Genomic DNA, 134,259 nt, shown 5'->3' on the forward strand with positions numbered 1-134,259 from the left:
CCCTTTAAACATTATTTTATTTCCATTTTTCATTATCATTATTATTATTATTTGCTTGTTTGTGTCGCAACGGATTCCTATGCATCCCACTAGTATTGCATTATGGCGAGTTACATTTCCATTATATATGTAATTACATTAACAATTCAATTATATAATATTTATAATAGTAATAATATGCACACTATATACAGACCCCCACCCACCTCAGTGGAAAAAAATGGTCCTGCGTAAAACTGGTCAGTGATGCAAAAAAAAAAAAAAAAAAAAGAAAAGGTTGGGAACCACTGCTGTAACAGATCACCATAGGACTGGTCCTGAAGCTTACTCCTCTTTTACACAATCCCTAGTCTCTGTGCATTATTTGTATATAAAGATACCATATACAGTACATTACCTACACCTTTTTTTATTCACCACCCCGTGCCTTTAATCACGATGTGTGGCCCAACCATAAACTGGGTCGTAGCAATTTGGACCTGATCCATATGATTTATTATTTAAATACATAGTTTAGCAATAATACACAGTGTTGATAATGTACAGTAGTAGTTTTGGTTGATGTTTTGTGAATTTCCCTGCTATAAGTTCAAAATCTACAAATCTCCTGAATAGTCCAGTCTGTGCTCTACGTGCCACAACGCCACAGATTCAGACTTTGACTTATTATGTACAACCCCCATTCTGTCCACGAGGTGGCACTAGTGTCTTCCATTAGCCTATACAAAAGTGATCAAGCTATGGATGGAAAATTCGCCTTCTTCTTTCGGCTGCTCCCATTACGGGATCATCTGTCTCCATACTACCCTGTGCTCTACATCTGCCTTTTTCAAACCAACCTCCTGCATGTCTTCCCTCACCACATATATAAACCTCCTCCTTGGCCTTTATCTTTTCCCCCTTCCTGGTGGCTCCATCCTCAGCATTCTTTTACCAATATACCCCATGTCCCTCCTCTGCACACCAAACCATCTCAATCTCACCTCCCTCAATTTGTCTCCAAAACGTCCTACATGCGCTGTCCCTCTAATAAACTCATTTCTAATGCTGTCCATCCTCATCACTACCAACGAAAACCTCAACATCTTCAGCTCTGCTACCTCCAGCTCCACCTCCTGTCTTTTACACAATGCCACTGTCTCTAAACCATACAACATCGCAGGTCTCACCACAGTCCTATAAACTTTCCCTTTCACTCTTGCAGATACTCTTCTATCACAAATCACTCCTGTCACTCTTCTCCACCCACTCCACCCTGCCTGCACTCTTTTCTTTACTTCTCTAACACACTCTCCATTAGGTTGCACTAGTGATTTGTATATACGCAGGTTTCATGTGCTAATCTTGTTTTTTTTTTTTTTTGGTGGGCTGGGGCAGGATTACATGCTTTGCAGACTTCGGAGGTGTTGGTGCTTTGAGCCTCAAGCCTTATTTGCTTATGGCCAATATATGAACGACATGGGGCAATGTTCATAATTGGGAGGCTGGTGTCCATCGTTGTGAATCCTCCATGGTTGTCCCACACTCCCTCCTCCTGCAGAAGGCTGTCAGCATGGCTCCGCCTTGGTCCTTTTGTCTTCTGGTAATCTGTAGCACGACTGGGAGAGATACTGCATTTTCCAGAGGGGGTCAGAGAGTTCAGCGCCATTTGGAAAAGAAAAAACCACACACGCACCAGCTTCTCTAAGAGTGTAACTTTGCCATTAACCCTGCTCCCAGTGTCACTCACCAGTCCACCACAGTTACTCACTTAGACCCCTCACCATCACACTGCATATTGCTGTAAGTCAGGGGAGATATTTCCTCCATCATGAAAATGGCAAAAGAGTGTGAGGAGAACAAAGGCATTGTGAGACTTCATGTTTCACCCCATGTGTCCACATGCATGCTTATGATCTTTATAACATCAGCCCAAGACACAAACTAGGGAATTAACTTGGGCCTTGTGTAACATGCAGGAATTATTAAAAAAGAAAACTGGGATAGTGTGTGTGTGTGTGTGTGTGTGTGTGTGTGTGTGTGTGTGATGGGGGGGGTTTGCAGTGAAGGGAGCACAAGATGAGAAAGAGGAGGCACAGAGAGAAATAGGGGGAGGGGAAGAAAGAGGAACTCATGAGGTGAAGAGGATGGAGGAAGTCTTAGCAAGCAAGAAGAAATTATGAGCAGAAATGCACCCATAGATAAGGTGGTGAAAAAAAAAAGGGGGGGGAGAGATAGAGAGAGAGAGAGAAACAATAAACATGACAACTTAGGTGAGAATGAGACTAGCAGTGATGCTAAGATGTTGCCTGCAAAACAGGGAGGGCTAGATAGATTGGGGGGGAGAGAGAGAGAGAGAGAGAGAGAGAGAGAGAGAGAGAGAGAGAGAGAGAGAGAGAGAGAGAGAGAGAGAGAGAGAATACTTGGGAGGGGTCCTGTGCCACAAGTGCTGCTGCTATGTCTGCCTACATCCTTGTTTTCCTGGAAACCCCAGACCAGTCACACTCAATTGTAATGTTCAGTGATGTGCAGAGGTTTGGCCTTTGGGCCTGCCAGCTGAGAGATGGCTATGAGAAAGGAGGAAAGAAACCGTGTTGCTGTGGGTGAAGAATTTAAAAATGCAAATTCTTTGAAATTAGGATTATATAGGGATTATATATAAAATCTGGTTATCTCCTCATTTTCACCTGCAGTGCCACTGGGATAGTGATTGTGATCAGAATAAATATTCATTGGCCTTGTTTTAAACCTAACCAACGAGTTCGCAGTCTCACCAGTGACAATCATCGGAATAAGCGCGATTATTAAAAAAAAAAAGCACAAAAAACCAAAACAATAATATAATTGCAAGTTGTTTAGTTTCAGTCTGGTCGTGCATACATTAGTAAAGGTCTGGAGGACCTCAGCACCGCAATGCACAGCTGACAGATTCATCCGCGCGTACAGTGGGAAGTAGTCCGGCCTGGTATAGCATTCTGTGGGAGCAGCGCAGGTGAAGAGGGTTTGAGTCTATTGTTTGAGTACGAACACACCACCCAAATAAAGTGTCTGTTTATTTACAAAAAAGACAAACCATTTATATTAATATGCGCCTTAAAATGAAAAGGAAGGAATTATTGCTTCTTACCATAACGCATCATTATAATCTAGAGATAAACACACAGCTATTCAATAAGATGAATAGAATGAAAAAGGGCAGAATACCACGTTATGGACACTATTTTGAAGGATGACATCCATTTATTTGGAAATGTTTGGGCCGGCATATGGAACTACATAACTGACATCGAAGTTAGTTGGGGAGAGGCGAGGAAGGCGGAAGGTTTGTATGGTTGAGTGGTGTGTGTTGTGGCTGGCCCCCCTCCCTCCTCCCTCCCCCGGCACACACACACACACACACACACACACACAGAGGATCTCCATGCAGTCGATACCGTTGGACGGGAAAGAGAAAGAGAGAGAGAGAGAGAGAAAGAAAGAGAGAGAAGAGAAGTAAATATTGACGGAGGATTTATCCAGTAGTTTTGGTGTATTAATATCCCGCGGTCCATCGCTGATTAAGTTTCAGGAGAAGAGAGAGAGATCTAGAGCCAGGTGTGAAACTGCTTTCCCGGTTGGCAACTAACACAAATGTTGAACGACATCTCCAAAGCCACTAACTGAAGCTGGAGGACTTAAAGCGTGTTTTTTTTGTAAATATTTTTTTTTTTACACAAAAGAATCCCGACTTGAGAGACGAACAGGGCCAAAAGTGAGACGAGACAAAAGCAAGGTGAATTTAATTTTTCCTCCTCCCCCCATCCTCTTGCGCTCTCCAAGTTTGAATGAGAGCCGGTTTGGCTGTAGGTTCCTCTGCGCGTCCTTCTGCACTTCATAGCGTTCTGAACAAGAGGCACGAGGGAAAGGCGTCTCGAGCGAGGACTTCTCAGTGGAGTTGTGCTGGAAATCAGCCTTCGTTTTCGCTTCATATTTATGCGCCTTTAGAATAAAACGTCGCTAAACTGTGTATATATAATCATGATGATCTCTGTAGGCAATGCTGGGTTGAGAAAAAAAAAAAAAAAAAAGAAGCGCAATTGAACCCGGGCGTGACGTCACACCTCCCGGCAATTGCCAATTGACAAAGTGGTTTATTAAACCCCCCAAAAAACAGCTTCTTCACTCTTTCTGGTTGGTGGTCAATTATTTTATCGTGTAAATAACTTTTGTATAGTTTGTACACGAACCCCCCAAAAACGTTCTCATGGGCTAAAAAAAAAAAAAAAAAAAAAAAAAAAGACTATTTTTAAAGGAGTGGGAAAAAAAAAGGAAAGTTGTGAGAGCCACGATTTTACTACACGATTTGCGCCCCTAATAAAAGCGTCTTTATACATTGTTCTCAGTTTGCAGTAGGTCCCCATGAGCCCATCATGTAGAGGCGGTTTGGAAGCTGATCCACATGACAATGAGTGGAGCTGAGCTCCTCCAAAATCACCGAGCAGGCACGCGCCTTTAAAACGCGTTTCTATCTCCAGTGAAAATCAACCGGCTGCTGCTTATAATGTGTACCGAAGGTGTGTGTTGGGGTGGTAATGGATTTAATGTTGAGTTGCTCATATGTTTGGCTCCGTTACTTTGTGTGGCTACCAGGTCCTGGTAGACAAAAGGCCTCGGAGAGAAACATCGCCACCAGGAGCGGAGCGGAAGTGCACTCTCTCTCTCTCGCTCTCTCTCTCACGCGCGCGCGCGCGCACGCACGCACGCACGTACACTCTCCTCCATGACTTCACATCTCAACCTGACTTCATACACCACACTCCTTGAGGCACATGGAGAATTTTTTTTACCTTCTCACCTGCTACATGTTGGAGAATATTTAATGTGGGAAAAGCCCATAGTGCAGTACTCCAGTAGCTCTGAGAGGAGTTTGGACCAAAAAAAAATTCATGGTTCATATTTTCATTTGACACAGTCTGCTATAAAAATGTAAAAAAATAGTGAATTCACTAGCACACACTCATTATTCATCTCAATCCAGTCCACCATCATTTATTTATTATTTATACTTGAAGCATTACACTGTTTACATGCTGTTTTTTGCACCTCTTGACTGCTGCTACTGCTGTTTTGCACTGCATTGTGTTTGTTTATATTTACTCCCAGTTGTACTTTTACAGTACTGTATAATCGAAGTATACAGTAGGGGTACTGGTCGGCACTATCTTGGGTTTTGTGTTTTGTCTTGTGTTGTCTGTCTGCACTGTTTTTTGTTTGCACTAGGTAGCACTCGATGCACGTTATGTAGCTTTATGTTGTATGTTGTAGCTTTATGTTGTTTAGTGTAGCACCAGGGTTCTGGAGGAACGTCGTCTCATTTTTACTGTGTTCCACTGTGTATAGTAGAACACAGTAAAAATGAGACGACGTTCCTCCAGAACCCTACTTGAATTCGCATAGCTAAAGAGTTTTACAGAGTTTTCTTTCTAGTAACGATGGGGTCAAGCAAATGAACGTGTAATCGCCTTCATTTCTATATTACGTATATTGAATTGCAAGACGTATGGTGGTATTTTATATTTCGAAATACTTCTATCCTTTCTCTTGACATGTTTGGTGTTTGTACTCACGTGTAATTCAAGGTTATGATCGATTCAGATGAGAACTTTATATCTTATATTGTTTTATTCATTCCACTCTAGTGCTTTATTCTGGTCAGGGGAGTGGTGGGTTTGGTAACTACTGAGTGTGAGGCGTGAATACACCCCGGATAAGATGCCATTCCACCTTTCAGAAAAAGTTCGGAGCAGCTAGTCCAACTCTACAAGTAGGTTTTTTGGGTACCGGGAGCTCACGGTCGATTCTGGAACTGAGAGGCAGCATCGTTTCCGACTCCACTACTCTGGCACCTTTTTGTTCTTTTAATAAATGTAATATAGCTTTTGTCCTAAACATAAAATGTTTCCTTATGTTCAAGGCATGCCGTCAGTGATGGAACGCTCAGGATCTGGAGTTCTGTCCCGCAGCAGGGCAAAAACAGCAACCAATGGCAACAGTCAGCACACTGATGAGGAGAGCAGTGATGAAGATCATTCACATGGTAGGCCTCTGTCAAGGAAAAACAGACATGCAAACTTATAAAACCTATTAATAAAGCATCTAATGCTTTATTGAAGCTAGTGCTTTGGAGCGTTTCCAAACATACTGTTTACAAGTCTTGTCTTTTCTGGCCAGATTCTGTAACTGGAAGCTGGTCCAGCTTTATTTAGGCTTCTGCTCTTTCTTCCACCCACATCATTCCTGCTGCCCTTCGTGTGACTTGCAAACTCTTCCTTACCGCGTTCTTTATTTCACAGACAGCATGATTCGTGTGGGTGCCGACTACCAGGCGCAGATCCCGGAGTACAAGCCAGGTAAGAGGAAGTGTGTTCGTGTAAGAGAGCAGTCACCCCTATTACCAGTGTATTTGAGGTCCATTTGAAAAATCTAGTGCACTGTCTATACATAGCCTGAAAGCGAAAGATTTAAAGGTTCATCAATAAAGATGTATGGGGCCAGGCTGAAGAGGATGGCTAACAAAAATGGTAGAGAAGAATTTCTTTGGTTGTTTGATGGTCATTACTTTTTTAAGCACAGGAAAATGTGTTGAAAGTCTTGTCAACTGTATGCTGAAATTTGGTTGCCGAGTTGAAGTAAACCCATTTCTCTGTAGAGACGATCATCTGATTCATTTGTTTGAAATAACAGAATGGAAACTAATACTTTGCCTAATATTTTGGTTACGCTTAGTGAAGCACACAACTGTGAAGTCTCATTATTACTCCTATGCAATGGCAGATAACCATTAATATTCTTTGTGTGACTGCGAATAAGCTTAGATCATCGTAGATTGATATGTTGAACATCAGAAGTGTGGATGAGGGAAATGTATGTCTAACTGATGTGTTTCCTACATTGACAGAGCTTGAGCCTGACTACAGTGAGAAAGACCACAGAAGCATGCTTGTATGGTCACCCAACACCCAGGTGTCTGATGCAATGTGTAAGTATTGAATTCAAAGAAGTCTATAAACTGGTATAGTACTAGAAAATAATCACACTGTATTGTAAAACAAAGATCATATAGAAGCCCTCTTTCAAGGAAATCTTTATTTTGTTATTTTACACTGATCTGGTCCACGCACTGTTTACAGATAATACTAATAATTGACATATATTATATTATACATGTGACATATGTTGGCAGATGCTTAATGTAAATCAGACTTCTTAATCTGAGAGCATGCTCCGATTATGTGACTTAATACTGACAGAATTGGCCTTTCCTTTTGTTCAACAGTGGATGAATATATCTTAATGGCCAAAGAGAAGCATGGATATAATATGGAACAGGTATGCCAAGCCATAGTTTAAAGGAATACTCCCACACTACACGATCACTCAGCATGAAAACGACTTGCACACGACTTTTAATGGTATAGAGAAAATAGTATCAAAACATTATGGATCTGGCGTATAGTGGCGTTTTAGACACGTGTTAATTTCCATCAGAAAATTGTTTCTACTGTGTGATTGTACAATGCTAATATAACTACAGCTCACACTGGTACAATGCAGTAATAAGTAATTCTTAGTCTGGAGTTCTTCCTCCCAAACAATTGAATTCTATCGTGAATTATACGATTACACCGAACGGTTAAATGCAGTTTGCTCATAAATGTTCATTTCGCCTCAACAGCTTGTGTTTGAGTAAATAGGTTTTCCATTATTATCTGAGGAAAGGGAAGCATGTCCATTCCTGTCTGATAATCACGTGTGTTACAGTAGGGAAAAGGCTTGAGCACTTCTTTTTTAGCAAACCTTCACTACTGTGTTGCACCAAACCAATCACTTCTTTATTCTTTAGTCCTTGGGCATGTTGCTCTGGCACAAGCATGACGTGGAGAAGTCCCTGGCCGACCTGGCCAACTTCACACCCTTTCCAGACGAGTGGACGGTGGAGGACAAGGTGCTGTTTGAGCAGGCGTTCAGCTTCCACGGCAAGAGTTTCCATCGCATCCAGCAGATGGTAAGCTAGTGTATGAGAATACAGGAGAGAAAGTGAGAGTGAGAAAGTGGGAATAGGAGGGAGAAGAGGAAGAAAAGATGGCTTGTATAATCTGCAGTGCTCCCATCTGCCTGCTGCTACAGGAGGGAGGCTGAATTTTTCCTCCCTGCCAGAAAATCCTGCAGTCCAACATACAGACAAGAAGAGGAGTGAATATGACCTTTGGTCCAGTATTAAGAATAATGAACGATTTTATAGCTAGAAATGATTCTCCTTACACACTGTATATATTGTCTTCTCGTGCTTCACATTTCCTTAAAGTATTAGTTACCTTCACATGGTTTGAGTGATGTGAATTCATTCTGCCCGTTGAAATCATCCTTTGAAAAAAAAGGATATATATATATATATATATATATATATATATATATATATATATATATATGAATGTCAAAGGGCACTTTCTGCTCTCTCATTGCAGCTCTACATAGTAGTGTTAAAAGTCCTTTTCTGATTTTCATAGCATTCCAGATGATGCCTGGCAAGCAAGCTGAATAATGCAGCTTTCTCAGAGGAAATACCTTTCACACACGTGCATGGGCAGTCATTCAAAATCATCCAATCATGGCATCACAACGAGTGCATCGGCTTTTAAACTGAAAGCTTTTTAGCAGGGGCTGGAACCAACATTTCAACACTTCCACCAGATGGCTTGCAAGAAAGCTGCTTGTTCAAATCTACATGGCTGTTATTAATGAACAGCGTTCTGTTTATTTAGAGGGGTGGGGCATAGGCATTCTAGAGGGTACTTGATTGAGCAGAAGCTGAACAAGAACCATGTGACTAAAATGTTCTTTATCCTATTAGAATACGATTGTTTACAGTATACAGACTAAGATACACTGTATTTGGCAAAAGTTTCCGGACACCCGGTCATAAGTATGGAATGTGCTTTTTGAGCATTGCATTTCCACATTTAGTCCAAATTTGCTCTTATAATTCTTCCCACTCTGCCATTTTGGTGCAGTCAGACTTCCAATTCATCCCTAATGTGTTTAGTAGGGTTGAGGTCAGAGCTCTATAGCAGGAGATCTTTGACTCCAACCCATGCAAAGCATATCTTCATGGAGTTTGCTTTGTGCACAGGGGCACTGTCATGCTGGAGCAGGTTTGGTTCATGCTACTGCATTCCAAGACACCCAATGCAGTTGTCTGCCTTCAGTCAGGTGTCCCAATAATTTTGCCCATATAGTGTATATTGTCCAAAGACGTGCATAAACAAACTCTAGCTTTTCTTTGATTTCACTTACGTCAGGCAGCTGATCTGTGCTGTAGATGTGTAGCCAAGCCTGTAATTAATTAAACATGTGCAGGGTAATTAAGATTTTCCATGCTGCACTGGTATTGATGTATATTTTATTTCCCAGCTGCCAGATAAGTTGATTTCCAGTCTGGTTAAGTACTACTACTCCTGGAAGAAGACTCGGACTCGCACCAGCGTCATGGACCGGCAGGCCCGCAAACTCGTTACCAAGAGAGAGAAAGATGAAAGGTGAGAGAGTTGTGTGGGTGGTGGTGGTGGTGGGGGGGGGCATTACTTACGCACCTAAGCATTACTTAACCTTGCAATGTGTTTCTGTCAGTAATGACGAGATAGAAGAAGCAGACCCAGGAAGTGACAGTGACTTTGAGATCGTCACAAAGAAAGAGGTGAGGCGTAAACTCAAAAACATACCTCATTACACGAGTATAAAAGGACAATTTTTCCCGTATTCACCAGATTTAATCTCGTGTAAGGGCTGTTAAATAAGGCTATGAAATGGTATATCAATGTTTATATGTACAGGAGATTTTTATAATAAGAGATATGCCCACGAGGATAAAAGTAGTCATTTAACAGTCTGTGCCAAATTTACATTAAAATGTCCTGTGGTGCCTTTTATTAATTATTCACTCAAGTTATTTTAAATACAGTAAAATTTCGGTACTCGTCAGCTACGAAACTCGTCAAATTCAGTACTCCTCACGTCATGACAACTGTAAAAAGTTTCGGCACTCGGAACAAAACTCGCAATGAAACTTGAGCGCTTCAGGCTTACGGAAAAACAGATGAGTCGTTTTATCTCGTGCCAGAACAGTGCCAGAGCGTTCTCATTTGTGCTTCCTGTGCATTTTAAGTCTAAAATCATGGGTCCTAAAGTGGTTAAAAACGCTACCGACTACTTGTTCGGTTCTCAGCACGAGGCATTACTGTATTATCCTACAAGCATTTATCTTCATGCGAGTGTTTACAACAATGCTTTGACAACAGATTATATGATTTGGTACTAAGAACTACAAATGCATGCTCTAGTTCTTGCTTGGGTTAAGAATCATGTCACATGACATGATGAGACTACTATAAGAAATGATACCCTTTAAAAATATTTGTGTTTTAAGATCCATTCTCTTATGCAGCCCAAACTGAGCTCTAGTGCTGGAGGAGGCAGCGAGAGGAGCTCTAGCAGGTCAGGCCAAACACGCAAAGAGAACCAGGGGGCTCAGTACCGACACCACCCACTGAGGGCACGTCGCAGGCCTCCGAAAGGCATGCATCTGGATCAGCACGACATTGTCGCCGTGTCGGCATCCACAGAGTCAGGAACCGTCTCTAACCGTCAGCTCGACACGCAGCTAGTGTCTCTCAAGAGACAGGTAAGGAATGCATGGCGTCTGTCTCTCTCACATTCACACTCACAACAATATTTATTATGGATTTATACTGACCGGAATGAATCACAATACAAACTTTACTAATCCTCATGCAGGTTCAAAGCATGAAGCAAGCAAACAGTGTCCTCAAACAGAGTCTGGCAGATGGTGTTGATGCCATGAGACTGGCTGAGGTGCAGTTCTCCCTTTGTTTTTTTTTTTTTAACTATACTGTATTATGATTATATTAGCACTCTGCTTAGTTCTGAAGCATGTAGGACGATGATGATCGACAAATCAAGGAAAGATCAATCTTTGCCAAAAGTTATGTTATAAGGAGGAATATTCCAGTGTCTACATATGGAGCATATGGTCAGTTTTTTTTGGTCGAGAAATTCAGCATGCGTTCTTATAATGTAAAAAAAATGATAAACTGACCTACTCAAAACTTAACAGCAGTAGTGTTAAGGAATTCCGTTGAAGTAAATCAAGGAGCATTTGTTAATAAGCAACAGTGTCTGCTCCAGCATCTGATCTTAGATATCCATAGTTCATTAAAGACAGTGTTATACATTTCCTTGTAGCGAACATTTTTTTTAAATGTGTGTCACGTGTGCTTATATACATACACTGACCAGACATTAAACATTATGACCGGTGAAGTGCATAACACTGATTATCTCTTTATCATGGCACCTGGTAGTGGGTGGAATATTATTAGGCAGCAAGTGAACCTTTTGTCCTCAAAGTTGATGTTAGATGCAGGAAAAATGGGCGAGCGAAAGGATTTGAGTTTGATGTCTAGACGACTGGGTCAGAGCTCCAAAACTGCAGCTCTTGTGGGATGTTCCCGGTCTGCAGTGGTCAGTAGCTATCTAAAGTGCTCCAAGGAAGGAACAGGTGACCCGGCGACAGGGTCATGGGCAGCGAAGGCTCACTGATGCACGTGGGGAACGAAGGCTTACCTGGGGGGTCCGATCCAACAGATGTTGTCTATGTGCTAAAGAAGTTAATGCTGTTATGCTGGTGGTCATAATGTTGTGCCTGGTCGGTGTGTATATAACATAACTTGAACATTTTTTACCGAAATGTGGAAATTGATTCAAGTCCTCAGCAAATTGCATTTGATTAATCATTATATATTCCTGCAGTCCACTGTTAAGATTAATTCCCGCTGGACGACAGAGGAGCAGCTGTTGGCTGTACAGGGTAAGTCAGAATCATTAATCTATCAAAATCTATCAATCTAGTTGTGTATGAAAATATTGGCAGGTTAAGGATTTGTAGTGTCCCAGATGCAGTACCATTTGATTCCTGTGGGTGTCAGTGTGATAAATTGGAATGAATAGCACAAATAAAAGCATATTCCTGTTGTATTATTAGTGAATGGTTAGAGCAAGATGTTGTGGATTTGCCTTTTCAGCTATCAGAAGATATGGAAAAGACTTTTCCGCCATAGCGGACGTGATTGGGAACAAGACAGCAGGTCAGGTGAGCTCGTTCTTCGTCAGCTACCGCCGCCGCTTTAATCTGGAAGAAGTGCTGCGCGAATGGCAAGCAGAACAGGAAGTGCTGCGGGGCAACAGTGAGACCACGAAGGACCTAAACGGGACAGCGGGAGTGGAAGAGGACGAGGTGAGGAAGGATTATGTGATGTGTAAAAAAAAAAAAAATATTATCCTGGACACTTTCAATTATTGCTGTTGTTTTTTTGCTTTATGTTTAATATTCCTGTGTTGTGATCTATGCAGACTAAAAGGGACAGTGCGTCTCCTGCAGACTCTGGCAGTCCAACACCTTCCTCTGAAGGAGCCAGCAACTCCAGCCAGTCCTCTCCTCCGCTTACCCAACCCCCACCTTTACTACGCCCGACTCCCCCTAGTGCCCCCCCAAGCCTGTTGCGCCAACCTCCTCCTCTTCAGACGCGTCCCCTCCAGACCAGAACTCCCCACAACCACCCTCCACCACCACTCATCCGCCCTGCCGTGGCCTCGTCACACCACCAGAGCGGCCTGAGGAACTCCGTCGGTTCTTCTGCAGCTTCCAGCGTACAGCTGCCTCCCTCGCTGATGGGGCTCAAAGTGGAGTCGCCTCACTCGCACTGATTCATACAAGCTCCTGAGGTCGGCTTTTGCTGCTGATCTCAAACCAGTTCATATTTGTTCAAGAGTAGAACTGGTTCTAGATTAGGGCAAATTCTAGAAGGCACGCACACTTTCTAGAATATAATGAAGTTAATGATAGGAGAGCAGGTACTGTCCAGGATATTTAAAATACAGAATACATTAATTGCAGTTATTCATGCACACAGGAGGCATCAGGAGTCGGTTGGATATAGTGTTAGACAGGTGAAACGAGGCATCACTCAGAAAATTGCCATTAAATAGCCATTAAATACCAACACGCATACAAGTGAACATCTCGCATTGTCGCGAAGCTTAATACAGAAAAGACCTCAGTGCAGACTTGCCAAATACAGACCACCACACGCCTACCGGGCTTCAGCTTTAATTATATACCTCAGAGGAGGCCACAGGATTCAAAAGCACACAGTTCAGCATGATCAATTACAAAAATGATCTCTGACAAAACAAACAAAAAACACTGTCAGTACTTGAACCAAAATTTCTCAATGGAGCAAAGAGTCTTTAGATGTTATACACTGGATTGTAACGAAATGCCTTGACAACTGAATCACAGGTTTCTCCATCTCCATGGCAACAGCAGAACATCTCCAACTCTGTTACACACAAGACACCACATGATGATCGAGTGTAAACCGGGAACGCGCGCGCTTTCGTCTTCATTAAAGAGCCATGTATTATTAGATCCGAGCTTAGTGAAGCAGTTTCTTTTTTATTTTTGACCAAGTCCCTGAAATATTAGTAGATAGAAATGTAGTAGTAGTTTATATTAAAGCACTAAATGACCCAAAATACTTGACTTTTTTTTCTTTTCTTGCACAAACTCTGAAGTACATGGATGTGTAAGATTTTGCAACACTAAAATTGAAAAAGTTTGTGCCAGTGGAGTTTTTTCATTTCCACCACAACTTTACATGAGAATTGTTTACAGGTGATCTTGGATATGCTTGCTTTTGTTTTGTTTTTTTCTTTTTAGAATAAAGTTAAATGAACAAAATCTCTTCAGTGTTTGCGTTCCGGACGTCATTACGTACACAGTTTGAGATTCATTATTCATTTATTACTATCATTGATCATAATCATCTCTCTTCGCACCAAATGTACATTTGGAGTTCTTTCTATCCCTGACACACATCAGTTCTGACGAAGGAAAAAAAAAAATATATATTAAAATTACAGCAATGAAAAAAATGATATGAAAGAAAATCAACCCTGAAGAAAAGAAAAATATTAATAGATAACATCAACAATTGGATCCCCAGCACCTTAGACAATGATCATTAATAGAACTGCAAATAATGTGACATAAAAAAAATTCTGGAAAAAATAAAAATAGATACAAAACACAGATGCACAAGTGTCCCACAAACCACTCAGACTTGGAAGAGACACCATTGCTCCCCCTACTGTTTCAATAATATCTGTGTGTATCCATGCATGCAAAACAAGTATAGCTAAGTGGAAAGACAAGACGACTTAGATTTCTCTCACATACTCATCCACCTTTCTCACCTGTCTTTACGAACACCTGATCAAGAATATCCAAATGGATAAAAAAAAAAAAAAAAAAAAAATAGATTTAAAACCAAGTGGTAGTCAGATCATCTGTTCCTGATGTGTAGTTCTTTGTGGGCTTCACTGCTACTTAATACAATCACTGCATGAAGATCAAGACAAAAGGCCCAAAGTAACCTTTTGGTTATACACAGATGATTCACTCTCATTCAGACTAATGCACATGGGACAAGCATGAAAAGGGTAATGCTCAAAGTGATGTTGGGGCTTATTTAATTTGCTACCAAACAACTGTAGCTTTCAGGTTGTAAGCATCCTGGATTTGGAAGGTGGGCTTACAGATAAAGCCCATCACATGTCTTCTTTCCAGTGACCGTTTAGTCCAAGGGGAACGGCAAGGTTTGGTGGAGTCTGATGTTCTTGTGTGGTAATTTATTACAGCAAGACATGAACGCTTTTTCGAAACGACGAGGAAGAAAAAAAGACATCCTAAGAATAACAATGCAGAAATCACTGATATTACAACATTGAAATACAATTGATTTCAGAAAGGGGGGAGGAGGGACAACAAAAACACTCCGTTCCAGTGCAAAAAAAATTACAAACCCAGTCAATGAAGAACTAATTTACCAAAAGCAGAACACACAATCCTTTGAGTGGATTTAAGTGGTGGCCCTCTTTGGGTGCTGATGAGGTGTAACCTCGCTGACAAAACACCATAAAAAACTAAACAATACAAAACAAAAAAACAAAAAAAACAAAAAGAAAAGAAGAGGACAAAATGGTGGAGTGAGAATGGGTTTGTGGGGAAACTCTGACCCCAATCTACACGGTAAAACAAATGACATGTGCAGGAATCATAATCTCTGTCCGGATGCCCAGTGTGTGCGAGTGTGTGTGCGAGTGTGTGTGTGTGTGTGTGTGCGAGTTAAAGACCAAAACAGAGTTTTTTATGTTGGTATCTTCTCATAGTGGCCAGAAGTAAAGCAATTGTGTTTCTTTCCTTTCACCCCTTTCCTCAAGTGATAGATGAGAGAAAAGGCCAGTGATCCTGAAACCAGCAAAATCAACATATACAGCACTTTTTTTCTCTCATACACCACACTGTATTTCAGCGTGTTGGATCTGTACGGCTTATTTCGGTCCTGTTTACAATCTCACACCCCAGTGGTTAACATTTCCCCCTTCATCACCATCTCCTGCCCCACTGTAACTTTTACAGTTTCCCTCTCACAGTTTGAGCTCGTTGGCGATTTTGGAAGCGATGTTCTTGAAGGCGATGGAAGTGCCGGAAATCCTTTTGAAGCGCACGCCGTTGAGGGACAGCCGTGGAAGTTTGCACACCTCCATCTCCCACTGGACGAAGTCGTCGCGGGACGGGTTACCGGCCATGCAGAACAGCATGTAGCGCTCGCGCACTTCGTATTCGCAGCTGTTAGCATCCAGAACCTTACGGATCTCCTTCATCATCTCGCTGGGCTCCATGGACGACGTGGTCTTCATGCTCCAGGTGAATCGCAGAGAGCGAGGCTTGGTGTTGTCTTTCGCAGACGGGGGCGGAGTCCCACCTCTTGGAGAGGAGGAGGAAAGAGAGTCCTTGTTCTCGTCCCCGCCACCTGAGCCAAGCGTCCCCCCTCCTACTCCGGTCTTCTCTGCCTTGTCGGCGCTGCTCAGCATGGATCTGGAGACCGAGAGAGATGTGGACGTTGGAAAATGACATGGATATGTATATATTACAAAAAAAAAAAAGCACAGAAGGAGAACGGGAACAGAAAAACAAATACATGTGAACAGAGAAGACAGAAGAAAAAGAAGTGTAAGACAAAAGACAAGTCCACGGCAATAAACGGGGAAGAGAAACGACAGTAAAAAAAAATAAAAAATAAAAAAAAAGGCGAGAAAGGCATGCATGTTAAAGTACTGCTGTCCATTTAATCAACATATGACACACACACACAATCAGGTAACAGGGAAAAAACCCACATCTAACAGAATGAAAAAAGCCAATTTATCAGAACAGTGTCACATGATAAAACTAACATTTAATGACAGAACACAGGAAAGCCAGACTTTTCTCTCTCTCGCGCTCTCACACACACACACAATTCATTCTGATTGCTTGCAAGTAACACTATAAGCCTGAATGAATTAAACACCCAATCAATTATGACTCCAGATATTTACTTATCCATTGATTAGATCTGATTGAGAAATGATTTGATCAGGTCTTGTATTTTTGTTCCTCACCTGCTGCCCTCGTCTTGACTCTCTCCCTCATACGGGCTCCTCGAAAGAAATCCAAACAACATTATTATTTTTTTTTTCTTTTTTTTTTTATTGGTAAACTGCCACCATGCACTTTAAGAGTTAAGGATACCCAGGTATGCAAATCCCATTCCATTACCGAAAGTGTCAATTCAATCAGTGTTGATTTAAGGCGTCTAAGATTACAAATGCGGAAGGCACCAGTAGGATTGTACTCTACGGTGAAGGGAAATTAAATGGAATGGAATGGAATGGAACCGAAAGGAACCACCCAGGAACCTAGGACACCCCCTAAAAAAGTCTAATACGAGCCCATCACCATGTAATGTACAGTTATCCGGTAAATCACCCTACAGCTGGTTCACACACACACACACACACACGCGCAAGCACCCAAACACACCGACATTAAACAGAAACGATGTCAGACATACACGAGAAAAAGGGTTTGCGTCAACCGTCTTAACGCGCAAATGCACGTTGTTATGAATAGACACAGACATACAGACAGATAACGTCTCACAAACAATGGACTGTATGTAAACGCTGACTTTTAAAGACACAAAAACAAAAAAGGGTTAGAACAGAGACATGAAGCTGTTTAGTAACCACAAAGCAGCATCTGTAGCTTAAAGGGCAGGAAATATGGGTAAGTACATGTAATAGAACCTGTAATGAAAGTTTTTTTTTTCTTTTTTAAAACAAACAGTTACAACTGTTGACCAGCAGAGGACGCAGAGTCATCGTGTATTACATGACAGTGCCCTCATCTGGACAAAAGACCACATAACACCAACACTACACAAACATGAAACATATAATAATATATTTGCATATATATATATATATATATATATATATATAAAAAAAAAACAACAAATAAACCGCTGTAATTGATTATTATAGTAAATGCAAGAGTGCAGGTAGATTTCCATACACCTGGTATCTGCCCGAGTCCTGAATGTTCTCACATGTGGCAGACATAGAAGTGAAATATAGAAACACATGGAAGAGGAGGGTATGAAGAAAAAAACCCAAAAACAAAACAGTAGTTTTGGGAGAGCAAGCCAATCCAGTCAGTTAATCTCAGCTCCAGATACTGTTACAATCAGAATCATCATCATGTTAAAGAAAAGAAAAATAATTAAATAAAGGTAAACAGATTCTCCTGAAAGAATGCAGAGTAATATAATCCCCTCCATCACTCCTTTTCATCCTCAGTGTCCCCTTTCACTTTACCCTAAATAGATCCTCCAAGTGAGAGACAAAGTAAAAAAAAAAACCCAAAATGGTTTCTCATTGAAGTTTTCCTCTGATTTTCAAATTTCACAACCATGTTCTGGTTCTCATTATCTCAACCTTGGTTAACTGCTAGGACAGCATGTCCCATTTACCCTTGGGTTAACCTTGAATGAGTAAGGAACGCTGGACAACACAAAGGTCACTGTTCACACTGATGGAGACAACAAAAAGGGGGCTGAGGTGAAAGAAGTGAGGATGAGGAACCAAAAGGATGTTAATTTGATGGGACGATGAGAATGTTGAGGGTGAGAGTTTGCGTCGGATGTGGGATGTTAGTACTGGCCATAACACATCACACATATAACCAAACATCAATAAAGTGCCAACCTTAATACAGCAGAGGAATAAAAAAAGTACGAGGGGAAAAATAAACTACATCAAAATAAAATTACACCAAAACTGGGAAAGGGTAAAAAAGGGGTGAATGAAAAATGTAGGGTTTTAAGGGGGGTGTTATCATTGTGCTTTCCTACCTTCTGGGAAACCTGAATGATAGATTTCTACAAAAATAAATAAAATAAATAAAACCAAGAAAGGGGGAGGGGGAGAAAAGAACAATGTATGCATGTAAATATGAATGGATGTAAAAAGCAAAATATTCAAAATCCTTAAATCCTACAAACAGTGACATAAAATATGGTAAAAGGGTACAGGTAGTCCCGGAGTTATGATGTTTCGACTAACCATATTTCGATCTTGCGATGACGATACGGCAAATTTGTAAAAAAAAAAAAGAAATCCGGCAAAAGTAGCATCATATAAGAGTTAGGATACGTTCGGACGCTGCCAGGATTTATGCATTTTCTGCCTTACTCTCGCCAGCAGTCAACAGAGTTCATCTCTCTCTGTGTTATTGCGTATTTGTTTTCTGTGTTTTTGTTGTTTCAAAGCCCAATTTTAGCTCATTTTATTTGGCTCCGCCCCCCACTCACTCATGTCACTCGTACATGTGCCCACATACATATATACACCGTAAAGTTTATACGTTACGGTACGGTAAATTGCTGTTTTGCTAAATCATGTACTGTAATTTGTTAACATACTACAGTAAATTATTAAACTACAGTACACTACCCCATCCTGATCACTATTCAGACTCCTGGGTAGGCTTGTCTACGTCGCGACTGAACGATACTTTCATTGTAACGCGTCTCCATCGTAACTCGGGGACTCCCTGGAATATATAATGTCAATGTACAAGTTAGTTGATTATTTAATAATAGCAGCATGACATTCATGATAAAATGTATAGTATTGTTAATGAATATTACTGTGCATTACTAAATATTATACGTTTTACTGTATTATTGTGCAGACCTTCCTTTTAAAGGGAACTTCATAGTATTTTAAAGGATCCTGAACAACAGGTTCATTTTACAAAATCAAACTCTCAAGATTCTGCTCTCCTGGTTAATCCGGTCAGTGTGAACTAGAGACTAGATGAACTAGCTAACAGCTTGTGATATAGAGAGCTCTCTACTCTTTCACCAGTTATGCCTTTAGGGAGTCAAAACAGGAGGCGTGGCTTTATTTGTTGCGTAATAACTAGTATAAGAGCAGTCTAATAGCTTTCTTTACCTCTATATTTCCTCTTTTGAGCCAAATATTGCTGAGAGAAAATTAGATATTATACAATGCCCATGTGTAATTGTGATGCTAACCAAAACTAGCAGTGTATATACTTATATAAGTGGAGATAATTATGTTATTTTTGTTTAACTTGCGCAAATGTTACAGGTGGTATACAGGAAGGAAGTTTTTGACAGATTTGACTGCATTACCTGCCGCTCAACTAATGCTATTAGATACATAAGTATACACCAAGTTTAAAAAGCTGTACTAACTTTATCAGCTTTAGAGAACTGTCAACAAAGTACTATTATACACTTCACTACTGGAAACTGGATGACAGGAACATGATCTTGTTCATTTGGCTAAAGTAACTGTTAATAAACAAGAGCTTTAAACCCCATTATGTCTAATTAAAATAAATAAATAAATAAATAAATAAATAAATAAATAAATATATATATATATATATATATATATATATATATATATATATATATATATATATATATATATATATATATATATATACATACACATATATACATACACACACACACCACACACACACAAATAAAAGAGACAGAAATCTGATAATATTGACTCTTCCTTTGGAGATAGATAGTTAATAGATAGATGTTGCTTGATGTTAAGTTTGTTTAGCAGACAGAATGAGGTCTAGCAGTGTTTAATCTTAATTTGAAACGACGAAAGGAAACATTTTCCTGAAGAATTAATTCATTTTACACATCCATTATTTCTACAAAGCTCACAGCTCCGGCAGTGAGAACACACCAAGGTGTCCCCAGCACAAGTATTTATAGGGCTGGGGAATGTGATACCTCTCTGCTGTTACCATGGATACTGTCACCACAGTGGTGGAGAAAAGGTGGCGGTGGCAATGCGTTCAGTGTGCTAGAACCCAAAAGCAGGAAATGATGAAATAGACGAGAAATGCGTGTGGCTGTATGTGCGCTAAACAGTATTGTCGAAATTATGGGCACTGGCAACGTGATTTCATTTCCTAACTAGGGCTTGACCTTTAGGGGAAAGATTCGGTTGGGACTTTGTTGAAACAGCAAACTCTTCAGTGTAGTCACACATTCGAAGGTGTGTGATGAGAGAAATAAGAAATAAAATGCCGGTTTGTACGTGTCAAACGAAACCTCTAAACTGTACTTCCCTATCTGAAATGAGAGCAAGATGAAAAAGATTTTTGAGACTACACACACATCCAGCTGCAAGAAAGAAGCAGAGATGTGAGAATGTGTGATGTAATGGTGACTTCCTTTGAAAAAAAAAAAAAAAATCACTTAACAGGAGTCTCTCTCTTCCCTTTAAACACTTCCATCTGTTTCTCCTCAAAAACAGATGCACATGCTACTTCTGTCTTTACTTCACTTGATAATTCATTTGGACTAATAGCATTTCTCCTCCTAGTCACCTCATAAACCTGCCCCAATCCTTCGATCACCCAGATTTAAAGCCAAGCACATTGCGTAGCCCCGTCATGCATTCATTCTCACCTGCGTACAAACTTGGAGGTGAACTTGCTGAAGATGCCTGAGGTTGGTTGTCGCCGTTGTTGGCTGGTACCATGAGAAAGGGACGGTGAGGCTGGAGAAGGGTGATATGGTGAGCCTTGCTGATCCCGTGCCCCTCTTTGCTGACCGATATGGAAGGTGTTTCGGGCAGGCACCCCTCGTGGAAAGTTGGTACGCTCTGGGCCTGTAGCGCTACTGATGTTGTAAGCTGATGGTGATGCACCAGGTGCTCTCTGAGAAGGACCACTACAAAAAAATACATTTTCCCACAGAGAGATGAAGGGGTGAGGGGGAAGGGGAGTGGGGGGAGACCATGTTACATTTTTAAGAAACAGAAAACGTTCAAGTCAAACCCTGCGTGACGTTAACCACGGTCAAAAGTGTCGCACACACGACAGATTCCTAGTACGGCAAATTAGACATTCAAATTAGAGCGGTACCGTAAAGCAAACTATTTGTTGATCAGGAATTGCAATTAAAAAAATATATGCCATCAAGTACTGTATTTTCCTAGCAAAACCAAAATGTGCCCGGGTGTGAAATACAGGGAGGTGTGATAATGACTCACTCCTGCAGTGTACTGGTAGAACGCGTTACATAATCTCGAAATAAAAAAAATATGCTCTGCATAGGAAGAGGACTCGGCAGGCATCACGTCTTATCGAATCACGGAGCTTGAAAGCCCATCTCTCAGGTTAGGATCAAGGGAGCAGGTTCCTGTTATCGCATAATAAAAGAATCATTGAACCACAAGTTCACATGCCCACTTTTTGCGCCAAAAAAGTCAAGTTTCAATTAACGAATCCCTGCCAGAACCCGCAGCCAATAAGTTTGTGGGTCTTTTACTAGCTTAGAGTTGTCTTGGAAAGCCCAATAGACTATTAGAATTTATTATATTATATTAGACTTTAATTTCTCTCAAAGTTATTGATCTATTAAATGAGGCCAGGTACAAACACATACTGAATTCTGAACAAGCATTTGCGATTGGGTTTTTCTTACAGCTGTCAACATTTCTGTCATTATCTGCCGTTTTCCTTGGCCGAGCTGTTCCATGTCTGGCTGTTAGTACACAAGCAGTTTATTTCACTTTCAGGACAAATGGTTGTACTGTCTATGGCCAATGACTGCACAATATCGCTGATCCATTGTCTGTCTTTTTTTTAGCTTGGTTTTCTTACTTAGGAAGCTGTCTGGTCTTCATGTTGGTTTATTCATTTTACCAAACAAGCGCAGTCTTTACAAGCGAAACCCAGAGCTCAAACCGAGTGTAGACGTTCAGAGCTATTAATAGATAACACAATCAATCTGAGGGAATACCCAGGCAACAAGAAACACCTGTTCCAATGTTTTTCATTGCTTAAAAAAATGGGTGGATTCAAACAAAAGGTGCCATTTTCTTGGTTGTTTAGTACGTCTAGATTTAAAGATCAGAAAACGATGATTTAAAGATTTTAAAGATGAAATTCTGATCAATTTTTTTTTCCATGTTCATTTTTTTTTTCTTTGATTGTTTGTTTATAGACACAATATCATAATTAAATTCATTTTACATTAAACATTTAAATTACTATATAAAACCTTTCAGATTTACATGAGGAAAAAGAAAAATAACAAAAAACACAAATCAGGTGATGTGAAAATTCCCTTTGTAGACATGTTTTTGAATAATAGCGTTGCCTAGCAGGATCATAAAAATCACAATGCAACAAAATGTGCTTAACAGTCGAAGGAACCTGATATGAGGGACATAAGGGAGGGGTTTCACCAATCAGTAGAAACCCACGTGTAAGATTTGAGCGGCCAAGTCGACACCTAGTGCACCATGCCTTGATTTGAAACTATAGAGAGACACTACTTTTAGAACTTGGGTTTATTTTTATACAATGCACTATTTTCTAAATTTCTTCTCCCATCTGTTTTTTTTTCCTTCATATTCATCCATTAAATTCAAACCATAATGTCTTCATGAAGACAGTGACACAAATATGACATTAAGTGTTTGTACAATGAACGGAATGGACCACAACATTGTTCTACATAAATAATTAGTAGAAGGGTTAGTAGATAGAAAAATCAGTTCAGAATATAGAAACAGAGCAGCACTATAGAGCAGCCATGAGGCAAGGCAGCGGTGCCGTCTTTCACTTGTCCCCGACCTAATGTAGAAGAGTCCGTGTCCAATGCATGCAACAGAGCAGGCTTTGTATAACAGCCATTCACTCCCAGTGACACATACAAGCTACCAGGCTCATGCTGACCATTCATTTTAAACACAATAGCTATGGTTTATGAAATCTGGACAAACAATTACAAGGGTTAGATTATGTGGTTTTGAAGGAAAAAAATAAAAAAAATAAAAATGAATGTTTCACCGTGCAATGGCCATGCTATTGTCATCTCTAAATTGTGTACACAGTACACGACAGGTTAAAGGCATTGAGATGATTAGGAAATGCTTTCTTATTTCGCTGCACAGTTATTAAGTAAACATCCAGCTCATGTTGCTGGCAGGAGAGTTAGAAAATAAAGTGTGAAGGGCCGGTGAGAAATCGGTATCAGTATTGCTGTTCTTTCGGTTCAAGTTTTGTTTTCATAACCCTCTTGTGCAACTCTACGTCCTATTTTACTCCTTCGTGAAGTACTTGAAAGATCCGTAGTATAATTTTTTATGAGTTATCAGACAACGAACCCTGTTTACGAATCATGACATTACATCTTCAGCATTTTAGTTTATAACAAAGACCTCCCTGACAATCTTTCCTTTCTTCACCCAGCAAGGTCTTTGTGAGAGTCTTTCACCGAGCAGTCCCCTCCCCCTCCCCCCTCGCTTTGTTCAACGCAAAAAAAAAAGTAGAGGCTGTTTCTCAGAGTGCGTGTGGCTCGGTATGAACTTGCCTGGGCTGATGTGCGTGCAGGTCAGCGGGGTATGGGTGGGCTGAGGAGGACATGGACTTGTGATGACGGGAACGTGAGGACGAGGACGATGTGAGTACGGCGCCGGCCGAGGCCGTCGAAGCGCGGGACCCGGGTGTGTTCAGGCTGACGGTGGCGAGAACGTACAGCGGTGGCACCGTACATGCGTGCACACACCATCACACACACACAGTCATGGCCGTATATGTGTTGAGGGAGGAAAGAGGATTTTATTAGAAGGCATAATTATCCGACAATAGGGAGATAGGGACAAGGAGAAAAGGAGTAACAGAGAGAGACAGCACCCAAGGGACACAAAGAAAGAGCACAAAGGAAAGTGTGAGTTTGGGCAATGAGTATATACAAGAGACAGTGGAGACTGGTACAAGAGAGCAAGAGCAGAGATAAAGAGAGGAAGAGAGATAAAGAGAGAGAGAGAGAGAGAGAGAGAGAGAGAGAGAGAGAGGTCAAACAGAGTGCTGATGAGGGGGGAAAAAGCAGAAAGGAGAACACACACAAACAGGATTAGCAGTGTTTGTAGAGAAAAGCCATGATATCACCTTACTGAGAAGAACACAGAAAGTAAACCTATCACAGGTCAACTACACAAATCGTACCAATTGAATGGTGCCTTTTCTGGTCACAAGCTTTGCTAATCCTTTCAAAACGTACATAAACCAGGAAAAGAAAAATCAGTGTGCAAAGACAGACTAGACAGTGTGTCCTCAAATGCTTTAGGAAAGAATGGGTAAGTGAGCAAGGACTAGAGAAAGACAGAGAGAATGAGACAGACGTAGAAAAACGTAGGCAAGAGATTAATAAACAAAAACCAAAGCAAACATAGAAGAACAACGGTTAATATTCTAAAAGATGCACAAGCGAATAGACATTTTAATAAAAGTGCACTAATCTTAAATGCACCTATGGCAACTTTTAATGGTTATATCACCACAAATAAATTAAACAGCATTTGCGTTAAGCATTTTAATGCGCACTTACACTGCTAATGGCATAAAAAGAAAAAAAGTGAGGTCTACTAAGGGAAACCAACTATTCTTCACATGAGGAAAAACATCCTCATGATCTGCTTCAATATTCAAACACAGGCCGCTCATCTTGACTTTAATAACGCATGTATACTATATGGACAAATATTTGTGGACACCTATTAATAAGACTGCTAAGTGCTTTTAGTTTTTCAGTTAGTTTTAGTTCCCATTCCAACTGCTGTCGTCATAACTTCGCTTTTCCGGGAGGATGTTCTGCTTGATTTTGGAGTATGATTATAAAGATTTCTGCTCATACAACTACATGAACAGCTAAAATCAGGTACTGATGTAGGGTGAGGAAGTGGGGGTGCAGTCAGCAATCCAATTCATCCTAAAGGTGTTTAATAGGGTTGAGTTCAGCGCTCTATAAGCAGGCCACTCAATAGCTTCCACTCCAACTCATATCTTCATGGAGCTTGCATTGTCATGCTGGAACAGGTTTGGGTCTCCAAGTTCAAGTGAGGGGAAAATGTAATGCTACCACTTCCAGGGACATTCTGTGCAATTGTGTGCCTCCAAATCTGTGGTAACAGTTTGGGGAAGAAACACATATGGCTGAAAAAGTCCCTGTAGTTTAGTTCATATAGTATATATATGACCCCAAAATCACAAGAATTATATACAGGATTTGCTGCCCAATGTCATTTGGACATTTATTATAGTTTCACGTTTCACTAAAGTGCCCATTTGGCACGGTAATATGACCCTAAAAGTCCAATCATATTTTTGAACCTGTAGATTAAACCCATACCTGTGTATATACACTGAATACATACTGTACATAAAAGCTCAAGCTTTAAAGCATGTGCAAATACATATATATCCTAAGCCATGGTGATGAATGGGATGAATTAATACACTGAAGTCCATCAAAAGAGGAATAGTAAAGTGCAGATTGAGAAAATGGGCTCATTTGTTCTTAGAAAAGCATTGGAACGTGGAGAGAGCTGCATAGGTATGGAAGCATGACTCTCTTATCCAGAAGCCTTGATGATCAAAGGACAGTTAAACTCAGGAAAGCTGGTTGTTTACCCAATTCAAGCTCAAGCAAATTCAACATACACACTGAATAGAGGTGAATAACAAGTGCTTGTGAGTATGCTCCTATCACAGAAAAGATTCTGTGAGAAAATGGAAAACCAACTGTATAGGTAATAGATTCATAATGGGACTAGAGTTGATGAGACACCTGTCTAGGTTAGCACATTTTTGACTTATTCACACAACCCTTTTCTTTATTTTTATTTTAAGTAAGGTTGAGATTGTGTATGTAGTAGTGTGTGCAGTAGTGTGTACCTGTCCTTGCCATTTTGGACTCCCAATAAGGCTCTGTCGGTGAGCGGAGAGTTTCTGCTGCGGCTTGTGCCCGTGGACAGGATACTGTTCTGTAGGGTCATGCACCAAAATCAAGATTAGTAATCAGCTGCTACTCACTTACGTCTCGTTATAATAATTGTGCATTCATAGGCTTAAAAGCAGTCTATTAAGAGACAAAATTGCACATAAGCAGTGGATTTCCATCAGGGATTTCTGCAGCTGGATCAAAATGGTTCTTGTGAATAGTAAGCTATTTTTAGAGTGTGCCGATCTATTCATGCAAAACAATCTTTATATGAACTTCAAGTAATGCAAGAAACATCAAATATCTGACTAATTTGGGAGAGATGGTAGCTTAGTGGTTAAAGCATTGGACATTGGATCCAAATCCCAGACACACCAGCTGCCATTCCTGGGCCCCTAAACGAGGCCCCTAAACCTATAGATGCTCAGTTGTATGAATAAGATAAATATCGCTCTGGATAAGTGGCGTCTTCCAAATGCTGTAAATGTAAATTTCATAAACACACTACAAAAACCCATGGTTGTTTCAACAACAACAAAAAACCCCCACCATACTCTTTGTTGTGTCTCATGCACACACACTTACAGTGGAGGGAGTTGAGCTCTTTTTGCTGTCTCCTGGGACAACGGGGCTGGGTGGCACTTTGGTCGAGCCACTGGACCCTTTCCGCCCAGAATCCTCACCTGTGTGCTTGTTATCCCCCTGAGGCCGTTTAGAATGTGTGACTGGAAAAACAGAGAAAGAAAGAAAGAAAGAAAGAAAGAAAGAAAGAAAGAAAGAAAGAAAGAAAGAAAAGAAACCTCAAAAGACGGGACTAAATTAAGAGATTTGTGCCTTTACAGGAAATTAGCAATTTTCAGAACTCACCCTGATCTGTGGGCCTTCGTGGTTTCTGAGTAGAGGACACACTGCGTTGTACCTTGTGAGGTGGAGAGGGTGCATTACTGTTTGTGAGGTCACCTCCTGGTCGAGCTTTGTTGATGCCTTCGTCAAGCTGAGTCATCAGAGTGTTAGAGGTGTTTTAGAGACAAGTTAAGAAACAAGAGGACACAGAGTTTGCATGTGCTAGGAAGAGTGAAGAAAGCGTATGAATTAGTGTACCTCAGAGTTCCTATAGTCAAGCAGCAGGTACGTTGCCATAATGTCGTTATATTTTTGGTTGACAAGTGCATCCTGAATTTCCTCTTTTGAGTAGCCCATTTGCAGCATTTTTTCTATAGGAAATAAGACATGTATTGTTCAGACTGTTTTGTTCTTTTATTTATCTTTCACTCATTCTCTCTCTCTCTCATATGCACGCACACACCTGTTCTCTTGGGGTCCTTATAGTCAGGCCGGGGCTCTATGTAGGGTTTTAATTCCTCCTCCTCATGACCCACATTCATCCAGCGGTCCTTCATTATTTGCTGCTTGGAACAATGCACACAGAGAGAGAGAGAGAAAGAGAGAGAGAGGGAGAGAGGGAGAGGGAGAAGGAAAGAGAAAAAAAAGAGAGAGCGAGAGAGAGGGGGGAGAACACGCTGTGATTAACAATTATATAATGTATGTTTTACCGTTTGATGCAATCATAAAGCATCTTAGTGTGAAATATAGTCATGTTGAATTGTTATTTATGTCTAATTGATGATGGGTGAGTTTCAATATGATTCAAAATCTATAAAATACCAGCCAATCAGTGTCTAAATGTCAGGGTGGTTTTTTTTATTATTTTGGTACAAAAGATTTTTTGTACCAATTTTTTGTTGGTTTCCATTTAGCAAATGTTGTTTGATACAGAAGCAGAAAAAAAAAATACTTTAAAATGTACCTCTAGACTGCCTCTTTTGGTTGGGTTAAGAATAAGGAATTTCTTCAGTAGGTTCTCGCAGTCTGTAGACATATAAAAGGGAATCCTGTACTTCCCCCTCAATACACGCTCTCGAAGCTCCTGTTGGGGGGGGGAAAGAGAGAGAGGCACAATGGCACCAAGTCAAATAGCAGAAAGAAATGATGAACAGACATGAGGTTTCATTTTTTACTTTTGCCCTCCTTCTTCACTTACTTTTAGATTCTGTCCATCAAAAGGCAGGGAGCCGCTGACCAGTGTGTATAGAATGACCCCCAGGCTCCAGACATCTACCTCAGGTCCGTCGTACTTCTTGCCTTGAAAGAGCTCAGGTGCGGCGTACGGGGGGCTGCCGCAGAATGTATCCAGCTTGTTTCCCACGGTAAACTCGTTGCTGAACCCAAAGTCCGCTATCTTAATGTTCATGTCTGCATCTAGCAAGAGGTTCTCGGCCTGTGGGGAGAAGGAAAAGGACAATGTGGAAATTCTAAACTCACAAACCTGTAGCAGATGATGACGTAGACTGTTTAAAAGTAAAATAACATCAGTACTAGATGTTGGTCCTGGGACCTGTTTTAGATCTCTACTGACTGTAGCAAATTATTACATCAACATTCATTCTTTTATTTTACCACTTACTTATTACACTTTACTTTTTTCTTCGTTTATTTCACACAGATCTTTTTCTCAATAAATACACTGGATTAAAAAAAGAATATCACTATAATATTACATGTTTAGGGAAAGAAACCTAAACTAATTGCTATCGGGTATCAGGAAAATGCCTTTAAAAAGTTCTGTTATATTTTTTGCCTTATATTTACCCTCCACTTGTTAGTGAAGATGAGTCAGCTAAATCAGCAAGGAAAACAAAGTGTGCGCACACACACACACACACACACACACACACACACACACACACACACACACACACACACACACACACACACAAAAAAAGCGAAAATGGAACACAGTCCTGCAATAGCAGCAACTTCTCTGCCTTTCTCCACTGCAATCCTTCATTCTGGTCGCTTCAAATAGTCTTTATGTGGTCTCTCATCCGTTTAGACGCATGGGTCTGTGTGTGTGTGTGTGTGTGTGTGTGTGTGTGTGGGGGGGGGGGGGTGTTGGTTGAAATGCATGAGCACTCTCAATGCTGCCACTAAAATGTTTATCCACCAACTTTAGCCAAGTTGGAAGCCTGCATTGCCTAGCAACAGATGCAGGGTCCTAACTGGGCTTGGCTGGCATGGTTAAATATTAGCCAGCTGACATCAACTAACTTACATGTTACACACACACACAACCACCCACACACAGACAGACAACAGACATGCTGGAATTCTCTCCATGAACTCCACGCAACAGTCAAGGTGCTCCCTCTTTCTTTCACACACACAACCGACTACAGGTTTACAGCATTGCCAGTCTGGTGACAAACTAAAATCATGCAGATGCTTATCCATTAGTCATGTAAACTAAAATCTTCACTCCATAATATTATATATATGATGCATGCGTGTGTTAATATGTTGTTGTGACACCCTGGAAACCTGTTTGTATATTGGCTTTATAATGATGTACATTTATCTTGGGGGTTTTGAAGGGAAAAAAATGAATAAAAATCACATTTGGCAGTTAGGCATTGTTTTAGTTAGGCACTTAATATTTTCCCCATCAGCACTGGTGTTTTATCTGGTTTATTTAGCTAACAGGAGTTAGCTAGCACATCTTTTTTCTTCATTTATTTTTAAGTGTACGTATAGTACCGTATTTTACGGACTATAAGCCGCTACTTTTTCCCCACGCTTTGAACCCCGCGGCTTAAACATCGAAGCGGCTAATATATGAACATTAGACCAATGAAATTGCGAAACGGGTTCAGGTGAACCAATGAAACTCTTTATATTAAATCAGACATGCTCCCACTGAATCAGACCGCACCACATCATAAATATGGATGAGGTTCCTCTGACGTTTGACCTGCCGCTTACTCACTAACTCCAGTTGCAACAGAAATCATATAAGCACAGACAGGTTTCCAAAACTCGTGCTTTTTTATTTTTCTTGGCAACAGCGTTACGGGTTAGTCAAAGAAACTTAGAAATGAGAATCAGAAAATAATAAGGACATATTCCTCGGTCTTGCACACATGCAGTAATACCGTAAAATGCGGTGGCAGGCTATTCCCAAAATGCCGTTCTGCTCTTAAAGGAGCCACAACACATTTCACCCGTTACACCGTGTAACAGACACTGTCTTTTGTTAAAGCCTGTGTAAAGTTCATTAGTTTTAGTGTAGACACTTATAGATAGGTGCGGCTTATTTATGTTCAAAATAAAAATCTTTGTGAAATTCAGTGGGTGCGGCTTATATATGGGTGCTCTTTAGAGTCCGTAAATTACGTTAGATGTGTGCATGGGTAAACAATCACATGATTAAAAACTCGAGATAAAAGTAGTAGTATTCACTCCATTGCATTATGAGATGTCAAGGGGAGAAAATGGAAAAGACATTTGCTGGCATGGTTTACTATAACAGCCTTAATGTTATAAAGGTCCAATATGAAAACATAATATAACTTCTAAACAGCACAATATATTAAAATACCGATTTTGTTATAAAACTGAATAAATTAAGTTTTGAACCAGTTCACACTTTTACACTTTTTATTTGTTATAATATTTCCTGTATATGACTTTGAAAAGTTTTTTTTTATTGTTTAATATCTAGATTAAAAAACAAGGAGCATTTCTTCTTCCATGAGGGAAATTCAAGTTTCTGTTCATTAACCTTTACAGGCAATTAAATATTAAAATAAGCCAAGATGCACATCCCCTTTCTAAAGTTATTCTACATGCAGGAACCAGATCCATGTGTCCTATCAGATTTAAAACTCATAACCTCGAACCATTCTGAGCGAACAAGTCTACTGTTATACTAAAGTACTAATTCTAGGCCATTCTCTGACACATGCATGCATATAGGGCTGCATTTATTAGTTTAATGCTGACAGCACTTCTGTTAGCGGCTGTTAAAATGTAATGCTACCATGGAGATTAACTGGAAGAGCTCAAAGGTCAGAGTGACAGGGTTCTTCACCTATACACTAATAAAGAGTAAAGAATGGGGTAGGGCATCGCCATGGGAACAGTGGGTGTACAGGAGAGTATAAAACAGATGTGTGCTCAGTGTGGTAAATGTGTACAGGGTTACTGTGCTTAACTGGAAAGAAAGAAAAGTCTAACAAAGAACATGTGAAACTGGAGCAAGACTGTATTGGACTGTACACATATATGCACTTATGTTCTGATTAATTCATGTCAGGGACAGGCCTACACAAAGCTGGAAGCAGTATAAGTGCTTTTATGAAACAAATAGACATGTAAATGTAGCAATGACCCTGTACTTGACTTCTTGTGCAAGTGCATGCACTTAGAAATCTTGAAAGACCAGTAACACCAGCCAAAAGCAGTGGTACAAGTGTTGTTACCTTTAGGTCCCTGTGTACAATGCACTTCTGGTGGCAATACTGCACCGCAGAAACAATCTAGACACACACATACAGACGAACACAGCAAAACAGAACAGTACAGAGTGGAAGAAATTGATTAGTAACAAAGACTTTGAAGTAACTCTTGTGCACTTTTCCACCCAACCTCCATATACAACATCTGTAGCATGTGTCAGTAGCTGTTTCTAACAGTACATGCATTAACCTCAGTCGGAGCAGACTTGTTATTAACATCCATCTCAGGAGATCAGATCACAAAAGGAGAGTGCTAGAACGAGGTCAAACGTGTCTATCTGATGACTCAAACCACTTGCCGAGGTGGTCTGGAACACATGTGGTCACATTACATTTGTAATATGAACGCAGATGAATCTCTGATCAAAAAAAAAAATAAACAGTGTTGCCAATTGTGTGGTTTTCACACGTTAAACTAGATTTTTTTTTTTTACTACTCTGTTGAGCATGAGACACACGACGAGTTGACTATTTGATTACAGCTTTGAAGTTTTGCAAACATTAAATTAAAGCTCTTAGCCTTGATTGGGCATGTGTTGCAGTTATTTTAGCCCAATTATTTTGCTTTTTGAACATTATTAATTATATTGGAGATTATACAACCTTTGGTTTAGAGGCCAAAGACAAGGGCATTCTACAGTTACAACCTTGGTTTCAGTGGTCCAGTTTTATCAGTTTTTAAACTTGGGATAAAATTAGAATTTTATTATTGAGATTTATGGTGGGTTTTACAACGACTTTAAACACGACCCAGATAATCTGGTTTTAGGAACAAAACTATCAGATTTGTTAAATATAATTAAATCAGTATATTTTAAACATGCACCACTGTCCACACAATAATTGCCTGTATTGCTCGTGTATGTTTCTTTTTACTGTTTTTCAACATAAGTGCTACTTGTCACTGTATGAATGTATTTGTGTCAGTGACAGAATATTAATTTGAAAATAAAGAGAAAAAAATAAAATAAATTACAACCAACCAATTAAATTTTTCTTAAATAAAAATAATAATTAAAAAACCAAACAAACAAAAAACATCACTATGGTACTATAAGAATTCAACACATTTTGCAATGTTAGTCCTCATGCTGTACTTGGTACGAATGATTCGGAAGTTGATTTGGCAGAATATGTCTATCCGTGGTATTACAGTGTTAAGAGAAACACTGTCATACCTTTGAGCGTTATGGTTAAAGGAATCTATTTGAAAGCTGTCGAGCAGCAAAGAAAATTCCTCACATTGGCTTACAATTTCTGTCTTCCAAACACATTCTAGACAGTAAAGACTTACGACAATACAACTTTTGTAACCACAGTGCAACTTTCAAATATATATTTGCACTGATCTAAAAGAAATCTATAACTGAATGAGTTGCATTTACATGATAAAATACGTTTTAAATAGAGCACTAACAAGTTTCATTGATTCTAGGATGTAAGAAACTTCTAATATCGTTAGTGTGCATTATACTTATACAGCACTTTGATCATTTGCTAGTCAAAAATCAAGTTTGTTTAAAAGGTTTAGTTTTGTGGCAGAATCAGAGTTAATAACAGGCTGCTTTTGGCATATTTGGCAACAAATTGTGACCACATTTAAGAAACATGGAAATGTGAGGTGTGAATTACTATCCGTTTCAGCTTTCCATTTGTGATCACCATCAACATATTCGGATGTTAAAACCAAGTCTGTCATCCAGAAAATACAGCAAAGATCAAGTCAAGTCAAGTCAAGATCAGGGCAAGAATGAATTCTCCTGCTTCCAGATATACCAAGCAGACAAAACATTCTCTGTATGTCAAATATATAAGACTGATTATACACAGAAGAAATGGAGCAAATCAAACACACACACACACACACACACACACACACACCTGTCTGAATTTGGCACGAGCCTCCTTTTCTTTCATCCTTCCATGAGCGACAAGGTAATCGAAAACCTCACCTAGATGGTGGAAGTGAGGAACAGAGGCAGAACGATGGAGAGTGAAAAAACTGGTATACGAGAGAAATGCAGTGAAGGCATTATAAAGCACACTGAAAGAAAAAAAAACAAAACCTTTTGATTATACAAAAAAGGCTGAATAGCCTCCTCACCACCACTGGCATACTCCATAACCAAATACAGGGTCTTCTCTGTCTCGATCACCTCAAATAACTTCACTAGAGAAAGAGAAAGGGGATGGGGGCAGGACAGAGAGGATCATCAGCTGTCAAAACATGTCAGGAGAAACGGGTTTATGGGAGAGTTAGTTGGCAACCTAAACACAACCACACACAGTGGAAATAAAGAACGGAAGCAAATGTAGCGTTGGTACATTTGTCTTGTGTTTTAAAAGGAAATTCGTACGAACCAAATAATTTCCATTTGAACATCTGAGACCATGAAATGCTATATATATATATATATATATGTTTACACAGTGGCACATATTTACACTAACAGTTTTAATGTAATAATAAATAAAATAGCAAAAACATGGATGGCCAAAAGTATGTGGACCATCACACATATGTAGGCCTTCACCACAACCATGGCTACATAGTTGGAAACAATGCAATTAGTCTCAAATATTTCTCTGCTCTTCAACGTTAAAATTTCCTGTCACAGGAACTAAGAGTCCTACACATGTTCCAGCATGACCATGAACATTAGCTCCAAAGGAACAAAGTCTGCCAAATATGGAGTGGAAGAACTCATGTGTCCTGCATAGAACTCTGACCCCAACCCCAATTAACACCTTTAGGATGAACTAAAATGCCAAAAGGTGGACCAGACTTGTTGGGATGTGGTGGGTGAATGGACAAAAATCCTCACAGCCATGCTCCAAAATCAAGTGGAAAGCCTCCTCTAAACAGTGGAGACTGTTATGGTAGCAAAGGGGAAACAACTCCCCCTGATGAAATGGATTTGAAATGGTCAGGGTCCAGATACTTTGGCCATATAGTGTATAAGGAATGTGGCATTTCTCACGGTACTTAACTCAAACACAAAAAAAGCATGATACTTAAATGCATTCTAATGCCACTGAAAGCTAAGAATTTACCAGTCAACACGTTTTTAAATGTTTAAATTATATGGGGGAAACAAACAAAACGGGGAATGTGTATTATGCACGATCCAGTTGAAGAAGGACCGCTCAACAAAGTAAAAAAACATAACTATGATTTTCCTCATCGTAATTAATATATATATACACACACAACATCGAATCCGGTAATTCTACAATGAAAAGGAAACAAGTTTGCTGTGAAAAACACAGCCCTAGTCCTATCTGAAGGGGGTCCATTTCGCAGCCATGGTGAGAGGTTAAAATAGAGCTAAGTCGTCCACTTCCTGTCTTATAGAGCACGATCAGAGCATTTGCTCGGCTCTCTGAGTTTCAGCTTATGAATCAGAAGCCTCGGAACGGCCCACTGAGCTACTCCTGACACCAAGGTGCCACAAGCCCATGTTTTTACATAAGAAGCAGCTTTTAATTAGCTAATTTGATGTATGACCTATATAAACACACACACACACACACACACACACACACACACACACACACACACACACACACACACTCACTCTTCTTCTTCTTCTACTCACCTATATTTGGATGGTTTAAAAGCTTCATGATTCGCACTTCCCGGAAGAGCTGAGGGCAAAAAGAACTCGGAGTTATTTAACACCATCTAGGCAATACTTCATACACAAAGACTTACAGCAAGCCAAACCCACTTCAGTCTATAATAATTCTGACACATACTCCGTATGCCTCTTAAAAAAGAAATGCAAGAAAAACCAAAGAGGCTGGTTCGCTCACTGACTGAAGACATTCAGATCCTCTTTTCTGCAATTGAATGCACTTTGACTCACTTTTTGAAGACTGGAAGAATTGAGCTGTGTCTTGTCTATGATTTTCACCGCCACCTAAAAAAAAAACAGAAGAAACGAGACAAATAAAGCAGACAACCTCAAACAGGATATTAGCCCTAAGTTTGAACAAAAAATATGCTGTGTTCATGCTTACAGGAGCTGATGTGAAACTAGATTGACTTCATTGCTTTATTTTACTATGGTCAATGATGAAAACTTGTCTATGGAAATACTGACAAAAGAGACCTGCCCCATCGTCAATAAAAATAGCCCTCAATAAAAGACACCCATACAAGAATTGGAAATAGGCTGAATAGGGAGAGACAAAAAGAGAAGAAAAAAAAAGAAAAAAAATGTGTGACCGAGAAATCAGGTAAACTATCTGGTTACCTCTTTTCCCGTAAGGATGTGCTTGGCCAGTTTAACTTTTGCAAAGTTGCCCTTGCCGATGGTTTTGAGCAGGCGGTAGTGTCCGACGTGCGGCTGCTCGTCTGATGTCCCGGTGATCGTGGTGCTTCTTCGTGACATGCTTGAACGTCCTCCTGCTTTGGGGTCTATGGAGGTCTGAGGAAGAGCAAGACAATAAACGCTCGTGATGCATTCTACTTTACACGGACATTAAATACCCCAAAGCACACTTATTGGAACTTTAACACCAATATTCGGCATATTGTTATTCTACTCATAAGCATGAGCTTCAGCACTTTAGTCAGCTGCATAAGAATTGGCTAAAAACAGAGGCGTGTCTCAGTTACATGTGACTCTGACCTTGAACTTAAGCCCATTTTTCATGCGTGGCATCACTTTGAGCGAGAAGCAGCATTAAGTACCTATAAATATATTTCACTAATTGTATGTGGGGAATTCTGCCATTTACTTATTCCACCTTGCCTTGGCTGTCTGCCTGGAAAGATAGTTTTGTATAAGGAGGCAGTTTAACATAAGCAAGGGTAAAGGATTCAAAAGGAGGGGGGGGGGAGAGAGGGGGAGAGAAAGAGAGAGAGAGAGAGAGAGAGAGAGAGAGAGAGAGAGAGAGAGAGAGAGAGAGAGAGAGAGAGAGAGAGAGAGGCTTAAGAAGCTTGATAAGTGTGCTTTTCTCCATACAGTTAATGGCATGCTTTTGATCAATTTGGAGAGCTCCCTACATGCGGCGCTGAAACAGACATATGACTAATCAATTCAGACCGCGGCTGTCAAAAGCCACAATGCACCTGCACCGTTACATCATCAAAACTGAGAAAAGAGCTCACACACACACAAGTGAGGGAACACAAAGTTTTGAAATGTTTGATAGCCAGCAGAACAAAACAAGCAATTTAAGCACCAATGATGATGAGACAATTTAACTGGAGTGAGGTTCATCACGTGTGACGAGGCAGATGATTACACATTCTCAGTCACTTAACTTTTAATAACAAGGTCACATGTTTATCTCTGCATAAATTCGGCTGCTCAAATTTGCAGGTAAGGTGGAGTGTTTGCTTCCTATATCCTGTTTCAGATGATTTGAATTATTATTCAAGATAAAAAAAAAAAATGAAAAAAAAAGCTTATTACATTAAAAACTTAAAAAATCCTTTATGGTGTAATCATGTTTATTAGAAGATACAAATGTTTGTCCCTATTCAATCAAATAAATATCAGCGACCATCAGAGAATCTCACATTACAAAAATAAAAACCCTTGAATCTGAAATTCAGTGTAACCTCGATACTCTAATCGTGAGGTTTTGACTCTCCTTTTGGTGGTTCCTTTTTCAAGGGAAATTGTACATGTACTGTAAACTCAACAAAAATTGTGAATTACTTGTCGTTAAATGTTACTACTTTAAATGAAATAATACAATAATAAAAAAAAAATCTAACTGTTTTGAAAAGTCACTCGCGGCTTCCGGTTCCAATGAAAAGTCGCGAACTATCGAGGTTCCACTGTACTTCATTTAATACAAAAATTGTGGTCTTCCTCCCAAATGTGACAGAAAACAAAGGCACTTGTAATTTAGCTTTTTGAATATCTAATCTGAACAGCCCATTTTACACGGTCACAATGATAGAGTATTGTTCTTGTCGGGGTCCCACTATATGCCTGGATCGACACGTGTAGTCCTTGGTAGGGTAGGGTTTTTTGGAAGTGGAAATAATGATGGGTTTATTTCCTGAGCATGCCAACATGGACGGAAAAATGCTACATAACTCCCTACCACAAAATTACAGAGTGACAAAACAAGAAAGGGTTGCAGTATCTAGGTGTGTGTGTGTGGTGTGTAAGCTAGGCAGACAGGTGAAGCTGGTTAGAGACACAGGTGCACATGCTCCAGAAAAGCTGCGCGCGCACACACACACACACACACACACACACACACACACACACACACACACACACACACACACACACACACACACACACACACACACACAGACACACACACACACAGACACAGACACAGAGAGAAAAAGTGTCAAAATCTAGTGCATACTTGTGTTTAGGAGATCAGTGGCACGTCAGATCCCCTTGCCCTTTCGTTTCAAAATGACTACTGAAAACTTTAGTTGTAGTGTAAAGAGTAAAGCATTGCTTGCTTTGTCTTGCATATCATATGTTTTGACTAAACCTCGTGTCAGGATCGGCAGAGCGGCATCAGAATGCAACTGTCTATAAAGAAGACAACACTCATAGCGCTAGGGTGAGGCAACATTTTTTTTATTATTATTTTAAAGGTCCTCTGGAAAAACTCTACAACAATCTATCTTGGATGGCAACCTTGATCCTTCTTCTACAGGAAGTAATCTGAACAGAACCCCTTGTTTTGAACTGTAGGTTTGACTTTGTCAATCAAGCCTCTGTCCATGGAGAAGAATCATCTTGTGTCAAAGCAATAAGATTTAGAGGTCCGACATTGACGAGGAGGTTTCCGTTAGACAAGTTTTCGTTCCTGTGATGCAGTCATCAGGACCTGCTGATCTGGGTGACAGTTTTGTCTTGCGCTCGCTTCATAATTCTGAAATCTCACACTCTCTCTTGGACGTTTTTTGGCAGCCCAAACTGACACCAGAACTCAGGGCAGATTTGTCCGTGTGGGGAAAAAAAAAGAAAAAAAAAGAAGCAGACTGAAAAACACCACACGACATCTCAGATACAATAATCTGGTGAAGAGTAGTCCTATACCCTGTCCTAGATGTTCTGGCACCTATACACAACGTGCTCTTAATTAACATGAAGATGGTTAACATGATCGCACATGCATCTTCTTGTGCTTTCTTACTATGAGCGAGTTCATATATTGTGCAACTCGTATTGGAATGCAAAATCAAGTTCATATGCTTGATGAAACAAGTTTAGTGTGCATGAAGCTGCTTTCCATACAATACACATTTATTAATGTGGTGCAGGTTACAAATAGGAATCACCTCACATTTAACCAAACACATTTAAAAAAGAAAAAAAAGATGGTAGACACATGATGCAGTCTGTGTTATAGAGCAACGTGAGCGCTTGAAATTTCATTTGATTTGTATAATGCGCACCTCTATAAACACAGATCAGGCATAACATTATGACATTATACCTTGGGCTGAAACGATTCCTCGGGTAACTCGAGAAATCGGAATACAAAAAATAATTTGCCTCGATGCTTCGTTTGTTCCATTTAACTACACGTGGAGCACTGGGTTTTCCCCACGGACCATTACTACGGTCTCACCACCAGCTTTACTCTGTAGCCCTCTGGACAGGTAAACACATGACGCTGAACAATGAAAAAAATAGAGCAGCATGAAGAGAACAGCGAGGGGCGAGGAGAAGATTCAGTCCAAACAAAATCAAAGTATCCAAAGATTGGCATCATTTCAAACTAAAACAAAGAAAACACCATACAGTGCAATTACCTTTTTTTTTATTTTATTTTTATTTTATTTTATTAAAGTAATTTGAAAGATTTTTATTTATATACTTGTATTTTTATGTAATATGGCAATAAAATGCACCAAATGGGTTTAGTTTTCACAGATATTCTTATATGAAATCTCAGCAATATAAATAAAAAAAAAATTATTCTATTAAAGAAAATAATTACTTGTTAAATTTAAGAGAACCATATTTAGATAGAGAAAGTGTTATTTTCTCTTGTATATTTAGTATTGCGCTAAAGAAAAAGTACTTCTTATCCGATTACTGGATTAATAGGTGGACTAATCGGTGGAATACTCAATTACTAAAATAATTGATAGCTGCAGCCCTAATTATCAGATGATTGGTAAGTGAATAACACAAATTCTCTCTCCATCATGACACCTGTTAGTGAGTGGGATATATCAGAAAGCAAAGGAACATTTTGTCTTTAAAGTTCACGTGTTAGAACAGGGGTCACCAACCTTTTTGAAACAGAGCTACTTCTTGGGTACCGATTAATGTGAAGGTCTACCAGTTTGATACACACTTCTGAAATAAATTTGCTCAATTTACCTTTAATTATATGTTATTTTTAATAATTAATGATATTTATCTATATTTAACACTGATCATGTTAATTATTTCTCACAATTATTATCAACAATGATTTAACAAGGTAGAAAACAGATATATGCAGCACACTTGTGACTCATGTGGTCCTTGCGGGTGACCTGGTGCCAGCGTGCACCATGTTGGTGACCCCTGTGTTAGAAGCAGGAAAAATGAGCGAGCGTAAGGATTTGTGCGAGTTTGACAAGAGACAAATTGTGATGTCCAGACGACTGGGTCAGAGCATCTCCAAAACTGCAGCTCTTCTGGGCTTTTCCCGGTCTGCAGTGGTCAGGAACTATCAAAAGTGCTCCAAGGAAGGAACAGGTGAACTGGCGACAAGGTCCTGGGCAGCTAAGGCTCACTGATGCACTTGGGGAGCGAAAGCTGGTCCGTGTGGCCCGAGCCAACAGACGAGCTCCTGTAGCTCAAACTGCTGAAGAAGTTAATGCTGTTAAAGCGCAAAGGGTCGGGACTGTTTTGGCAGCAAAAGGGGGACCAACACAGTATTAGACATGTGGTCATAATGTTATGGCTGATTGGTGCATATAGCATATCTAATTGAATAGAAATACATTCCATGTTATTCATCAGTGACCTTGTCACCAGGAATCATGTCAGCACACCCAGCAGGTAGAGTTTGAGTAGAGAAACAAAATGATGCTCCTTGGGCATAGTTTGAATTTCACTTTCAAATTTCAGCTACTGATTCCATTCTGGAATTACCAGGATAGATTTCACACACTACAAACGATGAGAGATTCTAACACAAGTGTAATATAAGCACAGAAAGTACATAATCCAGTCAAACAATAAACCAAGCAGTTATAATCCACTCCCATTCTCCATGAAAAACAAACTACACCCTAATCAAATTATTAACCAAACTTATTTAGGCTTGCTGACATCAGTAACATGAGGTCGACCGATTGAACGGCCAGGCACTCGCATCTGACTCAACAAACCTTGTCGTGCGTTCTGCGCTTGCATAAGAGAACATAACTTTCCCATACCAGTAGGTGGCAGTAATCTGTATTCCGCATTCAAACAGAGGAAGCAGGAGGAGCTCGAACTGCAAATATATCAAGCCAAAAGATTCATGTTTTTTTTTCCTCCAATCATGTCTGCTAAGTTGCAAAGACAAAATTTTTGTCCCATGTGCTAATTCGCTAATAGCTAATCTGTGTTCGATATACAGAATCAGCCGAGAATCAGCTGATGCCGTCCGGCCGGTGGTGAACGGTGCAGAAAAAAAGCCAGCCGACACTTAAAAACTAGTTGATATTCCCAGACTGCTGACAATCAACTTGGTGGTGTCTTATCATCCGTTCTTAATCTAGCCTTTTATATTTCATTGGGTAAATATGCTGCTTTTGGAGAGAGAAAGAGAATAATGACAGTAAGGTTTTGGAACTGTATTGTTAGCGAGTCTTTAACCAGCTGTTGTTTAGACTACAGGTAGGCACGGGGACCAAAACCTACCAACAAGTGCACTGATTAGAGAGGCTACTTGTGTTGTTCAATACATGTTTCATTAAAGCAAATTCCTGTATGATGTCTTATTTATTAACTACTTGATTTTTTGGGGGGTAAAAAAAAAAGAAAAGAAAATGTGACCAAATTATGTTTTGAAAGTTACTATAACATAACGTATACAAAATGTTCAAATGCAATATCAGAGCTGGCACTGGGGACAAAGATTGTTTCATCTTCTAAGACTAATTTAATCCAAAGTCCAAAAGGTACGCTTAACATCCTGACGTCACACAAATGGGACCTTGAGAAGCACTCTGTACTCGATAATAAAACTTTATTGCAGTTTGGTGGATCGGCGAAATCACATCATACGTGTAAAAAACAAACAAACAAAAACACATCAGCTGCAACACTTTGATCACAAATGTGTACCCATTAACAGTCATGCTTTGGAGTAAATCCAGAATGGGGGCAAAGGCAAAGGCATGGAAAGAGGAGATGCTAAGAGAGTGCTGACTGGCACAAAGGAAAGGACTTGAGCTTCAAAGGTCATCTCTCCCTCTAACACACACACACACACTGTAGAGTTCAGTGTACATAGTAGGTGTTTAGATTGTAGACCTTGGATAATGTGTGTTTCTGCGTGTGTGTGTGTGTATATATTACATATATATATATATATATATATATATATATATATATATATATATATATATATATATATATATATATGTGTGTGTGTGTGTGTGTGTGTGTGTGTGTGTGTGTGTGTGTGTGTGTGGGCAAGTGCATGACCTCACACAGCTGATACAAAAGCAGCCTGGTATGGGTGGAACTACCATTACATCACTAAGATAGCGCACGCACACGCACGCACACACACACACACACACACACACACACACACACACACAATTAGTGTTGTCTTCCTTTTTCTCTGCATGTTTTAACCACTTGTATCTGAATAAACTGCTTTATCTGGCCTGAGCTTTGACACCTGGTTTACAGTACCTTGTGTCAGCGTTGATTAGTTTGCAAAAGCCGCTCGATGTGCTGAGACATTGTTGCTAAGGCGATGATTCAACGTACTCTTCCGGAAAACAGCACATCTCACTCTTACTCGGACCTGTGTGGACTGCCGATTTAGCACCATGTGACCATTTTACAACAGACTCTGTGAAATTTTGAGGTGATGGGGTTCATGCGCATGTCGACACAAATCCTAAGACAACTGATACACTCACAAACAGCTGCGCGCACACACACGCGCACACACACACACACACACACACACAAAACAATCTAACATTTCCTTACACACAAAAAAAGGCTCTGGTTTTTGATTGCTGTGTTGCCATGGAGATGTGTCGTTCACTGCAGCAGTCCTTACGACATGTTCTCTTTTCTTTACGTTGTTAAAGAATCGGTCGTTCATGCACTCGCTCTCCCTTTCACCATAATCACGCCCCCGCAGTCACACAGGTAGAGAATATAGAAATTTAGTGGTCTCACATTCTTGTGTGCTCTCTCTCTCTCACTCTCTCTCTCTCTTACACACACACACACACACACACGTTAACAGTCACGAAGATGCAGTATTAAAAATAAAAACACCACCTACTCACAAACGCAAGTTTTCAACACACTTAGATGTGACCACGGAAACACAGTCATCAACGAGGTGCTGGTGTGTTAAAGAAAATGAGAATTGTCAAATCAAGGGGATTTGTATGAGCTGTGTGAGAACCTCCCAGCATCCTCCCAGCAATAATTGTTTGATGAATATATGGATAAATAGACAGAGTAAAGACCATTTAAAATGGTGTGCAAGTATATAAATAACACATTTCCAACTGAATCTTGTGACAAATCAGCAACACATAAATAGACAGCAGCTGGACCTCCTTTTTGTTCTCAGCACCTTCCCACCCTTTCTCTGTCTTTCCACTGCTCTCCCTCTCTCTTTCTTTACACCCCTTCCACCTCTTTTTATCTCCTCGTCTTTCAGCAAACTGTCAACAGCTCCCAAACAAATCTGATATTAATCACAGACTGTACTACAGGACAAACTAAAACGCTAAAGTCAGAGTGGTGTGTACGTGTTTATACACTGTAGGCAGGTTTAATTTCATATGACTGAATGACAAGTTCACTCGTTGCTATAATACTACCATCGAGCTACGAACTAACCAAATAAAACAATATTGGTTGATAGTTACATTCGATAACAATTAATAAGGTTAGGAATAAGCACATCACTCACTTTTATGCACCTTTAGTAACCACTTTATCCTGGTCAGAAAAGCAGCAGTTCTCCTGGTATCACCAGACAGGAAGAAAAAAAAAAAAACATTTTATTAAATAATAATAAAAAAAATATTATATATATATATATATATATATACACACATACATACATACATATACACACACACACACACATACACCCACACACACACACAGAGTACAGACCAAAAGTTTATATATATTATATATACAGTACAGACCAAAAGTTTGGACACACCTGCTCATTCAGAGTTTTCTTTATTTTCATGCCTATGAAAATTGTAGAGTCACACTGAAGGCATCAAGGGCTATTTGACCAAGAAGGAGAGTGATGGGGTGCTGCGCCAGATGACCTGGCCTCCACAGTCACCGGACCTGAACCCAATCGAGATGGTTTAGGGGTGAGCTGGACCACAGAGTGAAGGCAAAAGGGCCAACAAGTGCCAAGCATCTCTCGGGGAACTCCTTCAAGACTGTTGGAAGACCATTTCAGGTGACTACCTCTTGAAGCTCATTAAGAGAATGCCAAGAGTGTGCAAAGCAGTAATCAAAGCAAAAGGTGGCTACTTTGAAGAACCTAGAATATGACATTTTTCAGTTGTTTCACACTTTTTTGTTATGTATATAATTCCATATATAATTCCACATGTGTTAATTCATAGTTTTGATGTCTTCAGTGTGAATCTACAATTTTCATAGTCATGAAAATAAAGAAAACTCTTTGAATGAGAAGGTGTGTCCAAACTTTTGGTCTGTACTGTAGATTACATACACACAACAAAGATTTTATAAATAATAAATAAATGAATGAACAAACGAATGGATGAATATATATGTTGGAATCTTTACTATAAAATTGTTAAACCATTCTGGACTTAGATCTAACTGGTCACAGAGGCCTAATGCAAAGAAAAAGAAAAAAAAAACCTGTACAATGCAGTGCCAAGTCGTCTAATACAACATAACGAGACGATTTCTAACCATAGTTAGTAATAGACATTAAAGTATGTGGACACCTAATTATCACACCCATATGTGCTTGCTGAACATTCTCCACTTCTGGTTCTGTGAACCTCCATTCTTCTGTGAAGGTTTTACACCAGATTTCAGCATGTGGCTGTGGGGATTCATATTCATTCAGCCATAAAAGCATTAGTAAAACATTGAGGTAGAGTACTGATGCCTACAGAACAGGTCTGGGGTAAACATTTCATTTCATCCCGAAGATGTTCGGTGGATCTGAGGTCAGGGCTCTGTGAAGGACACTTGAGTGTTTTCACTCCAGCTTTGTCAGAACATGTCTTCATGGACCTCACTTTGTGCATAGGGTCATGCCGAAACATGTCTGAGCCGCTTAGTTTTAGTGAAGAGAAAGTGTAATGCTGCAGCATATGAAGACATCGTATACAACCGTCGGCTTCCAACAGTCTGAGAAAGTCTAACATATAGACGTGATTGTCAAGTGTCCGCATACGTTTGGCCACTGTACAATGCCAGGAGCTGACAGCTCAATACAAAAATACCAGTTAAACAATTTGTGTTGCCAGGTTGTGTTAAGTGCTGAAGATCAACAGTCTGCATGCAGTCATGCTCATTTTCTTTGACTCAACATCTCAAAATAACCAAATTACACATCCTTAATTATACTATTGCTTTATCTGGACACATACAGGAACATTAGAGTGGCAGTTCAAACCTGCTAGAGGCCTCAAATGATCACATGTAATGAGCATAGTGTACATTTGAACCAAAAACTATTTCCACAAAAAAGGAACTCGACACCTGTAAGGATGCATACTGATGGGGTAATAATTGTTTGTAATGTTTGAGCTGAAAAACCTCAATATCTTTGAATGAAAAAAAAATAAGCTGTTTCGAGATCCAAGCATATCTCCGAACAAATTCAACATAATAGAAGGAACACAGTGCGTGTAAGACAGAGGTGCGATAAAGTAAGCTGTTGTGATACAGAAACATTATAGTCTCAAATCAAATGAACTCAAAAGCCTTCTTCAAAACACCAGTAGGAAATTGCTTACACAATCAAATGTGCTGTAGCCAAATATTCAGAAAAGAGGCAGTGCGGCAGCGAGCCATCAACAACCTGCAATACAGGCTTTGACACAACCTGCTGTTACGTACACGCATGCACAAACAAACCTGTAACTGACGTCACGCGCTGGGAGTAGGAAAACTTCGGCACGCCCTTCAGGTCGCTTTCACACCCAGCTTAACTGGAAAGGCTTGTTCTCTTACTCACCCAAACTGTGGTTTACTGATAATGTCCACGCTAATGATTCATTCGGAATGATGAGATTTACTAGGTTAGGATAGCAGCTAAAAGCCTTTTGAAACAAATCCAGCTACGACCTGAGGTTTTATAATAAAAGCCGAAGCGTCGAATGTAAAAGTGACCACTGGGGTGGGTGGGTTTAATCACAGTGGGTGAAAGTTCAGCTAAGACTTTAACTGTGATTTTTGGAAAGAGAACACTAACCCATCGACAGTTTCTGTTACTTAGAAAGATATATCTGATTTGCGTACTTAATAAAGCACGAGTTTATACCGAACTGGACATCTGCAAAATATATAGATGCTTATTTGTTGTGTCGTTCTCACCATCGAGTAGTGCCCCAACGGAAACCACATTCGATTTTGACCTTAGTTCAGTGGGGTGTGTGCGCGTGTGGTTGAGTAAAGTATGCAAATTAGCATGTATTTCTGAGCTGTTGGACGAGCTGCCAGTAGCCAACTGGAGTGAGTGTACACTCCTCCGGCTACACTAGAATACGCTGTACAGGCGGAGAGACCCTGCTATCTTGGAGACCTTGCTGTCTAAAAACTGCTGTCTAAAGCAAACGGATTCTATTAGTTCTACTCAAACCATCACACAAGAATCCACCAGTGCACTTCTAGAGTTCATTCACAAAATGACTACCGTTTTATTCTTTGTTCCAGACATACCGCAAAGTCTTGGCTGATACTTCGCTAAACTCCGCAGTCTCCATGTCCCTCCCTTGCGCACACAAACACACGGCAAGAGAATAAAGAGATTTACAGCTAATAACCTCTGCTCTGAACCGCCAGCGTTCACCTCGTCAGCATTTGTCTTAAGTGACACAATAAAAATCGTGAGCCAAGCAGAAACCTCCACCAAGGACTGCAAAGTTTACCGACTGGAATAAATGTTTATTCATGTTGTACAATTCTATGATCTTTTTTTTATATATATTTGTTTTCATAACACCTAAAGATGCAGGTCATGGACATTTAGGACTCAGAGAATTCAAAAGATCAAAACTTCCAGCAATATTAATCATATACTGTTTTATTATTTATCATGAATAACATAAATCTCCTAAATCTGGACCAAACCAGCAGCTTCTGCACTGTGCAAGTTAAAGAATATGGCTGCACGCTGACTCGACATACCAGAGAGTAATTAATTGAATTACAACACAAGTTATACGTGATGCTTCTCAACAATGCCTTTTTGTGAAGGTATAACATAAAAGCCACAAAATGCAGCACAACAGATCACTAAACACAGTGAATATCACCAAATAAAATATTTAATACACAATAAAATGCTTTCTCTGGACTGCAGGCTTTAACGCATCTGTCCTTATATCACAGGAATTCTCAATTCAGAAAGCGTGTATTCATTTAGCAACAACTACAAAATACCATCGAATAAAATCCTGTAAATTTTGACAGGATTCTATAAATGTTTAAATACATGAATATTTTAATACATCTTTTATACCGATGGCACAGGATTTGCTGGACCCTCCACATCATCCACGTGTAACAAGAAACCGAATAAAAGAAACTGCTTAAAAAAAAAAAAAAAAAAAAAAGGAAACGTTATAATCTTTGATGGTATAAAAGCTTCTGTCAGAGAAGTGTTATGTGTCAGAGCTTTGTAAGAGTCAGTAGGTTTCATATCAGGAGGAACACTTCAGAACAGAACAGTCTCAATACCGTAACGTCAATGAAAGAGAGAGAGAGAGAGAGAGAGAGAGAGAGAGAGAGAGAGAGAGAGAGAGAGAGAGAGAGAGAGAGAGAGAGAGAAACGAATGAGAAAACAACTGGTAACAGGAATTAATTTGCTTCATAGACATTCAATAAAATATGTTAAATGTATGTGTGGTTCGTTAACACAGCAAAATCTGCTTCGTTTGGTTGTTTTTTTGCACTGCCAAAGCTTCATACAAACACATTAAATAACACACTTAAGGCTAGAAAGAATTCTGTTTACTTCCTGACACAACAAGTGTCTGCACCCTGAGAACCCTGAGTAAATAGTAAATATACAGTTAGGTTACATGCAAAACAAATCAGCCAATCAGATTACTTCATTTAGTTCCGATCTCCTAGGCAACACAAAAAGAATCGTATCTTAGACGAATAATTTTGCATACAATCAGGCGGCATTTGTGTTTATAAAATTTAAAGAAGAAATTCACATAAAGGCCTTGTCTCGGTTATACTTATATATATATATATACACACACACAGCATTTTTTTTTATTATTGTTTAAGCTGTAAATTATCATCCCACACAATTTGAACTCACACAGAAAACATTTGCAAAATTATATAGTGAGATGAATTTTGTGTAAATTCATATAAATAAAGTACACTGTACCACACACACACACATCTCTCAAATATTTTTAGTAATATATATATATATTTTTAAGAATAATATATTTATAATAATTTAATTTATAATTTTTTTTTTTTTTTTTTACACTGAAATTACTTTGTGAACTCGATTTGTGTAAAACTCGGCATGTAATAGACTTTCGGAATTGAACACAAGCTGCTCAGTAGGTTTTTTTTCCATAACATTTGCCTTGTTTGTATACATTTAAAAGAACCTTTGAAATTTCAGAATGTGTTCCGATCCTACTGCAGTACTACTGTGATGTATCGTGATCCATCATATCATGATGCAATCGATATGCATCATATGATCTATTTGGAAACTTCCAGCCATTCGTTTAACTACTCAAAGCACAAGACAATGACAACATTTAAAAATGGAATGTTAAGCATGACACCAGGGGATGATTTAATATCAGCTAAAATACAAAGGATGTAAAAAAAAAAAAAAAAAAAAAAGAAAAAATAAGAGGTGATAAATCTCATTAAATCATCTGTGACTGAACCCTTCATCTTGTATCGACATGTGGTGCAAGCACTGTGATGGCCCAGTGTTTAAATTAGACAGCTGGATGTATGGTTCTGACATTTCACCCTTGATCTCATGGTATTGCATGTATACTGCCTGAAAGAATTCAAGTGAAACTGCAATGTATTTAGCACAGATACAAATGTAATCCGGGTCCCAGCACAAGCGTTTGTGACTCGATATCACACATGCATTATGATAAACACGTTGCTGTGCACATGAATGTGATGTCACAGTTACTGAACCCCAGGTGAAAGAGCAAAACCTCTGTGCTGATCCATGGTATGCTCACAGCATGCTGCCTCATTAGGTTTTGCAAGGCAAACAACCCTACAGACTGTGGACTGTAAAACCTAAAACGTTTATCATTATCCAATGTGTGTATTTTTGTTTTCTGGGTATATTTATCTTGAATTCATAATCTCTTTTGATTTTTTTTTAAAAAGGAATGACAGGAAGAACCTGATTACGCTAAGGTCAAGATGTGTATTGAGTTTAGCAGGCGTATGAGGTATGCGACAAATGTCCCCATCAATTCTGCACGGTCACCCCTGAGACGAATGCTGATTGAGAATTATGATTGTATGACTACTAAGGCAATTCACAGGTCACTCAGGAGCAGCTTATTATGGTAGATTTGTTTTTCTTCTAACACAATAATCAATTCATCATTTACAAATCCCGCATTTTGTAAAATAATGCCCTATTTTTCTGCACTAGAGCAAGTTTATAAAATGTTGCCCTTGTCCCCAATGTAGCATGCAAATCTGATCTGTCTAATAATTAATTGTAGCTCATCGCTACCAGTTTTACATCACGTAGACTGCACACATAGATCAGGACACGCCGGCCTCAAGTGGCATCCACTAATCTCAGATTATTGATTTCTGCAGGTTGTTTAAACCAATTTTATTTTGTACAGTGTTTGTCAACCTTAACCTGTAGAGAATGTATTAAACCACTGAACACTACATAGTACCAAAGCTGCTGTCTGGTGATTAGTATCCGCAGCAAAACCACAATCATAGAGGCCGTCCCTGATTGGGAAAAGATTTCATAGGTCGCTATGCCACTGTTTTTTCAATGGGTTTGAACTAGTTCTTCAAGCTCCCATACAAAGGCATTTGTGCTCCAACCACAACTCAATAAATTGAACATCCATTAAGGAGTTTAACTGTACTTAGAACTAACTGGTTGGTTTTTTCTTGTCTTTCCAGTTATCGTTTTCTCGTTCACTGTTGACGAGTTCCATTCAGCTTTCGAGCCTCTGACCTGCACAGACTGCTATAATTCATACTTTATACGTTTGATACACACACACAAGGCAGATATTTATTTCAAGAGTTGGGGGTGAGAAAATATAGCACATATAATCAGCACATGACTCATCATGACCCAATCTTGCTATATTAATACATTCATAACGCTTCAAAATCTGAACATTATCCTTCATAGTAGTTTGACTAAAAATGATAAAACAACAACAAAATAATGAAATAGCAAGAAAAACTGTTTTACCCAATAAAACCAGATCTACAGGGAACATGCACTATCCTGATTGGTTAAGCTAACATCGCCATAGCAACTCGTAGCCAATAAAATACGGCCAAAACTGAAGTAGTTTTGATGCAGACTTTTAAAGAATGCCAGCAACATAGAGAAAATGTCACCCGACACTTATATAATCAGCAGTGTGGTTTACATGACATGTGAAGCACCCAGGGAAAGCATCAGGAACTGACAAGAAATTCCCAGAGCTTCAAAGCCTATGCTTCTGGTATTCGATATACATGATACGGCTAAAGGTTTGTCGACACCTATATGTAAACCTTCCCAAAACTGTTGGTACAAATTTGGAAGCACACATTAGTATATGAGGCCTTTGGACACGGTAGATATACTATTTCCTTTCACTGGAACTACAAGGCCCGGCGCGCTCCATGAAGACAAAAAGTTTGCAAATGTTGGAGGATCAAGTGGCCTCCTCAGAAGAGTGAAAGGTAAAACAACAGCAAGGTAAGGACTAGATCTGAAATGGGATATTTAAACAAACATCCAAGTGACCTGAAAACATAAGCAGGAAACTACAATGTGTATATAATCATTCGCTATTTGATTGACGAACACACTGTGGTTTCCTGCTTGTTACTGTACAGTGATAAACTGGTGAATATAAACTTCCCTTGCCTTTTAGCTACACTGTTCAGTATAAAACCAAAAGGTGAGTACACGAAGTCAAAACATCTCAGGTGACTGCGAATATACAGAGTTTCAGTTTGTGCCAAAAATGTTTTGCTAAACTGTTTAAATCCAACCAGAGTCAAATCAGTTGAAAAACTCAATTGCACATGGAATGAAATCACCAGCATTTCATCACCAGTTCAACTGAAATCTGAACGTCCACCTCCAGGTGAGTTTTGATTACGTCAGACTAGTTACAGTGGGAGTGGAGGCAAACAAATCACATGCATACTTTTGACAATGTGGCAACAGAAGAAGAGCCCTACCATTTGTGACTCAGTATACACAATCAAGACTTCAAATAAAAATGTAAAAAAAGGATCAAACATCAATTCAGTTTAAAAGATTTCATAAAATTATTATATTTTTTTTTTGGGGCACATGCTGAAACTTGCGACCGGCCTACAAGTTGACAGGTGTGGACGATAAAACTACAGTCGGCGACGGCTGCAACAACAGTTCACGCGGTTCAGGGATCTTATGGAGCTGAGGCTCACCCACGTTTCAGAGCGTGATTAACACCACTGACTCATCATTCTCACCCTCAACCTCTGAAAGCAGACGCTCAAGACTAGCTTTCAGTGGGAGTAAGAGCTCTTCATGTGGGATTCCAGGAAAAGAGGGGGAGGAAAATTATATATAAGAATCTGCAGCTCTTGTTTTATTAAATCAATGAACTCTGATACATCGTACCTCTCGTTAGACAACCATTTAGTCAGCATATTAACTTTAGCAATTAATGAGCATAGAAATTCTCTTCCTTCTTCCTGGAGTGCAAACTCCACACAGGAAATGTTAAAAGGACTTTTTAGTTTATGACTCGGTAAGATGACTGAAGATAAAAAAAAAAAAAAAACGAGGCACACGTACACTGATCAGGGTTTCATTTTGAATCATGTGTCTCAGCCAGAGGAAGAGAGAGAGAGAGAAAAAAAGACAGAAAGATGATTACATGGTCATCTTTTGGGAAAATGGTGGAAAAATATCAGTACTGCCATGACCTCTGTTCTACAAATTATTATTATTATTTTTTAAAGGATAGACGTGCCTTCTCTCTCTCTCTCTCTCTCTCTCTCTCTCACACACACACACACACACACACACACACACACACACACGGCCAAATTGTAGCCCCCAAACACTGAGCATATGGAATATTTAAAGCCCTCGTGTGTCCTGGTGAGACAATGACGATGATCCCTAGTCACAGTGTAAACGTGTATATCTCACCTGTCCTGAAGAATCGATGACTCCTAATCCTTGGTTCCACGTTGACATTTGCGAGGAGCTTTCAGAAAGGTTTCCAAACCATTCAGTAACTACACCCGACACGTTCTCTCGTGTGTGTGTATGTGTGTGTGTGTGTGGTTCCCCAATAGTGGTGTGAACGAGCCAGCTAACCCTCGCTAGCCACGCGAACACAGATCAACAAGTCGAGTCCCACATTAGTTACAAGTACGTGTCCATGTCCACAGTGTAGGACGGTATCGCAACAACACACACAAAGACACGACTCTTTAAACTATTCAAATATTCGGTATCTGATCAACTATTTTCTACGACGTCGGATTAGCTCTCGGGAACCATACGAACCTCTGTTGATTAGATTTAACGTCGAATGAAATCTGACTGGATGCTGGCCGGATAACTTCAACACGTCTGAAGCGTGTTGACATGCCCAAACGGGAAGAAAATACAGATAATTCAATGTTGTTGTTTTTTTACTTTTTAAACTAAATTGGTGTCTAAACATAAAATCAAGTATATCAACAGGCCGGGCTTGGATCAGGTAACGTTAGCTAGCCAGCTAGCTCACCTTAACTTGACAATCGCTGCGGAAAAACACACACACACACACACACACACACACCTTACAATGACAAACAAATCAGCGCGGCGTCAAACGAATCCAATGTCGGTCGAAACTAAATGATATAACAAACGTCAAAACTTGTACAAGTGACTAAACTCAAAGGTAGGGTTCTCCAGCGAACCTAATACACACCAGCACTAGCAACTGTTAGCTAGCCGTCCAGTCAGTCAGGCTTCAGACCAAATCCCCACAAACTCTCAGATTCCTCCACAGTCCGCCCGCATCCGACTACAGCCACCACACGACTCAAAACAACACGAAGTATAAAGTAGACTACGATTTTATCTACTGTTCAGAGTGACGTCCAAAGTCTTGAGGATGTAGAATTAAAAAAAAATCCATTATTCGGACCGTTTAGGTCGCTTTCTTGCTCGAGTGAATGAGTGAGTGAGAGCAGCAGCGGTGGTGGTGGTGGTGGTGCGATTCAGGCTGCTGGATAAAGTGCGGAATACCGGAACAACGCGAAGCAACATGGCCGGCCGCCGCGCAGTGGAGGGGCGGGAAACACCACCTCAGCTCCCGCCGCCTCGGACCGGAATAAGCACTCCGAGTACAGCGGAGACTGCGGCTGACCCCCAGCGTCCTGTCTCCATAATTTACACTCAAGAGGCCATTTTTTTTTATCAGGTCTACCTACCAACTTACATACCTATCTCCCATACTATCACCCCTTTCAGTTCAATTGAGTTCAAAGTTCGATTCAAAGAAACTCTGAGATGGAATGAGGAAGAAACCTTGACAGGAACCAGACTCAATAAGGAACCCATCTTTATCTGAAGAACCATACTCAAAAAGGAACCCGTCCTCATCCGAGGAACCAGACTGAAAAGGGAACCCATCCTACTATGACGAACCAGACTCAAAAAAAGAGACATCATCCGAGGAACCAGACTGAAAAGGGAACCTGTTCTCATCCGAGGAACCACACTCAACAAGGAAACCGTCCTCATCCGAGGAAATCACACTCAAAAGGGAACCTGTTCTCATCCGAGGAACCATACTCAAAAAGGAAACCGTCCTCATCCGAGGAAATCACACTCAAAAGGGAACCCATTCTCATCCGAGGAACCAGACTGAAAAGGGAACCCATTCTACTATGAAGAACCAGACTAAAAAAGAGACATCATCTGAGGATCCAGACTCGAAAGAAAACCCGTTCTCATCCAAGGAAATCACACTCAAAAGGGAACCCGTTCTCATCCGAGGATCCAGACTCGAAAGGAAACCCATCCTCAACAAATAACCCAGGCTCAAAAGGGAACCCTTCTTCATCTAAGTGTTACTGAGAGTTAATTCATTATTGTATCATTGTTAAAGTGTACTGTGTGCTGTGATGGGTGCTTAAATGCAGAACTGATCATGCAAACTGAAGTCCTAAGCCATTGTAGCACACTGATGACATTAATTGCAGTTCAAATCACTGCTCATAATTCTTAAGTTGCTCAGTAACTTCATGGATCTTTAGGCTGTTTATGTGCACAAAATGGTCTTTATTGAAGAAAAGTCCATCCAGAGGTAGGGTGTGTTGAAATGAATCAGGCAGATCTAAAAAAGAAGAGAGAGACAGGAGCACTGGCTATTGGTACCCTTACAGTGGGCTTTATTCTCCTTGGTGGATCCAGGAACAAAATCACATAATAACACACAATCAAGAACACAATTATTAGAACTCACACACACCTTAGAGAAATTAATCCTAGCAATCTATCAGTTCTTTTAAGTTCAGAGGAAACCAGAGAACCCAGAGAGAACCCACCCAGGCCTGAGGAGATGGACAGAAATTCAGAATCAAGCCAAGGACTCTGAAGCTGTTAGCTGGCAATGTTACCTGCTGCACCACAATGCTATCCTGCAGCAAAGCTGTCCATTACCAAGCCAGCATAGATACCAGTTATTTGGGTTATATAACCACTGAAATTGTATATATTGTTAATGTGGTTTCACTGGTTTTCGATGCAGCATCAACCCTGTTTTTTTTTGTTTTTTTAAAACATGCAAGGTGTTGGTCTTCCAACTCTCCTTCTGTGTTTGTTTCTGCCCACACGACTGCTGTTAGCAGGATATTTTTGGATATGGATACACCAACCTATGATTAGTGACATTTAAGTGTTTAAAACCCATACAACACTCCCGTTTTTTTTTTTGTTTTTTTTTTAAAATATAGTCCTATAAGAGCAACATCTAACGTCATGGCTGCTTTTCATCAAAGCTGTGAGTAGGTTACCTGACAAATTGCTCATGGTTCCATATCGACTAGTTAGTCATCATACTATACAAATGTTCTCTTTAAAATGCCATGAGAAATTTAAAGTCGTATGACACTACAGAAATCCTAACCCAGTTACTTAAGATAAATGAATATATTTGGAACAGTGAACATAACCACTTCAATGTATGGTAGAGATTTTAATGATAATATACACCTTTAAAACATCTTCGACCGATGTGTTTCCGTTGTGTTTACAAATAAAAGTTACATTTTTTTATTAAATGACATTTAGCATCTTAGTAGTCCTAGTGCTAATGAAACAAAAACAGAACATCAAATCTTTAAAGCACAATAAAAACAGGGGAACTCAATTTTATCTTAAAACCCAATTATACCAAAGCAATGAGTCTCATTCACACAGCTCCTTTACTGGCACAGTGATCAAGTCAGAGAAAAAGCTGCCTTCATTGTCGCCTCCTCCAAAAATGAGCAATGTTTGGGCCTCAGAATCCTGTTCTTGGTCATCAGAGGAAACCTATGGCAAAAGAAAGGAAACAACACTATTTATTTTATGACTGATCAAGGAAAAATGCATGCATATGCCAAGAAAATATACCTATATAATTTTTTAAATGCATACATTTTCTTTACAGGTGAAAGCTCTTGTGTATTCACAGGATATGGCAGGTACCTTTACACAGGCTGTTGCCATGGTGATGATGGAGTGTCCAGCTCTTGGTGTTTTGGTCAGCCAACTACATGTCAAAGATGTCCAGCAATTTGTGTCTATTAAACAGTGAAGAGAAAATGAACACCTGTTCAGATAATAACAAGGTGCATCATCATCCATGTCCAGAGGAAAAAGAAATAAATAAACATTTTCTATTAATTATTAAAAATTACCCAAACCGTTCTGGACAATATAGAGTGCTGTGTCAAGAGATCAGAAGTCCCAATACTTAATACAGTACCTTTGTTTAATAGACTGAATAATGAGGATGTTACATAAGAATACAATTATATATATATATATATATATATATCTCTATATAAATAAAAATCTGGGTATTAATTGAAAAGTGACAGTAAGTAGAACACCATGTTCACCTGTGTTGAATAGAAATGTGTCACTCAAAGCACGGTTTCCATCGTAGCCTCCATGGACCAAGAAACGAGACTCAGACAGAACAGCACATCCATGCCAGCTGTGACAAAAGATAAAGTTAAAGCTGAGTCAGTGGTTCCAATACAGATGTTCAGCAACCAATGCATCGTGATGCTAGAACAGAACTTCAAGTCAGTCAAGGAGGATAACAAATCAATTTGATGAGCTGTACAAAGATTAAAACACTGACTAAATCTGGTGTTTCATGATTTTATAAGTACCTCCTTGGTGAGGGGGCTGAGCCACTTGTCTTCACTGCTGAAAACTCCATAAGGCCTTAAATAAAAGGAAAAAAATAAAAACAGCCAAATTTGATGACATGCATTAAAGCATGCTCAAAGTAAATGGATTTTTACTTTGTTTGGCAAAAACATAAACCAAATCATGCACATTTTATTTGCCCGAATATCAGGATTTATCATCACTAGAACGGCCAAGAGACAACAAAACAAATAAGAGAACGTGAAAAATACAGTTCTTACACAGATCAAGCATGAACATGTCATTGAAACAGACTGGTGTGTCCCAGCCCCCAAAAATGAAGATCTTTCCCTGCATCACACAAGCCGAATGCCTGAATAGAACAAGAAATTCATATTAATTAACAATCCAAATCAATAAAAAAAAACCTTTAGAGCAAAATTTACATTCATCTGATCTGCACATCATCACAAGTTATTATACTTTTATTTGTTCTTCCAAGCGATACTAACCCAGAGCGTGGAGCAGGCTTGTCTCCATTAACAATAGGCTGATACCAGATGGCCATTTCTGGATTGAAAATGTAGAGAAAATCACTGCAGCCATCAGGCTCAGGGTGGGGACGAGGGAACACTCCTCCGAACACAAAAAGCTCTCCCCTGAACAGAGTACAGCTGTGATAGGCCAGAGGAGGGACTTTACCCTGTGCCTAAAAAAAATTAAGAAAATGAAGTTATCCTCCTTTCACTCCATTGTCTTCTAAAGAAAGGGATCTTCAGCAAAGTACTTCTAATGGTAGAACATGTTTTGAAAATGAAATAACCTCCACCATGCTCCAGCGCCAACTCTGTGTGTCTAAAATATGAACGTCATTGAACCATTTCTTGTGTTTGGAGCCACCAAACACAAAGATCCGCTTCGATTCGGGGTCGTAAGTCGCCGTGTGGCCCATTCGAGCCTCTGGTGTCGGGCCCTCAGCCAGAGTTTCAGCAGGGACCCATGACAAGTCCTCTGAATGTCAAAAGATAAAACAGCTATAAATGCTAAGAAAGAAAACTTGCATGATGTCAAAACATTTCCAAGCAGAGGAATATATGTATATTGTATTGTATATGTATTTTGCATGTATTTGGGTGAAATAAAATCTCACCTGTACACAGCTTCCAAATAGGATCCTTGCAGAACTGCATTCTGGCACCTTGCCCTCCAATAAGAATGGCTGTCTGAGGGTCAATTGGACAGAGGGTCTGACCCCACCGCCCAGATGGTTTGTCTGTTGAAGCTTAAAAGAACATGTAAATTAGATTGTATAAACACTATGTACAGTGTATTAACACAACACTAATGCATTTGTATGTACATGTATATAAACATTTACCAGTCTGGGTTTTGGTTTGTTGTTTTCCTTTAGCTTTAGGGTTTGGGGGGGTATGAGTGGTGCTCTGCTCTTCTTTTTGCTGGAACAGCCGTGTTTGTCCTGTGCGGGGATTGCCCTTGCCTCGCCGCTGCGGTGTCACCTTCTCAGAAGAGTTTGGGCAAGTATTCTCTTGTCCTTTTGCGTCCTCGCCCTCTTCCTCCTCTCCTCGCGACCGTTTCCTCTTACCTAGCCCTGCTCGAGGGACCACGGCTCTGGTGTTACACTAAAAAAAAAAAAAAAAGGAAAAAATTACAAGGTATTTGCTGAAACCTAATTACTGACCAGTTACAGCAAAATTGAGAATTGAAACCCAGTGGCATTCACAGAAATATCTCACCTCTGGAGTTGATTCCTTTTGTGCAATGCTAAGTGCTGGATCAAGGAAATCACTTTGAAGCTAAAAGAGACAGAGACGGTTAGCTCATACTTAATCAAGGATCAATATTGAACAAATATTTAGTATAACAACATAAGGAAGGGCTTCGGACCACACTCACCCTCTCGATATTTACATTTAATATCGCGCCATCACTCCATACACCATCTTCCCCCAACTCCCACGAAACACATCTAACATGTAAAACATTAAAACAGTTACCAGAACTCAACAAATCTTACATTCACAGAAAGATCTGAAATGTTTGCCGAGTTTGAAGAAGTGAGAATCTTACTTGTTGAATGGCGTTAATTTGCTCAGAGTGATGAGCATGTCGCTCTCATCGTTGAGCTCAAGTGAAACACTGGTACACTTGTCCCATCTTCCTCTAGTGAAGAGTACAATCTGTTGGACACCCGGCTTTAATGCACATCTGGCCTTATGTCCATGAAGACTGCGCAAAACAATTAAGCATGAACATTAGACCGTTACCCTGATCGACAAAATACTCAGTACTAACATGATGACACAGCAAACTGTAACTAGTGACTTGATGGAGTTCATATATAATTTGTCATTTCAAACAGAAACGGTTTCTAGGCATATCATCATCATCTTCTATTAGGAGTCTTCACAGGGGATCTCTGTCCTCTACATCTGCCTCTCCAAACCAACTACCTGCATGTCTTTCCTCACCACATCCATAAACCTCCTTCTTAATGGCTCCATCCTCAGCATCCTCCTACCGATATACCCCATGTTCCTCCTCTGCACATGTCCAAACCAGCTCAAGTCTCACATCCCTCACCTTGTCCCCAAAAAGACCTATATTAAGCCAAAAATAGGTTCCATGATATTTTGGGATAAGAAAGGGTTGGCTTGGACATAAATTCCAGCTGTGGCTGTTTGATAACTGTGAGATGAAACATCCAAGTGATAATTAACCTAAGATTGCCTGGTTTAAGAAATTCCCAATTTGTTTACATTTACAATAATAGCATTTGCCAGCTGCCCTTATCCAGAGCAACTTACAATTATCTCATTCACACCTTGAGCAGTTGAGGGTAAAGGGATTTGAACTCACAACCCTCTGATCAGAAGTTTAACTTTAAACACTTCTTCTCACGTGTTTAATTTAGGGTCAATGGACTTAGGGGATTTCCTCAAGCATGTTAAATGACTATTGTTTTAAATGCTGAATTTATGGTTAAGATTATGGGTACATCAGTATTATATTATCTGTTCAGGCGGTAAATAAACAAACCGATGCTCAGTCGTCGTATTTCTTAACGCACGCGCGTCTTCCAAAATACAGAGAGAAATGCACTTATTTATTAATCTAGAGCAAATTTTGCGCACATAAAAACAGAAAAAACAAACAAACATACACACATCGCATTGACTTTGGTGCTGTTTACAAGCTTCAATAGGCGACAACGACTTTAACTGGTTTTGCTTACTTAGCAATCTCCTGCGGCGGTTCGTCTGATCCAAAAACCGCATAAACTCCAAACTCCTCCATCAGTTCCGCTTTTTCCCCTCCGTGCACCGATATAAAATTGGATATATATTGCAAAAGAAACCGAAGCCGACTGATATTATGATCCTCCGCTGCAGCGGATCTCCCGCCAACTCCGCGTTGAATCTGAATGTCGCGCCACAACTTGGGCGGAAGTTTGATTAGCCCCGCCTACCAGATGATCGACAGGCACTTCAGCCTATAAGGAAACAGCTAGTGATATAGGGGGAAAGGTGAAGTAATTGTGCTGGGGGAAGCAATAGAGCGGGTTAAAAAAAAGAAGAAAAAAAAAAAGAAACGGTGGGTCAAATATAGTTACTGGGTCTTTGTTATATATATTTTTTGTTGTACTTTATGATATTACACGAGTTGGTTGAAATGCTTACTGTTATTTGCAGTTCAATTAATTGATTCCTGTAATCAAACTAGCTAATTTATTCAGCCAGGCAAATATTAGCTTATTGCTTGTATTTATTTGACCTTTTTGGTAAATGGCTACAGTTTGCTTTTTTGCTGACTATTTTACATGAATGTCAAGCCATAATTGTGCGCACTTACCATGTTTAATATTTATTAGCAGTATCACGATATTATGCCACCTGGAGAAACTCCTTATGTAATAATGTGAGGGTTACATAAATACATAAAGGCTTACATAAAGGAATGGGTATAAGTACATGTGAGGGTATAATGATCTGTCTGTCTGTCTGGGGTATAAGTACATGTGAGGGTATAATGATCTGTCTGTCTGTTTGTCTGTCTGTCTGTCTGTCTATCTATCTATCTATCTATCTATCTATCTATCTATCTATCTATCTATCTATCTATCTATCTATCTATCTATCTATCTATCTATCTGCCTATCTGCCTATCTGCCTATCTGCAATAATCCTGCAGGATCAATATGGATCACAGAAACAGCGGAGGAGGCAAACACCTTCCGAGAATCGCTGCTTCTCTGGTTATGCGATTTGCCTCAGAGAGGGAACCGAGCATCTACATGCAAAGGGAAAGCTTGAGGCCTCCTCCTAATCCACCCACATCACCTGACCTTAAATTTGGGGATTTTCGCTGCTCTACAGCAGGATCCAGATCCATGTCTCCTGAGTCTCCGTTTCCAGTTCCTTCAGAAGACTCAAGTCCGGAACAGTCACTGGGAGGCCATATGGTGACTTCACCGACCTTCACAGATAAGTCAGAACAGGAATGCCTGTCTCCAGAGGGCCTGGGCAGCTCTTCTGAAAGGAAATGCTTTGCACCAGGTCAGGGTGATCTAGCCGAGAGCTCCCCTAAAAAAGAAAAGGGGAATGGAGATAAACTGGGATTAGTCATATAGGGATACAAAGATGTACATCGTGGAATCTATGATAAAAAATAAAAAAAATCTGTTCTGAGATCAGAGAATACAGAATTACTACAGTATTGCAAAGTGCATGTTGAATGTATATTACGTTTAATATATAATCCAATAGAGTAAACTATTTTAATAAACTTCACAGACTGGCACATAAATCGTGTGGTGGCCCTGTGCAGTGAACGCTTTGACAAGCTTCTGAGGGAATGTCCTGAGTACTACAGTACTAAAGGCTGCCTTGCTGCTTTTGTCCTGGAGCGAGGTTTGTGCGATACGGAAAATTGATAAGGTGCTTGTGTAGAACCTAGATGTGTTTAGCAGCAAACATGGTGTTTAGGAAAAAAAATCTGTATTTTTCAGAGGTGACTGACTCAGGAGGACAGTGTTGTGAACATTATGAAGTGGTGGCATTGGGCACAGGGCAGAGCTGCTGCAGTGGGTGGTACTGTTTTACAGGCTCCATTGTTCATGACTGCCATGCCATTGTCATTGCACGCAGAGCCCTGAAAAGGTAAGGAAAACTTATTTTAGAGACTGAATTCTCTTTCTTAAGTGTCGAATTGCTGACAGAGTGGCAGTTTCAGATATCTTTCTATTACATGGCAAAAAGAATACCAAAGATTGGCCCAGTGTCGCTTTAACCCATTCTTCCAGTACATTGTGCATTACATTCTGCTGGTGGCACGGAAATCAGCTTATTGGACATTCTCATTCTCGAATAACTATAAACCTATGAATTATATATACAAATTGCCACCAGTATGCCATAAAAGTACTCAGAATACTGTTTGGTTTGTGTGTAGAGTATTCTGAGTCTGGGTTTAACTTCTGGTGAGTAGGGTGATGGGAAAGGTGAGAGCGATAACCATTCACACCATAATAACAACAACAACAAACCTCGTAGGTGAGGCGTGTGTTTACTTTCATATGAGCTGTTATTTTGGGGTGTGACCTCAAATTTAATTTAGTGCTGAACATTGAATTAACAGCCAAATCCATATATTTTGGCCCTTTGGTAAGAAGTTCATCAGAACAGAATCAGTAGTTTTTAAAGATCTCTCCTCACGTTCTAGTAGCTGTTAATAAAATAGCTTTTTTAGACGAGAAATTCCATCCATTCATGTTAATAATGAAGCCATTCATGTTAATAATGTTGTTTGTCAAATCTAAGTAGCATGTGCATGTTTTTGGGCGTATTCCAGAATTAAAGCACTGACATAACTACTTTCCACACACCTACTTATACGTTTAGCTTTCTGTTTGAACGTTATTGTTGCCTGATAAATGACTCTGGGTCTGTTGTGTCATTCCAGAGCATCCCTAATTTAAAAAGCCTTAAAATACTCATACTATCTCTCCTTTTTGAATGTATCTTCTTATGAAGTGCTCATATCTGTGTATTCTGTTTTATTTTATTCAGATATTTGTATAAGCAGCTCCTGTTGTTCTACAGCTCTGAGCCAGAACTTCGAGAGCGCTCCATATTTCAGAGCAGTCCCATAGAGCTGCTTCTTCAGGTCAAACCAAAAACTTACCTGCACCTCTACACCAACCAGACACCTAAAGGGGCAGCACACCACATAATGTGAGTGGAGAGATAATACCGAAGCAGAAAATACAAACAGTTTTTAACGGAAGTACATTTGCTCCTTTTGCCTTAACATGGAAAGTCATCCAACCTGACATACCAAATTAACACAAACCTTTGCTAACTAGACAAATGAAGGTTTGTCCTGATGTATTTTATGGCTTAATGAGCTGGTTTGTTAGGACACCACTTGTATAACCAGCAGAACTTGCTTTTGTTTTCATTTCTTGCTTGCATATGTGTGATAGTTTGTCAAGTTGAACTGCATTATTTGTTTTTTGTTTGTCAAAATTTGTATGGACTTTTAGACTTACTATCACATGACATATTATATTTGACTTTTATAGGACATTACATGTGTTTCATTCACAACGGGATGCTCTTCTTCTTCTTTCGGCTTCTCCCATTAGGGGTCGCCACAGTGGACCGTCTCCATACCCCTCTGTCCTCTACATCTGCCTCTTCAAACCAACTACCTGTATGTCTTTTCTCACCACATCCATAAACCTCCTCCTTGTCCTTTCTCTTTTGCTCCTTCCTGGTGGCTCCATCCTCCGCATTCTTCTACTGATGTACCCCATGTCCCTCCTCTGCACATGTCCAAATCATCTCAATTGTGTCTCCCTCATCTTGCCTTTAAATCATCCTACATGTGCTGTCCCTCTAATAAACTTGTTTCTAATGCTGTCCATCCTCATCACTCTCAAAGAAAACCTCAACATCTTCAGCTCTGCTACCTCCAGCTCCACCTTCTGTCTTTTACTCAATGCCACTGTCTCTAAACCATACAATATCCAGGTCTCACCACAGTCCTATAAACTTTACCTTTCACTCTTACAGATACTCTTCTATCACAAATCACTCCTGTCACTCTTCTCCACCCACTCCACCCTGCCTGCACTCTTTTCTTCACTTCTCTAACACACTCTCCATTACTTTGCACTGTTGACCCCTAGGTACCTGAACTCCTCCACCTTCTCCACCTCTTCTCCCTGCAACCGCACCACCCCACTGCCCTCCCTCTCATTCACACACATGTACTTTGTCTTACTCCTACTGACTTTTATTCCCCTTCTCTACAGCGCATATCTCCACCTCTCCAGGCTCTTCTCAACCTGCTCCCTACTCTTACCACAAATCACAATATTATCCTCAAACATCATAGTAAGGGAAAGAAGCCTCAGAACCAAACCTCGATGCAGTCCAACCTCCACCTTGATCCAGTCTGCCGTTCCTACTGCACACTTCACTGCTGTCACACTGTCCTCATACATGTCCTGCACCACCCTCACAAACTTCTCTGACACTCATGACTTTCTCATAAAATACCACAACTCCTCTCTCGGCACCCTGTCGCCCGTTTTCTCTAAATCCACAAACACACAATGCAACTCCTTCTGACCTTCTGTCCAATCGGCCAATCAGTATAAATCCTTTTCTCCTTCCTTTAGTGTCCAACTTCACATACAGCTCTTCATATGCCTTTTGCAACATCCCTCTTTACCTGCTGCCGCATCTCCTTGTACTCCTGCCTACTTGTCTCATCTCTCTGTCGATCCAAATTCTGTTTTGCCAACCTGCTTCTCCTTATGCTCTCCTGCACTTTCTCATTCCACCACCATGTCTCTTTGTCTTCCTTTCTATTTCAAGATGTCACACCAAGTACCTTTCTAGCTGTCTCCCTGATCACTTCTGCAGTAGTTGCCCAATCATCCAGCACCTCGTCACCACCACCGAGCCCCTGCCTGACCTCTTCCCCAAACCTCACACTACAGTCTTCCTCCTTCAGTCTCCACCATTTTATTCTTCTTTCAGTCCTCACTCTCCTCCTCTTTTTCACCTCCAAAACCATCCCACAGACCACCATCCAATGATGTCTAGCTACACTGTCCCCTGCCAACACCTTACAGTCTCCAATCTCCTTCAGGTTGCATCTCCTACATAGAACATAATCCACCTGTGTGCACCTTCCTCCACTCTTATACGTCACCCTCTGCACCTCCATCTTCTTAAAATACGTATTCACCACTGGCATTTTCATCCTTTTAGCAAAATCTACCACCATCTGTCTGTCCACATTCCTCTCCTTAAAGCCATACCTACACATCACCTCCTCATCACATCTGTTCCCTTCACCTACATGCCCATTAAAGTCTGCCCCAATCACCAATCGTTCATCGCTAGGTACACCTTCTACCACTTTATCTAAATCACTCCAGAATTTTTCCTTCTCCTCCATCTCACAGCCAACTTGTGAAGCATAAGCACTGATGACATTTATCATCACCCCTTCAACTTCCTGCTTCACATTCATCACTCTATCAGAAAGTCTCTTCACCTCCACTACTCTCTTACTGTACTCTTCCTTCAGAATCACCCCTACACCATTTCTCTTTCCATCCACACCATAATAAAACAATTTATACCCCCCCCCCCCCATGTTTCTGGCCTTACTTCCTTTCCACTTAGTCTCCTGAACACACAACATATTCACCGTTCTCATATTAGCTACCTCTCTCCTTTTACCAGTCAAAGTACCAACATTTAAAGTACCAACCGTAACCTCCACTCTCCTACACTTCTCCTTTCCCTGCTGTCTCTGTAAATGGCCTCCTCCTCTCCTTCTCCTCCTTCAGCCAACAGTAGCCCAACTTCCACCCTGTTGGCAAATAATACCTGTGGCGGTCGTTGGTAACCCGGCCCTCGGTCGATCCGGTATGAAATTCTGATTCGTGATCCGCATATTTGATTTGGTGCATGTTTTACGCTGGATGCCCTTCCTAACGCAACCCTCCCCTTTTATCCGGGCTTGGGACCGGCACTAAGAGTGCACTGGCTTGTGCAACGCTAATGGCTGGGTTTCACAACGGGACGTAATGTTTAGATTTTATATTTTCTCTGTGAGAAATCAATGAGGATCTTTTAGCTTTTGTATAAATTATCAGAAGTATAATCCTAATGTTGATCCAAGCAAACATCCTCGAAAATACACTTTTTGTTGTTTAGTAATGAAAATGTACCTCCTTACAGGAAGTTCCATAACAATGGCTACAAAACGCTGAAGCTGCAATGCCATGCCAAAGTATCTCTGATTCCTACTGCCTACTTGTCTCCCAGTATCTGGGCCGCTCGCATCTGCTGCATGTCTGACCATGCAAAACTCACCCGCTGGACTGTCACAGGAATTCAGGGAGCATTGTTGAGTCACTTTATTAAGCCATTCTACATCACCAGTGCCATTCTTGGTAAATGGTTTTATTGTGCTTGAGTGTTCATGACTGATATTGTGTGTGTGTGTGTGTGTGTGTGTGTGTGTGTGTGTGTGTGTGTGTGTATATGTGTGTGTGTGTATATATATATATATATATATATATATATATATATATATATATATATATATATATATATATATAGTGTTTTTCTAAACATTAAAAAAATCGAATTAATGCTCACAATGTGGTCCGAGATTGTTTACCTCAACGCTTAATGGCTTTTCTTATTGTCCAGGTGATGTTAGCCATTGCTCTGATATAGTGTCTGACACTATCAACAAGTGCCTGGGGACTGGTCTGAATGATGTCCTGATCCCCCCATACCAACAAACAACCATTTTCTTCCAGAATGGAGAGAATGTGGAACCGGCTATAAACTCGGACCACTACAAAGATCTCAGTGTAAATTGGTGTCTGGGAGACTCCAGCTTTGAAATTTTAGATAGCACAACTGGATACACCATAAGTGGGTAAGGCTTAACTGTTCATAAGCCTCTTTAATTCATTCATAAGAGCTGCTCAATATATTTAAAGTTCATCTTCAAATTGTCTGTTGGAAAGTTGCGTCACTTTTGAAAATGTTTGCTTTTTTTCAGCTCTCCTTTTGTAAGTGGACCGGGGTTCTCTAGTAGATTATGCAAAAGAGCACAGTTCTTCAGCTTCAAAAAAGTTGCAAAGCTTTCTGGTCAACAGGAGCTTCTGTCCTTTGCAAACTACCATAATGCAAAGGTATAAAAAATTCTGGATATAGGTTAGGTTAGATTTCTAAGTATATATTTAGGATCAATGTGCAACCAGAAACTGATTTATGATGATCATATCAATTTATTAATTTAAGTTTGGATTTGTCTTTCTTTTAAATTTTAAATGCATCTTTATTTTTATAGATGGCTGCCGACTTGTACCAGAAGGCCAAAGCTGTGGTGATCCAGCAGTTCATAGCCAACAATGCAGGACCATGGAACTCAAAACATCTGGTTGACAGCTTTAGCTGCTGAGTACATTCTTGATCTCTGTCTGTCTCCTGCATTATGATTGGTTAGAGTAAATTTAGATGCTCTGAAATTCACTTAATTTGTTCAGAAGTTTACCAGTACATATGTACAGCCAGTTCCAACAGTGTTTCTTGTTTTCTTGTTTGTTTTTTTTTACACTTGGTTTTTGTTATTCATTAGTTGTTCATTTCAAGAAAACCCTTTAATTATACCTGTTTAAAGCCAAAATATAAAAAAAGTTCAATCTTGTTTTGTGGTGTGAGCAGTTTTTTAAAACATATCAGATTATTATTTAAAGAGACAGACAGACAGACAGACAACATTTTAAAAAGAGAATGAGCAGCAACTGGCTGGGAAAATAGTTCAGGCTTTGCAAGTACAAACCTATTCTGCATATATTATACAGTACATGTGTACAATTTAGTACATTTAGTCCTCCAGCTGTGCCCTTGCTTATTGGAATACACTTGAGATTCTTCTGGAGATGCCTTTCTGCTCACCATGGTTGTAAAGTCTGGGTATGAAGTATTCCTATCATGAAGACTTCCTGTCTCAGCTCAGACCAGTCATTCTCCTCTGATTTCTCTGTCCCTAAATGTTGACGTCTGCAGACCCTGAAGTGACAATGTTTATTTGGGGGGGGGGTGTCCAGCCTATCTGGCACTAGCAATAATGTTGATTTTATAGTCACAGATCTCACCTGTTCACCTGATGTTTGTGAACATTAACTGAAGCTCTTGACGTGGATCTGCATGATTGCTGCTGATAAGTAACTAGCTGATTGGTTAAAACTCTATAAATGAGTTGATGCACAGGTGTTCCAAATAGAAGAAAAAAAAATATTTTATATATGTATATATGTATATATATATATATATATATATATATATATATATATATATATATATATATAAAAATATATAAATAACAATAAGTTTTCTGTTAGGGGGCTTTTATTTAACGTTAATAAATAAATCTCGGGATAAAACACTGGTAAATGACATTCAGATTAAGGTTTACATCAAGCTGGTGTTGATTGTTTACCTCTGATAACATACTATGTCATGATTTATTCTTTAATTACTGTACTTCAACTACAACTACTTGATATATTAAATCCTGTTTAAATAAATGATATCAATTATATTGTTAAATGACATGCTGTATATTGTTATGCAAAGGGGTGTTACAAGCCACGTGCTTAAGGGATTAAAGGGTATTTTAAAAGCTCATTTTACATTTCTTATACACAAAAAAAACTATTGTTTTATATGAATGTTGATGATTTTTCAAATTTTATAATAGCCTTTTTAATAACTGAAGCACTGATGGAGTTCAGTTAATTGACTGAACAACACAGAGTAGTCTCTGGAATAAAGTAGTCTCCAGAATTTAATACCATAAACATTGTAAACATGCAGAAAATGCTTTGGTCATGAAATGTATTTTTACTTTCGCCTTTTCAGCATTATTTCTAGTATATAACTTTTTAAAATTGTGTGTCAATGTGTACAATTTTATAATACAAATACTTTGGAAATGCAGCTAATTGAATGCTGTATAAACAGCGCTCCCTGCAGGAAGACAGCTGCGTTTACACGTCTTGTTGGACTTCTTTGATGCAGCGTTTGGCTGATATAAACGCTATTTACTGGTTTACTGAGTAACTTGATTCCACCAATAACATAAGAGCATAAAGTCGATTAATTCAGGGGAAGGTTTTTTTTCCCCCTTTTTATCAAGACTATATAAATAGCATTGGAGTTTACGAGGTTGCTGAATCTTTCTTTAGATGGGCTTCAGCACTTTCAATTGGAAACGAAAAACTGAACTGGCATCATTTTGCGCTCATCTGAAGCTACAGGCATCTTACCGACATTAAATCATTGCCATCCTAGTAGTAAGTTAGTTATATTTGACTGCTTGTTTACTGCTGCCAAGATGCGAGAGGCCTGGACAAGGACTGTAAGTCATAGTCAAGCCAGTCAACTTCTCCATAACAAATTTGTTGTCGTGCTCGGGGATTCAAGTGAGTATTAATTGTGCACACCAAATCATACTGGGATGATCCTACAGCATGTAGCTGCTAAACACGTGTTTTTCTCTTTAGTTCAACGGTCTGTGTATAAAGACCTGGTGTTGCTTTTGCAAAGAGACTCTTACCTGTCGTTATCCCAGCTCAAAAGCAAGGTATGCTTTTTATTTTATTTATTTTTTTATTTTTTTGTCTATATGTAGTGTATTTTTGTGCTTGGTGTCTGTAGGTTAAGCCTTACATTAATATCTTATGATGGAGACTTAAAACTTGGTATAAAACTCAATTAATCACAGCTGCAAGCTAAGTTTTCAAATGCTCTTTTATAAAATGCACTTTAAAAGTTTGTATACAGATGAATCAGATTGTTTTGCAGTATGGCTATTGGGATTTGTGCTTATTCAGCTACAAGAGCATTAGTATAGTCAGGTACTGATGTAGGATCAGGAGGCCTGGGGCGCAGTCTGCATTAAAAGTTCAGGTCAGGGTGCTGCTCGAGTTCCACTCCAAGCTTAATGTTTGGCCATATTAATTCTTCTAAATGAACGTCTTAAACTTAGAACGTATCATCTAACTTTTTCATAGCAGTTTGTGGAAAGCCAGATCAGGGCAGTTTTGGTTGGACCTGGTCTTTATAGGGATGTGCATTTCTTTCACAGCCAGACCTATCAAGCTTTGTATTGTATCTTGATTACATTAATGATTATATCATTTTATTATTATTTTTTGTGTGCTACATGGAGTTCTTGGATAATGCCCCCCCCCCCCCCCCGTTTCATTTTTGTTTTATTTTTGTTTGATAAACCTATCATATGCAGCCTTTAACTTGTATAAATTGATAGTTATGACTTGTTTCTTAGATTTGAGTAATCTTTGTGTGTTTAACAAAAAACATTTGCCAAATAACTAAAAACCAGCGATGTTGATTTTATGATTTTCACCCCTTTCTGCAGGGAGAGCTGTCCTTTGAAAAGGATTCTTTAGTTGAAGGTGGAAAACTGGGTCATATGAGCAATGGCACAGAATACCAAGAGGTTCGTCAATATTGCACCGACCATCACCTTGTCCGGTTCTACTTCATCACAAGGGTCTTCTCTCGCTACATGGAGAGCATCCTTGCTGACTTCCAACATGGCCTGAAGCCAGATGTGGTCATTGTCAACTCTTGTGTTTGGGATGTATCAAGGTAACAGTGTGAAGGGTGAGGTTGATCATCTAAACCTACACCTAAAACTGACCTAAAGCTCAGAAAGAATAAAGTAGGTTTTCTTACTAGATTATAGCTATTCCTGCAACCATCTATGCATCTATTGTGTGTATATTTAAATCTGTTCTTTGTTTTGCTGCTCAGATACGACCGTAAGTGGATCCCAGATTACAAGGAGAACCTAAATAAATTTTTTGTGCAGCTGAAGGCTGTTCTGCCAGAGAAAAGCCTTGTGGTGTGGAACATGACCATGCCACTTGGCAAGAAGATCATAGGAGGCTTTCTGGTGCCTGAGGTGGGAGTTAGAATACTCTAAACTGTTATATTGGCAGCATACACTAAAAGAAGTGTTGTGTTAAACTGAATTACTAAAAGTCTGTCTATGTGGCTGATTCATTCAGATCAGTAACCAGATCTGGATTTTTCCACATTTCAGATTCAGGACATGGGCCCAACTCTGCGCTATGATGTGATTGAGGCAAATTTCTATGGTGCAAAGCTGGCACATGCGTACGGGCTGGACGTTCTAGACCTTCACTATCTTTTCCGGTTTAGCCTCCAGCACCGCATGCATGATGGGGTTCACTGGAATGCTTTGGTTCATCGTCAGATCACATGTTTGCTACTGGCTCATGCTGCTCAGGCCTGGGGTGTAGAGCTGCCAGTCCCTGTAGCTCCAAGTAAGTTAAACAAGCCTCAAAGATTATTTTCGGACTCATTTCATGTTCCTAATAAAACCACAATTATTTACTTATTTGGGAAGGTTTGCTGCAAAAATCATTTTTATTTATGTTGTATAATATAATCTGATTTACATTCACAAGTAATGCTAAATATAAGTAAATCTGATTCGGTATTTTACCGCATTGATGGCTAAGTCGTCCAGAACATCTTGTGCTGTGCAGCTTTGGAAATAATGGTGTTGAAAGCAGAGGCTGGAAAGTTTCCAGAGCATGCTGATTGGTCATACAAACTTCACATCTAACAAGCTTCAGTCACTAAATGTTTTCTAAGCTAAGCTTATCAATGTTATGCTTTGATTGTTTAGTTGAGCCCCATAGCCTTGAGACACAGTACATTTTGCAACCAAAGTCTACTTTCATGTTTAGCTGAAACCATTTCATTTGTCTGTTGTTTAATTCATGTTGCAGTTTGTCTCTGTTGGTAAACGTGAAATATCCATTTACATTTAGTCGTACTTACGAATGACGTCTTTCTTGTGTAGTAGTTTCAGTACAAAGCTTTGTGGAATATAAGATTACTGTAATGTACTTTTTTTTGGGCCACTCTCTATCAGTAATCTTCTTCATTCTTCTATAGACCAGAGCAAGACATGGATGCTGGATTACAAGCAGGCTCCAAATCGAATCGTAGCAGATTCTGGTCATTGTGGAGGTAAAATTCTGAATCGGTGCTTTTATTACGATTTGTATGCCTGCCTGTATAAGTGTAGATGAGTTTTAGCTACACAGCACCTTTTGCTAGAATCTGAACATCATTGCGAAACCGCCTAAAGAGCTGCAGCAGAGTCCCTACAAATCTGTTGTACAGTTTCAAAAGAACATACCATGTTTAAGTTGATTTCTAAGAATCATTTAACCTGGAGAGCATTTGTGTACATGCTGCATATCCTCTTAAAAAACCACACTCTAGTTTCCCGTACCTAGCCATGAAGTGACTATGTAGAAGATAATACTATAATAACCTGTTCTCTAGACCATATTTGGAATTTTTGCTGCAGGCCCTCATAATGGCATAAAATATGAAATGACATGTACACTGATCTAATGGCTTTACCTATACAGACAACTGTCATAAGTCTATGAATAATAAATGAGTAGTATGATGAAGTTAATTCTTTCAAATGAAGCTAAAATCTGTTTTTGACTCTGTCAAGTAATATAATTTGAATGAGACCTATGTATATAAAGAATATACATTGTAGTTTAACTTTTTTATGTATCTTTTCAGTCTTATCCTGGCAACAACAACTGCAGTATGAAGGCTTTGGACCCCATTTTTATGAGAACCGATTACCTACACACACCCAGTTCTGCTCTGGTTACATCAGCTTTGAGAACAGAGAACCCGATAATGGTAAAGTATCTATAACCTTTTACCATCGATCTCCTTTGCGTTCTAGCTTATCCTTGTTAGTTTATGATTATACGATTGTTATTTTATGTTCTGTATTATGTTCACTGAGTTTTCTCATTTTTGGTTCAAGGTGGGAACTACAACGCTCATCATAGTGGTAATGGCAGAACAGCTTCTGCTGCCCCCTCCTGGTCAAGGAACAACTGTGTGATGAGGCAAAAACACACAAGGCACCAGTATAACCCATACACTCCGCAAAATCCTAAATGGCCTTACAGATACTGAAAAACAAGCAGTAGTGTGATATGTTTGATGGCTGAAACATAGTGATTTTCTTTAAAATACCAAATCAGTTCAAACTAAATGGGAACTTGCTTACATTTTTATAATGTGCCATTGTGCACTTCTATCCCTTTTTTTTTTTTTTTCACAGAACCAGAAAAACAAAACTTTTTGTTCTCAATTATCTCAGGCTTTTATTTGTGGTATTTTATAAGAATACCATTGTATTGTCTAAAATGTCTTCTAATTCTTGTATTTTATTTGCCATATTATTCACAAACTTGATTTGTATGCATACAATATTGGTTGTATTTGCATCTGGTAAAGTAGGATATGGGGTTATTTTGTAAGAATATTTTATTGTTGTTTTAACTTGGCACTTGTGCAAATTACAAATAAAATGGTAAATTCACAATAATGGCAATGCATCCTTTTAAAGTGATGAATGAAATTTGTTCTGGTAATTGTGTTTCACAAATGCCAAGATGCAGACGTTGTTTTTGCGTTGTGCATAGTGATCATGATCAAAAGAAACGAACACAGTGGACACTAATATAATGTATGCAGACATGTAATTACTTAAAGCAAAATAACTGTCACATAACACACACCGTACAAGGTGTCATTATTGGGCTGCATGAGGAGAAATTTGATAACAGAAATATGTGACCCCTCTTAATTCTCTGACTTCATGTACTGATACTACAGCTGCCACCTCTGAGCCATGACTCTCCTTCTCCAGCCAAAGCAGCCTGGCATCAGGATCTTCATCTGAAAACTGCAACAGGCTCCCCGAGTGTCTCAGCACAGCTAAAGACTGGCGAACAATTTGACCAGCTTTTACTCGTCCTTCCTTAGACCTCAACAATGCATCAGTTGTCCCTTTATCTACTATCAAGGCCAGGCTCCTGGGCTCAAAGTGTCCTTCCAGCTCTGTGCAGTCCATTTCTCTGAAGATCAGGGTGGAGGCTGGATTGCAGGGCTGCACCAGTGTACTTTTAGCATGTTCCTGCATTAACCGTACCGCCACTGGAGAGATATCTGCACACGTGACCGTTACTGCACTTTTGGAGTGTATGTAGATACTGGGCCCCAGTGCAGAGGTGCCGCAACCAATATCCAAAACATGTAACGGTGCACACATGGACTTCAGGTGAGGCAGGATGTAATCTTTGACTGATTGAAAGCCAAAGAACCACTCAAAATTCTTAAATTGTCCATCTTTCCTGTTTTCTGTGTAAAATCTGTCCCATGTTGCCTTCTTGTCCATGTTGTTGATTAGATCATCTGTGAATGCAAGCATATATTTAGTTAATAGTCATGATACTAAAACTGCAGATTTCTTATACATTTCACCACAAAGTTGAACGAAATTGCTTTCACAATTAAAGAGACAAAGTAGTCCTTCATGACCACAAGCAAAAAAAGCCAATTAAAATATCACAGATACCTTCCAAAGCTACTTTTACAATGATCTTATTTATTCAACTGAATGTGTTAGGGGGAAAAGCCTTGCTCAAAGGCACAGCAGTGGCATCATGGTGGTGGGATTTAAATTCACAACCTTCTGATTAAATCTCCCTTAATTAGGGTTGAGTTGTGGTGTGTGATATATATGAACTTTTAGGCTCCATTTAATCTGTCCAATGTCTAAATGTTTGCATTTCCCAAATACCTGTTAGGTCAGGGCCGTTCAGTTTTATACACTAAAAACTGGTGCAGCTGCATGCTTTCAATCCAACCAAGCAGACACCGTATCTGAGAGTACTGAAGGTTGACTTGGTTGGAATGAAAGACTTTGCTTGCAAGAAAGGACAACTGTTTTCGATCATCTGGGTTGTAATATTCGCTTTGCATAGCCTTGACAAGTTTATCACCACTCCTATTGATGTCTAATTGTTTAGATCACATCCTAAGAGTTTGCAGAAATATTTATTAGAAGACACCACATTTGACCTTATTGTGTGTTAGATTTATCACAAGAATGCTTTTTCTATTCAAACACCTTGTGAGATGCAATCTATTGCACTCACAGTATGTCCAGTTATTTGGGTGAACAGATCACTTTTTTTTATAAGAGGGAAAATCCCATTTCGTTGCATTTGTTTGCTGCAGCATTTCCATTGACAGTCAGTAGTCCAAATAAAGGCCAACAACACCAGTTCAAAATACCAGCACACACTTCTTCAGGTGCAATCAGATTATCAATACAAACAGGCTGAAACTAAAATCTACATATCAGGATTGCACATTTCTCTCTACCAGGATAATTATAATAAACACAAATCTTAACGGAATAAAGCGTTAACTAACTTGTCAAACTAGTATGATGCCAGCGGCGGGCTGACACGTTTCTCAAACTTTTCACCAAGGAAAACCTGCTCAATAGTAACATCATAACACGAGGAAAGAGTGAGGACACAACGTCTACTGCTGCGGAACAAATCTGACCCGGAAGTGCAGGAAGTGGCCGTGTCCCAAATAACACATTAATGGTGTCTGACTGCACTACCACACGACGGTTTAGTTCTCTACGTAGTGGCCTTGTGGATATACCGAGGAACAGTTTGGGATTTAACCGCTCTTAGAGGGAGGGGGAACAGAACCGTGAATCCAAGATGGCGGACGAGCAGCAGGAAACAGCACAGGGAGAGATGGAGGGTGAGTGAGGAAACATTTCCTTTTAAATCTTAAAAAATGTGTATTTTTGTTTGCGTCAGCAGCTACATGATTTAAAGCACACCCGTGTGAGGCTTTTATGGGTTATTTTGAAATCCAGTTTTGGGAAAAATATTCTTTATTTGTTGCCCGCATTATAAATATCATAGAAAAAGCCAACAAAGAAAGGAGAGAATGATGCGAGAAAGCAGGAAAGTATGTTCACGACACTGAGGTAAAGTGGAAGATGGTAGTTCTGCACACTGTCCTGCTTGTTTAATGCTTTGGCGCAGTCTAAATTAAGGTCATCTGCTGCTGCCTAAAGTGTAAAGCACGTTATTACCTTCATCTGCCAACCAACAGCATGAGGACTGCTTAGATTTCCACATTAGTTCATGCATTTGTTTTTTTCCAGCAGTTATCAGGTCGCTTTCCGCTCCGTCGTTTCTATCCTGAGGGAACCTCGTTTGTTTACATTCAAAACGAGTGCAAAAGTCTGCACCCTCTTTTCGCTGCTAAATCGACAGTAGCGTTTATAAACAGAAATCTGTGCTCGTTTAAACGGGGACGTGTTAAATACGCGTTACACTAATTGGTTGCGTTATTAGCAAGTTTTAAAATGTACTGTCTTTTGTAATGCACTTCGTTGAAGTGTTTAGTAATGTAAAACAGTCAACATGTGTGGAAGGATGAGTGGAAGTTCAGATCACCGTTAAAGCTGCTTTCGGGAGACTTAAAATAGTAAGTGGTGAACATTCACAAAGCTGGAAAAAATACCAACGTGAAACCCACAAGTAGTAGTAAAAAGAAATGTCCACGTCTTTATCCGATTCATGACTAAAGCAGAATCAGTCAGTCGGCTTTAACCAGTGTGTAAAGCCAATTCTTGCAAATTGTGCCAGTGATCAGTCCCTCAGCCATAGTGCTGACAATAACCAATTTTCGATCACAGCTGTATTGTTCAACCAATCTCCAATCACAACTGTTTCTGGTGACCACACCCCCATCACTGTTTTTCCCGAGTGACCATTCCCCCATCACTGTTTTTCCCGAGTGACCAGTCCCCATCACTGTTTTTCCCAAATGACCATTCCCCCATCACTGTTTTTCCCGAGTGACCATTCCCCCATCACTGTTTTTCCCGAGTGACCATTCCCCCATCACTGTTTTTCCCGAGTGACCATTCCCCCATCACTGTTTTTCCCGAGTGACCATTCCCCCATCACTGTTTTTCCCGAGTGACCATTCCCCCATCACTGTTTTTCCCGAGTGACCATTCCCCCATCACTGTTTTTCCCGAGTGACCATTCCCCCATCACTGTTTTTCCCGAGTGACCATTCCCCCATCACTGTTTTTCCCGAGTGACCATTCCCCCATCACTGTTTTTCCCGAGTGACCATTCCCCCATCACTGTTTTTCCCGAGTGACCATTCCCCCATCACTGTTTTTCCCGAGTGACCATTCCCCCATCACTGTTTTTCCCGAGTGACCATTCCCCCATCACTGTTTTTCCCGAGTGACCATTCCCCCATCACTGTTTTTCCCGAGTGACCATTCCCCATCACTGTTTTTCCCGAGTGACCATTCCCCATCACTGATTTTTCCCGAGTGACCATTCGCCCATCACTGCTTTTCCCGAGTGACCAGTCCCCCCCATCACTGCGTTTCCCGAGTGACCAGTCCCCCCCATCACTGCGTTTCCCGAGTGACCAGTCCCCCCCATCACTGCGTTTCCCCAGTGACCAGTCCCCCCATCACTGCGTTTCCCACCTGGCCCACCTTCCTCTGGCGTCCGCCCGTTCCACTTGCGGATCGGCGAGCTTTCTTTCTTTAGCGCCCGCCCAAGTTTCTTCGCGGACTGGCACATCTTTTCTTAGCGTCCACCCGAGTGCACTCCCTGGCCGGAATGTTTTTTTTTTTTTTTTTTTTTTTTTAAACGGCATTCCATCCGGCTCCCCCTCTCACTCACTGCTGGCACACTGTTTTTCCAGTGACCAATCCCCATTTACTACTTTTGAGAACTATTTCAGTGACCAATCCCTGTCCCCTCTGTTCCCAGTGAGCAGTCTCCAATCACCTCTTTTCCCAGTGACCGATGGTCGTCACTGTTGTTCCTAGTAGTGACCCAACCATAATAAAAAAAACCTGAACTGTATTATTTACGTTACACTTCTTCTTCTGTCTGTTTCTGACTATACCACTGCTTCTTACAGTCAATGCTCTTGATATAGAAATACTAATATAGTGTAAATATATAAAGATTGTTTTGCAATGGCCAAACATAAAATCTTTCAGAAATCCTCTATGCATATTATATGATAACTTCAATTATATATTTTTAGCTGCCTTTCCCCTCAAGAGAGTTGTCAGCTGTGCCTGTGTAGTGTCTTTGTGACTGTTCCATTTTTTTTGCTATTTATCTCACTGTTAGTAGAGATCAAAACGTCTCGAAGTTGTTTTATACGCTTTGTGCTTGACCATCTCTGTAGAAGAATCTCAGAAGAATCTTCTAAAACTCAATATATTTTAATATGTAAAGGCAGCTTATTCCTTGTGACCCAGTTTTTGCTCCTAATTCTTATTATAACTTACATTCTGATTATAAATTCATCTTTATTTGGTAGGAGTGAACTGCCTGGCCTATGATGAGGCCATTATGGCACAGCAAGACCGAATTCAACAGGAAGTGAGTTTGGACTTTTCCACCTTGCTGCTCTTTCACTGTTTAAACAGTTTGTATTTGTTTAGTGTTGTTGCTGTGCATGTGATTATTTGATATGTTGACATTCATTCTTCAAATTTTTTTAGTGCATTGATTTTTTCTATTCTCTTTAACGGTTAACTCCTGAAAATACAAAGACCCTCTATAACATGGAGTCAGTGTGACCGAACAGCAGATTGTTTTGCATTATGTTTAGGCCAAATAATTGAATAACTTTGGGACTGTACTAGCAGCTATGTAGAGTCAATTTGTTCAGTATAAAATTGAGTGCTAATATTCAGTATATCCTATTTCCATTTAACATTATTAAGTACTTTTGTGTGTGTGTGTGTGTGTGTGTGTGTGTGTGTGTGTGTGTGTGTGTGTGTGTGTGTGTGTGTGTGTGTGTCTTTTGAGACAGATAGCCATCAGTATCCCCTTAGTGTCTGACAGACAAGATCTCTCTGTGCTACAGAGCGAGTATGCTGAAGAAGACACAATTTATCAACTCAAGATCAAGGTTATTATATCCCTTCATGTGTACATATAATTATAGCTGTAATAGGAACCCAAATATCACAACAGAAAAGCGTATGCCAGAATTACAACATTTAATTGTAACATTTGAATTCTGTTTAAAAAAAACAAAAACAAAAAAACCCCAAAACAACTGCAAATCTTGTCATGCTGTCTGGGATAGCATTACCCTCTCCCCCGACCATCAGCATGAAGCCAACAATTATGTGCATCTATAAGATGCAAAACCTTCAGATCCAAAAATATGTTTGGAAAAAGTCACTTTCCTCTGTTCATGTGCCTTGTGGCATACCTTAAGAAATAAAAATAAATAAAAATATGCAACGAGAATCGATGGATAAAACGATTAATAATTATCTCTCATCCTTACCATTTTGTGGTAATCATTTAATACCTAGTGAATGGGAATTGGCAGTGACTAAAAGTGGGGGAAGTGTGTGTCTTTTAAAGGAACAAATAATAAATACTGAAAGAAGGTTTTCCAATGTTATTCCTACAGGATCTGCATAAAAAATATTCATGTATCCGGAAGACACGACCCGATGGAAATTGTTTCTACAGAGCTTTCGGCTTTTCACATTTGGAGTCACTACTGGATGATGGCAAAGAATTACAGAAGTAAAGCCTGTGTTTAGTTTGTAAATGTCCATATCATTTTGTTCATATAATCCATGCAGGGTTTTTTTTTTTTTTGGGCCAGAAATTATTTGTGTGAATAAATCTGGGAATTTGATCAGATTCATCTACCGTACAGTTGGACTATGAAAGTACACCATTTGTTACTTGCACTATTCCAAACTATTATGGCACGGGTTTTGATCGCTGGTCCTAGAGTGGTCTTTGCCTTTCAAATGTAGCTGTTTTCCTTACCCTAACAATCTTGATTAAACAAATCAGCTATTTAACAACTCTTCTTATTTGCTGTAGGGAAAACGCATGACTCTAGAACAGTAGTTCTCAAAGTGTGGGGCACCCCCTCTAGTGGGGAATAAAGACATGACAGGCAAGATTCATATATTTATTTTGTTTATTTATGATTTTCTCTATAAAAAATACAATTCATACACTCAATGTAAACATAAACATACAATTAGGTCATTAATGCAAGTCAATTAAAACATCAGTTAGGGTTCCTAACACAACTATGGTTTTATTCACTATTTTTGAACTTGATGCTATTTGATGTTATTGATTTTAGAACTTGATATTGCAATAGATTAGACATTTTTTTTACCTCAAAGTATTTCATTACCATTTTTTGGGGTGATGGAGAACAAGTGGGGCTTCAAACTCCACCCACTCTAAAATGGGGAGTGGCAGAAAAATGTTTGAGAACCACTGCTCTAGAGTCTGGGAATGGAGGAATAAAGCCGAATAGAGAGAGAAACTAAGGAAATAAAGCAATCATGGGTCATGTACCCTAGGCAAAAAAAAAAAAAAAGAAGTAAAAGATTACTGTGCATGGGACGAGCAATTGTGTATCATTTGTATAATTATAAAGGTTAATAGCTCCTGTAAAACGGTTGGTAATTTTAACTACAATTGATTGTATACTTAATAAATTGGCAGCTTTATGGATTTAAGTTCTTAAAATAGAATTTAAGAAGATATCTTACATATTTGATATGTTCCCAGTGTATTATTAATCATAAACATGTCTTTCTTAGGTTTAAGGCAGTGGCAGCAAAGAGCAAACTGGATCTAGTGAACCAGGGTTTTACTGAGTTCACCATTGAAGACTTTCACAATACAGTAAGTATATACAAGAGGAAAGTCTTTGCATCCTGATGTAATTTGTAAATGTTATTCATATTTTTTTTAATCATTAGTTCATGGACCTGATTGAGCTGTGTGAGAAGCAGCCTGCTCTCGGGGAGCTGCTGAACTCCTTTAATGACCAGAGTGTGTCAGACTATGTGGTGGTTTACCTACGGCTTCTCACCTCTGGCTATCTGCAGAGAGAGCATGTCTTTTTCCAGCACTTCATAGAAGGAGGACGTTCGGTCAAAGAATTCTGCCAGCAGGTAGGACATGGCTAAAACTCTGTCTTAACACATGCTAGACTGAGATGTTTAATACAAAGCTCAAGAAAATAAACAGATCTTTTTGGTCTAATTATGATTTTATTTTTTTTTCTTGCAGGAGGTGGAGCCAATGTCCAAAGAAAGCGACCATATCCACATCATAGCCTTAGCACAGGCATTGAATGTGTCCATACTGGTGGAATACATGGACCGAGGGGAGGGTGGCACAGTTAACCACCACATTTTTCCAGAGGGCAGTGAGCCACGCATCTTTCTTCTCTATCGACCAGGTCATTATGACATCCTGTACAAATAAAGGTGCAACGTCAGTACCATGGTGGAGAATACACTGGAGAAATGCCCATGATGCATCTCTGTGTGAGTTGGACACCATGGTATTGCAAAATGTGTACAATGAACATCAAAACGTTTCCTCCTATTATGAAGCCCCCTAATGAAGTAATGAGTAAAAGTAAGACGTGATGCAACATTAGGGTTGTACAGGGTTTTTTTTTTTTTTTTGTGGTTGTTTTCTGTTGTGGTTGTAAATGTTCTCAACTTGCTTTTAGTTACTGTTCTCCTTTTGTTTGTTAATGCTGCATTTCATGAGTTTTATTAAAGGGATTTTCACCGTAGGTCTCCAGAGGTCTTGAATCAGTTGTCTTTAAGGAAATACAATACTAATTTCAAGCAGGTGAGAACTAACATTGGGGGAAAACTGGTACCACTGCTCATTCATCCAGTTATCCAATTCTCCAATGGATTCACCAGTCATGCAGGGAACTTTAGTTAATGTTCACATCAAACATCTGAAATGTGTTATTAGTACCAGATGGGCTGGTTTTAGGATTTCAGAAACTGCACAGCACAATAGTCTTTAGATTTTACACAGAATGGTGCAAAAAACTCATTAAGTGAGCAGCAGCTGTATATGTTATTAAAGATTAGAATGGACACTAGTTTTAGCTGACAGCAAGGCAACAGTACATGAGCAGAAAAGCATCTCGGAATGTGCAAAGCGTCGAGTTTAAATTCTTGTTTCATTTCGGGCAGTAAAGAACCGGAATCCGATGCTACAGTGAGCGTAGGTTGACTGAAACTGTACAGTTGAAATTTTGGATGAAAGGATTTCCAGTTTACTTGGTTCATTGCTTTCCTAGGACATCTGAGATACTCAAAGCAGCCCATCAGGCACTGACACATCACACCACCTGCAGAAGAATATGATTAAACCGTTTCCCAATCGAATAATTGATCAGCTGAATGGAAGAGAGGAACATTGGTAGCAATGTTCTTTCTAAACATTTCTGCATTTAGCAGTTGAATTCGGTAACTAGAGATGGGAGTTGCCTTCTGAATGCTACAGTTGGTTTGCAATGAGGCAAAAAACTATGACTTGGAATAAAGCACACATGCACATAGCATAAAATATTTATATACTATAATCAATAGTACGTATTTCACACTGGATTTTTAACAAACCAAAAACTGGGGAATTTGATTACTTCTAGTTCAACCAAATATTTTCATACATTTCCAGCGTGAAGAAATTTACGAAGGTATTATACAACAAAGGATCAAGCGCACAGAAGGAGGCAGTATTTACATTGGGTAAAAAAAAAAAAAAAAAGTATACATACAACATAGGTTTGAACTGTTGCCTGTAACAAATGCACATTCATCTTTGGCACTTAAACGCTGAAAGGCAGTTTGGGAAAAATAATTTGGCCAACAATATATTGTATAATCAACTGTTGGTTTAAAAAAAAAAAATGTTAATTGTTCAATTAAGCAGCATTTTTTCCTCAAATGAGGATTGAGGCTATTAAAAAGCAGTTTGCTCAGTCAGAACGAAAAAAAAAAGAATAATAATAAGACATTATATTACATATAACTTTTGCAACACTGCAAGCATGAACATTAAATACATGGACTGTAAGAAATGTTTTACATGATCAAAATGTTAAACACAGCTGCACTGAATAAACACAGCTACAGCAAGAATGTATCCTTTAAACACTAGGCTACTGCATGTAGTCCAAAATAAGCACCATATTTCTGTTCGTGTGTTAAGACATGAATGTAATCTTTGGCTTAGGGAAAAAAAAAAAAAAAAGCATATCGCTTATGAATAAATGCAGTAAAGCACTTTATAATGAGAAAAAAGGCACAGATATGTTTTTAATGTTTATGCTTTGAATAAGTGAACCTCTACCTGAAAAGAACAGAAATACCCGCAGAATAATGGATGCATGCAGATTGAACGCACGTGAAGAAAAGGTGGGTGTCTTCAATCGACGATATACAAAGAACACTTTCATAACAAAGCAAATTCCAGTTTGAACCTAAAAGAGTGATGTGACTGTTTAAACACGATTCCTGCTTCGTTTTTCGAGCAAAAACCCTCCTTGTAATGCGATGTGATGATAAATTGGCCAAAAGTTTATAGTGCTCAATTTGCTGATATTGACGGTGACCATATTTCAGTAAACAGAACAACATTACTCAAGTTTTTTCTGCTAAGAGATAAATAAATAAATAGCAGTGCGTGGACAGGTTTTCAGTTGATATTAATGAGATGCACACATTCACACGCGTACACGCCGTCACGTGGCCTAGAGTAAGATTTTGAGGTCGTTTACCGCTTAGTGTTAATGATTTCTCAACAAAGAGTATTGCTGCTGTGTGAAAGAGCAGCAAACTGTTGCCACAAAGCCTCAGCTGATACTACAGCCGATAATTTCACTGCACTTGTCTCTGACTGTCTCTGTTGCAGGTTTGTTTATCAAATACATTCATATACAGTCAAACGTTTTCTTTCATGGGAAACTTTCGTGTGCGTGTGTGCACATGCGAACCCCCTGTACTTTGCTTCGAGTTTCAGTAAGGGCCGTATCCCAGGCCCAGGCTCTCCTTCAGACCGCGGAGTTGTTCATCCCCTAGCCGGATCTTGTCATCCAGCTGTCGCTGTTCTACCAGCAGTGCGGCCTTCATCTTCACAAAATGGCTGTAATCACGCATTTGCTCTGGAGTCAGGCAGCGACCAAGCACCCTTCCCACAGCGTCCTCCCTTCGATCCACATGCTCCTTCAGCTCCTGAGCCTCAGCCAGCTGCGCAAGGAGCTGCTTCTTCTTGTCCAAGAGGGGGAGCTAGAGTACCATAAAAAAAAAAAGCATAGCAATAGTGAGTGATCATCACTAATGTATACGAAGATACACTCTATGGACAAAGTATAAGGACACCTGACTTTCCCAGCCATATGTGGTTCTTTCCCAAACTGTTATCTCAAAGCTGAAGGCACACAATTGTATTGGGTGTCTTTGGGTGCAGTTGCACAAAGATTTCCTTTCACTTGAACTAGGAGACCCAAACCTGTTCCAGCATGGCAATGCCCCTGTGCACAAAGCAAACTCCATGAAGATATAAATATATATTGATATTGCATGGGTTGGAGTGGAAGATCTCCTGCTATAGAGCTCTGACCTCAACCCTAATGAAAACATTTGGGATGAAATGGAACTCTGACTGCACCAAAGGCCTTCTCACCTCACCTACACCAGTATCTGACTTTATAAACACCCTTGTGTCTGAATGAGCAAAGATCTTCACAACCACACTCCAAACTCTAGTGGAACATATTCCCAGACGAATGGAGCAAATTAGGACTAAATGTGGAAATGCAATGCTCAAAAAGCACATAACATACTTATGACCAGGTGTCCACAAACTTTTTGCAATATAGTGTATATATCCATGAAAATATAAAGACTAGTATTAATTAACTCCGAAAAGAAACTACAATCCGAAAAGGCAGAAAAACATTACACATGTATATTTTTCTTCCCCCACCCACATCTTACCCTCTCACGATGTCCTGATTCTGGGTCCAGGCAATCCAGAGCGCTCTCCACTCGGAGCAGCCTGCCAGACAGCGATAACAAAAGACTCGTCACTTTGTCCAGGTCTCCAATAAACATACGGAACTTGTCCACCTCATTTGGCTTGCAGACGGCCAGCACCAGGCTTTCCACCTCCTCACCGAGCTGAGTATTGGCTCTAATGTCCTCCTGCAAACCTCTTTGGGCTTCCCGCAACACACCCAGCTTCTTACGCAAGCTTTCCATTAGCTGCCTCTGCAAACCGGATGGGAAAAGTTGCAATTCAGAAACGAAGAAGCCTTCACAAGCGGATAACTTAGAAACTCTCTCTGCTTTTTCCTCAGCTTACATACTACATAAAATCTAAATAAACCAGCCCAAACCTTGTAATTTAGCTCTTCATCCTCCTCTCTCATCTCTGAGAAGTTTGGCATCTTATTAAGAAGCTGAGCTTTGTTGACAAATCCTCTAGAGCTGGGAGAGGTTGAGCCCTGAGGTGCTGAGGGGCTCTGTCTAAAAGACCTAGAGAAATAAATATTCATTTTAAGCACCCAAAACAAGTGGCAAAACCTACCGTTCCCCTCTGCTAAGACAAATCCCATTACAAACTTCACATTATAGGCAAAAAAACAAATGCCAGTAAAACAGGTCATACCTCTCCACCAGGTCTCCACTCACTACATTGCCTCCTCTCCAACCTTCTGCTCCATTTCCTGTGTAGTGAGGAAACAGTTCTCCCATAAGTTCCTTTCCAGCTCTGCCACAATCCTCTTCCAATAAAGTGTCTACGATGGACGTCCTTTGCCCTCTGTTCAGCCCAGAGGATGGAGCCTCTTCTTCAGTCACATTGTCGATGTCTGTTTCAAGCACCGTCACTGGCTGTGCAAAACACTGCATCTCTGTCCTGGCTTCTGCTTGCCTTTGCTGCTCCACCTCTGTCGCCTCGCTTTCACGGAATTCATCTATGTCGGTCTCATAGGGCAAGGCTTGATCCTCGCTGGGAAATAGATTTGGGGTAGAAGCTTCCACAGTCTGGATGGTGGTGCCTGCCATGCATATTTGCTGAGGCTGATTCTGTAAATGCTGCTGGTTGTAGCTGACTGTGAAGTAAGACTCGGGGTAGACAGGTCCAGTACAAGAGCTATTTTCCAAAGTGGGGACTGGCGATTTGCTAGAACTGTTGCCGGCTGTGTAGTTGTGAGAAGAAGTCAAGTCCCACTCCGCTCTATGCTTATAAATGACTGGTTTCACCACAGCTGGTCTGTACTGATCTGAAGACTGGGATAATTTTTGCTCAGAATGTCTGAAATGAGACAGAACATTAAGATGCAAGTGAGTTCATTCATGGTAAGAAACATTACAATTTATCAGGTGCTTAAACAATATCAATTACAGTGACAGTTATGTTGCTCAGGAGAAACCCCCCCCCCCCCCCCCCCGCTAAACTGCAGTTTTACTATGGCAAAACAAAACGGGGTTTAATCAAGTTTCCAGTTTTAACTGGTGTTGAATTAGATTTTTTCCCCTGTCAGCCTCTACTCATAACAATGACATCTTACAGCAGTACAAATTCTTATTCTGATATTTGTTTTTCTTATGTAGAAATTTTGTAAAATGACATTTTCATAACCAACAAAGACCAGCATATTCAGCTATGTTATTAGCATTGCTACTTAGTGGTTTTCATGGCTATGATGTGAACAGCTGATCTTTGTAGCCATCCCTACAGCAATCGCTGCCTAAAGTCCAAATTTTCATACCTTTGAGTAGACTCATTTAAGGGTGTCGATGTATCTGAACTTTTTGTGTCATAGTGATGAATTCTGGGAGTGTCTTCTTCTTTTGGAGGTAGCACCACAGGTTTAAAAGCTCTGTTATTTAAGGCAGGGTTTAGCAGAGCCTGGCGACTATCAGAATCATCCCTTGGAGGAAGGCTGTAGGACCGCTGACGAGTCATTTCTAGGGCTGTAGGTGGACATGGTGTGTATGCTTGGAGCTGGGAAGAAGAGCCAGGATGGGAAGAGAATAAACTGTGGTGAGATGCCCGTCTCTTATGGAACTGCTCCCACTTTGGGGGTGGTGGCCGAGGTGGAGGAGGCCCTTTTTTCTTCTTTGTTACAGATACAACATTCTCATCCAGTTCTCTGACGATGGACGAAGACATTCTGCTATTATTAGTAGCAGCTGCCCCATGGCTACGAAGACACTTGGTCTCCATGCGGATGTCATTTTCAGACATGGTGCGGTTTGTAAGTGTTGAGGGCATCATGGGCTGATTTTCGTTGTTGCAATTCCGTCTGTTGTTCCACTGACCGCAAAATCCCCGACCCACTTCTCCTGGTCTTGAATCTTGTCTACTCTGAGTATAGTCCCTAAAGACAAAGAAAATGAGTCATGATGAATAGCTTAACCTTCTAAAGGAAACTGTTTTACTGTGTATAAAATCATTGGGAATCTTAATAAATTTAATAGTTAGATTCCAAGTCAAATGAACTGAAAACACAAGAAACAGTGAAAAATGACAAGAAAACACTGCTCGAAACCACCAGTCTGTGAACTCAAACACAGGAAGTAAACATACCTTTCAGACAGGCTAAACTTCCTCCTTAGTTTTGTTTGTTCCAGCTCATGCACAGGAAAGGCCTGTGAAAGACATTTGACAAATGACTCAAAACAGGAACATGTTTGGAGGCTATAATTTTCTTAATACTTGAGGCACAATGCAAAATCTAATTAAAAAGCTGCGACTCACTCTAGTTAAGTGGACTTTATCTTTTTTTAGGCCTCAGAAATGAAGACATAATATATAATTGTTTATTCTGTCTAAAAAAAAATATGGGTTAATTTTTTAAGCTAATAGAAACCTTAATGGTAACCTTTAGTTCAGTTTGAAACAAAGGGCTTCATATTACTTCCTTGCCCAGGTTTGATATATACTTCCAAAAGGCATCATTTATTTATATAATTGTGGCAGATAAACCTTCTTTTAATGTATCTTCCTGTAGATGCTAGGCTGGAACAACAATTCTCGAAGCATAAATCATATCCAATATTATTGTTGGCTGGCTGCTAAGGTCCTAAGGCAAGTGGCTCTTTCCCAACATTTGGCCTCAATAAATCACAAGTCTGCTCTGTTCCATATATTACAGGGATTAAAACAGTTCGCTGGTGTACGCTTCAATGTGTTAATATTACTGACCAAACCCAAACTCACCTCTGTTGGAGTGCAGCTCCTGGCCTTGTATTCAGGGTGTAGACAGTATTGGTCAGATTGATACTGCTGGCTATTTACAGGCCGAAAAGCTGACCATGGCTTTTGGATGGCAGGGTTGGGCTTATTATGAAAATGGTCAGAATGTGAATTATGCAGGGTTAGCGTTTGAGTTGTAAATGGTTGTTTTAGGTTTTCATGTGGCAAAGGTGGTAGCATTGTGGCATTGTTAAGCTCATGTCCTGCATAAATGCGATCTGTACTGGTTTCCCAGACTTTCTCCATCTGTTGCATTCTCTGGCGGTCTCGTTCAGTTTCCTTTCTTTCTCTTTCTTTCTTCCTCTCCAGCTCCTGTTCCTTTTCCCATGCCTGTAATCTCTCCTGTTCTTTACGCAGCTCTTCTTCTCGCTCTTTTTCCCTTTGTTTCTCCTTCTCCCATTCTCTTTCCAGTGTATTTTCTCTCTCTTGGTCTCTCGCTTGCTGTACTATTTTTCTTCTAGTATCAAATGAATTGACTGAAGTTCCATCATAAATTCCACCCTGGTAAGAAAACCTCCTGTGTCCAAGATTAGGGACTGACTCAAGGGGTTCTGGGGAATTTGAGTCTTTTTTTCCCCCATGCTTGTCTTGTCTCTGGCGGTGACTGGTAAGACCAGCCAGATTGGTCACAGACTGGCTCAGGTTTCTGCTAGTCTCCTCAAAAAACTTTCTTCGGTCTGCAAAAGGTGGAATGTCACAATCATCAGCTCGGGTACAGCGACCACCTGAAGAACCAACCCTTCCCCTTGTTGTTCCAAGATTTGAAGAAGACTGTACTGTTCCTTCACTATTCTTCTTGGTTTCAATTAGTTTCATTTCTGGTTGCAGTTTGTGCTCAGGTGTCCAACGCCAACGTCTGGCTTTACCTGGTGGTGCCAACTCTTCAACCACACTCACACACACAGGTCTGTTTACCTCAGCTGACTGAATACCATGGGTTTTATCATGTGAAAGATGGATATCTTCAATCCTGCTCCCTGAATAGTCTGCAGAATTTGTTCCACAGCATCTGCCTGGAAATACTGAGTTGGAAACAATTGTTCTGGCCTGAGATAGACCAAAATTCTGGAAGCTGTTGTGTTGACTAGTCTGTGTTTGGGTCTTGTGTTGATGGACAGTCGGCATATCCACTGGGGATTTTTCTTCTATATCCTCTTCCTCTACAGTCTCACCATCACATAGCAGACCACCTGGGCCCTTGCCCTTTTGTAGCTGAGCCTTCTTCCTCTGGATCTCATTGCGAAGATTAGTTGCGAAACGTTCACTTCGACGCCGAGACTTTGAGGAACGAAACTGCCGCTTTTGAGGAGGCTTTGAAATTTCTCCATCATCTCCCTTGCCTTCTCCTTCTTCCTGGTTCTCAAGTAGAGTGTCCATACTAGATGCAGCACTTATGGTTTCAAAACCTCTCTCATGAAGTTGTGTGTCGATGCAGGGTCCAGACCCAGCAAATCCATTTCCTATAGTTTCACCTGGAACACTGGCAGATCTTCCCCAAACATGTTGGACAGGAGTAAGTCTTTGGCCTGAATCAAATGGCTCTCCATCTACCCTGTGTTCCTCTAGCTCTGAAGTGGTCAGTGAACCAGGTGTGGAGCACCTGCTCCCTCCCCATTTACCCTGAGCTACAGCCAGACCGTCTGTAATTATTTCCTCCCTTGGATGCAGAGGATTAGACCACAGACTAGAAGGGGACATGGAATGTGCACTCTTTTCACTGGAGAGCTCAATCATGTGCAACTGAGAGACAAGTAATTTTTCAGGGGCACTGTGTCTGTGCATCCTAGGCTGGAGATTGTTATCTAAATGATTTACTTGACTATCAAGACAATCTGCTGTTGGAGGACTGGGCCTGGTTGAATGCCTCTCTATAGGCTGGAAGTGACTGCTCTTTTGGCATTCCTCTGTCGAGCTGACCTGGTTATCTATAGACAATACTTTTTGAGAATTTATGGTGTAATAAGGTTCTGCTTTGTTTCCCTTCAAGTCCTGGTCATTTTCGTGACCATTCAAACACACACTCCCATTCAATGCCTTGCGAAGGTGTGGAGGGTCTTCGATAGTGCAGCAAGTCAAATTTGACACACTGACTGGAGCAGACACACATCGTTTATCCAACCCCTCTGGTAAGCCTCTGGTAGCCCTAAAACTATCCTTCCTCGTGGGAGGTTGTGGAGGCCCACATTTGTCTTCTTCATAGCTATAGGATGATGGACGTATTTTAGGCTCAGGCCTATGAGGCAGAGTCCCAGACTTGAGGATCCCCACTTCACAATGCAATTCTTCTTGGCCACTAGCCACAGAATTTGGATGTCCCTCTGAAAACCTGCAGGAGGGGCCAAAGCCCTGGAGGAGGCTGTCCATAGAACTGTTTTCCTCAGTTCGCAGAGATACCGTGTAGTCAGATGTATTTGAGCTTGCAGAGAAAGAGCTATAAGCTGAGTCACGTTTATTATTAAAGATTGCAGGGTCAATGGGAGAGATCTGGCTTTCGTAGTATCCCTGACTTGGAGGGTTTTCCAGACTCTCCATACTCCCCACAGAGCTGCTACGGTCTGTACTGTAGTGCCGGGAGAGGTGGCCCAATGGCATGGACAGCTCACTAGGTAGAAATGTCAAGAGAAAAATGAGTTATTTATCGTAAATACACATTGTATAACTGCAAAAAATATTTTCTTTTGAATATAGCAATAGTGGAAACTGGAAATATAGCAAATAACAATAGATTGCATATAACCAGGGCATCTGGAGAAGACAATCTTTTTCTATTTTTGTTCATGGACCAGAGGCAGCACCAAAAAGAAAGGAAATTAAGTTTCCAAAAAGGAAATCCCACCATGATCATCATCAGTAGCTATATAGTACTTGAATACTTGAGAACATTCCACCACACTTCAAATGCACTGTTTTTCCACAGAGACTACAGAAAAAACATGTAAATAGTTACCAAATTACAGTAATCCCCGTTTATCACGGTGGTTACGTTCCAAAACCGCCCATGATAAACAAAAAAACACAATAAACGGACGCCACCCCAAAAATATAAAAATAACGGACGCCACCCCAAATAATATTTGCAGCATCCGGAACCGAGATTTTCGTATAAACAACAACAACAACGTGTTCTTTGTCTCTTGTGTGAATGCAGGATATACACTGTACTGTATTTAAGGTATACTTTTACTTCATTTTATAATTAATAATTATGATTTTTTAATAAATTACCTTATTTCAGAATAAACTCCACAAAAAACAATTTACTATGTATATATTTCAGTGTCCTCACACCACACTTTTATAAACAAAACTGCATGTTTTTTGTCTTTTGTCTGAATGTATGATATACGCTGTACAGTATTTTATGTATACAGTACTGTACTGTATTAACATTTTACTTCATTTTCTAATTAATAATTATACTTCTATTACAAAATGTCATTATTTCAACATAAAACTGCATAAAAACTATTTCCTACATTTTTTGGTCTATCTGAAATCAGCTAATCAAATTAGTTATGTGGCAAATGCAATTCCGTGATAAACCGGGGGTGTGAGATTCAAACCACAGTAAAGTGGGGGATTACTCTAGTGGAAAGTTTTACAAGCAAAGGTGCATGTAACAATACCACATTGCTGTGATATAAAGTTAGGTGCCTTCTAGCTAATTTGATAAGTGCTTCCAAAACAGAATATTAAATCTCATTTAATCATATAATTAACATTAGATTATTAAAATGACAATTTTCTTTTGCTATGTCTTCTTCACCAGAGATATGTTTAAAGTGAAATTTGAAAACAGAATGTGTGGGATCTTAATAGTTAAGATTAAATTCACTTGATTCTGAATAACAAACAACTTTTCCAGTCATTAGTATAATGACAGAAAATTTGATTAGGAAAAAAGCCCAGATACACTCGCACATTGTCTCCAATCGCACATTTGATTCTATATAAATAAATAAATATATTTAATTCTGTATAATTCAAAAACATGCATAATAAACCAAACATTATTTAGACTACTTGGAATTGGAATAATCAGAATTGATTAAATGGACACAATTCTGTAAGAAAAGGCTAAATCCTAAGCACTATGATGAGCTTTGTGTTGATATAAAAACTTGAGATTTCCTGGTTTCATGATAACATCTATCTTTACATAGTCATGGTTGCCAAGTAAAATGCCTTTGCACACACAATGAAACCAAATCAAGTTGCCACCATTCAGTCAAGTCACAATCATTTAAAGATATAGCATATTAAAAATGTATTATGTTGCCTCTTGCCTACAATGAAAAAAGAAATAAGGTCCTTTCTCAGATCTCGGTGTCCATATAATAAGTCATAAATGTTTATAGATCCTTACCTGTCACCCCCAGAGTGCCACGGTACACTGAAGGGTGTAGGGTGGAGCTGCATGGCCAGTGGGCCGTCTGAACTGCCTGCTGAGCCAGGCACAGGAGATGCTTCTGATAACTTTACAACGTGCCAGGACTGCGGATGAATCAGTGGCACAGTGCGTCTATTAGAGAAACACAAGAACACAGAACATAAGAACTTAAATTGCATCAATGCTCATCAATTCCTGCTTCACCTCAGTTTCACTCGGTGATCTTACTGAAGTTCTAAAGTCTGTGTGTGGGATAAGTTGTATTAGCTGCTTGCCACATGTGAAGCAGGAAGGTAATAAATCTCACCATGTCATATCTATGAAACGATTGACTTCGAAACAATATTTGCCTAAAAGCACTGCACTGTCTGAATTAATAAATCAAAAGTTCCTGCCACTGTGTTCTTATAGTCAAAGCCAGTTCTGCTTTTCACATCATTCCTCATCCATAGAAATAGCTTTCACCTCCAAAACATCTGGAGCCTTGTAATAAATACAAACTAACCAAACATGGTCAGCTGTTGGAATTGTCTTTACACCATCAGGTTTGCCCGGCGTTGGGATTTCGGAAAGTCTTACAGAAAATCTACATAATCTTTTCATTAGTATGTTCAGCTACCGCACTCATAGACTGGCGCAAGGATTCTAGTTCTATCCCATTAGTCCCATTGACAAAAACACAATATTCCCAAACATTTCAAATGACTATATGCTTCCCACGGGAACAATGCCCCTGAATGGCTTATTATTATACCAATAATAATGGTGTTTTCAAGAAGAAAGACTTTAGCCGAGGACAACCAAGAGCACCAAATCGGAAATTGTGGCATAATCAGAACACTGCTAAAAAAAACACTGGAAGCCTAAAATAAACTAGATTACATCAGAAATAATCGAGGACTAGTCCTGAGACACAGGATGACACGTGTGGTGCCTTATTACGACTAATTGTTTAACCACAGCCATTTCTTAGGAAATTCTAAACTGAGAGTTGAGTTATTACATTCCTTTCGTGGTCTTGTCTTCAGTTAAAAATCATTAAATCTTAAAATCTGACACTTCCGAAAACTTACATTCACACATACTGTTTTTAAAATCACATGGCATCTAATAAAAATGTAAATCTTTGAGTTCTTATCTGACTGAAGCTAACAAATGTTTGTTGTCCTAAGAATGCCACAAGCGTAAAACGTAATTAGTTACTAAGTACATCTAGTCATTTTGAAGTCAACAGATTTCACAAGTCACAATTTACTAAATGATTCTTTACCATAAAAAGTGGTATTAAATAAAAAAAAAAAAATAATAATAATAATAATTTTATATATATATATATATATATATATATATATATATATATATATATATATATATATATATATATATATATATATATATATATATAAATCAAAATCAGCCATATACTTGTGCTAGATCCATAAATAACAATCAACAGAGATATGGGAAAAAGAATCAGTGCACCTGATAGCAGATACTTACCTGCATAAATTAAAATCACATCCACATCAAGAAAAAAAAAAAAAACATAAGAAAGAAAGAAATTAACAAAACTACCTTACTACTTTAATATCTTGCTATCAACCCGTTTCCATTTTGGTGACCAACCCCTATCAAAAGCTAAGCAACTGAATATGACTGAAAGCTTGTGGTCACTTAGAGGTAATGAGGCAGCCTATGGCTCTGAACAGATTTTCTCGACCAGGAGAAATGAATACACAAACTCACGCTCACGCGCTCTCTCTCTCTCTCTCTCTCTCTCTCTCACACCCCCCCCCCCATCTACGTCTGATTAGAATTGAAGACAGAACAGTCAGATTTTTTTTGCCTCTCTTGCCCTTATAAACACACATACAGCCTCCCGCTCACTCTCTCTAATGACATTAACAAGAGGAAGCTGTTCTCAAACAGAGAGGAAACTATGTTCGGAACAGATAAAGAGGCAAGTTGCTGCTAAAATAATAGCCAGGGTCCTCTCCTATTATTGTTAGAATGTGGGGAAAAAATGTGAGTGCTGCTTCCTGTCTCTCTGGGAGAGCTGTCAGCTTTGGCCAGGAGAGAGACACAGGCGGAGAGAGAGAGAGAGAGAGAGAGAGAGAGAGAGAGAGAGAGAGAGAGAGAGAGAGAGAGAGAGAGAGAGAGAGAGAGAGAGAGAGAGAGAGAGAGAGAGAGAGAGAGAGAGAGAGAGAGAGAGAGAGAGAGAGAGAGAGAGAGAGAGAAAGCAATGACTGTAGAAAAGGGGATAGAGAAGCAACAAGCAAAGAAATGCATGTGAAACAGAGAAAGAAAAAAACAGACTTTGAAATAGAAAGAAAGAAAGAAAGAAAGAAAGAAAGAAAGAAAGAAAGAAAGAAAGAAAGAAAGAAAGAAAGAAAGAAAGAAAGAAAGAAAGAAAGAAAGAAAGAAAGAAAGAAAGAAAGAAAGAGCTGCACTATTTTATGGCCTCCTGCCAGGTAAAGGTTTTCTCACAGTTTCTTAATGCTGATAATCAGCACATGGAAAACACGAATTTGAGCAAAAGAGCTCCTTTCAGCTGGCTTTCATGAACAATCTCCACTTTTAAAATAGCTGTAGGAAGTTAAAACAGGACCAGTCAACAATCAGGCAAGTGAAAAGATGGAGCAGAAACTGGAAATAAAAAAGCATGGAAGACTTTTATGATAAAACCCTTTAAAAGAACAATGTATATTTTAGGTAAGGTGTTCTGGCAAAGGGCCACTTTCATTATAATACACATCTGAAATACACTGGATTTTTATTGGATTATTTTAACAGTGTAATTGTTGGGAAAAAGCTGTATTAGGCATTTATGCATGGTTATGATTTTTTTGTTGGGTTAACACACACACACACACACCACACACACACACACACACACACACACACACACACACACACACACACACAAATGACTCAGCTGATACTGTATGCACTTCATGACTAAAAATATTTTAGTAACTTCATTGTCTAGTTAGCAATAGAACTGTATGATTAAGCTAAAAGGCTTCACATGAATCTTCCGTTCACCTCTCACACGGATGTAAAAGGAAGTACATCCCGGCTTGGAACAAATCACTGTAACGAAAAAGGTCCATAAACACACGACTCAAGTCTCTTAGTTTGTATTTATAGACAGACACATTTCATTTTTGGTTTATATTGTTTATATTGTATACAACACCTGCTTTAGCTCTTAAGCAATTCTATATGTCTTTGGATAGCAGATGACTTATATAAGAAGACAGTATAATCATGTATTTGTGTCATAATTATAGGAAAAACCTCTTTCTAATTTGGGCCTTTTAAACATCAATCTAAAGCCAAACAAATACATTTTGGTAAAATGTGGAGCAATATGTAAATTTAAATGTGTATAGTGCAATGTACATTTAAAATATGAAAAATAACATGGAAAAAAAACAACTCCCTTATTGTATTGTTTTCTTTTTTTTGCTTTCTAAAAAGCAATCTGATAAAGGAGAAATTAATCAAACTTACAGTATATTAAAATGCAGTTTATACTTAAGTGTTCGGAACAAGATAATTACCATGTTTTCATTTCCATTTTCCATATAGAAACCCTTCATTATACCCAGAAAGTCTTTAAGGAGCTTAAAAAGACTTCACAGCATATCTAAAAAAGATGTAGTATTCCAAACTCATGCAGTGTCTGCCAAAAAAATGTAATTGTCACTGTTCAAACACAGAGCTCTTCGGAATTAAATGGAATTGTTTATTGTTGACTGTACTGAACCAAAAGTCTTATAGGGGTTAAACTAACTTTTAAACTAACAGATTACAGAAAAACTGAGGGTCTCAAAAAAACTAATTTTTTTTTTGCATTGATTCTACAAAATGCTTGAATCATTCCTTTTAAATTTTCTGGCACATGCTGACATCTTAATTTCTCCAGATTTTTCAGGTGCACTTTAGTAATGTGTATCTGTTGTTCTACCACATCCCAAAGGTGTCCTACTGGATTCTGATCTGATGACTGGGAAAACCATTAAAGATCACTGAATTCACAGAGACTGACCTGACTTTTGCTTTTCTATTGGACTGCTGTTCTATTGGAAGTTTTTATCTTTAATGCATCAATTTAATGGTTGTTGTCTGTTAAAATCCCAGGACATCTGCAGTTATAAAAATATTCAAACCAATCTGTCTGCCACCAACCATCATGCCACAATTAAAAATCACTCGATTGGTTGATGTAAACATCAGTAATGTGTCTAATCTAATGCCCTGTAGAAAATATATGTCCTGTCCTTTGGAGGTGGCTCTTAATCTACAGTATTATCGCATTAATAGCAAACGTGGTTTGTCAGTGTGTTTTTTGTTGTGTGTCTTCCTGCCTATTACCAGTTGGAGTTTTTGCAAGAAGCCGGAATTTGTACCAACTCAAATGTAAGACTTTTTAAGACCTTTACAAGACCATTAAAGACAAAAATTAAGACCTAGAACACCACATCAAAAACCCACACACGTAATCTTTTTCAAGCCAAGTATCGCTAAACCTTCACTTCCCCATTGCTGAATAATAAAATCCGTTTTACATCTGTGGAACGATCCAAGATAGATTTGCGCCAATAACAGAACACTGATTGACTGTTGCATGTTGGTCTCATTTGTAGTCATAATACTCTCAATTATTTTGGTGTACTAAAGCGAAATAAAGGAAGAAACACCACGGGAACAAACAAAAAAATCATGCTAAAGTGCTGCAGGAGCATTTCAATGAGCATTTGAAGTCACATTACATTGACATCTGAAAATTAAGATCCTGTTTAAAATTATTTAAGACCTAGAACAAATGTAAGACTTTTTAAGGTCTACAATGTGTAGACTTTTAAAGACTCCACGGAAACCCTAAATTAAATGTAGTCCTGGACTGTTAAAAATTAATTGGATTTATAAATAACACCCACAGATTACCCACAGAACACTTTGTTCCTTTTTGGTCTCACTTGTATATTCCACGCTTCTGTGATATCACCGTTGTGAAGGCCACAATTACCATTATGAAGCAATATTTACCAAATAAATACAGCAATGCCATATGTATGTGACAAGAATTCCTCTTCAAGCTGTGAAGACTGTTGGTTTAAACAGAAGTGTCTCAAAAAAAGTGTGAAGGGGTGAAGAGTGAAAAGCTATTCCTTACATTCACATGCTTTTAAACAAATAAGCATGTTTGTAGGCATAAACTGTCTGGTGTCCCTGTTTATTTTGACCTTTGACATCTAACCTGACTGCACTTTAACAGCAACCCCCCCCCCCCCCCCCCCCTACACACACACACCACCTCACATACACTCAGATTCTCTGTCTCTCATGCGGTCTCCAATCACCACTGTTTGTTTTGTAGCCATCCACTTCCCAAAAACACGTTGCCTGCATTCTATATCATCACAAGAGCTCTGGGCATTAATGCTACAGTCTGAAATGGAGCCCCTCAGGAAGCGAGCCGTCCAGAACTGGCCTCCTCAGTACAATGGCTTGTTTGTTGTTTTGGGTTCAATGCCTCTCTCACTTTTGTAAGGTACTTTTCTGTAAATGAGAGGAATGTACATGAGAATGCTTCCAGACAAACAGCTTATCAGCAATGTTGCCCCCCTCCTCACTCAAGTTTTGTCTGGCTGTCTTAATGCACACTAAATGGAGTGTTGAGTCATGCCCTCAGGTGCTTGTCAACTACAATAAACTGTACAAACGGCCATCTTGAAAAGGCTGATTTGATAAACTTACACACCAAGATATTAGATTTAACAAATAAGTAAAAAAAAAGTATGAAAGTTTGAAGGAAAAAAAAGCCATTTTATAATCTAAAACAGATTTTAACATGCTCTTTGCACCCCCACACAGACACACACAAGCACATACTGTACACACACCCATTGGTTTCAGCTCACTTATGCAGTTCATTTAGTAATGATTGCAATAATGTCCATCTCTGATCCCACACATTCCCTTCATGACCATGGGCTACATCTTGTCCGCATGTGTGCAGTCCGGTTCTGGTAAATGTCTATCTCTGCAATATAGCTGTGAAAAAAGATGTAGTCTCCCAGGATTAGCGCTGCTAATAAAAAGCAGCCGTGTTTCTTTGTGTGTTCAGACAGCAATGGAATCCCAATGGCAGCTGGCCCCAGGCCCCACACTGAGCAAGCAGACTGCACTGATGACTCTGCAGGTTTTATGCCAATGTCTTTAAATTTAATGTACACACATGCTCACAAACTGCAAAGGAATAAAATCCAGTACACAAACAGACTTAATATATCAAAATTAAGCGTCAAAAGCTAACTTCAAAATGTAGTCTGCATGTAAACCGCATCGCATGCATGCACAACCATATAGTCAGAGCACCACATGGATAAGTGGTGAAAGAGCAGGAGGGAGAGAGAGTGGGCCCAAGAATGCTTGGAATGTCCATTGTTTTGGCAGAGGCTGCAGCTCTTTTGTTTTTGAAGTTCCTTGGCACTGTTGGAAGGGGTAGGAGGGGGTTACCATACCCTAAAAGTGCTTTTCTGGAAATTTCCTGGCGCTGTTCACCCTGAACTTGTCTATTTCTCCTCTTCCCACCTTAACCTCTGTTAGATCTGAGGGAACCGACACATCCCCTGTGGCCCATAAACCCATAAAATGGGATGTTATTGACCCTGTTGTCACTGGGGTCTGGGACAGAAGAGTCTCCAAATGTCTCACTTCACTTTGTCTCCTACTGTGAGCACAGCATTTTACCCATTTGCTGCTTTTATGCGGGATGAGAAACATTAAGACACTAAAGCTTTGGTCATTCACATGTAATAACGGAACTTCTCCTGTTACAGGTGACAACACTCCAAGCCAATTGTCAGCCATCAGGACAAGGACGGGTAAATGATTGATAATGAGACATTCTCATCTGGTTTTAGTCTAATGAAAACACAGCTGTGGATAAAACAAGCCAGAACAACAAGCGAATGAAAAACTCTAACATGCACGGTTTCTAAATGTAAGGAAATGGAATATGTACACAATTGAAGCAGCCCAAAAGACTATTTTAATTTAATTAGCAAATTGCCTTGGTTATATATGTTTACATACATACACACACACACACACACACACACACACACACACACACACACACACACACACACCGACAGGTGAAGTGAACTGTTTGTGATTATCTTGTAAAAATGGACCCTGTGAGAGCATGGGACACATTAGGCAAGTGAACAGTCAGGTTTCAAAAATTGATTAGTAAAATACCCTTTGGGCATGCAAAAAAAAAAAAAAAAAAAAAAAAAAAAAAAAAAAAAAAGGGACGTTAACAAAGGCTAATTTGCGATGGCTGGTCACAGCATCACCAAAACTGCAGGTCTTGAAGCATGTTTCTAGTATGAAGTAGTTTATATCTACCAACAGTGGTTCTAGATTAGGCAAATGATAAACCAATGACAGGTTCATGGACCATCAAATCTTATTGATGGGGTGCATGGGGAGCAAAGTGATGTGCATGTGGAGCAAAGGCTAGCTTGTCTGAAATCATTAGAACGGTTTTGGTGGCACAAGTGGGACCTACACAATATTGTACAGCTGCTTTTAATGTTATGGCTGATTGGTGTATAAAAAATATATAAATCTGTTTGATTTACTTCATTTGAGTTAACTGAATATATCTATTATTTATTATAATAGCTGATAGGGTGTGCAAACGAAGAATTTTATTGTACCTAATAAAGCCTTTTGCACAGGAGGGGTGGGGACTTTGTAGGCATTGCTATTAATTTCCTAATGTGAAAAAAAAAAAACGGTTTTAATTATGCTTCTTTTGAGAATTAAATATTTAAATATGAATAAACATTACACTTATGGATCACATAGTAAAGAGAAAGGGTTCTCATGACTGACTATGGTAACAGATTGTAAGATTTTTCTTTTTTTTTGGTGGTTCACAGTGAATAATACTGATACAGTTCTACTCACTATAATACCAAATAGCAGACAGCAATACTTCCTTCTCTTACACATTTTTTCCTGTAGCATTCTGGCCTTCCTTTTCATTTGTGTACATCTGTGTGCCTCTGTCTAACTCCTATACAAAGACTAAACAATGGCCCGTGCTGCTGGACGAATACTGGGCAGGGATTAACAGTCACTCCACTGTTAATGGTCTTGTGAATGCCTTGCCTAAGCATGATGCTACAGTCAGCAAGTGAAACAGGAAGCAGCAGGAGGAAGAGCGACTGGGAGGACCAGGAAGTATGACGAAAGTGGCTAGGAATTTCCCAAGGAGTTGCCCACCGCAAGACGGTCACCGCACCCTTGGCAGACACTGTACAAAAGGTACAGAAGGTGGTACAAGTTTGCATTTTAAACAATATGTTCGTGTGTAAAATTGGATTCTGTACATTAAGTCCCTGCTTTTAAGTCGGAAATAACATCAGACAAGGACTACCACACAGTTTCAACATTTGGCATTAAACAATAGCATGGATGTAAACAGGAAGAAGATACACACTGTTTCCAGCCAATGAACATTAGAAAACATCCTATTTACTGTATGCGTCATGTTCCCATTTTCACATACCATAAATGTGTCATCTGCTGGTTCAAACAGAAGAGGACACAGATGGAGCTCAGTGGTTAATGTGGATATGAGCACATGCTGGCTAATCATGCTGTCACGTAGATGCAGAGTGAGGGAGAGAAAAGATCCTATAGCAATTTATTAGCACAAGTTGAAAAGATGCAGTGACTAGGGACACCTGTAATGGATTCATGTTCATGAAAGATGTTGTGTAACAGGGAAATGAGAGATAGTAAGTGGCAATCGGAAACTAGTATTGTGAGAGAAATAAGGACATAAAACTAGAACAGAGAATGGAAAGGAGAGACATGTAAGGATTTAGTTTAGTTTGATTTTTATAGTTGCTGGCATCCAACACACACACACACACACACACACACACACACACACACACACACACACACACACACACACACACACACACACACACACACACACGAAAATTTTCCCTTTTTAGTGTCTAAAACTGTAATATGCAATACAAATATTAGAAACAGAGCTGCATGAGAAGCTGTAAAAACTCCACTATGTACACATTTAGTAAAGGGTAAATGTACACATGATTTTTAAGTCTAAAGAAACAATAGATTATATATAAAACTATTTTTTTTTTACAAAATGAACACAAAACCACCAACTGGCACAAAATCCTGCCTTAAAACTCGCAACAAGCTTTAATCGCATCACTCAAAAATGATACAATGGAGCTCTATGATATACATCCAAGAATCATGAAAGAGAGAAGTGTGCTTTCTCCAACTGCCATCCCATAATTCATATCTTCACAGATGCACACAAACCAAAGAAAACATATAGACATAATTTGTCTATGTAGCAGAAGCCTAACTAGCAATACAGACCCTTATGCACCACTTTAATCCCTGGTGGTGTGACAAGAGTTCACTAATCCACAGGAACAGAAAAGCACAGAACACACACACACACACACACACACACACACACACACACACACACACACACACACACACACACACACACACACTGACCTGGGATGCCTTAAAAGCCACAGAAAAAAAACACAGTCAGGCTTGTAACACTAAGACTCAGTGGTGCATTTCTGAACTGCTGCCAAATAAATGGATATGAAATAAGAACATAATTTTCCATCCCCAAACTACCTTTTAAACAAACTCCTACTCTCCTTGTACCCTTTGCTCCCAATTCATTAATGTTTACTTCAGGGCCTGTTCATGGTGTACTTGTGATGCACAGAACCACTCGTGTTTTGTAGGACCCATTCTAATTCAGCAGTATCTGGTAGTTAACACAGAAGAAGGACCCCAGCTAAATAAGTGTGGGGAAATCCCCTGTAAAAAAAAACATCGGCATCCACCCTTCAAACACACACCCCAACAATGCATGTACAGTCTTAAACTTCTGCAACCACCTTGCAAGATGAAGAGGGCTGCCCTTCATGCACATTTTCATTGTAGTTCTGGATTCCTCCACTGGGAGGCAGTAAACAATGAGGAGAAACACATTTCCATGTATGTTCTACTGTAAGTAATATCAATAACACCAAGACTTGTATTCCGACAGCAATAATCATACAATCTTCATACAGTCATGCAGTGATTTAAACAGTTATAACAGATAAATGTGGCAAATGATTATACTTGAAAATCTAGCATTAAATACAATTCTAGTTTGTAGGCTGTAGGGCAGGGCTTTTCAGACTAACCTTTACCAATCAGATTATTATTCTTGGTGGCTGACTCTAAAAGGTTTCTCTCAGAGGCAATAAAAGCAGTAAAAAGGCGTAAACATTTAAAGAAATTAAAGAGTAAATCTCATAGACATGATGAACATTGATCCATTTCTTTGGGCCAGGAGTGTAAAGCATACATAAATACACAAATGGCAGCTTCCTATTTGTTTTTGCTTAAGTTCAATTCACAACTTTGTAGTTTCCTTAAAACATAAGAGCACGCAGCACATAACATCTGTGTAAAAAAGCATTACTTTTTCTTTCTTCTTACCAAAGTACCAATACATGTGAGATAAAGCTAATAAAAAACAGGTTTATCGCTAAAATGGTTGTCGCTAATTGCTAGCTACAAAACTAAATGATTGCTACTGGCTGGCTGTTTCAATATAAGCCACCTTAATAAATAATAAATGCATGTACAAATTGATAAATTACTTTGATATTGGTAAGGCTTCAGTTTTACTTCAATATTTTAAGAATTTATAATTTAGAGTCTCTCTACAAAAAAAGGCTATTGCACATATAGATGTAGTAATGCAGTATTGGAATTTGTAGCATATATAAAAATAAAATACAGACCATTAAAAACTAAATTTCTGCATTAAAAATAAGAAATTGCTTTATTTTATTCTTTTTTTTGCACTGGTTTTCGAATGTTTCAGGTACTGAAGTGACTTGACAATTTTGCCTTGATCGAAGATCTCTGCTTGATCAGTCCACAGCTTGACAGATCTCAGGCTACTGTAGAAGTTTCCGGTTTGGTGCTCTGAGAATGGAGTAGCACTGCATGACTCATACAGCAATCATGGGGCAGTGACCTACTACTCATCTGACCAATATCAGCCCCACTAAAACAAACACCACCCACAGGGAGGCTACTTCCATATATACTTGCGAGTCTTTCGCTCACATACGCCCTCTCATATATAGCTTCACTGCAAAAACTTTGAAAGGTCACAATGGTGATGTCATTTAACCCGTTTTAGCCATTTCTTCCTTTGGTCACATACGTCATGTGTGTGTGTGTGTGTGTGTGTGTGTGTGGAGAATGGAAAAGTCTTTACCTGCGGACAATGATCTTCAGGATCCTATAAGAGCCTTTGATGAGGATCAGGGCTTCTTGGCGTGAGCCGTACAGTGCAGAACCATTGATGTTGACTAGTTCGTCTCCCACGCGTAGTTTCTTACACTCAGCTGCCTTCCCTCTTTCTTCTATCTGAGACAGAGTAAGAGAGATGACAGAAAGAAAGACAGAACTTGTTATAGGTGAACATGTCATCTTTTGTTTGCAAAAGGAGGACGAGCATTGACTTACTTTTACTCAATGTAGGCTCAAATATGTCTAATTATATTACTGTACACAGAAACAGCAAAACAACAGAAAGGGTGAAATGCATTAAGAAAAAAGGCATTAAGAAAAAACAACTACACACAATACGTACACACACAACACAAACAATACACATCATACTACAGGCCCTCAGACAATTACAGTGTGTCAGACAGACGTTCTTGCTTCTGGAGTTTTCTACTTCCTCTGTGTAACAGTACAGAATGGGTAAAGGTCAAATAAACGTACAGTACTATAAACCTATACAATTACCACACTCACACACCCATGCCTAATAAATTCACTTAGTGGCCATAAAGAGGGTACACAAACCAAAATGACTAATAAAATAATCAGAAACATGGTTAGAAACACTAAACACTAATATATTTTGGTAAAAGAAGGCTTTCGAAAGAAAAATATTCGAGAACCAAGAGTAGACTTTATATTTCAAGGTATGCCTAGATGTAAAAAAGACACAGTAACACAGTATAATGTGTAGTTCTCTGATTCTTTTTGACAGTATTACTGGGTATATCAGGTTAAGATGTCTATTTTAATTATTAATATATAGGGGCAGGCTACAGTGGTGCATCAGGTAGCGCTGCTCATCAATTCCAAGTTTCCATTACTTTATTATGATAAAAAGCTTATTGTGGCTCCTAAGCAGTGCAACCAAAATGCTGCATCCTATCATCAGGAGCTCGTTAGTTCTAATCTTGATGATGCTTCAGCCAGCTGTTAGAAGGGAAATGGTAGCTCAGTGGTCAAGATGTAGGTGACTGTAGGTTGCTCAGGAAAAATACATCTGCCAAATGCTGTAAATGTAAATGTGTTAAACTGGCGGTGTGAGGGATGGAATACTCTCATGTCAATAAAAGCCAAACCAGGCATTCTTCAGAATCAGTGAGCTCATGTATGTACAAGTGTGTGAGTGTGTGTGTTTGGTTGCCCTCTGACGCAGTATGAGGTAATGCACGAGCAATCTGAAAAGAAGTAGTTGGCTGACTTTGTGTGTCTTCGAGGAAACGAGTGCCCTCACCTTCCTTGGCTGATAGCCTCTATGTGATAAGTGAGCACTGGTTAGTGAGTGTGAATTGACAGAGGAACTGGCAACTAAATAGGGAGGAAGGTTACTGAAGATGAATATGATGACCCACAGCGCTGTAGAAGGGAAAAAAAAAAAAAAGAAAAAGAGCCAAAAACAACAACAAAAGCAGTGTTTCCAATACACTCATTTGAATAATAATAATTATAATCATAACAAAAATAACAGTTGTTTTAATTTTGTTTAAATTTGTACAAAAAACGTGTTTGACATTTTTACAGAAGGTCTAAATACTCTGCCAACCAGTGTACTTGTACAATATCCTCTGACTTAATAACAGAGTTGTAGAAAAGTCTTTACATATAAACATTTTTCATATCGTAAACAACACTTGTATATCTGCACCTTTTTATCTATAACTATTTTAATGTTACCTGATCAAACACATCGCAAATAACAGTCTCACTGAAGCAGTGAACAGAAGTCAGAGAACAGAAATGGAAATTTGTTGCCAATAACAGTTAATCGCAGTAATCCGTTCTGTGGGATTAGCAGGTATCTAAATGCAATGTATAGTCGGTTCTAACAGGCCGAAGCCTGTCACAAAGTGGATTCAGCTTTGAAATTGTAAATGTCTATTAGCTCAATCTGTGTGTCTGTGTATGATGAGTACCATATGTCTGCAGCTCTCTGCTGTCTGTCACTTCATCCCTCTCTCCATTTTTCTTTTGTTCTATCTCAAAGGCTGTTAAATTGGGAAACATTTAGAAGATCGTGGTAAGGCATGCAGTAAGAGACATGAACATACACACGCACAGTCCAAAAGTGGCCCTTTAGCACACATACACACACACACTTACTTCACCATCTCCCTTCCATAGTAATTGCGAGCCTCTTTGCAGCAATCTAAATAAACACATAAGTGTTGTTCAGTCTGTGGTTGTGTGGGAGAGTGCCTCTGAACATTGCATAAATACTTCACTGTGGTTTCACTGAAGGATCACTAGACATGAAAGAAGGATGGGTTCCTGAAATCATTCAAGGAGAGCAGAAAATCCTGTCAGAGTCTCTTTTTCGTATGCTCTTAGCATGCATGGAACATGGATGTAACATGCGCCATGGTCTCGCTTTACTTGTTTACTTTATCACATTCACTTACATGCTTTTCAAAATTCCAACATATCCACTGTAAAAAAATTGACAAGATAAATGGGAAACAGCTTTTGAGAAGAGAGATCAAAATAGATCCAAAATATTGCTACACTGGACTCAAGAATGTTGTGGGATTACAGATTATCCATGCTGTTACACAACATCTTATTTTTGTTCTGAGTGTTATCTACCTGACTCAGGATTCCCCCCCCCCCCCCACTTCAAGAAGTATTAATAGTTCTTGTGCTGTACAAATCTCTCTCTCTCTCTCTCTCTCTCATATCCAGGACAGGATTTCTCTCAATCATCTTCCTCAGAAGATGATGCCCACAGGCTAATATGGATTATATTGCAATGTGGTGTATATAGACACCCGATAACCCGCGTCTAAAAATCAACACACCCTCACAAATACTAAAATGTTTATATATACTTAAATATGTGCAGATTTCTATCTGCATCATGGAATAACTATTTCATCTTAAGATCCATTTCTGAGCTGCCAAATGTTCATTATAAAACAGCTGGAACACTGACAGTACACCTTTACACAGTTAAAGATAGAACTTAAAGGAAGTAGCCCCTTTTTATTGCCCACTTGCAATAATGGACTAAAATTCAATAGCAAAAAACACTTCCAGGGTCCAACCCAATCCCAGGTAGGCTTTTGTAGTGGGATTTGTCATGCTTAATTATGAAGCCAGTAAGTTATTGCACTTACACAGCCAGCGGTAGCGGCAGCAGTAGCAGCAGCCAAATGCTCCATTGTATTCAATAAACCACAGTCACACACTTTTGGTCTTACCTCATCAGTTTCCAAAGCGCTCACAGCTCCTGAAACCCAGGACTGAGAGCCACGGGTAAAATAGAGAACCAAGAAAAAGTAGATGTATCTCTATGATATCTAGCTCCTTCTATTAGAACAGCCCCTACTGCATCAAGTCACGAATAAACAGCACTCCATCCTGGTTAATTCCAGATTGTCTGGGGTTTATTTAAAGACAACAGAAAAAATGACTTCTTACAGACCTTCTCCATTCTGCCGCAGCCTCGGAGGAGTTGTAAGCTTCCACTGATGCACGCCACATGAACCTTACAAAGCTGCTACACCTCCACCCATGGTCTTCATCTGTCCCGCCCTGTCTTTCATTTCCCACCGTGTCCACCCACAGCTACCTTTCTTTCTCTTTTTCTTTCCGTCTGTCCTGAGGTCATGCTCTCCTTGAAAGTTTGGCGATAAAATTAACTGTGGCGTTGAGCACAGCACACACCACACCTATGTTCCACTGAGCCTCTTTATATGCATTTGTATATGTGTATGTGTGCCTGTGCTTGGCTTGGGCATGGGTACCAGCTAGTTTGTTCCATACTCCCCAGTGACCATAAGGAACCATTTTTACAAAGAAGGCTTTTATAAAGACTGGAACGGTCCTCCATCTTTATTCCGCTTCAGCTTCCCCCTCCTTTTTCAGCCACCTCCCTCCTCATTATGAGCCACGAAAAATAAAAAGCTTTTTCACCCCATTCTGGTGGACAACAGAGTTGAGGAGGCAGATTGTGCTAGTGGGAGCTTATGTCCTCTAGCTTTTAATTAACATATTTCATTTGTGAAAACAAACAGGGGGAGGAATGAAGTACAGGCAAGTGGGTGAGGAAAGGAAACAAATGGCATCACTGTACCTCCTTTCCTGCCACTCCTCAGCAAGATAAAATACACTCTCCGTTTTAGCCTCGGTAGGTGAGAGCCATCTCAAATTACCCGAACAAGGCTAGAAAATTATAAGTCCCATAGTGGGAATAGCCTCACTACAATAAGTGGCTTGGAGCGGCCATTCATAAGCAATTAGAAAATAAATAAATAAGTAAATAAAATAAAAAGTACGTGCAGAATTCCAAGCTCCTAGACTCTCTGAAGGACCGAGTGCCATGAAATTCAAAGAAAATTTTGAATTATTTGATACATTAAAATTTTTGCAAATAATCAAATTATTAAATTCCTGTATACCGTTAATCAATTATAATTTTCCCAAGTGCAGAAATTTTAACAGAGAATTAAGTTCTTTTCATCTTTTAAACAACAGAAAGGCAGCTAAATAAAGAACAAGAGCACAGTATGTAATTTGCAATAGTATTTACAGCTAAATGTCTTGAGACTTCAACACTGATCATGTATAATCCAGCTAAGACATGAACAAGTAAAAGCAGACAATCCATCCTTCAAAAAATTCATTTCTCTCCCTGCTTGTGTGAGCTGGACAAACAGAGGGGGAAATGGAAAAATGATCTGGGAAGCAAAGGAAGATTTTATTCAACAAAGCTGTGGAAGTCTCTTGCAAAATGATCACGGTTACCATTTTCAAGTCAAATCGACCAAATAGTAATACTGTAATGCTATTTCTCTTTTGTCATTATAATAACGAACAGCCTTGCCACTGTTCCCGAACATTTTTGGGATAAGCACTCAAATACTCAAAGAAAAAAAAGTAATAGCCCCTCAATCAAAAATGCTGATAACAAAAATGTGATTCTAAACAAATTACTTAGTTATTGTATTGCTTTCTTTCAAATGCCATGACCAAAAAAGCTTTGTGTGTTTATTTTTTAAACAAACCCTGAAAGGTGTTTGCCATCATTGTTTAGACCACAGGACAATTGATACTCAAAATATGTACCATGAACATTTTTAATTTAACTTCTATTACTCTTTCCCTGATATGTTGTTCATCTCAGATACGCATGTATAACACTAAGGAGAAATGTATTAACTACGATGGATTTAAAATACACTATATTGGCTTAATTTTTAAGCCACATTTAATAAATAAGGATGAATTATGAGATATGCAAATATACAGTGTGGTTAATACAGTGATATTTATTAAGATAGGACTCAAATTCCCCTGAATATAAATGCTGATTTACTGACGGCTGAATTGCTCTTGTTCCTGGTCTGGTTGTAATAAATGGAAGGACGATTCCTGACCCCCTGAACCCAAAACCTGCTTATCTTCATTACTCAAACTAACAACATGACAGAGGCAGTAGCTGAACTGGGCTGAACTGGGCTGCCAACTTCTATGCGAAGAGATAGAGAAGAATGAGATCGCTGTCTTCCAGGCTTAGCCCACACACTCCAGCCTGACTGGATGAAGTCACTCCTGTTAATGGTCTATAAATAACAGGGTGCGTCCATCTCTGCTTTTCTGGCTAGCTGGCTCACTGCCCACCATTGTGCCATGTTTGGGCACATGAGGGCACCATACAGCTGCCTAGTCACCTGACTGGCCTCAAAAATCTCTCACAGGCTAGCAAACATAGGGCAGGGAAGGAAAAACTATTTCTGTTAAAAAGCTAACCCTGGGAACGATTCAACTCTCCTATGGAAAGATTAGGATCACATTGTTTCTAAACTATGGTGGTTTAAAAGCAGATTTAGGAAGCATGCATTAGCTGATGACATACAGAGATGCAGGAATTAGTGAGATGATTACACTTGGAAGGAGATCAATAGCTCACACCTAATAACACTAACCTAAGGAAGGGTTTTAGCATATTAAACACATTTGGAAGACATGTCAAAACACATATCTAAAGAGTTATGAGATCGGTTTCAACACACTTGTTTGGAACCATAATTAAAGGAGGTGTCCAAAAGAGGCCAGAACTGAGGAGCGCTGGGGAGCAGACTTGTTCAAGAATGCAGCTTGCAGACAAATGCTTCTTTATCAATGCTGGTAACGATTTCCCCAGACAGAAAATCATTAACATAGACTCAGCCAAAGACATGCAGCCCAGAAACAGAGTCTCTGGAGCGTGGATATTTCTGGGTGTGGGTGAGGAATGTCTTAATATTTGGCCATAATATGTGAATCCTTTGAGAGTGGGTCTATACAAGCTTGGCCGATGTGGGGATTTTTTCCTGGAGGAACGCAGATGCAAAAGCTGCTGATATTAACAAAGTCGCCTGTGCGATTACAGTTAATACTGTAACTTTAAAAAGTTAGAAATCAGCAGCTGATCTTCAGTCGTGCTGTTTTACTTTGCAGAAAACGGCTACAGTTGTACAATTTGTGTATTAATAAAATTGACTGTAAAAAAATATATATAAAACACCGAAGATTCTTCATGAGCATATGCGTAACAAATAAACACTTTCCAGGCCTATGGCGTGTTTAAGTTGCTGGTCATCTGTATTTTCAAACAGCTGCGTTTCTGTTATCACTCTCCTGCGTGTACTTAAACGTCAATACTGATATATCAGCCATGGGGTAATATTGGTCAGGCTTCAATGTTAGAAGATGATATATATTAGTGTTAGTCTAGGATACTCATTGGTGTCTATCTACATGGACAATAAGTGTGTGTGTGTGTGTGTGTGTGTGTCAGACGACAGCCAATGATTAACACATGCAACATCTGTTCCCATTAAACAGCATGCTCCTTGTGAACAAAGAGTCATCTTCCTGTCTTTTTCCATCACTCCCTGTTTTTTTCTCTCTTGCTCTTCTCTTATAAAAATTCTCATTCTCATGTTATTCATTCATTCATTCATTTTTTGTTAATTGGCTCATTAGTGCATTTCTTAAAAGATTCTTCAGTCTTGAACATTCTTGAACAAACTAATATGATCACACACACGCACACACACACACACACACACACACACACACACACACGTGTCTTCATCTTATTGTTTGTTAGTCTACGTACATTTCTTACTGTAAGTTTTTTTTTAATTACTCAGTTTTTGACTCATTGAATCTCAGTTCTTTTGATTTTTTCACTAAAAACCGATCTAATGAAACTTCTTGGCTGTTGTCGCTGAGTTAGGAAGTTATATATATATATATATATATATATATATATATATATATATATATGATCTGTATTTACTCTTAATTGTCCAACAGCATCAATGTTTTTTGTTTCATTTAGATATCCTGGCTGAGAACAAGTATAAAGTTATAGTGAGAAGTATGAAAGACAAGGAAGTGAGTAGGACGAGGACATTCCAGGAAGCCCAGTCAATACAGACTGCAATTCTCATCCGCTTCTTTTTACACAGAGCTTACAGGAAAAAGCAACTAGTCTGTCACACCTATGTATGGGAAAAAAAAACATGGATAAAAGGCACTAAGTGTAAAAGCAGTGTAAATTCTGCATCACATGTTTACATTTAGGTCACTGCATATCCATATGACAAAAAGGAATTTAAAGTAATTATAGGTTTAATTATATGTCCTCTGTATCAACTCTTGAGGCATTTATTTATGTTGAGTAACAAACCTGAGCTTAGAACAAACAGAGTTTGTGCACAACATATTTCTTCTCTCCTTGACTGTACCATAATAATAGTTCCCTGATGCTTGAGTGCATATCAATTAGTTTCGCTGCGTGTGTTGATGCATATTCAACATGGAAATTGATACCCGAATGCCACAGGGAAACTTCGTTTAAGAGCAACCATTCAGAAAACACAAAAACACAAAGCTTAGGTTCCAAAAAAAGTCAAAAGCAGAGTCGCTACGGTAACCCCCTGCCATGGTGTGCAGAATGTGCCAGCGGTTGCAGCTCGACGAGGTCTCACAGCTGCACAAGGAATCCCACACACACACACACACACACACACACACACACACACACACACACACACACACACACACACACACACACACACACACACACACACACACACACACACACACACACACACACACACACACACACACACACACACTCTCCTCTCCTGTTCCAGAAGCTTCCACATCTCCTGCTGAGCCTTAAACTTGTCTTTTTTTTCCCTAGTCTCCTTTCTTAAAGTGATACCTCACTAACATTTCTGCCCAAAAATGCTGCAATGGCATTTCTACTGTTTTTACTGCAAGGATCAAATACTTCAGATGATTGTCATCTTGTTTTATTACAATATTCTTATAATTGTACAATGTTGTAGAAGAACACACACACACACACACACACACACACACACACACACACACACACACACACACACACACACACACACACACACACACACACACACACATTTTGTTAAGAAAAACTGATCGAGATAAGACTGTAACAAAGAATTTGGTAGGAATGACCTGAGACATGTCAATTCACCAGAAGTAGGTCAGTGGGTTACTTATTTACATTGAAAACTGAACCTGCAGCTTTTTGTGGCTCTTACATGCCCATACCAAATCAACTCAGCTAAAGTGACCAGATGGGTTCATAAGCAGCATTAGTTAGTCAATACTCATAATTAGTGAATACACTCAGATAACGAGATCTGACTCACAGCCATTGTAATAAAATAGTGGGGGTGGGAAACTGAGCCTCTCCTCTCGAGCACCACTTTTGTCTATGACTTGACAAGGATTTCAACCAGTGGCCTGCACAACACACACACAACTAACAACACCCACAGGCATCTGCATTACACCCAGGGCTTCTCTCAGGCTTCCTTTATCTCTCCTGTCAACTAAAAAAACCCTCCCCCTTATCCCAAAAACACACTCACACACATAACTTCTTTAATCTCCTACAACACAACAAAAGTGCTTATCAGTATGTTTTCCCATATCTTAGGTCAGTGGTTGTCCTTGAACACAAAGCTACAGAGTTACTGATTGAGAGGGAGGGGAACACAGAGCACGAATACGCACTTGGATGCCATTCATGCTGACAATCCTGTCATTGGCACAAACTTAAAGCAAAGCACGAAGAGAAAAGTGGATGAAGCAAAGTAGAAGCGGTTGAGAGGATCAAAAGGGAGAGTGAGTTGAGATTAAATGAGATGCAGAGATAGAGGCAGAAGGAGGGAGGTTGAAAGAAGCAGACAGTGTGAGAAGAGAGCGACAAAGGCTTTATTGATGGTTCAGGCTGGGAAAAATGAATGTGCTCTACCTCAGCGAGTTGATCTGTGTTGCAGCCTGACCGAGACTTAAATTCCATTGTGCTTCTGGACTCTTAAAGGTGTGACACACAAACCTGACGCCGCATGCAAGCAAGTTAAAGGGTTATTTATCCTTTTAATGAACTGTAAAAACACGTCATAATTCAATTCAACTTGAGAGAAAATTTTGTCTTGCCTTTTAGACTTGATATTTTGTTTTGAAAAATTGTGCAAGAATTGCCTTTGTCTGTGAAATATGTTTTGCAGGCCTTATTTTTTATTTCACAACTTCAATTTGCAAGGTTAGCCCAGTCAATCAACCACATACATGTGGCAAGCTGCCCTGAACCATCGCAAAACCATTTCCCATTATATACTTACAGCCACAACAGCACAGTACAAAAAAAAAAAAAGTATCTTAGTACGGTCAAAATTAGGACTTCTCTTACATGAAACCATTGCGCAAAAACAGATGAAACAAAAACACAATAATACTCGAAACACTTCTCATCTAATAGTCCAAATTAAGATGTTTTTGCTTTTTTTTTTTTTTTTTTTTTTTTTATAACATACAATAATCAGAAAGGCTTTAATCTCCCACCGTCACTTTTCCAAACCACATAATCTCAGCACCCTTCAAAACACACTCGTAGATAAATTCAAGAGTAGCTCCAATTGCAGCACTGCCAATTCATTAAACAATCTTTCTCATTATCAATCCTATGTTATTAAAATGTCTACCCATGTAAGAAACACAAAACCTATTCAGAATGTAATCACGTTCCAAGCAAGTTTAACGTTTCTAAAGCATTATTTTAGACATGATAACACGAGTGTGCTTACATTTTGACCGACAGTTAAAATAACAACTTGGCTCTGTGCAACTCCATTATTTAGTCATACACTCAAATCAAGTGCCGTATCAAATAGTACTTAAATATCCATTTATAAGACGATCGAGACACATATCACTGCTGGCAAAAATTCACAAACATCCCGAAGCGATCAATCATGTCTCAGACATGCACTGAGCTTTTGAAGCCTTTCCAGAGGCCGTGTGTGCACTCTCATAACAACATGTTTCCCATTAAGAGGTGAGAAGGCACCTTTGAAATGTGTCCAACAAGATGAACTCAAGACCTCCTGATGGGAGAGAGCTAGTGTGTATTCACTGAATTTAAATTCAAAAGGGCAAATTAAAAACCCATCAGTTTCCTGGTGCACTTGGAATACGCTTGCTAACTGGGAAAGGTGACATTCCTAATCCGAACAAAGGCAAACACGGGCAAATGTAAGCCAGCGCTCAACAAGACACCAGTGTGCTGAAAGGACACTAAAAAGTGTTCTGTCTTAAATATCATGCTTATTACAGGATGTGTTTCCGATAAGAACAACAAGGGGTGTTAGAAAGTCAGTGGGTTAGAGTGAAGACAGATTGATTTGTCAATGTCATAAGAAACATGAATGTGTAGAGGAGGGAGGGTGCACCATGACAGCTCAATACATGGCCTGCCATCTCTCTGCTTCCCGCTGCTCATGAATAGGGCTATAGTGTGTCTTTTAAGGATGTAATGTGTGAGGAATGACCTTGCACCCTTTGCTAACCTTGTTCAAACAAAGTTCCCCCTTATTTCCCGCTTTGTCCATCCTTCTCTCTCTGCTCGCCTTCCTTGAAAGGAGCTCAATTTTTTTTCTACTTCATAGTCTCAGACAATATTCATTATAGGTTTCATTTATTTAGAGAAATATTCACATGTTGCAAGTTAACTAAAATAAAGGTTTCACTTTTCTGACAGTAAGCGTCTGTATAAAGGCTGACACAAGCATGAAAGCCCTACAAAAGCCTATCTATTGCACTTAGAAACTGATTGGTATATGATATTGACTGAGAAACAGCACTCTTGTTGATACTCTGCTGAAAATCGGACTTATGCAATTCTAAAATGTATACTTCCATAGTACCTACAAGCAACTTTGTCTCCCCACAAAAATAAAAGCAACATTTGCTAAATCTGTTTGAACTGCTTACTTGCATTTTCTTATCTCCCACTTTGACTATCTGTGTGAAAAGCAGAATTCTGTTCTTCACAAATCACCCAGACAACAACCCCAGAGCATTGTCACAGACCTTCATACACTACTGTCACACCTAGCTAGACGTCCGGAAACAGAAATGTGCGGGGGTTTATTTGAAGCAATAAGACCCCAATATCTCTCTCTCCATCAAATCTCCTCCACCCAAGGCAAACGCTACAGGAGCCAAACTCACATTCCTACCAGATATCAGATTCTTCCCACACCCAAAATCAGCTACAGATTTTGTAAGGTCCACCCCAGCGTCAAAATACAACATTGTTCCACTCACTTCCTCTACGTTCATTAAATCGGTTGTACCAGAATTACCTTAGAGTGATGTCCTCCAAACAGAAGCCACACAGATAGTGTGCCTGATTCAACTTGGGGAAAGCAGTCCAGAAACCAAAGTCCCTAGTTGCTTGATGACAGAACAAAGGAAGCAGTTCTCTTCACATGGTATTCTCAATGTTATGGAGCAAAATAAATCCAGTGCCATGAACTGCCAGTAGTTGCACTGAAACAGTGGTTCGGAGCAACATTTCCATGTTTACAACGTTTCCAGGACCCCTCCTTTATCCCAGAACTATGGTGCCTGGGAATAAGTTCCATTGGCCAATTAGAAATAGGGGAGAAAAGTATGACTAAAGTGCCCTGTGGTCTATATAAACTTCACAGCAGAAAATGAGAAAAGCAAGAGAATGTACAATGTTTCCATCCCAAACTGTGAGACTTAGCAACTGAGAGACAGAATGGGGGAAACACTGGGTCTTTGTAAGATGCCATTTATTTAGTGGTTTAGGGCAAGCATGGAAAAGTCAGTGGCAGGTTTCCATCGGCATGCCTTGCCCTGCAATGCCAATCCTTTGCATCTGTATCACATCCTTCAACAGGCTGGGTAACAGGCACTTGAAGTTTGGGACAGTCAAATGTTTGTTGTTACAAGGCATTCAAAGCTATGGTAATAAGGCACAGTCCATGTGGCCACACAACAATGGGCTTTACAACAGAAGCCATTACTCAAGCTCATCAGTCAAAACAGTCATAAGGTTTAAGCTGTCAATAGTAGGAAGCATATCCTGTTTTCTGATAGTTCTCATGTCATGTGGCCCTGTTACTGTCTTGAGTTTATTTAAGGGAAGAACTGGACTGGACATATCAGTCCCATTTCACCAGGCTGCTTCGCATAATGTGCAGGGCTGGTGTATAGTTCCAAGGACGGTTGATCGACCGTGCATGTCATGCCTTGCTTTCAAATCAGCTAGAAAATGTACAACTAGTTTAACTTGAAGAAGACTTCCCTCTGGCAAATATCTTTTAGCACAACATGGTCATTGTAAGAAAACCATAATATATTAACCACAGAGGTAGAAAACCTCAAATTAAATACAACGTAGTTCTCAAGTGAAGGTGATCACTTTAGGCATGCATAAACTCAAACACCTTCATTTTGTTGCCTTAAAGAAAATCCTCCAGAGCCTTGTAAGAAATACATATTTTTATTTAAGAAAATATTTAAATGGAAAACTAAATAGTAGACTACACAGCAGGACATTGTCTCTTAATTCATGAATGCTACCATCACTGCAAGTTCAATTAGACTGATGATGTGAAAGTCCCGAATCAGAATATAGGAAGTATCTGTAACACCTCTTTATCGCACCAGTCACACTTTAGATCATGATAAAGGCCCTGAGGTCAGTGGGACACATCTGAGACTGGGTGGAGTAGCAGTCATGCAGCACATGATACCATCTGGAAGAGGAGGGGCATACCACATCAATACTCTCTAAAAAAAAAAAAAACGGTATACAATACCCACAACGCATGGGTACACTTACACAGATAGTTTCTTCTACACGGTTAGTAATGCTCATTTTAAAATCAATCGGGCCCATCAGTAATGCTCTGGAACCAGGTCTCAAGTCTAAAGTACAACCGAAAATCTTCTACAAAGTACAGAAATGGCCAAAGGACAAGTATTCCCCATGCGAGCTCGAAATAAGAGCAAACTACGCACATTTCTTCTTCCACTCATACTTCCACAAAGTTCTCCCCCACCTCCCTAACCTTTCCCTCTTTCTCCTGGCATCTTCCCCCTCCCCTCCCCCTCCATCAGCTCAGGGGGGTGAGTCTGGGAATGTGATCTCTGTGGCTCCCAAACCCTAAAACATCTTCATTCAAGTAAAACAAATCTACACTTTTTGACAAAATGCAGCAGTGCTGAAACAGGCAAAGAGAACCTCTAATACAATTCCCACCACATCCTGCACTGAAACCTTTAGACCTCATTCATTAATGTGAGGAGACTTTACGGGAAAGCGGTGCAGATAAACAAACTGAATTTATTACTGACCAGAGTCTGGAACATAGAGATTAAATAAATGCCTGAGTCGTTAATCTATTTGCATAATGAAGACCTGCTCAAGCGAAACCAGAGCTTTCACCATCTCCAACATGGATTTAGGTAGAGAAGAGGAAATATTTGAAACTTTATTAACAAAATGTATTTTTCAACCTTACATTTTTAGAAATTAAGATTCTTCAAGGGTACATTAAATGCCTTCTTGAATTCATAAAGGGAAGCTACTTTAAACACTTTTTGGAATGGACACTGTGTTGCATGAATTTATACAGAACCTGAAAGAGAAATGTAACATGCCTAGTGCAGGGGGGAAATCTGCAGAAATGACACAGTAGTCTGGAATTGTCTTAAACTTCCTATAGCTGATTGTCATAAATCCATAAACACAGATTTTCCTGATGTGACTGTACAGTCACAAATGTCCTTTCCCAAGGTAAGTACCAAAATGTTTTTCCATTGCCTAAGATGTAGTGAATAAAAAAGTTAACAACACACTCAACGCCTGCATAGGTACCCTCCCAGGGTGTCTTCTTTATAGCCTTGTGTTAATATGCTGTATTTTAAAAGCTGTGTCCAACATCTGGGAAAGATGCCAGGAAAGAGGTATATACACAACCGTGCTATACACAAACATGGAGATAAAAACATCAGCTTCGGCTTGCTTTTTGGGGCTCAAGCTAAATCTCACAAACCTGTAGATATGAAGATATTTTGAGTACTCCAATGATTAGAAAAGTGCCAGTTCAGTTCACATGGATGAAGGCTAGGGAGGAAGCAATGCTCAGGAATCCTGCAGTCATTCATTCAACAAAGTGTAAAACAAAGTGTTCTACAACTTGAATAAAAGCGACTAATTTTTTTTTTTTAAGAAAGATACAAACTAAAAAAAATCATACAGAGATTGTGCTTGAAATCTGACCACAGTAATGATTTATATATTTTACTGTAATAATCTGCATCGCCAAACGTTCACGTCTTTCTTCATTTCCTGTAGCGCATTATTTACACACGTGTGTGGCTTTATTGTGTTACAAGTTATCTAAAAAACAATGCATGCTGCACAAAAGTAACTTCTCCAAAAAGAAAAGTTTTTTCGAGGAAAAGGAAACGTGTTTCTCCACTAGGCTGACTCACTCACTTTTGTTATGATGAGCGGTTCTCCGTGCTCCAGTCCTCCTTTCAGCGTGAATCCCCACGGAGCGCCTCCGTTAAGCTCGACGTGGATGTGATTAAAGGTCACGAGCTGTTCCACGGTCTCCATGCTGGTTCCACACTTTTTTTTTCCGTGTCACTCGAGCCTCACACTTCTCACACCACGAACTCTTGTCTCTCCATCACTAACAACAACTCGTGCAGCCGCGGGATGAGGCGCGGGAGGGGAAGGGACTGGAGGGGTGGAGTGGAGGAGGGAAGGGATGTGCTGCTCGGCCATGCCGAGCTTCCGCGTGGAGGAAATGCTCCAGGCTGAAAAGTCACTTTGATTGACAGCTCGAATGGCCGTTCGGGGGTCGAGTTTCGGTGGAAAAGTCCAATATAGCACGGTTCAAGGGGCGGGACTTGGTTCAAGCGCTAACCGCTGCTTTGTCCGGTGTCCAGCTTGGAGTGGAGCAGCTCCTCCTCCGCAAATCCCACAGTTAACTGTTAAAAAAAAAAAAAAAAAAAGCTGTGTCCAAACTGCACCCAGGTCAGCATACAAAAGTAAACTTCTCAGTGTAGGCAGGATGTCTTTTATCCTTGCAAAGTAACTTTTCCCCCCAGTAGTTTTTTTTTTTATTTGGTTCCTACATAACACTACAACCTTAGAAATAAAACTCAGTCTAGCATTATTTGGTATACCTGAATAGAGAACCCTACCACCACAAGTGTCCATCCAGAAAACCCTTTTTATTTTTAGTGACATAAAAAAAACCCCCAGCAAATAGTGGTTTCCAATGCACAACAGAAAATCCACCAGAGACAGTTCAAATCAGAATCCAGGACCAGCAGTCAAGGAAGCTAAAGTGGCCATGCTGCTGAGTACACTCTTAAACTGTCTATCACATATCAGAGTCGTATCAGTCACAGGATAACAAGGCAATTATGGGCACCTGGGACCTCTTGTATGCCGTAGAGGTTACATTATGGCTCGCTTTTCATCTTTTATGCTGGCCCTGTGATATTGCATCCGAGCAGCAATTTGAATAGATATGATTGGCTCACTATATGTATCAGAAGGAAGCATGTGTTTGATAGAAATCTTTGGTTTAAAAAAAGGTGAGAACTGGAAATGGATATGGTTCATTGTTTTTCTTAGTACTGCTTTTGAGCTTTTGAGTTTCTGATTCATGAGTTAGATTAGATTAGAATAGATTAGATTCAACTTTAATGTCATTGTGCAGGGTACATGTACAGAGCCAATGAAATGCAGTTAGCATCTAACCAGAAGTGCATAGATAGCTTATTTACAAGTGGCAGTGTAATAAATAAGGGTATGAGGTTATACAGAAGGTGTAGTAATATGTACATATAACTGAATAAGGGTATATATAGTGTGTTTTTTTATATAAGTATGATACAGTATGAAGTGGTATGACAGATATAGCTGTACAAAAGGAATGTCATTATGAATATATACATCTATTTATGGGGAGGACCCACTGGGAGGAGACCCCGGGGAAGACCTAGGACACGCTGGAGAGACTATGTCTCCCGGCTGGCCTGGGAACGCCTCGGTGTCCCCCCGGAAGAGCTGGAAGAAGTGTCTAGGGAGAGGGAAGTCTGGGCATCTATGCTTAGACTACTGCCCCCGCGACCCGGCCCCGGATAAGCGTGAGAAGATGAGAGATGAGAGATGAGAGATGAGACATCTATTTATAAATACACAGAATAAACAGAATAAATATGAATGGACACAGAAGTGTAATGAGTTTTTGGGTGGTGCAAGGATGCATGATTTTAAAGTGGTGCAAAATAGTGCAAAACACAGAAGAAAAGTAACAGTGCAGTGGTGATTGTTCAATTGTAAAAAATTTATTTCACTCTGAAGAAAAAAACATGCACGAAACTGGTCCTGTCTTTGTTCCTAAAGTGATTCCAAAATCTTTTGCCAGAGTGTGTCTTTTACCAGGTATGGTGTTTTGCGAAAGTAGTTTGGTTAATCTAAAATCTAATTACATTTGCTAAATGTTAGAAGCCTTGTAATTTCTTTTCATCAGATCCCAAATGAAATGAAATACACCCAATCCAGCATTATATAAACAACATAAAAAAAGAGCTGTAATTCTTCTAATGGGACAAGGTACCAGAGGCCATTGAAAACAACCTGTTATACCATGACTCTGACCTTGAATCATCTGTCTGACCATAAAGTCATTTATTTGTATTCAGTTAATCTATTTTCATGATCATGTTTAGATCATGTTGAATAAAATCTGCACTGCAGTGTTGGTGATATTTTGATTTAAATGATGTAGTATTAGAAATTGGAATGAAATGAGAAGACAAAAACAAATACTGGATCTATGGGTTATGTATACTACAGTCTTGGAAGAACAGGATAGATTGAAATACTTAAAGGCTCTTGAAGATGTCTGAATGCATGATTAATTCTCATATGTTTTTTGTTGCATTGTACAAATATATTGCACCAAACAGCAACTCACAACAAGCTATAATATCTATAACAAATAAATCAATCATTAGCTAAAAAATTGATTTCACTCTGAAGAAAGAAAAAATACACTAAACTGGTCCTGTCTTTGTTCCTAGTGATTCCAAAATCTTTTGCCAGAGTGTGTCTTTTACCAGGTATAGTGTTTCGTGAAAATGGTTTGGTTAATCTAAAACCTAACAAAGCTGCAAGAGTTGTCCTCACAGTCCAGACATTAAGCATCTATCAGATAGACACTAAAGGAACAGAAAATGTATCCTTGAGCGAACCACGCAGTGACGATGAAAGGTAATAAGTTGCCTATTTTTTTCACGTGTTGCACTTGGCATTACATTCAAATATACAGTTGCATTTAAATAAATTATTATATCATTAAAAAAGTTTCTTTATTTTAGTAATTCAATACAATAAGTTAAACTTGTATATTATAAAGATTCATTACACACAGACTGATATATTTCAAGTGTTTATTTCTTTTAATTTTGATGATTATGACAATTAACAAAAACCCACCAATCTCAAAAAATTAAAATACTTCAAAGGACCAATTCAAAAACGTATTTAGTAAATTGTTGGCCTTCTGGAAAGTATGTTCATTCACTTTATATGTACTCAATACTTGGTAGGGGCTACTTTTGCTTTAATTACTGCCTCAGTTTGGCGTGGTTTAAAGCTGATCACTCTGTGGCACTGCTGAGGTGGTATGGAAGTCCAGGTTTCTTTGACAGTGGCCTTCAGCTCATTTGCATTTTTTTGGTCTCTTGTTTCTCATTTTCCACTTGACAATACCCCGTAGATTCTCAATGGGGTTCAGGTCTGGAGAGTTTGCTGGCTAGTTAAGCACACCAACACCATGTTCATTTAACCAAACTTTGGTGCTTTTGGTAGAGTGGGCAGGTGCCAAATCCTGATTGAAAATGAAATCAGCATCTCCATAAAGCTGGTCAGCAGAGGAAAAAACTTGCTGGTAGATGGCTGTGCTGACCTTGGACTTAATAAAACACAGTGGACCAACACCAGCAGATGACATGACTCCCCAAACCACCACTGACTGTGCAAACTTTACATTGAATCTCAAGCAACATGGATTTTGTGCCTCGCCTCTCTTCTTCCAGACTCTGGGACCTTGATTTCCAAATGAAATGCAAACATTTTTTCTTTTATTCTGAAAAGACGAGTCCTTTTTGTCCTTTGCCCAGTTAAGACACCTCTGACGTTGTCTCTGGTTCAGGAGTGGCTTGACACAAGGAATGGCTCTTAAAGCAATGGCTCTTGAAGCACTGACGCTGCAGTCCACTCTGTGAATCTCCTCCAAATTCTTGAATGGGCTTCATTTCACCTTTTTCTACCACATTTTTTTCTTCCATTCAACTTTATATTAATGTGCTTAGATACAGCACTCTGTGGACAGCCAGCTTCTTTACCGATTACCTTTTTTGTCTTACGCTCCATGTGCAGGGTGTCAACGATCGTCTTCTGGACAACTGTCAAGTCAGCAGCCCTCCCCGTTGATTGTGTTGCCAGAACCAGACTGAGACACCATATAAACATTTACATTTACATTTGCGGCATTTAGCAGACGCCCTTATCCAGAGCGACATACAAAAGTGCTTTGAGTCTCTAGTAATGAATAAATCTACACTGGTACGCAAGATTACAAACTTAATATAAATATAACCAGATAATTCTACGAACTTGGAAGTGCTAATTTAAGTATTTTAGGAAGAGGTAGGTCTTCAGTCGTCGCTTGAAGATAATCAGGGACTCTCCTGTACGGACATCTAGGGGAAGTTCATTCCACCACCTCGGTGCCAGAACAGAGAAGAGCCTTGAAGTGTACTTACCTCTCATTCTGAAAGAAGGTGGTACCAGTCGAGCAGTGCTGGAGGATCTCAGACAGCGTGGTGCAGTGCGAGATGTGATGAGGTCACTGAAGTAAGATGGTGCTGGTCCATTTTTGGCCTTGTAGGCAAGCATTAGTGTTTTGAATCTGATACGTGCAGCTACTTGAAGCCAGTGAAGGGAGCGCAGCAGTGGGGTTGTGTGGGAGAACTTGGGCTGATTGAACACAAGCCGTGCAGCTGCGTTTTGGATCATTTGCAGTGGACAAATAGTGTTCAGGGAAAGACCTGCCAGCAGAGAGTTGCAGTAGTCAAGTCTTGAAATGACAAGAGACTGAACGAGCACCTGGGCAGCCTGTATAGACAGAAATAGTCGAATCCTTCGGATGTTATAGAACGCTCAGGAAACCTTTGCACGTGTTCAGATTTAATTTTTAATTTAATAAACTTAAAATTTTTTGAGATACTGACTTTTGGCTTTTCATTAGCTGTAAGTCATAATCATCAAAATTAAAAGAAATAAACACTTGAAATATCAGTCTATGTGTGATGAATCTATATAATATACGGGTTTCACTTTTTGTATTGAATTACTAAAATAATTCAACTTTTTAATGATATTCTAATTTACTGATAGATGCATCTATAGAGTATTTCTATTTGCACTACCAATCCTACATGCGTTTTTCAGCACTAGAGATCGCAGTTTCAAGCAGGTGCGTGTCTCAGGTGATTGACGTCGCGTCGATGACGTAAGCAGGCACGGACACGCTGAATGTGTTAATTGAGACGCCGCAGAATCCATAGTCATACGGCAGTCAGGTGACTCTCTTTGAAGATGGTAGCCTCGGCGGTTGTTCTCATCCTTGCCAGGAGTTAAAGATGAAGGCCGCCTGCAGTCAGGGTTTCCTCAGACTTTGCGTACTCTCGTGTTGCTTTCTGCTGTTGCCCGCGTTCACGTGCGCGGCGGACAAAATGGCCTTTTCCCCGTCGCATCTCGGGGTGCTGGCTACAGTACAGAGTCGCCGAAAAAGCCACCCAAAACAGAGAAACCCGAACAGTAACGCGTTTTTAAATAAACAGACGGAGGACCAAAGTCTGCAGTTCATGTGGAGTTTGTATAGGAAAGCGGCCAATGTAGACGGCAGGCCGAAACAACGCAAATTGTTTGGGTCGAACACCGTCAGGTTGATTCGTGCATCAGTCACCGGCAAGCGCTTCTATTCCTCACCAAATGGTAAAACTTAAATTTCCTGCATTCAATTAATCACACCTACAGATACTGAGTTTTTAAACACAATATATATCCAAATCTGTAGTTATGGACCATTTCTCATATGCAGTGTATTTTAAAAAGAATGATAGTCACTGTAAAGTATTTTAGATAATATATTTAAGCATGCGTATAAATGATTGCTTAACAGAAAATGTTTTTTCTCCCCCTTTTCTGGCTGAAACCCTGGTCAGACCTGCTGTATACTTATACTGTGCAATATGAACTGGAAAATCTTCCACTAAGCAAACTAAACCGGGCATCTTTTATTCATCTGAGGTCACCGGTGGCATCATACCCTCTCTTTCTGTGTGAAGCCAGAGTCTCATCTTCTTCCTCATCCTCATCACAGCGTACTAACAACACGGATGTTGTCATACTGGGCCCTCAAAGCATGTGGACTGAATCGGATGCCACATCCCACATGTCTTTGCTTCGAGGCAGCCTATTTGTCCTCTATGTTCAGTACAAGTGTTGGGAATCTGGCCCGGTTCATTCTGTTGCGAGACACAAGACACGGAAGCGACAGCTCCCACCGCAAAACCACTTGAGAGCCCCTGCCTTGCTTCTCTTCTTGGAGGAAGAGGGACCTTCTATGGCATGGGCAAAGTATGCTAAAGCCACCCCTCACACTGGCTCAAGGTCACGCCGCTCCAAAGAAATGGGCAGCATCGGTTCTGACATTCCCAACTACAAGCGGTCCAAGAACGGTGTCGGCAAGAACCAGTGCAAGCTCCACTCATACCGTGTAACCTTTCGTGACCTCGGGTGGGACCACTGGATCATCGCGCCCCCTATGTACAACCCTCGCTACTGCATGGGCGACTGCCCACGCATCCTGCACTACGGCTACAACTCGCCCAACCACGCCATTGTCCAGACTGTCATCAGTGAGCTTGGTGTTGCTGACATCCCTCTGCCATCCTGTGTGCCTTACAAATACAAACCTATCAGCGTTCTGATGATGGAAAAGAACGGCAGCATTGTCTACAAAGAATATGAGGACATGATTGCAGAATCCTGCACTTGTAGATGACTGTGGGCTTGAAATACACCTTGATGATATTGAAGAACTGAATGAAGTGGACTTTTGTGCAGTTCTGCCTCCACTTTTGACCTACTGCTGCCATCTGCTGCCACGGATAACTGATTCACTGTAAAGGTATGCTATTTGAGAGTGAAGAGATTATCGCCTGAAGCATAGATGGGTTAAAAGCTGTGACAATTTTCTTTTCTTTTTTTTTTTTTTTTGTTTAAATGTATCCTTCTTTTTCTGTGTGTATGTATGTTTGTGTGCCTTTTTCATGTGTTTGTTATAATGATTGAGAGGAAAGGGAAAAAACTATAGTTTTTTTCTATTTGGACTATTTAATATTACATGTTTGTATTTGACTTAACTGTTGAAAGGTTCATTTAAAAAAAAAAAAAAAAAAGTTTTTTTTGGAAAAAGGGAAACAAAGATCTATGATAGAACTAGTGTGGTGTCTTTGAAGATCAACCTGTGTGTTTGTGTCTGTCTATGTGTGGCTGGTTGGACTAAATAGAATAATGCTGCTGCTGTTTCAGATGCTGCTATTGTGACCTCTTTTCAAAATGATGTAATTTGCACACTTTTTCTAGTCAAAGGCAAGGAAGGGGGACAGGGTCCTTAAATGTCCTTTATCTGTATGAAAGATGTGCATATGGTTTATGGAGGTGAACATTTAATAGACATGTTTCTTAAAGAAAGCTTGAAGAGAATCATGAAGAATTGTTTTAGAGATCTTGAAAGATGAAATAAAGAGCATATTTTGTAAAAAAGAATATTTTTTGTTTGCTTGTTACTTTTTGGCTATATTTAGCTTTCACAAAATCAGTTCCTTCAATGAAGGTACAATCTTATCTACAATATAATTAACCTCATAAAGCATTTTTAAAATTGCTGGCCAGTGATACATCAGTTGTCCATTGACACATGATGATCGTAACAAACTTATTTAGTACAGAGATTAATTCTTAGGGTGGCTCAATCATATTACACAGAGGACAGACATGTTTTGCTCCATTGTAAAACTCTGTACTTGCTCACGTTTATAATAGTCCAATTCACTGTGAACATCCGAGTATGCAGCAGTTGCTTCCAGTGGCCAGGACAGTGTTTGCTCTGCTGATCATCTGTGACCCATGTGCCTTAGACAACAAGTTTGATATTCTGATTATCAGGCACAAAACTCCCATGAGTTACATTACCAACATGTGGAACAAGACTGCTTGTGAATTTACCAATCCCTGGGAAACAAGTGTAGTCAGACCATGTATCCACTGTCTAATTTCATCAGCCTAGAAAAATACCTGACTTATCACCTCCAGTAATCAGGTATGCCACCAAAACAAGTATGATTATAATAAAAAAGCTAAACAGTTTAAACATATTAAAGAGAAGGTATTTTACTGTTTAAAATATACCATTATCCACTACTTTCTTACACAAAAATCCCTTCCTAGGGGAATTTTCTTATTCCCATTTTAACATGTTCGATCATTGCTAAATGTCCATTAATGACAATGACTAATGACTGATGATTACTCCAGGTATAAATCAAATACAAAAGATATGTAAGGAACAAAAACATTTTTGGCAGTGATCAATAACAGTCTCCACATTTAATCCTTATTGAACTACAGAGGGCAGTCCACATCAACTTTAGAATCTAAAAAAAAAAGCTTGACATGTCACTTTGGAAGATTGCAGTCCCAAGATCTTTTTTGCAAATGTCCACTTTTAAACATGACAGCAAGAGGATCAGTGCTTGTATTCTCTCCAGGAAAGCCTTCACATAGAATTAATAGCAACATAGATAAATTAAAATGTAAAAAAGCATTGTGCTAAAAAAATAAAACTATCAACATTGGATTAAGCTAACTTTTAAAAGATTTGCTGTATTTGTTTCCTTTTCACCAGCATGTTGAATATGTCTCTTGGTTTAGGTTTATTCAAACATTAGATTATAACTGTATGCTAAAAGTGTGTCAGTTCTTTGCATACTTTGTACCACTGAAGGAAGAGAATCCACCTCTGGTAAATTTCAGGATATCACAAATTTGAAGATTTGCAGAAATATTGTAGTTATGTTGGGGAAAAAAAATTATTTTATTTATTTTATTTGTTTATTTAATTTATTTAAAAAAAAATTCTTGCTTGTTCTTGTCCAAGCAGCAGCAGGTAAATCATTTGTTTCACTCATTCAACATTTTAATCATTTTCTCTGAAATTAGTCTGGTCCAGGTCCACTTCTATCTCTTTTTTGGCAGCTGTTATACTTCCCATTGGAACAGTGTGCTTTTTTTTTTTCATGCAATCTGAGTCCATGCCAATATTCACAAAACAGTGCCAGGAGTTTTTGGCTCTATGTCAGAAAGTCCATTATATACAGTTGGACTACATATATTATATCTATAAGAGGTTTACCATATAACTGTCCAAAAGGATAGCGTCCTTTTCCTTATGAGAATAAGTCAATTCCTTAACACTTAGACATAAATGTATTTATATAATTAGAATTATATTCAGTTTGCATGTACCACTGCTCCATTGTTCTCAATAGGCCATGGGTTGCTTTCCTTAACCCTTTTACATGATGTAAATAAATAAGATATAAAATAGACGTTATAGGAGCTTCAATGCAAAGCTTTACATAATTCAGTAATATACACAGTTATGTCCAGAAATCCCTGTTAGTAAACATACTTCTATTTTCTATTTTAATAACATTTTTAAAAGTTAACATGGTCAATATCACTTCATTTGAATACATTTAAACTGTCACTTAGAAATAGTGCAGAATTTCAAAATGTATTATTCATAATATACATTTCCCATCTTAATTTCCTTTTTTTCTTGTTTTTTTGTCAACATATAAAAGGAAGCTTGGGGTATTAGGGGATAGAGATATTATACAGTACATGTGTGTGTTTTTTAAAAGAACACACATGCCTTTTGTTAAATCCCAATATATAAAAAGCCATGCCAAGCTCTATGCAGACGGACTGGAAAGGAAGACCTTGATTGGCTCTAACCACAACCCTATTTCACACCTTTGGGATGAATTGGAATGCTGACTGCACTCCAGACCCCCTCACCCTTAATCACTGCTGACCCTTGTGGCTGAATGAGCACAAATCTGTATGTGTATGAGTATGTGTGTTTTAGGCAAGTGTGAAAAAATGCTGTAAAGCAAGAATGTAAAAAAAAATAAAAAAGTGAACAGAATGGAAGGTAAATGACCTAAAATAAATCCAAATCAATATTGGTGTGACCACCCTTTGCCTGCAAAACAGCATCACTTTTTTAAAGGTACACTTCACATCTTTAAAAGTAAATTGGCAGGTAGGTTGTTCATATGATCTTGAAGAACTAACCACAGATATTTTGTGAATGTACGCTGCATCAAATTCCTCTTTCTTTTCATGTAATCCCAAACAAACTTGATAATATTGACATCAGGACTCTGTGGCAACCAGACGATCACTTCAAGTTGTTCTTATTGAAACTTAAGATACTTCTTACTCACATTGGCTGTATGTTTGGGGTCGTTGTCCTGCAGAAAAATAAGTTGCCTGCAGACACTCATTATACTGCTTATGATCTTTTCAGCAAACATATAATTTCTGCTATTGCCCAAATATTTCAGATTTTAGTCAATTTAGTAAATTTTTATGAAGACCACTTCTAGCCATAATTCTCCAGTCTCTTGAGTACCACTGGTTTCTGCCATTTTTTTGCTGATGGCAGTGCTGGACATCTTGCGAAGTTAGCATGATGTATCTTTAATGCTCTAAACTAAGTGGCCTTGGCTGACCACTGCGTCCATAGTTCTTTGTACTTCAAAATAGCAGCACATCCTGAAACCCCAGTCTGCTTCGAAAACTTTGCCTGAGAGAGACCTTGCTGATGCTGTCTAACTACCTTGTGTCTTGTTGCTGTGCTCAGTCAGGTGTATGTCCTGTGACATGAAACTGTCTCCCACAACCTCACCTTAGTAGAACATTTTGGCTGTTCCTCAACTAGTTTTCAGCCTAACATAGCTGTTTCTGTTTTAGTTAATGACTGCGTTTCAAACCACATATGAAATTGATGATCATTAGCATCTGTTGGGTAAAATTGCTTAATCATGAATCTGACTTTGATCCTTCAAACTCCCTGATTTTGTGCAAGTGTACAAAGTGTGCAAGTGTAAAAACTGAAGGCCAAAGTGTAGTAACACCAAATATTGATTTAATTAAGATTTGTCTTTTGTTCAGAAAAACAGATTTTTCCATTTTGTTATTTGATAAAAAATAAACTATGAACACTTATTTTTTGAAAGTATTCTAACTTTAAAGCATTTTTTTCACAATTGCCTACTTTTACACAGTACTACATTTGCAGTATGTACATAAACATATATGTGGGATGGCTATTTGGTCCATTGCATATTCTGAAAACGCTGTTTTGTACATCACAGCTTTTTATCATGTGCATTTTGAAAGCTTTTGTCATTGCATAAAGTTTATTCTTAATATGCTAAGAATTTTGCACAAGATTTAGCTATCCACCATAAATCATAAATCAAAATAAGCATGACCTTAGCCACTGGAGCAAGCAAGAGATACTACTGAAAATATGACAAACATGTTTAAAACAAGGACACACTCTTGTGAAATGTGCTAAGCTCGGGTATGATATTAAAGCATGGAACATCATATCCAGAAAACATCTGAGTCACTTTGGACCTTTGTTATGGGTTAGAGCAAGTCAAACTCCCCTGTTTCCATTATTTTATTTTTTGTCTGCTCCCATTTTATTTATGACTGCACAATGAATATATCTCACAAATTGAAGCTAGTAGCACATTGCATCCATATTTGCAGTTATGCCAGCAACATTTAAGATAAGATTTAGGACCCTGTAGCTAATGTTACCTTTAATCTGAATCTGCATTATTATCCAGTTGAAAGGAGAAGGGTGGGAAAGACTGTGAGTGAAGAAGCCTTGTATGCCCAATCGTGCTGGATTCTTTATGGTCATTTGTGCATAATATGAGTGTTCATGTATTTTTTTTATATGGATCGTCCAACACAGTATGATTGCTTTGAGACTTTTAGCCTCACAGACTATTAGCATGCTATTAAAATTCTTTCTACAAGTGGAGTTGTGAAGTGTTTCTACGGAAGCGCATTGCATTCACAAAAAAAAAAAAATTCACAGCCAGGATCTTATAATTATGACTTAGTATCTCATAATTATGAGATCCTTATCTCATAATTATGACTTGGTATCTCATAATTATGACTTACTAACTCATAATTATGAGATACTATGTCATAATTATGAGATAGTAAGTCATAATTATGAGATCCTGGCTGTGAAATTTTTTATTTTTTTTTGTGAATGCAAAGCGCTTCCGTACGTATGTTTCAATGTAGAGCTCTTATGTTAAAATATGTCAAGCACAACTGACACAAGGTCTTTCACTACTCTGCAATGGTTTCAGGGCTGTAGCTAGAAAATGTGACCTTAGGGGTTTCATGGAATGGGAGACACTTTGGATTATGCATTTTCCTTAGACAAATATTATTTTATATTATATACTGTATATTAGACAAAATTAACTTTAACAAAATCTAATCTTAATATTGTAAATAGGCTGTAGTTATCTTTAGTGGCTGCTGTGGAGAACAACGGAAAACTTTTGACAAACAGTAATCAAAATGTTCATTTCATACAATGTATACCATGTATGTTACTCAATTTGCAAAGTAACCCTGTTTACTAGTTAACATTAGAGTGTACTCTATATTTTATATATATACTTATGTCCACACTTTAATGTGAGTAGTGTACAAAAAGCTCAGGCTTTTTTTATTATTTCCTTTAATCTATTTGCCTTTCCTGTGTAGGAGTTTTTGACATTCCCGCATCATATATATATATATATATATATATATATATATATATATATATATATATATATATATATATATATATATATATATATATATATATATATATTACAGACCAAAAGTTTGGACACACCTTCTCATTCAAAGAGTTTTCTTTATTTTCATGCCTATGAAAATTGTAGAGTCACACTGAAGGCATCAAGGGCTATTTGACCAAGAAGGAGAGTGATGGGGTGCTGCGCCAGATGACCCGGCCTCCACAGTCACCGGACCTGAACCCAATCGAGATGGTTTAGGGGTGAGCTGGACCACAGAGTGAAGGCAAAAGGGCCAACAAGTGCCAAGCATCTCTCAGGGAACTCCTTCAAGACTGTTGGAAGACCATTTCAGGTGACTACCTCTTGAAGCTCACCAAGAGAATGCCAAGAGTGTGCAAAGCAGTAATCAAAGCAAAAGGTGGCTACTTTGAAGAACCTAGAATATGAAATTTTTCAGTTGTTTCACACTTTTTTGTTATGTATATAATTCCATATATAATTCCACATGTGTTAATTCATAGTTTTGATGCCTTCAGTGTGAATCTACAATTTTCATAGTCATGAAAATAAAGAAAACTCTTTGAATGAGAAGGTGTGTCCAATAGTATATATATATATATATATATATATATATATATATATATATATATATATATATATATATATATATATATATATATATATATATACTTTAAAGTATGGACCTGGGACTGTAAATCAGCCTAGCACTGTTGCCTTTTCATAATTTTTACACTGTGTGTGTGTATATACATATACATACATATACATACATATATATATATATATATATAATGTGTGTGCGTATGTATGTGTGTGTGTGTGTGTGTGTGTGTGTGTGTGTGTGTGTATTAATTGTGGTCATCTTTTTCAAGTGTTTATATTATTCATCTGTAAATAAATGAAATTACATTGGAGAGAGTTTATTTCCAACACATCCCACAATGAGCAGCTTTTTTTTTTTTATTTATAGCTGAAGTCAATTTTTGCAGTTGGAGAAGATGGGAGATCAATTTCTGAGGATGATCTTAGCAGGAGATTGCAGTTCTGTTTTTCATTTCAAGTAACATCAAAAATCACGGTCATGTTTTTAGGAGATTCTGCAAAACATTGTTTTATTACATTCTGTATGAACAAATATACATCTAAGGCATCTGGATTTTTTTAATTGGCATACCTTTTTACCATATTACCATACCATATTAGAGATTTACTAGGAAATATCTTTTACTGACATATAGATGTAATTTGAATTAAATTGAATTCTTCAAATGGGTATAAATAAAGGTGTACTTTGGGAATAATGTCTTTCATGTCATGACTTGAATAATCACAATGAGCTATCATAGCACAATTGATTAAACTGTGACAGGGCATTGAATGTACCTGGAATTTTCTTCTCGTTCAATTCCCCACTGTACATATTCCCTATCTTCATGAGATAGAGAAGTGTCATAGCTGCAGATATCTGTAAAAGTCTAAAACAACTCAAAGGTCATAAAACTTTGATTTTGCCTACAAGAAAGATGTAGTGCTCCAGATATTGACCAATTTAAAAAAAAAACAGTGAAACCTTCTTTCTTACTGGTTGATCTCATTCTATGTCAAAAGAGTGCCATATGCAACTTATTTGCCCTTTGAATGAAAAGGTATTTCTGTTGCTATTAGCAAGTCGTACGGTTTCAAAATGAACATTACAATAATTATTTAATTTGTGTGGAACCGAGGACCAAACTGTGCTCTTAAGATAATTTGTATGGATAATACACCAATAATGATGTTACACCAAGATATTTGAACCCTGCCTCAGATATTTGAAAAGGGGCATCAATCTGTGACAACACATTGAAGGATATTAAAGGGCAAAGCCAATGATTTTGCCAAGAATCATTGCATAATCAGATGATCATCTGCATTCAGATATTGTATTGAGAACAGATTTTTTTATCAGGGGTCTCTGTATCAGACAAAAAATAAGTATTTGTTTTAATAGGGGTTGTGAAAAAAATAGTTGCGAATACAGCGGTTTAATATGAAATCTCATGGAATCAATCAAATGCTGCTGAGAACTATAATTATAAAAGCACAATTTACACACTGTCTAAAATAAATCCAGCTAAAGATGTGTAACAAAACACCCAGTTTATCTCCAATCAGTAAACCTATTAGCCTGTAAGAAGAGAGGTACTTTTAAAGAAGCCTGGGGGAGGCTGTTTTCCAGGATTCTGGAATTTAACCGTATAGATTTCTATGAAATAGCCATTTTATCCCAGGACCTTGCCATTTGGCCTCGTTTGCATTATTTGGAATGATTTTGCTTTCATTAGACTGTGGTAAGTAATGTTTCTGTTTTATTAATTACTATCTGATCTTTCAGTGGGTAATGATTGTCTAAACTTATCTAACTTAAGAAAGAAACACTATTCACTTTCGACAATTATACAGTTTGTATTAAATTAAAACAAATTAGTCCATGGCCCACTAACAGTCTAGAAGCACTTGACCCACTAATCTTAAAAGATGACCGCATGATAAATTGGTTGACAGGGGGAATGATGTAAGAAGGTTATCATCTGTAGTTATCAGTAACATTCTTTTGCTTGCTTGATAAGCCTGTGATGATTTGTGTTGTCCCTGGTTGAATTTTTTATTTCCCACTTGCCATAACTATATTTTCACCCAGGGCCCTAGAGAACTGCTTATTCCCCTGTCACAAATATTGAGCAAACATGTGATGTCACAACTGGGTACAAAAAGGCAGAGAGAGAAAGGGAGGGAAGCAAAGAGTGATCGAGGTGAAGTCGTACAGACTAAGTGTATCTGTGGTGATTGGAAAGTTAATGAGATAGTTAAAATAGTCACTGTTGCCTGAGGTTACAGATAGAGTTCTTAGAAAGTTGTGCTAAAAAACATCCTCACAGCATGAAGGAGCAATGTCATTTCAGCAGAAAAGCTATCATGGTCTGGTGCTTGGTGCTTATGGTGCTCACCCAACAGGTACTTTGTTTTAAATCTTGAATGAGTTACATGTAAAAT

At 39.3% G+C, this 134,259-nt stretch overlaps 9 protein-coding genes across 25 annotated transcripts; 5 read left to right on the forward strand and 4 right to left on the reverse strand.

Moving 5' to 3' along the window:
• The first annotated feature begins 2,929 nt into the window (after window positions 1-2,929).
• Window positions 2,930-14,028, forward strand: rcor2 (REST corepressor 2). Of its 5 annotated transcripts, none has more exons than XM_083541377.1 (13): window positions 2,930-2,995; window positions 5,933-6,055; window positions 6,312-6,368; window positions 6,917-6,997; window positions 7,295-7,347; window positions 7,862-8,023; window positions 9,430-9,554; window positions 9,646-9,712; window positions 10,460-10,696; window positions 10,810-10,887; window positions 11,845-11,902; window positions 12,117-12,328; window positions 12,445-14,028. In XM_083541377.1, exons 2-13 carry the CDS (start codon window positions 5,935-5,937, stop codon window positions 12,796-12,798), a joined length of 1,605 nt encoding a protein of 534 aa, XP_083397503.1. In that variant the 5' UTR covers window positions 2,930-2,995; window positions 5,933-5,934; the 3' UTR covers window positions 12,799-14,028. The 5 variants fall into 5 exon arrangements, with proteins under 5 accessions (XP_083397503.1, XP_083397500.1, XP_083397502.1 ...); XM_083541374.1 differs by lacking the exon at window positions 2,930-2,995 and adding an exon at window positions 3,370-3,751; XM_083541376.1 differs by lacking the exon at window positions 2,930-2,995 and adding an exon at window positions 3,388-4,173.
• On the reverse strand, window positions 13,876-53,689 carry mark2b (MAP/microtubule affinity-regulating kinase 2b). 7 transcript variants are annotated; one of them, XM_083541370.1, is made up of 19 exons: window positions 52,493-52,577; window positions 43,799-43,851; window positions 35,953-36,126; window positions 35,563-35,616; window positions 35,293-35,341; window positions 33,798-33,863; window positions 33,575-33,645; window positions 31,658-31,714; window positions 28,381-28,617; window positions 28,147-28,266; window positions 27,646-27,745; window positions 27,441-27,553; window positions 27,207-27,333; window positions 26,925-27,064; window positions 26,294-26,382; window positions 21,015-21,278; window positions 18,393-18,419; window positions 16,600-16,638; window positions 13,876-16,033 (listed from the first exon to the last, which is right to left on the reverse strand). In XM_083541370.1, the coding sequence occupies exons 3-19, from the start codon at window positions 36,088-36,090 to the stop codon at window positions 15,583-15,585; spliced, it is 2,142 nt and encodes a 713-aa protein (XP_083397496.1). In that variant the 5' UTR covers window positions 36,091-36,126; window positions 43,799-43,851; window positions 52,493-52,577; the 3' UTR covers window positions 13,876-15,582. The 7 variants fall into 7 exon arrangements, with proteins under 7 accessions (XP_083397496.1, XP_083397491.1, XP_083397490.1 ...); XM_083541365.1 differs by lacking the exon at window positions 43,799-43,851 and having other exon boundaries at window positions 16,600-16,635; window positions 52,493-53,669; XM_083541364.1 differs by lacking the exon at window positions 43,799-43,851 and having other exon boundaries at window positions 52,493-53,669.
• A 1,832-nt stretch (window positions 53,690-55,521) lies between these two features.
• On the reverse strand, window positions 55,522-60,161 carry krcp (kelch repeat-containing protein). 2 transcript variants are annotated; one of them, XM_083541372.1, is made up of 13 exons: window positions 59,964-60,161; window positions 58,799-58,957; window positions 58,625-58,697; window positions 58,465-58,524; window positions 58,089-58,350; window positions 57,861-57,992; window positions 57,534-57,721; window positions 57,223-57,419; window positions 56,992-57,083; window positions 56,731-56,785; window positions 56,452-56,549; window positions 56,036-56,130; window positions 55,522-55,879 (listed from the first exon to the last, which is right to left on the reverse strand). In XM_083541372.1, the coding sequence occupies exons 1-13, from the start codon at window positions 60,023-60,025 to the stop codon at window positions 55,754-55,756; spliced, it is 1,599 nt and encodes a 532-aa protein (XP_083397498.1). In that variant the 5' UTR covers window positions 60,026-60,161; the 3' UTR covers window positions 55,522-55,753. The 2 variants fall into 2 exon arrangements, with proteins under 2 accessions (XP_083397498.1, XP_083397497.1); XM_083541371.1 differs by having other exon boundaries at window positions 55,985-56,130.
• A 66-nt stretch (window positions 60,162-60,227) lies between these two features.
• adad2 (adenosine deaminase domain containing 2) lies at window positions 60,228-67,480 on the forward strand. The gene is made up of 9 exons (XM_083541378.1): window positions 60,228-60,326; window positions 60,920-61,349; window positions 61,512-61,638; window positions 61,737-61,887; window positions 62,797-62,961; window positions 65,995-66,209; window positions 66,472-66,706; window positions 66,833-66,965; window positions 67,124-67,480. Exons 2-9 carry the CDS (start codon window positions 60,927-60,929, stop codon window positions 67,232-67,234), a joined length of 1,560 nt encoding a protein of 519 aa, XP_083397504.1. The 5' UTR covers window positions 60,228-60,326; window positions 60,920-60,926; the 3' UTR covers window positions 67,235-67,480.
• Window positions 67,481-68,807: 1,327 nt separating this feature from the next.
• Window positions 68,808-72,781, forward strand: fam113 (family with sequence similarity 113; the record flags this gene model as incomplete). Its single annotated transcript, XM_083542381.1, has 8 exons — window positions 68,808-69,260; window positions 69,342-69,421; window positions 70,220-70,452; window positions 70,618-70,768; window positions 70,910-71,153; window positions 71,794-71,868; window positions 72,445-72,575; window positions 72,701-72,781. The coding sequence occupies exons 1-8, from the start codon at window positions 69,173-69,175 to the stop codon at window positions 72,779-72,781; spliced, it is 1,083 nt and encodes a 360-aa protein (XP_083398507.1). The 5' UTR covers window positions 68,808-69,172.
• Window positions 72,782-73,407: 626 nt separating this feature from the next.
• cskmt (citrate synthase lysine methyltransferase) lies at window positions 73,408-76,116 on the reverse strand. Of its 3 annotated transcripts, none has more exons than XM_083541106.1 (2): window positions 75,854-76,116; window positions 73,408-74,139 (listed from the first exon to the last, which is right to left on the reverse strand). In XM_083541106.1, exons 1-2 carry the CDS (start codon window positions 75,909-75,911, stop codon window positions 73,478-73,480), a joined length of 720 nt encoding a protein of 239 aa, XP_083397232.1. In that variant the 5' UTR covers window positions 75,912-76,116; the 3' UTR covers window positions 73,408-73,477. The 3 variants fall into 3 exon arrangements, with proteins under 3 accessions (XP_083397232.1, XP_083397231.1, XP_083397233.1); XM_083541105.1 differs by lacking the exon at window positions 75,854-76,116 and adding an exon at window positions 75,166-75,298; XM_083541107.1 differs by lacking the exon at window positions 75,854-76,116 and adding an exon at window positions 74,886-75,159.
• otub1b (OTU deubiquitinase, ubiquitin aldehyde binding 1b) lies at window positions 75,378-81,408 on the forward strand. Its single transcript, XM_083541104.1, has 7 exons — window positions 75,378-75,513; window positions 78,136-78,197; window positions 78,634-78,732; window positions 79,249-79,367; window positions 80,417-80,501; window positions 80,579-80,773; window positions 80,892-81,408. The coding sequence occupies exons 1-7, from the start codon at window positions 75,471-75,473 to the stop codon at window positions 81,087-81,089; spliced, it is 801 nt and encodes a 266-aa protein (XP_083397230.1). The 5' UTR covers window positions 75,378-75,470; the 3' UTR covers window positions 81,090-81,408.
• Window positions 81,409-82,188: 780 nt separating this feature from the next.
• On the reverse strand, window positions 82,189-119,068 carry shroom4 (shroom family member 4). Of its 4 annotated transcripts, none has more exons than XM_083541101.1 (10): window positions 118,622-119,068; window positions 103,682-103,833; window positions 92,269-92,424; window positions 87,867-90,504; window positions 87,234-87,295; window positions 86,413-87,024; window positions 85,308-85,955; window positions 85,036-85,165; window positions 84,635-84,907; window positions 82,189-83,923 (listed from the first exon to the last, which is right to left on the reverse strand). In XM_083541101.1, exons 1-10 carry the CDS (start codon window positions 118,742-118,744, stop codon window positions 83,654-83,656), a joined length of 5,064 nt encoding a protein of 1,687 aa, XP_083397227.1. In that variant the 5' UTR covers window positions 118,745-119,068; the 3' UTR covers window positions 82,189-83,653. The 4 variants fall into 4 exon arrangements, with proteins under 4 accessions (XP_083397227.1, XP_083397226.1, XP_083397229.1 ...); XM_083541100.1 differs by having other exon boundaries at window positions 85,036-85,174; window positions 118,622-119,067; XM_083541103.1 differs by lacking the exons at window positions 103,682-103,833; window positions 118,622-119,068 and adding an exon at window positions 100,285-100,473 and having other exon boundaries at window positions 85,036-85,174.
• A 4,630-nt stretch (window positions 119,069-123,698) lies between these two features.
• Window positions 123,699-126,038, forward strand: bmp15 (bone morphogenetic protein 15). Its single transcript, XM_083541137.1, has 2 exons — window positions 123,699-124,210; window positions 124,441-126,038. The coding sequence occupies exons 1-2, from the start codon at window positions 123,856-123,858 to the stop codon at window positions 125,280-125,282; spliced, it is 1,197 nt and encodes a 398-aa protein (XP_083397263.1). The 5' UTR covers window positions 123,699-123,855; the 3' UTR covers window positions 125,283-126,038.
• The last annotated feature ends 8,221 nt before the right edge of the window (window positions 126,039-134,259 follow it).

The sequence above is a fragment of the Silurus aristotelis genome (assembly GCF_946808225.1).
Source record: "Silurus aristotelis genome assembly, chromosome: 5".
NCBI classification, from domain to species: domain Eukaryota; kingdom Metazoa; phylum Chordata; class Actinopteri; order Siluriformes; family Siluridae; genus Silurus; species Silurus aristotelis.

Coding starts and splice junctions, on each gene's coding strand:
- rcor2 (XM_083541373.1), top strand. Junction 6,998..7,294: donor CCAGGTGTCTGATGCAATGT/GTAAGTATTGAA, acceptor TTTGTTCAACAG/TGGATGAATATATCTTAATG. Junction 10,697..10,809: donor TAGTGTCTCTCAAGAGACAG/GTAAGGAATGCA, acceptor ATCCTCATGCAG/GTTCAAAGCATGAAGCAAGC.
- mark2b (XM_083541364.1), bottom strand. CDS start 52,540: ATGTCAACGTGGAACCAAGGATTAGGAGTCATCGATTCTTCAGGACAG. Junction 31,715..33,574: donor CTCGTGCCAAATTCAGACAG/GTGTGTGTGTGT, acceptor GTGTGTGTCTAG/ATTGTTTCTGCGGTGCAGTA. Junction 27,746..28,146: donor CCAAAAGAGGCAGTCTAGAG/GTACATTTTAAA, acceptor TGTTCCAAGCAG/CAAATAATGAAGGACCGCTG.
- krcp (XM_083541371.1), bottom strand. CDS start 60,025: ATGGAGGAGTTTGGAGTTTATGCGGTTTTTGGATCAGACGAACCGCCG. Junction 57,993..58,088: donor ACAAACCAAAACCCAGACTG/GTAAATGTTTAT, acceptor TGTTCTTTTAAG/CTTCAACAGACAAACCATCT. Junction 55,880..55,984: donor CTTTCACCTGTAAAGAAAAT/GTATGCATTTAA, acceptor CTTTTGCCATAG/GTTTCCTCTGATGACCAAGA.
- adad2 (XM_083541378.1), top strand. CDS start 60,927: ATGGATCACAGAAACAGCGGAGGAGGCAAACACCTTCCGAGAATCGCT. Junction 62,962..65,994: donor GGGGCAGCACACCACATAAT/GTGAGTGGAGAG, acceptor ACCTCCTTACAG/GAAGTTCCATAACAATGGCT. Junction 66,210..66,471: donor CATCACCAGTGCCATTCTTG/GTAAATGGTTTT, acceptor CTTATTGTCCAG/GTGATGTTAGCCATTGCTCT.
- cskmt (XM_083541105.1), bottom strand. CDS start 75,250: ATGATGTTACTATTGAGCAGGTTTTCCTTGGTGAAAAGTTTGAGAAAC. Junction 74,140..75,165: donor GCATCATACTAGTTTGACAA/GTTAGTTAACGC, acceptor TTGCATTCACAG/ATGATCTAATCAACAACATG.
- otub1b (XM_083541104.1), top strand. CDS start 75,471: ATGGCGGACGAGCAGCAGGAAACAGCACAGGGAGAGATGGAGG. Junction 78,733..79,248: donor TTTATCAACTCAAGATCAAG/GTTATTATATCC, acceptor TTATTCCTACAG/GATCTGCATAAAAAATATTC. Junction 80,774..80,891: donor TCAAAGAATTCTGCCAGCAG/GTAGGACATGGC, acceptor TTTTTCTTGCAG/GAGGTGGAGCCAATGTCCAA.
- shroom4 (XM_083541100.1), bottom strand. CDS start 118,744: ATGGAGACCGTGGAACAGCTCGTGACCTTTAATCACATCCACGTCGAG. Junction 90,505..92,268: donor TGGCACTCTGGGGGTGACAG/GTAAGGATCTAT, acceptor ATTTCTACCTAG/TGAGCTGTCCATGCCATTGG. Junction 87,296..87,866: donor GGAGCTGCACTCCAACAGAG/GTGAGTTTGGGT, acceptor TGTCTTTCACAG/GCCTTTCCTGTGCATGAGCT.
- bmp15 (XM_083541137.1), top strand. CDS start 123,856: ATGAAGGCCGCCTGCAGTCAGGGTTTCCTCAGACTTTGCGTACTCTCG. Junction 124,211..124,440: donor CTTCTATTCCTCACCAAATG/GTAAAACTTAAA, acceptor AACCCTGGTCAG/ACCTGCTGTATACTTATACT.